We start from the raw sequence: 144,179 nt of genomic DNA on the forward strand, positions 1-144,179 counted from the left end.
TAACAACACAAACATCCACACTGACAACCCACCTTAGAAGATGTGTCTGCACTCAGGCAGTGTTTCATATACAGTAAATCATGATAAGTGTAGTTTAGTATACGACATTTATCTGTATTGTCTTTTTTTTTTTACGCAAGCCTAATCACTGTAAAGTTTGAGGGCCACAGAATTACAGGATACAAGCATCATCAATCTGTCACTGTCTGTGAACTCCTGCTCTCCTGGCAGAGATTCAGGCAGTGAATTAATCAAAGGAACCGTTATTGCCAAATTACTGACATGGGTTCAAAGATAAATGTCTCCTGGCTGACGCCAACTGACAGCCCTGAGAGTGATTAATTTCACTCCACTCGGGTGATTGGCAAGAGACTCAAACTGAGGAGCGTGCATCATCGTTGTGCCACACATCATCACGTGTTGCACTTTTTTTTCCCAGAGTCTGGATTACAACAGCAATCCGTATTTTACAGCTTACGGCACCAGTAAAGTGGACAACATATTCTTCAGTTTTTAACCGAAGGGGCACTGAAGCCCAAGGGTCAATGACACAATACTTTCTCAAAGGTATTTGAGCTGGCAACAGGATTGATTTATGTGGACACTGTCCTGTCAAATGCAATGAAGAAAGCAAGTCAGTGAAAAGCCCAAGGTTTTCTTCCAGTGACCAGAGCTTCATATAGCACACAATTCAATAACTGCTGCTGGCACTAATGCAGTTATGTTTTCCTACCGTGGACAGGCAGGGCTGCATCTCTGCCCGAGAAATAAATCTACTTGGATATTAGCATATTATTGTAAACATTCTGCTAAACGTCGTGATGTATTCACACTCAAAACAAAATGACAGTTTAAAGAAATCCTGCGATAACCCTAACAGGCTGTTCATAAATAATCAACTGCAGCAAATTGGTAAGTAGAGCAAAACATCACCTTTTGATCTTGCCTGTTAGCAGAAATATCCCTATCAGTCTTGATATCACTCCCATGGAGAGTAACGAGATCGATCAAATCCATTATCTGGCTTTTGTGTTTATCACGCTTTAAAGTTGCAGCAGGGGCTTGCGTTGTCATAGAAACAGCTGCAGTAGAAAAAGGTTAGCTCGTTGTTGAACTTGGTAGGATGCATGGAGCGAAAAGAGTCATCATTATGGGAGATATCAGCAGCAAAAGCGAAGAGGCGACTGTTGCTTCTTTTGTTTGCTTAGAAAGCAAAGCCTTACAAATTATTATTTGCTGGTGACTGCAAATGTTCTTCCGCTATATGAAAAAGCAGGAGAATGTGTTGAGACGGAGGGGCAATATTGAGTCAAGGCAATAATACTGCCACAGGTGCAGGGATCTGGCTGAATTCCTGCATAGTAATAAAAGTCAGTGACAGAATTTTGTTTTCAAAGCACAGAATTGGTTTGTACCTGCACTACAATGCAATCATCTTGTCTTCCTTCCCCTCGAAAATGAATCTTGGCTGGCCCACACGCAGTAAAGCTGAGCCTCAGTGTGATGTCTTTTAACTTGAAGATTGCACATTAGCATTCACACTGTCTGGGGAAGCTTACCGAGCCTCACCAATGCAGCTTACAATCTATAAAAGGTTGGGCTATTTACAATAAATGCTTTCACTTCAGTTCAATTTTACGAAGAAGTGACAACGAGGACTCTATGATGTGTAGAGCCATTATCTTAAACAGAAACCATAACACTGCTCAGTTTTCTTATCCATGTAAAAACAGCGTATATTGTTATAGTATATAGTTGTAACAGTGGCCTAATGTGGTGTGAAGAATGTGATGAAAGTCGGCGGCATGATAACTTTAAAATGGAGCTTTCTAACTCCAACTGTTTGATGTTGTGAATAGAGTGTGTTTGAAAAGAAATCATTTTAAAGTGGAAACTTCAACATGTTGTTTTAGAAGGAAGTAACAAACAGCCATTATGATCATTTAACTGTGGTCATAGTTCACCATTTCATCTTAACATGGTTATATAGTTAAGTAATAAATACTAAATACTATAGGCGGCAGGTAGTCCTCATGCAGCAGTCGCCCCCAGCTGATGTCAGAGTAGGAGATATTCACCCCTATGCTACAAACTGCAAATTAATCCCGCATGAGCGAAGCCGCTGGCTGGCTGCTATGTCCATTTTGATTGATAATGGTTAAAAATGTTCTTCTTTTACTGTTACTTTTTGTGGATGACAAGGTTTAAAACTACTTAAAAAGACACACACAAAAAAAGTTACTCCGCCAGAGTGCCTATTTTGGGTCACTTTGCCGGTCCCAAGTCCGGATAAAGGAGGAGGGTTGGAATTACTGAAAACAATAATAAGAAAAGAGAAAGAAAATTTTAATTTGTAGTTCTAAAAATATTCTATATATTCTAAATGCTTTTAGTGTGTGTGTTTTTTTTTTTAATCACTTTGTCTCTTCCACGATGTTATGTCTCTCTCCTACAGCTACAGCTACTGATACAATTACATATGCAGGACAAATTATGCAAATTAGGTGAGGACGTCATTTAGCGACTTCTAGCGACTTTTAGGATAGCCAACAGTGATTTTCCTTACTGAGGAGTTGGCAACACTGAAAAAAGTTAGCATTCATTCTCCAGCTTCACTGTTTATGTTATGCTAACATAGCTGTGTTGCTAGCGATCACAAAGCACATCATTATATACCAAGGTAGCCCAACTTCAGTAACCCTACAGACGTCACTGCTGTTTAGTTTCCTGTCTTCATTTATGTTGGAAGTGATAGCAAAGCTGTACATTAAAATTTTTTCACAAATCTCTCTTTCAGAACATGGTATATCATGTTTAGGTAGAAACTAGTGAGCTAACTTTTTGCTAACTTCTAACTCCGTTAAATTTAATACATTCTGTTTTCATGGATGCTTGGATGTTAAACTTCATTGTTACACCTGTTAAAGCAGCAACATTGATCATTTTATTAAAGATGAAAGAATTAGACAGTTTTTAACTCTCAGTGATGCTGCAGTGTTCGTTTGACTTTGGGACCTGAAGCGGAAAGAGTTTTGGACCCGGATTCCTCTGCGAGGCTCCTGACTATGGTAGCCATAATGCTCAAAACAATCCATCGAGCAGTGCAGCTTTGTAGCTTACCAAAGTTGCACTAAAACATTTTTTGACAGATTTTTGAGTGCCGTGTACCACATAAAATCAGTTCAAAGAGTGCATTTCTTAGTTTACACAGCTCGGTCAAAATTTTAAGCCACTTGAGTTTTCAGAAGGGAATCCAGAGCTCGGTTAGGCAACGAAACACAATACTGCCTATGGTATTCAGATGAGATGAGAAACTAACAGGCTAGATCTGAACCGAGGACAATGTGATTGCTGTAAGATAGGCAGCAGGAAGTGTCTGCAGTGTACGACAGGAGATAAGGTGAGGAGAGCGATCTCACCAGAGGCAAGTGTTTTGCTCTGCACTCAGCTGAAAGTGAATGGCTGATCTGTGCATCCACATGCATACACCTTGTTTAAAACCCCTGGTTCTTTTCCTTCAAAGGCTTTGCAAACTCAAAAGCCACAAAGGAGCCTTCTGAAGGAATATCTCCTGGTGTTTCAATGGGACAGCCGTGCGCCTAAAAATTTCTCTTAACTTGCAGATCCACATGCAGCCTCCTGCTTCACAGATGTTTAATTAAAAGCGGATCCCACTTTTTCCACTGAGATTTCTCATCTGAGTGGGAGAAATGTTGTAAACATAGCAGATATTTGATATTTGTTTTTATTGGCTTATTTGACGTAAATGCATTGTGTCTTCTTCTTCTGTTTTTGCATACCCACACGTTTAGGGGTAAGAAAATGCAGCTGTAACATATGGGATATGACGAATGTGCAGTTTGAAACAAGCTTCCTGTATAAGCACTTTACTAGAAAGATCACACCTTTCCATTTCAGCTAGGTTATGGTGACCCAATTACTAAGTTTTCTACAGACCATGTTGACTGGTTCACAAATTGTGTAACTAATTAACAAGACAAACCTAATATGCACCAGTGGGAGACTAGGCTAATCTAAGTTGTGTGAATCATTTAAAAAAGAAATTGCAATGAGAAGAAGCACGTGTATTTGACAGGTGCAATGCACCCCATCAAACCAAAAATCATTTGAAGGAATACGTGTGACAAGAGGTCCTTCACGCCCATACGGTAAAAAAATATATTTTAAAATACATTTTGAAATATATTTCAAAATATACAAAAAATGGCCAAAAAATATATGTGCTAAAATACATTTTAAAATATATTTATATATTTAAAATGTATTTTAGCACATATATTTGTGCACATATATGTGCTAAAATACATTTTAAAATATATTTATATATTTAAAATGTATTTTAGCACATATATTTTTTGGCCATTTTTTGTATATTTTGAAATGTATTTCAAAATGTATTTTAAAATACATTTTGAAATATGTTTATGTATTTTGAAATGTTTTTTAGCACATATATTTTTTGGCCATTTTTTGTATATTTTGAAATATATTAATAAAATATATTTCAAAATACAATTTAAATTTATTTAAAATCATTCAAAAAAATATAAATTTAACCCTTCATATATTTCTAAGAAAACACATTCACATGTAACATCTGAAAGAAATCTTTATTTGATGTTTAAAACATACATATAGCATATCAATCAAGCAAGGAATATTCATTTTATAAGTTTATTCTCATTACATACTTAAACATTCTAAAAGAAACACACACACATATACATATATGTGTGTGTGTGTGTATATATATATATATATATATATATATATATATATATATATATATATATACATACACACATATATGTGTGTGTGTGTATGTGTATATGTGTGTGTGATTGTATGAACATAAGTCAGCATACTTAAAATGTAATTTCTTTTCCTTTTCCAGCAGTCTCAGTTCCCCCAGCTTTCACGGCAATCCTCAAAGCCCTTCTGGACACGCTGGGAAACCCCTTCCTTACCGCCACTGTAACAAACAAAAGTCACAGTTCTATTACTTTTATCAGAGTTAAAATAAAAATGTGATTTATGTTAGCTGGCTTCATTTAGCAAACAGATATTTCTGTTTATATAGATACAGATATTAATACAGATATATTTTACGCATAATTTTACCTCTTTTTTTTTCCTAGATGGGAAGTCTATCCAGTTCACATTACAGTAATGCTAACACCCCTTTTGGTCGTCTCTCCTTACCTTCCAGCATTCATAAATCTGTTGACCTTCTTTGTCTGAGACCAACCACTACAATGCATCATCACCTATTTGTATTGGTAACTTACTTTACAACCTATTTTAATGGTTGCAAAGTAAGTTACTTGTGCTGTATGCAATTTTAGATACACAGAAAGTCTTCACTTACTATATATGGCTGTCATAGTGTCCTTATCAAGGGCAGTTCTTCACTCTGCGCCGATGTCCGTTTTGCTCTGTCCTCCTATAAAAAGCATGAACATTTGAGTGTTTGACTAGTTTTAGATTTCCAAAAATTTGATATTTGTACAACTAAACATTTGAACTACAATATATGCTATTGAGCGATACTTTTATGGGTAATTTTTGGTAAAGAAACTGGTGACAGAGTTGTAGGCTTTTTAAAGTACTATTAGCTAACCATTTGAACTGACTTTCAAAGCTGATTACCTTTTAAATTGCTGTGGATCAAAACCTCCAGTGGGAAGGCGGCCATTAGAAGAACACGCACCATTGAACCTGAAAATAACAAAAACAAACAAAAAACAGAACAATATATAAGAGTCCGGTAGGGTAATAAATCTCTTCTGAAGCAATATAGTTCATTTTGGGTGAAAAACAAAACATTCCTCTAAAATATATATACTGACATCAGCAATCAACATCATGATTGTAATTATTTCCTTTTTAGTACATCTACTGCTGTTTGCATGTGTCAAGCACTACGACTGTATCTATGCATATAAATTCACCATATATATCCAGCAAAAATGTTTTGTTATAGTCAAAAGGAAAACAAACAAAGGCATTCAATCAGAGGTGAGAAATTAATTGGGAATATGAATTATAGGTGAACTATTCTTTACCTACTAGCAATCAAGCTTCTTTAACCAAGAAGCTTGAAATATTTGAATGTAAAATAAAATAAATAAATAAATAATAATAAAAATAACATGATGTAATTAAAATGCACAACTTACATTAAGGAAATCTGCATTTGTATCCACAGGCTAAAAGTAAAACAGTAAATGTGTTAGTGATAGTACAGGTATTTGTAAAAAAAAAAAAAAAAAGAGGCAGTAACTGTGACGCTTCTAGTGGGATGCTAAATGCAGAGATTTATATTTACAGTATAATACTGCATGTACGGGTAACTGTGTTGTGAACTGTAACTGAATATTAGAGAATCTCAGAGAAATTAAATGTATTTATTTTTTGAATTTATCAATCATAAAACCGTCTGTTTTGAAGGCCTGTTACGATAGCGACTTTTTGTTGGTCGGTATATTGCCCCATAAACAATTGCGACAAGTTATGTCATTGTCATTTTAAGACCATTTTATGTCTTTGAATGTATAATCATAATATAACACCATAATAATGCAAGATCTACACACTTTCAATTGACAAACCAACATCTAATTCTTAAAGTATTTAGATCATTGAAATTAGGAATCAAAATATTAGATACCTTAAAAACTTGAATAAATAGTAAATTTTCTAACAAATAGAAAACAATGTTATTTAATGTTATTGTTTTGTTATCATTATATTTTATTTTTGTAAATATAATGGCGGATAAATTACATCATCAACAATTATTGAGGTCATGTACATGTATTGTGTGTTAAGTCGATATATCGATTATTGTGATAGGCCTACTGTTTTTGTATCATAACGAGCTTGTCAAACATGCATGACCACTAAACAATGTCTAAGCAGTAGTATTGGTCTGAATGACAACAAACATAACTAGTGTTTTGGAAAATCTGTTAGAAAACAGTTATTTCAATAATTATGATTAGCATGTGACACAGACACCGCATAAAAAACTACAACAACAAATACTTACTTTAGGAGGATGGGGGAGGGCAGCATGAGGTTGAGACTTTGACATCTGTAAAAAACAAATTCATGTATTACAAACAAGTCACTTAAAAATACATTAATGTGGCAGACTGTTCCCTGTTCAGATGCAGTGTATAAGTACAATCAGGGCTGTCACAACAATGGGGTGGGGCCAAGTGGCTGCAACCCTAGGTACAATGTGCAGGTATATATAATTACATATAATATATGTGAATAAAGCAAGAATCTGTTTAGGTTAGTCACTGTGCTGACTGATGCTTGCTAGGTTTATATGATTGCAAACTGCACAAAAACAACAACAGCAACAACATTAATGACAATGACAAACAAAATTACTTACATTTATGTAAATCTCACATTAGGAAGATCTGCATTTGATTTCATGGGCTGAAATAAATAGGCAGAAACATTACTGCTAAAAAAATAAAAAACAAAAACTCTAAAAAGCCTAAAAATGACTTAAAAAGCAAGGAAATGTGGAACATTGTAATTAGCGAACATTAATAAAGCATAACTGTTCTTTGTTTCTAACCTTGGTAAGTACTCTGTAGCCAGAAGGAGAGGTAGGATTTCTGTGAAAGCCAAATTAAATGTGAATAGGCTTTGATAGTTATTGAGAAGGCAGAATAATAAGAAAAGGTAAAAGTACGTCACAATATAATTAATTAAGTTACATATTTTGATTACCAAATTATGGAAGCGTGGAGCTGCCACCCAGGCAAAAGAAAAATAGAGCTGTATCACGTTATGACTTGAAATGTTTATTGTTCTAACATTATGCTTTTCATGTTTGTATAATATAATATCACGTTATTATAATATACATAATTGTCACGTTCGCACAATATTGTACGGACGTGATAATTATGTACATTTTTCGTACAATGTTGTTCAAACATGTTGTTCAAACATGATAGTATATTGTTAGAACGATAAACTTTTCACGTTATAACGTGATATACTTATATTTCTCTTTTGCCTGGGTGGCAGCTCTACGCTTCCGTTCCAAATACACGAGAATAAAGTAATATTATATGGGAAAAGGCACCTGCTAGCTTGATGATGGAGGCTTCTTAGACTGGCCACCCGCCTTGGCTTCTTGTCGCCACTCCACGAAATAAAGGTCCGTTTCCTCCATGCCGGCTAATTATTCATCCTCATTAAAATCTCGTATATGTTCAGTTGGCAGAATTGAGAATTTTACATCTTCCAACCACTTAATTAACGCGAACATAATCGGCTTGTTTCTTCCCGTCTCCTGTATCCGGCCGTTCCTCTCGCTGTCAGATTTCGCGCCTCAGAGACGTCGTTATTTTTCAAAAAAAAAAAAAAAGAAGAAAGAAAGAAAGAAACAGTAACAACTACTAAAGAGAGTTTTTGCACGTTCATTGCACATTTGTGGGAATGTTTAAATATTTAATTTTTATTAATTACTTTTCATTATATCTTTATTTTTTAAACCACCGTGGCAATGCGCATGCGCATACACTCCTGCACGCAAAGGGCTTTGGAGTTGACGTAATGTCGCAATGCATTGTGGGAGCGCAGCACCATCTTGGCAGGTCACGAATCAAAACAAGATTGCTACGAACCATTCTGAAACGTAGCTCAAAAGAAAATGACGGTATAGAGACAGATTCTGTCCAGATGCAAAGAGACGGTACTTGATTGTTGAAATGTGGACCCGTATGAAATATAGCCGTGGAGTAGAAACCCTGAAGACCAAACCGCTATTGACTTAGCATGATCTACTCTCATACCTTGTCTGTGGAGTCAGAGCATACACGGCGCACCAATTTCGCAATTATAAATCTCTGGAGGCGCACATCCAATTCACCAAGGACTGGGTACAAGATTTGGCTATTTTTAAGCCTCCACGTTGTGAGTACGCCGTCATTCAAGCAAAGGTAAGTCAGCTTGAGTACTGCGAGTAAAATGCGTTTGATTCCCCCCAACATTCAAATTAGTGCTAGCAAAAATTCATTCGTGAGGGGGAAATTACAGTGAGAACATGTAGAGGCTCTGTTAGAGGGATAACATAGTGAGTTCAGTGCATTGATGTGACATTGTCCTGAAGGATTTAGTTATTCTTTATGGTTAAAGAAATTGCCCTAATTAATTCATATTTATTATAAATAATCCTAATTACACATCTTGCTTCCTTGTTTGTGTCCTGTGTCACTAAAAATACATTCTGTTTTAGTTTTATACATTGATTAATGACCTGCAGAATCTGCTTGTCATATTAGGTGTCCATAGTTGTCACTTAAAGTCGAACTTTATGTTTTCTCCCTCTTGAAAGTGATTACATCCTTGCATTACATACTTTAGGTTCATTTTTTGCTGATAGGTTTCTAAAAAGAAACATGCAGATTTAGAATATAACATGCAGCGTTCTATAGATGGATACATAAAAACACTTTATTTGTTACATTTATGATAAATGGATTTGAAAGTAAATAAAACACATTTGTGTCGGCCTTGGCTTATTAAAGTTCTTGTCTTTAAATGAACTTTGTCTGTGTGTGTTTTAGGTCCTGCACTCTTAAAGACTGAATTGCAGCATTGCAGCCACAGGTCATTGTGAGCATCACAGGGAAGGTTGAAGCCGCCCACTGCAGCTGTATGGCTAGAGTTGTGGAGACTTGCAGCCATGTCACTGCTCTTCTGTTTAATGTAGAAGCAACAGTGAGGATCTGTGGCACAAGGACTGTTACAGATGAACCTGCATACTGGGTTTTGCTGGGTAATATGACCAAGATACAGCCAGAGGTTGGCCATAAGATAGACTTCTCCTCTTCAGCTGCCCAAAAAAAAGGTTCTTGATCAAAACATAAACAGACCATTCGTTGTGACAGGTAAAAGAAGCCATCCTCAAAAAAGAAAAGTTCCACCTGCTACTGTGGAGGAGTTGGATCAACTGATGGGACAATATTTTTCCAAGCATAGTTCTGTTCTGAATAACCCATAATGTTTTAATTTAGGGGGCCATGTAAATACTTTGCATTTACTGAATATGTACTTACTAAATACCACTGTTCAAAAGTTGAATAAAGAAACAAAGAAATGTTTGCCTATTTTTAATTAAAAGCACTTTGTCGAACATCACATCAGTTACAATGTAGAAAAAATGTTATGTATAGTTTACAAATGACAAAATGTTCACATAAAATCATGACAGCATTTGTATAATATCACCCACTACTAGCATTCTGTAATTTACTGTCTCTTTTGAAAACTTATCACTACATAAACAGCACAAGACTTAAAAGTATTTAACAAGAGCATTTTTCCCTGGTTTTACTACCACACTGGGGCACATGTTCACCAAAACGCAGCAAACCTTTGCCATCTTATCCAGGAAGGTCACCTTTTTACCCTCACATGGAAGAAGTAATCTGATTGGCATGGTGGTATGTAGCATGTAGTTTGAAGCAGGGATTTCGTAGTGCCCCATGTGTAGTGTTGGAACCCAGTCAGGATTTGTTTCATTCATTTCATAGGCTGGTTTGTTGCAATAATGCCAAATAATTAGCAACTCTATAAATAGAAGGTAGTTCTGCATGTTTGTTCTAAGTTTGTGCTATTGAAAATAAAATTAACAGGCTATAAATAATAATATGAACTTATTTAGAACTTACCTGAATGAAAATACTGGAGCACACCAACAGATATCTGTGGCTGGTAGAGAACTGAATATCAGCTCGTCTCGCAGCTGCTATCCAGGCTAGACGCCTTCTTTTGGTAACATCCAACACATAAGCTCCCTCATGATGTTTCCAGGTGAGGAAACAATGAAAAGAGAGCCTGTTTTCAAGCTTATTCCTTTGTCGGTAGTGCAATCTAACATTACAACCGACCACACAGCAAGCATTTGTTTGGCCTGCTAATATGGTGCCTTGACCAAAAATCCTGGCTACGCCCCATCCTGTAAGATCACGCTCCAGAGCCCTATTAACGTACGGATCTAGAAAGAAGACGCTGCATTTTTAACTCTGAGGGAGATGGAGAATGAGCCTATTTCCAAAACAGTGGAGTGTGTTCCTTTAAGTACTAAATTGTATATATTGTCAAAAACTAAAGTGTACATAGCAGTTGTTGTATCTTGTTTACTGTATCACTGACAGATAATTTCAAAGTCAATGAACGCTACATTATAGTGAGATATTGTGTAATGTGAAATACTGTAAGCAAATGAATAAACAACCTAATTCGTGATAGACCTTTGACTGTTTTGTTTGAATCCAACTGTTTTTTGCAGATGTGCATAAAACATGTTACTTTTAGTATTGTTATCATTATCATCATTATTGCACTAAATAAATTTTAAATAAAGGATACTTTGATATACATTCTACTGTAAGGTTGGAAATGTATTTTCTTCACCCTAAAATATGTTTTGAAATGTATTTTGGTTTGAAAGAAATATATTTTCAATTTCAAAAATATATTTTTTTGGAGCATCACAAATACAAAATATATTTACCATATATTTGAAATATATTTTGGCCAGGAAAAATGTATTTTTTTACCGTATGGGACAGGGCAGTTGATAAGGGGATTACTTGACTGGTGCTTTTTGGCAAGCCAATACCCCATTCTTAGAAGTCAGAGGGATTTGAAGATACACATACAACCATGTGTGCACAAACACACAAAAACACTGTGTCTAAATGCTCGAGCTTTTCCCTCATATTGCTGAGGAGAGCACAGATCCCACCAGAAATCTCCCGGCAGGGCCTATATCAAAAGCTTAGTCTGCTGCAGCAAGGATCACACCTCTGGGAATTCTCCCCACAAACACGTAGCTGAGAACAAAGGCAGTTATTGTCAAAGTGTGTTCTGATTTAACTTATAATTACATTCAATGAGGAAAAGCAAGGCAATCTAGGCTGTGTGAGATATCACATCCAAAGATTCAATGAACCGATTTGCCATAAAAGCTGAAGATAAAATGAAACAAGGAGCAGAAAACTGAGACAATCAATGAGGAAGGTGATGCAAGCTTCCCACATATTTAAAAAGCAGAGGGAAAAAATATTATTACAGTATTCGTATCGTGCTACAAACTTCTGTTGCTCATGTTTAATATAAAATGCTGGTGCAAGTTCAGATAAAACAGAACATTACTGCTGTGCTTCATAATTCGTGGGTACTTTTGTGTAAAATACTGACTTCAGGAATTTCATTTCTTGAGCTGTTGTGTTTCAACTTTTTACATTGCCTCAGAAAAATTCTACAGCTCTTTGTCCATTCATACATCCTTGTAACTACTTATTCAGTTCAGGGTCGCAGACGGGCTCTGACATGCAAAATGCACCGATAACAACAAAAAAAGAAAATTTTAGAAAGAAAATAACAAAACCAAAAACACAACAATTATACAGAAAACTTCAATGCAATCAGTGGAACCTAAGTCGGTGGTGACAGGCACAAATCTTTTCTCAGTCTTTGCATGAATTTTAAACAGAGTTTGAAAGGATGAAAGATGAGATTGGAATCATAAAGTACCTTTTTAACAAAGGACATTTGAAATTAGAATTTCATACACCACAGAGTGTGAAAACTTATTATCAGTGTTTAACCCACCAACAGGGTCTCTGCAATTGGTATTACAAGTCTCTCACTTGACCCAAGCTTGAATACAGAAACTAGCCATTTTATACTATGTACAATAAAAAAAACTCTCATGTTATTAACAGTGTGTTTAAAAAATAGACCATCTTAGCCTCACAATTAGCATTATACCTGACTGATGTATACACATCACATTATATGACATAATAAGTGCAGCATATCCACCTTCCTTTGTTAGTTTAAAGCCAGGAGAGTTAACAGTTTTGCTGATATACTCTATGACAAAGAGTATTAGTATTGTTTTTATTTTAGCTATGTGTGGTCTCTTGATGGAGACAAACATTGGCAAACATACAGAGCATTGGATAACACTGGCAGGCAGAACAGGTATCATCAGTGCTGATTCACTGCAGTGTGCTTTTGGCGTTTGAACGGACTTTTTCATGATATATGTTGAAAGGTGATTTACATTGTATGAATGCCCTTATGATTCTGATCTCATTGATTTCCTCCTCCCTCCCATTTAGCAGTACATAGGGAAAGGACTTACTGTGTACTACAGAAAAAAGAAATTATATCTACTTGTCACCAATGACGGTTTCCATCCACTCAAAATAAATAACATTCTTCGTACATTTAAATGAGTATTCTGAAAGGGTAATGTGTGTGTGCAAGTAAGCAATATGAAAGTTATAACATAATGATTATATAATTAATTTACACTTGACACCTACTTTATTGCATACACCTTGCTTGTTTGGGTTAGACCCATTTTTGGCACAGGCTCAATACGTTTCTGGAAATATTTCCGCATAGATTTGGATCCATATTGACATGATAGCATCGATGATGTGAATCTCCCTTTTCACCACATCCCAAAGGTGCTCTGGTAGATTGAGATCTGCTGCTTGTGGGGCCATTTGACTACAGAGAACTTAATGTCAGATTCACCAGCTTGAAACCAGTTTGAGATGATTTTGAGCTTTGTGACGTGGCGTGTTACCCTGCTGAAAGCAGCCATTACAAGACGGATACCCCGTGGTCACAAATGGATAGACATGGGCAACAACAATACAGTTGGCTATGGCTTTTAAATGATGCTCAATTGCTACTAAGTGGCCCAAAATGTTCAAAGTGGCCATTCTCTCACACTATTACACCACTAGTAGTAGCCTGAACTACTGATACTAGGCAGGATGGATCCATGTTTTCATGTTGTTTATGCCAAATTCTGACCCTTCCACCAAATGTCGCAGTGGACTAATCAGATTAGGCAACATTTTTCCAATCTGCACTTGTCCAGCTTTGGTGAGCTCATGCAAACTGTATCCTCAGTTTCCTGTTCTTAACTGACATAACCCATCTGCTTGAAGGTTCAATAGGCGAAGTATTCAGAGACATCTGTATATCTTCTTCCATCGCTGATTAGATATTTGCATGAACAAGCAGTTGTGCAGATGTACCTAATGAAGTGGCCAGTAAGTGTGGACAGTCCCGATCCAAATATTCAAAGAGAACATTTTATAGAGCAGCATGTTTTAAGTAAGCTATAGCTTAGAGACTCTCTTTTATGACACAGAGACTCCAGTTATTAAAAGAATGAGGCAAACAACAGAAAACACACTAAATTGAGAGTGGGAAGAAAGCCTAATGGTGGTAGATTATAATGGTATTACTACTTTGTGAGACACAAGTAGGATACACGCAGCAGGCTTGAGGTGTCTGCGGGATGATGGGACTGACACTCAGCGGATGAGTCACACACAAGCTAAGCAGAGGGGTGAGGATCATAAAGACTTCTGCTCAGCTGTGAGCAGAAAAGAGCGTTGCTCCATTGAGTCATCCTCTACTGGTTTTGACCTTTGTCACTCAGACCTTTATCTGCTGACTGTTTACATCCATAGCTGAAGGTCTATATTGAATCCTTGGGTGTTTATACTCCTTCGTTGCAAGCCAAAGATGATGTAATGAGGGATTTTTCCAGTAGGTTTTAGTCAAAAGTGCTGCAATGGCTCACTACCTTTGCAGTTTAATGGGATTATGACAACATTGTGATATATTAATCTTGTTGTGATATTTATGCTAAGCTAATACGGAGATGAATTACGCTCTGACTACAACCAGTATTAGTCACAATTTTAGAGGCTTTTGATATTCTAAAATCAAGTGAAACACTTGCCTGGAGTACAAAATAAGCATCGTCTATCATTTGACTTTAGATCAGCAAAAGTATTACTTTTTAGTACGCATCTCATTATTACTGCAACAGAATTTAAAGAATATTTTGAAATTTTGGGACGTACACATCTGCTTTCTTGCTAAGAGTTTGACAAGAAGATTTATATCACTCTTATGTGGATCCTTTAAGTATTAAACTATAGCCAGGAGCTAGTTAACTTTGCTTGCATAAATTTGGGGGAGAAAAGAGACACATTGCCTTCGGTTGCTTTGGAATCGAATCAAAGTAACAGTCTATGTGCTGTCACTGTGCAAGTACATATCCAGAACATATCATCTAGTTAAACTGTACACTGGTATTTCTGACGATTAAAACACTGAGAGACAAAGTAAAAGGCGATGGCGAGCTAATTTTATTTCTTTGGGACAAAACCAGGATAGCTATTCTTCTTTTACCCCTATATGCAAATCCAGAGATATGAAAAAAGAGACATGGGTCTTAAAATTTTGAATGTGAGAGAATTTCACAAAAACAAAAAAGGTAGAATTCACAAGTCTGAATTTAAAAAATATAAAACTGTGTCCGATGTGACTGGTGATTCTAGATTAGATAACTGAACAATGCTTAAAAAATTGCTTTAAAAAATTGAGCAGACAAATACCTGGGAGATGCCAAGTTTGCACTACTTTTTTCTTGAAAACCTTTAGTTAAGCTGACCAGCTACAGGCTGGAACTTCATATTTAGTGACCACACATAACAGCGGTATCTTCCCATGTCATCGAAATCTTGAAATCAAAAAAGCTTATTTTGCCAGATGTACAACCATTACAGTAACTAAGGGGAATTCTATGTCCTGGGTCATGTAGACCTCAATATAACTGTTGGATTAAACCAGTGCAGCATAACTAGTAAACACTCCATCAGCAGCAGCACATTATGTAGTGCGCCTGAAGCTGACCTAACTCATTCCAGAAGCTGCACAGTGGTCACATGTACCTAGGTCCTTTGCCAAGCCATCCCATCCAAGTCAATTTCACAGCTCGCCTGTAGTGAGTTTTTTCCCTTCTTTCTTCTCTTTCAAACTCAATTTCAGCAACTTCTGGGAGACAGCAGTGGCCTCACTGTTAGTCGATCACATTTTCTCATTAATTTAAAGGCACCGTAGTTGCTGTTTAATTCATTGTCTATCCATGTGCATTAAGGAAACTGCTTCGCCATAGTTTAAAAAACCCAAACAGCCTCAGACGTATGACACTGTTGTTCCAGACTTGATAAACCACCAGTCAGGATGTGTTACAGTAGGATGTTCCGGAGGACTGTCACACAGAAAAAAAAAAAAAAAGAGTAAAACTATTCATACACATACAGTTTAGTGTGTGATCCTAGTATATACAAATGATATTTTTTACAGGATATGTGAGCTAATGGCTCTCTCAGATGAAGTGCCTCACCACATATGTCAGAGTAGTTACACCTCTATCAGTATCTTTCTACATGTGATTTGAACTCCAATTTGTAATTACAAAATTATGAGGATTTTTCTCTATTACATTAAAAAAAAAATGAAAAATGAAAGCATGTGTATGTGAAGGTGCATGAATTTGCATTCTGATGCATGCACCAGTACGCTGCTGGCACAGGTGTGCAGGGGCTATTTACATTCATTTTATGAGCTATAAATGACAGAGCAGGAATCTTAGATTCATCAAATAATCGTCATTCAGTGGGGGTCATCCTGATTATCATAGCATTAAAGCGACATATGAAACAACCATTAATAATTCATAAGGTTGTCCGCCTCAATTAAGGGCTTCCTTCTGGTCTTATATCTGGCTTGTACACCAAGTATTGGTTTTCTTTATGATTGTTAAGGTGTTATGTCTCCACCTAAAGGTACTCCGAGGAACTGTGTGGGGATCGTTCATCTATGTGTGAGCCCCACATGACAAAAAGCTGAACTGATAGGCAGGATAATCATATAAACACTCAGAGCAGGATTTTAATCAGAGCCAATTATAGATCTCTGTCATATTTAATGACACATTAGGTACAAGTTGATACAATTAGCCTTGTGAAATTAGTGGAATTCAAGGGAGATATTGTACTCATCCAATTACAGATATATATCTATAGTTTTTCATTGGGAAAAAAAGCAATTATTACCATTAATGCAACTGTAGATAATGCATTACAAGTAAAGTTTTATTATTCAGCTTTAAAAATACCATTACATGCTCCCAAGATAAATGTACTTGTGCAATTGTGCAATTCTATACAGAACATTTTAAAGTGTCAAAAATGTTTCATAAAGTGGTTTAAATAGTGAGAAAACTACAGGAATTCTGAAAGTTTTTCCTTTACTTTCTCTTCAATGTTTGCATAGTATTTCATTTGGACAAGTATTGCTTTTGCGGCCTGTAGCTCTCCTGAAAAAGAAAGAAAGAGGGTGAAAAAGGAGGTTTAATCAATGACTCACTCAGTGACTTAAAGGGAAGCTTCAACTAGATTACAAAACACACAAAGAAGAATGAGTGGGAGGAATAGACACTGTTTCAAAGCAGCATCTGAATATTATTACCTTTACGAAGAGCAGCATCTATATGCGCTGTCAAGTCTGCCAGTTTTCCTGCAGGTAAGGAAAAGGCAAGTTCTATATCTGCACGTGTTTACAACATACCCCACACGTGGTGCTGTTTATTCACAGTGAAGAGATCTACTTAGAAACTGTACAGATTCTATACACATAGGCAAGTCTGTCACGTACTGACTTTACTGGGAGGCAATTATGACTGTTTCTGTAATGTAATGGGTCATTTGTTATGTAAAATTGGGGGCAAATTAAAAACTACTGTAGTCAGTGAAACTGTTCCCATTGGACAAGCACATTTCCTAATATCCTATGATTTGTCCTCTTCAGAGACAAAGTTAAATTTTAATCATCCTTAAGCTCAATAAAAACTCATCAAAATCTGCAAGTTCTGCCACATGCGGCATGATGTGAGCTATACTGAATTGAATCTGAAGGCACACAATTGTATCTGCTCCATCAACCAGCAACTGGCTCTGTTTGAAAAATCCAAAACAATTGTATAGGGACATTGTCTTTAAGGACTAATAGATAGCGGCGTGTGGAGACTGCTGTCTGCCATGTATAAAGCCCCTTGCAGTAGCAAACAGACATACATTATGCTGAGCGTTTTGCACTACAATTGACATTTAAAAATGTTTTTCTTGTGACACCTTCAGCGTGAGCAGTTTTGAATCACAATGAGAAATTCAAAGCTGCTCACACTGCATTTCCTGGGACACGAGTACATTCTTCCATAATCCAGTTTTTTTTTTTTAATCCTGTTCATTTTTAGTATTTATTCTGCATTAATGATTCTGAGTAATTACTGTGTATTCAGTGTTTAATGACCTTTTCATTCACTATATTTCATTGTTCATGTCATTCTCACCTTGGATTCAATCTGCCTACATATGCACTCCACCAGTGCTGGTCTGTTTGGTTGCTGTGAAAATGGGTAAATCCCTTGCTTCTCTGTTGTATTTCTGACAAGAGTAGCTCCTTGAGGAGTGTTAGATGTAGTGCTACACTGCACTTGAGGTTACTATGGTAACCACAGGTGTTTCCAGATAGACCAGAGCTGAAATCTAAGGGATTGCAACCTTGACCCTTAAAATCAAGCATGTGTGCAGTTCAGCCATTAAGTGATTCTCATCTCACACTTTAATAACTGACGATTTAGACTGAAGTAGATACATCTGACATGCAGAAAAATGTACATTACACATCCACTTTTGCTACATTAGGCAAACGACTTGCTAGAAATCTACTTAAGTAAAGTTAAAATAACAACTTGTTTACCTTTTATATCTCGGCCAATCATAATGGCCTCTTCTGGAGCCTGTGCTTCATCGAGGGCCTCATTAATCTCCATCAGCTTCATTAGAAAATTTGAATCAGCTCCAGAGTCTGTGCCCTCTTCTATATTCATTCCCTCTAGTTCCAGCTGAAACATATGATGGGAATCTGTCAAAGGTTGCTCCTTTAGATGTAAGACACCAGTCTTGACTGCCAAATGGTGACGAACGTGATCACACAGACAGACCTTGTAATTACGAATTTTGCTACAAGTTAAATCAGAGATTTGAAACTCACCATATAAAGACCACGACTCAAAGGCTTAAGCAGAGTGCCGTATGCTTTGTTAATGAGAGCAGACTGGCTTTCTGAATACTCCTGTTCTTTCTGCAAAAGAGGGATGTGTTGTGTTAGGATTATTTCTAAGCATAGCAAGTTCAATCCAAAATCATTTATTAAAAAGGAAAAGCAAGGCTGTATTATAATGTTTTGTTTTTATTTGTATTGCTATGGATTTGAAAGAATGAACCTTTACAATATTCACAGAAAATGTGAGTGATTTTACACTTTGCAATCGCAATCTATAGCATTGTCAAAAACCTTTATGATACTGATAATTATCTGTATGACATGCATCAACTCTTGCAGTCAAGCAGTTTGGGACCCTTCAGGAGATGCAGGTGTGAGTTTGACATGACAAATGTGCGGAAACAAGATGTGAGGTTTGGGTGGGAGCGGGGGTGAGAGCTCCGAAATGGTTGGCAGATCTGAGAACATTTTGCAGCTATCAGGTCTGTCGGCTCTGGTGAAAATCAATAGTCGGAAGCTCTGACCCATGGGCCCATCGCGTGAGGCTGTTTCTCTAATAACAACCAATGCAGTAGGTGGCTGCCTCATATAAGTAATGACTTTTCTATATATGATGCAAACCCCTGAGGGTGGAAGATGTCTAATTAAGAAAAAAATGGCCAGAGGTGGTGATAAATAAAACAGATTCAGTACAATATTGGACAGGTTGTGTATAAAGAAACAATTTAGGCTACCTCTCCCCTCTCACATTCTGCTGAATATGAGTTTAGCTTTCATATCATATCATGACAACATTCTGCCTTTCGCTTTTCCACCTGAGTGTACAGAATAAATTACACCCAAAGCAATACATCTCCTCTCCATCTTGCATTCATAATGCTTATTCTCGTAAACTGCCATGCATTTTTCTTAATGATCTACAAGGGGGGAAATGGAAAATGGGGAGTTTTAACACTATTTACCACATTGTAAAATAACATCTAACACATTAAAACCGATGCACTGGGACAAGCCTTATTTCCTTATGTGAAATTATTAGGCAAGTGATCACCCTTACAGTCTCACCGTAAATGAGCTGTGGGCTCAATAAGATTTGGCAGGAACCTCAAACCTGACACAAAATTCTTTTTTGAACTAAAGGAAGTGACAATTTACAAATGCAAAGATTAAGAAAACATCAGACTTCTTTCCTAAATTAAACTTCTTTCCTTTTATTGTCTATTTCATGGAAAAAAGATCTCTAGTGGTTTAGTATTTACCTCACAAAATTATGGAACTCTTAAATGTCCATTGTACAGGATTTATTGTAAGAAAAGAACATTCAGTATTAAATTAGTGTTTGCACACTGGTGTATGCTCAGCTAAAAATATGATGCAACCCCCCCCCAATAAAAAAAAACAAACAAACAGTAAGGTGAGGGGTAGTCATATTGTTGCAAACTACACCCTCTGTGCTCGATGACACTAATATGGGTGTTCTACCTTCTGCAGTTACATAACCTACCATTTATTTTGCCTGTGGAACTTCTCTGCCCAGCCACTATGCGATTTTACCTGTACATTTGTCATTGTCAGACTCAATTTGGCTGAGTTTGTCAAAACATCAAGCATGAGAAGGCACTGGTTTGTATATTTGCTGAGTCTGGGATATTTACATAACTTAATTACATCAGAAATTTGCTACCTGTTAAATATCCTTTAAATATATGCAACTTAATTACTTAATTACAACTAAATATTCTGAAATTTAGAAAACAAAAATATAGAAACTAAATGAAAGCTAATTGGATTTTAAAGCAAAAAATGTAAACAAATGAACAACCAAAGCTATATAATTATATAACCTTAAAGTTAGCTGCATTCTGTGTGCTCGTCTAAAGGGAACAGAATCCCAGCCTTAGTCCTACATACTGCTCCTTATTAATTTTTGATGAACAAAAAAAAAAAAAAGTATGTCACAGAGTGACATAATGCAAAATAATGCAAGTGATAGGTTTTTCCAAGATATCCTCTCCCCTTGGTACATATCTTTATCTTTCAAACTCTAAATTTGCCATCTCTCAGCACAAGCTGAAATACCCCTGATGACATCACAGCAAAATTGTGTCATTTTTCTTCAACTTGTCAAAACTCTTCCAGAGCAATAGACAATATCATCCTATTTGTAGCTGGGGGGGGGGGGGAAACAAACAAAACAAAAATACTGCCGTGCTACTGTACACCACTGCAGTGGATTTTAGATTAAACAAAGGCACAAAAAAATTTGGAAAACTGATGATATAACTTTAAATATGAGAATGATTTTTAATACGTGGACAAAAATTCTCTTCTGATGACTGCCTGAAGTCCAGAAAACATGGACATCACCAAATGCCGTTTCTCCCATTGAGACCCTCTGCTAGTCTTAACTACTCACTTCCTGCTTGTTTGTATGTCTCTCCTTTCCGTTTTATCTTCATTTACTGAAAAGCATGCTCTTCTATGTTGAGATCAGGTGACTCACTTGGCCATTGAAGATTATCCCATTCTTTTGCCTTGAGAAGTTCTTGGGTTGCGTTTGCAGTATGCTTATCTGTTATGTGCTGTCTGATTTGCTGTATTTGGGTGAACGTGAGAAGAAACTGCACTTGAGAATAGATCCTGCTACTTCTGGTAGCGGTCGCTTGATCAGTAAACACTTGTGGGGCATATTATGTCCCTCCCATAACACTGCATCTACCATGATTGGCAGATGATGAGCCATCTCTCTTCCTATTATGACTTCCTTGTTCTTGAGTGTAACCAGTGTTTTGTTGGTGTTGTCTTGTTGTAAACCATCTACTAGAGTTGCCTTATAATGGTCCATCAAGGCTTTTGGTGTTATTCAGCTGGCCAGTGCTTTCCTAATTTTTCCTTTTCTTTTTTCAGTATTATGGTGACCCTATTTACTCGCAGCAATCTGACATCATATTAAGAACTTCAGTGAAAATCCACTAGATATTAGTTCAAAACTTTGAATGAATGTCAGATATTATATCTACATAAAGTTTCATAAAATACACAAGGAATCAACCTCAGCCTCACCATGACTGTGATTGTCAATCAACTGTCCAATTAGGAGGATCTGAAAATGCCAAAGCAGGTAATACAATACTTTGTATTAAACCCATTGAATCAAAGTTAAAAGTTTGCATTTCAGTGTAATTTTGACAGTTTTAAACATCTTAAATCTACCTTGGTGGTGTACAGAGGCCAAATTAAAAAGACGGTGACATGGACCTTCCTTAGTGTAATTAGAGTTTACATAATGGGTCAATATACACAAACACAATCAGGACTGTCTTGACAATGAAGTAATTGTTTCAGTGATCTTATTAAGCCAAACCGTCCAAATTTATTTGACTAATAAAGAAAATAATCCGCATATAAAACATCTTAATAGTCACAACATCTTACCCCCTATTTTCACTCTATTATTTTCAGGGGAACAATCTCAGCTACTTACTTTCCCTAATCTATCCAAATAGACTCCTGAGTCACAATTTAGCAGCTTGTGATGAAACCTTTTATCCTGGTAGGAGTTACAAAGTGTCCATTCATAAGGCAAGATGAGTAATTGAATGAAAACTTTCTAAACCAAAGTTAACTTTTGCTTTCTTAACCTGTATAAATATTTAATATATTTAATATACCTCTGTTTTTCTCATTTTGGATTTTGCAGTTATAATATAAAATGTTTTGGAACGCAGGTCCTAGTAGGCACTTTTACATTTCACAGCAGGAAAAGCACTAGTTTAATTATCAGCATAAATAACATAAATTCATGTTGGCTTACTGGAGTTGCCTCCTGGTTTTCATAGCTGAAATAAGCAGCCAAGAATCCCTTCAGCTACACTGATGCAATTCAACATGTAAAGCTGTTTATATTACTAGATTTGTCCATTTTTCCCAATTTTATACCCCTTTTTTCTTTTCCCTGAGAAACAAATGCTTGTTCGTCTACACATCTACAATTCCTTAAACTTGCTTCCTATGAATTGAGCTTGCTTGGTAGCTTAAAACAGACCAAGTTCCCTAACCAGGCCCTACATTTGTCAGTGTCTTTTAACAAGCCCATCTTTCTTACTTTGCCCAGAGTTACTCCCATGGCCAAGTCACAATGAATTATCACGACAAAACAAAAATGCACACACAAGTGGACAAATGGGGAGAAGGGGTCAGACCCAATTTCCTGTGTCACAGGGCGACTAATAGAAAGGAAAGTGTTCTCTGACTCACAGACCATCTCACTCAGCAGATCTCTTTCCCCCTTACATTGCCCCTGCCTACCACAGATTTCTGGCTGAAGTTGTCTGGATGAAGAGACCGCTGGAGCTGCAAGTATGTTTTCTGCAGCTTTTGTGTGTCCAGTGTGAATGTGTAGTCACTGAAAAAGGTAACACGTGATAAAATGAATGGACTGGATTCATTTGGAAAACTTTTAAAGATGGTGGCATATGTTAAGGTAAACAAGAAACTCACCAATCCATGATCTTGAAGTAGGATGTCCCTTCTACTGGGGGCTGCACTGCTTTGCATGACACGCAGAAAAATGCAGGTCTTTTGTCAAGAAGATGCTTACAATTCCAACAGTTCAATTTAATTTGACTTGTGCAGCAATTCCTGGGTGAAGCGGATTGATTAGTGAAGTAAAACAGCTCTCTCCCCTTTCTGAGTGCTCTGAAGTTCATGTTGCTGTGCCATGTGCCCTTCCTGTGGAGGCTGGTAGACATACAGTAAGCTGTACATGTAACAGCTTTAGAAACAAGCACTCGGTTGGTGGTTAGCCAGCTTGAGTGCAGTACAGCCCGGGATGAGCCAACAATCCTCAAAGAGTTGACAGACAACATTTCTGGAATTAAAATGCACTACTCGCTGTCGTGCACTCAATAAATACACGAAATGTTCGCTGCCAAAACACATCTCTTCCCGGAAAAACAGGAAGGAAGGGAAAAGGAAGAAGAGCGTTCTTCTTCTACGTTTTGTAATGCTGCCACACTGCCGCCGCTCGGTGGGTTTCGAGTTCTCGATGGAAAACCAACAGCTAGCTGGCAACAGCAAACGCAATTTGTAAGGAACTATTGATAAAGTATCCTTAGTTTTGGACACAGCACACCAATTGAAGTAAGCTGAGCACCTCACAAAATTTTCAGTGTTTGTAAGTAGTGTACTAGTGTCGTTTTAGGTGCGGCTTTTGCCGAGGATGTAACGATAACAAGAACCCCTGGTCTGCATGTAGCTAGCTTAGCTCACTAGCTGAACAGTATAGCTTAGTTTGCGAACATGTCTTAACAACAAAATGCCTTTATTCGTGGTCGGTATTGACAAATAAGCTGGTTGTTGTCAGATTCTAGTTCACGCCCTTAAAAACAGCCTTTCATGTTATTTAAGGGCACATGTAAAGAAAAAAAGCACCCGGGTTTAACTTTATGTTGAGTAGCTTGCTCAGCTAGCTAGATGACAAAGGCATCCCATGTTATGGTTATGAGCGGTGACAAAAACAAATTCAAACTAGCTTATTTTTATTATTATTATAATAAATAATCACTCGTTTAAGAAGCATCAGCTTAAAACATCACTTAATGCACGCTTGCGTAACTTTAATTGCCTTTTTCAGAAAGTCTAGAAGACTGCATTTTCATACCAAGTGGGTTGTTGTTTTTTTCTCTTTCAGATTCAACTGCGTTCTGATAAAACAGGCAATGCTTCATGAAGAGTTCTGGATACTCAGTGAGTGGCTAGTCCGCCAGGGACATCATCAGGCACTGGAGCACAGATAACACCTCCAAACTTGTGAGTTTATTGACTAAGAGTACTTTTTGCTGCTTCATCATCCATCCATACAGGCGGTCGCAATACAACAGCTGCTAGCTGTGTGACGAAAAAAAAATTCTCTGAACACTGGCCAGTCTAAATATGCTTATTTGGCCAAGAATCAGACTAGGCGTCTCGACTGTTTGTCATTACAGTTTCCTACCAAAGTACAAGCTCTGTGATGAATGCCAGGTCTTGATTCTTGTGTGTGTGTGTGTGTGTGTGTGTGTGTGTGTGTGTGTGTGTGTGTGTTTATGGGAGGTTGCAAAAGCTGACGGTAGAGTATTCCAGAGAGACACTTGTTGGAGACAGCAGCTTCTATAAGGTAAACAGGATCTCTTCCTGAAGGTCGAGGGAGGTACTTCTCAAGGCCCCCACAGACAATACTCTGGGTATTATTAACGGAAACCACTAAGAATAGAGAGCAGGGGAGCAAGGTGGCTCCTCTGGCGGTCACGTTGTTTGGGTTAAACAAGCCAAAACGGAACATCTTCTTAAGAAGAGTGACTTCTCGAGCTTTCATGCTGGGTGTGGCAATTTAGAGGGCTTTATCTGGCTCTGATGTACAGCAGAGGAAAGGGAGATTAGTTGTGGATTGCTCTTGGCTGTTTATGTATGGAGGACTTGTGCTTTACAATTAGAATCTGTAAGTAAAACACATTTTCATACCTAATAGGACATTGTTAACCTATCATTTTATATAAGCTATGTATTATGTGCCTTTTTTTTATTTTGGATTTTTTAAGGCAGTGCATGACTTTGGCTGGTCCAGCAATATCCCCCAGATAATGCATTACCTACCTACTAAAGGAAAGAGTCTCTGTATGTTTGTGTCTGTTCTTCACTTTTCTTAAACATTCATCATAAGGAAGGTGATATATCCTAGTATTGGGACAAAAATTTCCTGCAATGCATTTTTGTTCTAATTGCAAATACATACATAGATACATACATACATACATACATACATGTATTTACTCAGACATACATGTCTGAGTAATCATGTCTGGTATGTCATTACTTGTGTTTCATAAGTTTGTCAGTTATATTTGGATGATGAATTGATTTTGTGTTAATCAGCTGACTTCACTTTGTGTGATCTAAAATTTTTGAGGAGATATTACTTTTTATTGGAGTTTGACTAATCTATTCATGTTTCTTCTTTCTGAAGGACAAATTGTATCAGACAGCATATTGGAATCGGATCAGATTTTTTTGAATCACCAAATATTGGTATTAGTATTAGTACAACCAATACAAAACTAATAGCAAAGAAATTAGATTAGATTAGATTAGATAGAACTTTATTAATCCCTCGGGTGGGTTCCTCTGGGAAATTCGATTTCCAAAAAAGCACAGCACCGACAGAAGTTACAGAATATTATATATATATATATACACACACACACACACACACACACACACACACACACACATATATATATATATATATATATATATATACAGAGACAATATAAATAAAATATACGAAGGGGATAAATAGAATAAATAGGAATAAAAAATACAAGTGAATTGCACATTTCAAGTATTGAGGTCTATTGCACTGTTGACTATTTACAAAAGTATTGCACAAAAGGTATTGCACAGTGAGGTGAAGAGGCACTACAGCTTAGTTGTTCCCCCCTCCTTTGTCCTCCTGTTTCCCCTCCCTCTCCCCTCCAGAGAGGAGTTAAACAGTCTGATGGCGTGTGGGACAAAATCAGAACGATGTTAAACGATGATTCAAAGGGTTTAATAAAAAAAGTGTTGGATTACCTGTTTTGGCATTTTCATATGCTCACAAGTTACTAGTAATTAGCAGTCGGGTTTATAACGCTATAGCCTCCAAAGTAGCATTGCTTTGGCTACAGCATTTTTCTCTTTGGATCCTCCTTGGGCTGGTTTAATTATCTTTACTGTCACCTTTGTGTTAATACCTACATGCTAAAAGAAACATCTTGAGTGTGCCCTTGATAGAGTATGGGTTTGTGTCATTTTGTGGGACTGTAGCATAAGGTTTATGTTGTTAACTCATGGTAATGTGACAGCGTACATTATGTCATACCACCTTGTTAATAATGCAAAAGTTATATAATGAGCAGTGTAAGGAATTCCTTTCTTCAGTGAGTAAATATGTAACAAAATGAATTCATTTTTAATTTTGATGACTGTGTCCTCAGCAGCTTAGTAAGGCTGTCTGCGTGTATCTTCCATCCAGTGTGAAATTGTCTCACATGCTGGATTATAGAGCTGGGCTATAGAACGATAACGATATGTATTGCGAAATAACCTTTTCTCGATAGAAAAGGTTAGTTTACTAAACAATAGTTTACTATTGCGATAGGCCTCATCTCTCGTCCTCTTAAAAAGAACAGCCAATTCAAATTAAGTAGCGCAGAGCCAAACCATTCACAGCCGCAGCGTCACGTCACGTGACTTGTTACGTGCAGCACAAGTGCCAAGCCGCACATGTGTATTGGTTTGGGAAGCAGCCAGCCACCGTGCCGCCCGAGTGTGCCAACTACAGAAAAATCAACCGAGAGCGTGACCGAAGGTTACCGAAGAGAAAACAGATGATGGTTCCAATGCTGGAGAGATTGTCGAACGGAAGTGCCATAGAAGTTCCGTAGTGTGGAGGTATTTCGGCTATTTCAAATCTGACAAAAAACAGAGTAGCGCGCACTGTAAATTGTGCCAAAAGCAAGTCTGGAAATACAATAAACCGGTGCATGCTCAATCTCTGACTGGAAGCGCTAATTCGTCATTCGGCTTTTGTCAGACTAAAGTAACTGTTAAAACTGTTTGAAAAGCGAAGCTATACAACAAGGAGAGATTGAGAATTTCCTTTTAGTTCTCAGTTTATTTGATATTGACAAAAGTTAGTCAATTTTGTCTGATCTTCTGTAAAACAAACTAGGATTTATTTTTAGAATTAATATTTTGTTTCTAAGTGGAATTGACAATTTAGTAGTCTGTTTTGTTTGTTCTATTTTGAAACGCTTTAGTGGCTGCCTTTTGTGTAGTTTGCAATATTTGCCTTTATTTATCTGAAAGTCTCATGTTCCTTAAGTACACCTACCCTGTTGAACTTATTATGGGAAATAAATATTTAAATCAAAACAAGCTGCTGATTATTTCACATTTTACTTGTGAGCAACGGCACATTTAAATCTTACAAATATAGTTATTTGGCTTATATCGTGATATATATCGTTATCGCCTGAAATGAAAAAAACATATCGTGATTTGAAAAAATCTTATATTGCCCAGCTCTACTGGATTATGAGCAACTCCACTATCTGCTATATCACCACAGTTGTGATGTAAATGAATGAGTAATGAAAGTCGAGTTTCTGTTTAATTATTTAGCAATGGTTATTACATTAACATGTGTATGTGCTTTGTTCAGTGAATGTATTCATGGCCACCCCACCATAAGAACAATTTAAATCTGTGGGTAACTGTTCAAAATTCACTTTTTGAGGTTGTCTACACATTTGAATGATAAATGAACTGGTACTTATATAGTGCTTTTCTACTCAATTTGAACACTCAGATTCAAATGTTTCTGAACTTGAGTGCCAAAATCTTTTAATATGCATTGAAAACCCTGCCTCATTAATTGGCTCCATTACTTGTATAGGCCGAAAACCCCATGTTAAACAGATGGATGAATCTCATGTTGTCTCATCACTGTATTATTGTAGGGTCTTTATCTTACAATGTAAAGTGCCTTGAGGTGGCTGTTGTTGTGCCTGTTTTAGTTTTGGTATTCAGATTTTGTGTTATTATCAGCATCAGAATAGAGAAGTGGAATTTATGTGTTATTACTGCTGATGAACAGTAATAATACAACCTCTAACGATTAACAAGTGTGAAATTACTGCCTACCTAACTTAGTCATTTATCACGTTTACACCCTGCATACATATTGAAGGCAGCTGTTTCTTTGCCTGTATGGGTTTTTTTTTTTTCTTAACATAGGCAGCCCATTAACACTTCACCTTAATCTTGTAGGAGTAATTTAAAACACAGATAAATTTACTTTATATTTTATTGATTGACATTTAACCCTAACATTTGAAATGACTTGTGTGGTATGAAAGTCCTTTCAAAGCAAGATTAATTGAGCCTGCTTAACAATAGGAAAATCAATAACATAAAGTTAAGTAAAGTTAAACACCAAAGTCTTTGTCACAATCGCTATTCATTACTCCTGACAGCCTTCAAATTAACCATGGTCAGTGTTCTGATGTGTGCTCTTGTTAGTTAGAATTATAGCATTGATTTCTCTGCTAGGTTTTGTGTCGTCGTTTAGGCAAAGGTTGCTTAAGCATTACAGGGAAGGAGCGTTTAATTTGTAAACAGACATTTCTGTATTGTTCTGATGTTTGACAGGGGTCTTTAATTCAATACATCACTGTCTACATTTTCTATGTTCCCACAGATAAACCATGATCCCCATCACCGAGCTGCGGTACTTTGTGGACACACAGCCAGCATACCGCATCCTGAAACCTTGGTGGGATGTCTTCACCGACTATATCTCCATTGTCATGCTCATGATTTCTGTTTTTGGGGGAACACTGCAGGTCACCCAGGACAAGATGATCTGCTTGCCCTGCAAATGGGTGGTCAATGAAACCTGCAAGAGGAACTTCAATTCAAGCATCACATCATCAGTGCCCAAAGGGATCCAGTATGATTTGGACCGCCACCAGTACAATTATGTTGACGCTGTCTGCTATGAAAATACATTGCACTGGTTTGCCAAGTATTTCCCCTACCTAGTATTACTCCACACCCTTATTTTTCTAGCTTGCAGCAACTTTTGGTTCAAGTTTCCACGGACTAGCTCCAAACTAGAACACTTTGTATCTATCTTGCTAAAATGCTTCGATTCTCCATGGACAACAAGGGCACTATCAGAGACAGTGGTTGAAGAAAGTGACCCAAAACCAATGAAAATGAATGGCTCGATGGACCACAAAGAATCTGTAATAAGTGAGGATGTTGAAGCAAGTGTTCCTATGCTTCAAAGGACAAAATCACGCTTTGAGCAGGGCATTGTAGATAGAACGGAAACAGGAGTTTTGGACAAGAAGGAGGGTGAACAGGCAAAAGCTCTGTTTGAAAAAGTGAAGAAGTTCCGCATACACGTGGAAGAAGGAGACATTGTGTACAGACTGTACATACGCCAGACTATTATCAAAGTCATCAAGTTTATTTTGATAATCTGCTACACAGGGTATTATGTGCATGATATTCAATTTAGTGTTGACTGTTCTGTAAATATAGAGAGCCTGACTGGTTACAGCGTGTACCGTTGTGCTCACCCACTCGCTACACTTTTTAAAATCTTAGCATGTTTCTACATTAGTTTAGTGGTGGTGTATGGTTTGATCTGCATGTACACGCTTTGCTGGATGCTTCGGCGCTCCCTAAAGAAGTACTCCTTTGAGTCAATCCGGGAAGAGAGCAGCTACAGTGACATACCTGATGTGAAGAATGACTTTGCATTCATGTTGCACATGATCGATCAGTATGATCCTCTGTACTCAAAACGCTTTGCCGTGTTCCTCTCAGAAGTAAGCGAAAATAAGCTGAGGCAACTCAACCTCAACAACGAGTGGACACTGGACAAACTCAGGCAGAGGATAACTAAGAATTCTCAGGAGAAGTTGGAGTTGCACCTTTTCATGCTTAGTGGCATTCCAGATACAGTGTTCGATCTGATGGAGTTGGAGGTTCTTAAACTGGAGCTAATCCCAGATGTGACCATTCCCCCAATCATTGCTCAGCTGGTTAACCTGCGAGAGATGTGGCTTTATCACACCCCAGCCAAAATAGAAGCTCCAGCTTTGGCTTTTTTGCGTGAAAATTTAAAGTCTCTGCATATCAAGTTCACCGACATCAAAGAAATCCCCTTATGGATCTACAGTTTGAAGAATCTCAGTGAGCTTCATCTGACAGGGAATCTCAGTGCTGAGAACAACCCTTACATCGTCATTGATGGGCTCCGTGAGCTCAAGAGACTCAAAGTGCTTCGGCTGAAGAGCAATCTCACCAAGCTACCTCAAGTGGTCACTGATGTGGGCATGCACCTCCAGAAGTTGTCCATCAATAATGAAGGAACCAAGCTCATGGTGCTCAATAGTCTAAAAAAGATGGTAAATCTGACAGAACTAGAGCTTATTCGCTGTGATCTTGAACGCATACCACACTCAATCTTCAGTTTACACAACTTGCAAGAGATTGACCTGAAGGATAACAACCTGAAAACCATTGAGGAGATCATCAGCTTCCAGCATCTTCATCGGTTGGTCTGCCTTAAGCTCTGGTACAACCAGATTGCCTACATTCCTATTCAGATTGGCACCCTGAACAACCTGGAGAAGCTGTACCTGAACAGAAACAAGATTGAGAAGATCCCCAGTCAGCTGTTCTATTGCCGCAAGCTGCGCATCTTGGATTTGAGCCATAACAACCTAACCTATATCCCAACAGATATTGGCTTCCTCCAAAATCTTCAATACCTGGCAGTGACAGCCAATAGGGTAAGTGATGTAATAAGCATAGTTTCCAACCATTTTAATATTATCCTAATTATAGATTGGAGTTTATCCATAATGCTTTATTTGTATTGTTTATTTGCTGATAAAACAATAAATGAACTTACAAGTCATAATTTCTTTCCTTTTTTTTCCCAATGCAAAATTCCTTGTTCTTTAAAATACAGATTGAGAACCTGCCTAATGAACTGTTCCAGTGCAAGAAGCTTCGCACTTTGAACTTGGGAAACAATTGCCTGCAGTCTCTACCATCACGATTTGGAGAGTTGACTGCATTGACACAACTAGAGCTTAGAGGAAATCGCCTAGAGTGTCTACCGGTGGAACTTGGAGAGTGCCGACAGCTGAAGAGAACTGGTCTTGTGGTGGAAGAGGACTTGTTCAACACACTGCCCACAGAGGTCAAGGAGCAGTTGTGGAAAGCGGACAAAGAACAAGTTTAAAAAACAGGTTTGCTTCTGCAAGTACAGATACTGATCTACTGGCTCTGGACCTACAAGTTGGTCCCAGAGGCTTGCCATAACAGGCAGTATTCCTGCTGCATTGTGCCGTTTCTAAGTTTGGGCATCAAGAACCAGTGCCAGGTAGAACCAAAATCCTGGCAGTTTCTTGGCTGTCTTCTTAGTCTATTTGATTTATTAATTCCTTCACAAAAAACTTCTCAGGCCTTTACATTATAATTCAGTAATGATGCTTTTTTTTTAGCAATAATATAGTTTGAATCTTGTGTTTACATTTTTATGCCTCTCGATTATGGTATAGAAGACAGTGTATGCCACTGATCAATACTAAAAAAATAAGGTTTAATACATTAAAATATTTTGTCAGGTGTTCCGGTTTGAAGGCACAATGAGATGGCAAAATTACTTCCAAGACATCTTTATTTCTGTATATAGACGATAATCACTTGTTTTGAGTTACAAAGACACTATTAAGAGTGATATGATAGTATGACTTAACAAAACAGTAATAACTATAGATGAGTGGAATATGATTATACTGAGAGCCTTGTACCTAAAGGTGGTTTACAAAGTGGGAAGAAGAAGGCCATTGAGGACACTGTTAGTATTGTAGCGCTAAAGGGCTTTTTGTTGGTTGGTTGGCTGATCATCTTTTGATACTAGAATGGACAATTTGGCAGAATGTAGGGTTCGGTTCCCTCTTTCTATGGAAAGATGTGTGTTTGACCTAGTGCTAAAGGAAAAGCAATTATTCTGCTGCATATCACTTATTGCACTAGCATTAAAATGGCATTAGTGAAGCTTATCAGAATACCCTAACCTTACTGCTAGTATATCTTTAATGGAAAATAACATTTTCGCAAAAAAAGTATATGATATGTTTGCAATAACTTGCACATAACAAAATAAAATGCGGGGGAATGCTTAAAGATTTTGAATGAGATGAGTCGTGTCTGCCTCACAGGAATTCAGATTAAGTTTATACAGAATGACAGTGGTGAAATTCAAATGGAGCCTGAAAGTATTTGTAATATGTCTGTCAAACGTAGAGGCTTAAATGAGATTGGGGCTTCGTTTTTTTGTAACAGATGTAAAAAGAATCACTGGTGATAAGCAATGATAGCTCAATAGCTACAAATAAGAAAGACCAGACATGTCATCATGTCTTTAAATGTATTTTTTAAGCACCTAGCCTCATGTTCATTTTAGTTTGTTACTATACTCAAATTCTGTTACTTTATTATTACTGGACTGCATTAGTGTGCAATGTTCAGTGAAGAAGCTGCTCACCTATGTGTGAGAAAACACACATCCTAAATGTTAAATGTTGGAAATGTTACATATTACTCACTGAGGTGAGGATAAAAGTCTCTTTTACTGTTTTCTGCTGATATTAAAAAGCTAGTAGTAAAGAAATTTGAAATTTTACTGCTACAGAATCAACCTGCATTCCAATTAAATGAAAAGAAAATGAAGTAAATCTTACAAGTTGATCAGATTAGTTGCCTTATTTTCTCCTCTCGTTGTCATGCATTGATTGTTATATTTCTGTTGTCTGGTCAGATGAAAATTGTTAGTTTTTCAAAGTGCACCATAATAATAAGCCCCAGATAGTGATGGAGCTTTTGTTGTCATAGTTTCCTTAATTTAAGCTGTCCGGTAAAACTTCTACAAGGCTGTACCTAGCTGTTGAGTTTAGATTTTGGTTACTGAAGATGCACAAAGTGTAGTTTATTATTAATGTTTTATTATTATTTATTTATTTGATTTGATTTTTTTTTTTTTTTTTTTTAAAAGCTCATCTGTCCAAAAGACCATTGAGCTTATGCCAGGCATCCATGGTGCATTGTTCATTCAAAAGACAGTATTAGTCACAATATAATCAAGCTTGCACACACAATAACCCAACGAATCATCATCTAAATTATGCTCAAGATCAAGGTCATTTGTTGTTTTATGGGCAATAACCTCTGAGTTGTGATGGATCGGGTGTCAGATAAGCTACTTTGTCATTGACGTTCTGGGTTTTGGGGAAGGGTTTTATTTGTTTGTTTTTATACCCGTCTTTGTTTTAGTACCAGATGTAAGAAAAAGAAAAGATATGTTTTTTTGTTTTGTTTTTTAAATCAATAATCAGACTTAATTGGAAGTAACCAGTGCATTCTTTTTCTCAAAATATGAACTTTATTTCTCACAGTTAAAAGCATATTTAACCTTCACTAGTTTTTAATTAAGAAAGAGAGATTTTTTAGGTAAAGGTTTACTTGTTTTTGCTCAATTGAGAGTGACTGTTCTGTATTTTTGTTTTGACACAGTGACCAAGACAAAGCTAAAAATTTGGAATTTGTTATTGATCCACAGTTCTGATGCAGCACAACACACAACAGGAATTCTCGTATTTACCCCAAGAAAAATACAATTCCTGTTCTAATAAAGATTGACTGAAGCAATATACATAATAGAAAACATTTCAGCTATGCGCATCTATAACCGTGACATGTTTGACTATGCTATGTTGTGCAGTATTACATTTATTTAAGCTGTATTGTTAGTAACGATATACCGTAGATTTCTAATGTGCATTTGTATTCATTTTGTCACATTGGTTTTACTAAAGACATGGTGAGATTTTCACATTAAGTAGATTAGAGATCGTTGTGCTTAAAGGATGCTTTTGCACTATAGCACTTCTCTCAGAACTTACTTTTAGGTGTTGCAAACAATAGTGTACAAGTTATTGTATGCACATAGAAAAACCTGTTTTGGGCATTTTCCAGTGTGGGAAGGTTTACCTGAATGACTGCCAGCCACGAGATTAAATTTAAGTTTACGCTTTTACATAGAAATATTAAAAAGGAAAAAAAGAGATGAATTTTGGTCTTTAGTGGAGCATTTTGAATGACACCCACAAACACATTAGCAATACACCTATTTAGTAAGACAATCGACTATTCCATTTAAAAGAGACATCATGTCATCACCTCTGAGTGATTTGTTGCAATCAGTACTGTAAATAAGTGGTCAGTGCATAGTGTAGTAACATTAAATAAACATGTTTTTGTCTTAGTCACTGTTAATCTTTCTTTTTTTCATTTTTATTATTAGACTAATTTTATTATTTTAATTTTGATATCTGTTAGGATTATTGTAGAACTAAATTTCTCAGGAAAGCAGCCAGTACTCACTTTTTTTTTTAGTTGATTGCCTATTATTATTATTATTATTATTACGGTATTATTTTTTTATTATTATTTCTTTTAATAATTTAAACGGTTGTGATAACATTTTTATATCAAATTTCTATACATTATTTTTTAGTTTTGTGTATTTAATATTAACTGCTGAATTGAAACTAAGTGTATCTGTATTTTCAAGGAGAAACCACTTTATTTGACCTTTCTTGTGTTTTTGTCAAACATCTCATGTCTGAATTGTCTTTATTGTGAGCAATAGATAAAGCCCAAGTAGTTTGTCTGATTAATGGGACTTCTTTACCCTTTGGTTTCTGTTTTCTATTTTTAATTTGTCTTTTTTCCTCTTAAAATGTTTAATTTGGGTACAAAATAATTTTGCATCTTTCTCTGTTTCTCTCAGACGTGTTATCTTGACACACTTGGTTTTGTGCAGTTTTGTTTTGTTTTTTGCCAAAGGAACATCATCAATGCATCAGTACTGACGTTGAGTGTGTTTGAACATGTTTCTCTTCATTTCTTGTACACCACTGACTCCAGTAAAATAAAAAAATGAAGTAAGCCACATTTGTCTTGGTGTGTGTTGGGCTTTTTGCACAAGAAGGGTTAAACAATTACATAAAGGTTTAGCTTGATGTGCAAGTGTGCAGATACAGATACTGACCAGTGTGCAAATGTGTAAACCACCACACTATGGAACCCCTGGCACTGGTTGATATATACCAGTATAACATCTCTCATACTGTAGGTGTTCAACTGGCTGCAAAGACCCATATCATGCTACAGTCACACACGTTCAAACAGAGGTTGGAGATAGTGGCATGACCAAACCTACAAATTGAAATTTCCTTGTCACAATGACTAGGCTATCCTATTTGTACTCTAGTGTGACTGAGCCATTAGTGACTGACCCATTATGCTCTCATGGGCAAAGCTATTGTCATGCAGGAAGATACCACTCCCACCTTTACAAAAATCCTTCATCATAGGATAAAGGAGATCACTCATTAACAATTTTTTACAAGGGCCATTTCCAGAAACTGGACAACCACGCCCAAACCATGTCAGCAAAATGTCCCTCCCCTCACTGTTAGTGCCAGTGACTCTTTTTTTTTTTTCTTTAATTTTTCAATTGTCTGCGCCTCTCGTTTTGTTTGTGAAAATTCCTTGCGGAACCATTCACCGCTGGATACCCATCCCCACACGGACATGTTTCTTCGACACACTTATTCACAGACGCAACATTTGAAATGGTGAGTTTCATTGTCGCATTTACAGTCGCTATTTGTCAAATTGAGGTTGTTTCCTAATATTACGTTATAACGGTTCTAAACAGGCTACGAGTCACTTAAAGCATTGTGTAATAATGTAGTTCTTTGCGATAGCAGGCTAAGCTAGTCAAGTAGTGGAAGTTGAAGTTCGGGAGAATTTCCTTGTCTTCGTGATGTTTTTGATGTTCTTGTCTATTTTGCAGGCTGTTACACTTCACACAGATCTAGGAGACATTAAAATTGAATTGTTCTGTGAGCGCACACCGAGGGCATGTGAGGTAAATGTATTTCTCACCCTAACTCTCCCTAGCAATCAAGCCTTTTATTTTAAAACTCTTACATTTTATGGACCTTTACGTGAAAAAGTAAGACGATCCAGCATTCGATTTATTTTCTTCCACTAATTCAGGGTCGTAGGTGGGATGGCGTTTATCCTAACCCACTTGGATCTTGTGTTGTTGTAGTACGAAAGTACGCTAAAATGCAATTTGGGGGCTTTCTGTATGAAGTTTGCATGTTGGTCCTGTGTGTGTGCATGGGTCTATCGGATTCCTCCCACAGTCCAAAGGCGTGCCAGTTCTGAATTGAATGCAGGTGTAAATGATGATGATGATTATTGATAAATCAAATCAAATGAATGATTGGACTGATGTAGGACATTTCTAAGAGGTTACTGACCCGATTTCAGACTTTATTCAGATTTGTGTGCACCTGATGTGTCGGAATTACTTTCCAGCATGGCACAAGACTACAAAGAGCATTAAAAACTCAATTTAAAAACTCAGTTCTAAGATATACTGTCTGTAATGAAGATGGAAGAGGGGTGATGTGGTCACCTCTGGCAGATAAAGTTCTTTACAATCTAGACTCAGAAATGATCGTATTCTGTCAGGTAAATAAAGATAGTCAATTCTTAAGGGCGATGAAGGTGTTTAAGATTGCTTTTTTTTTTAATGTAATAATAACATTTGTAAGTGTAATTTAAAAACATGACAAATACAAGAATTTGCATTTAATTTTGCTGGTGTTTTTTTGCAGAACTTTCTTGCTTTGTGTGCCAGCGGCTTCTACAATGGTTGCGTCTTCCACCGAAATATAAAGGGCTTCATGGTTCAGACTGGAGATCCTACAGGTACAGATGTTATTGTTGTTTTTGAAGTGGCAAAAAAATATATAAAATGAACTTCCTGTTCATTGCATCTTTGTTTTCTTATTAAAACCTCCAGGTACAGGTAAAGGAGGAACAAGCATGTGGGGGCGTAAATTTGAGGATGAGTTCAGTGAACACTTAAAAGTGAGTAAATCCTATAGCTAGTTGGTTTAAGCTGATTTTACCCAAGTGTCATTCTGTGGGAATGTTTTTCGTTCTTCTGATTTCAGCATAATGTAAGAGGAGTGGTCTCCATGGCAAACAATGGTCCCAACACGAATGGCTCCCAGTTTTTCTTCACTTATGCCAAACAGCCTCACCTGGACATGAAGTACACAGTGTTTGGAAAGTAAGCATCTTATGCAAGCCAACAAAACAGGTTTATGATTGTGTGACCACCTACTGGCTTTGTTACCTCAGGTAAAATTGAAACATTTGCTGACTGCTTACCCTCTAAAATTTAGGATCATAGACGGCTTGGAAACACTGGATGAGCTGGAGAAGCTGCCTGTGAATGAAAAGACGTTCCGGCCACTGACTGAAACTCGGATAAAGGATGTCACCATTCATGCTAATCCTTTTGCTGGATAGCAGATTTTCACTTTCATATGATACAATGCTTGTTGCCTTGCTAAAGTCGAAATACTTTTCAAATGGTAGAACTGGAGAGTCCACTCACATGCCCAGACAGTGGGCAGAGTGCTGACTTCAAAGCTACAAAGTGTTAAATTGTCTTAACTTTTATACGGTGTAGTTCCTCATTTTGCAACTTCATGTAAAAAGTATATATAAATCAGGGGGATGTCTTGTTTCCTTTAGACAATAAACTTTGTAAACAAAAAATAAAATATGGATGTAACCACCATGATGTCACCCATTGGTTAGTGAAGTCTCATTCTGAAGTGTTTCAAAGTTGTTTTTTGAAGCTGACTGTCACAAGATGGAGGTGGATCTAAACAGGAGACCAGAGGAGGCCACACACTTCTTACTGACACATGAATGATATGTTGTTAACCAGTGAAAATAGCGTGGAAATTTCTTAGTTTCTGGTTGTAAAAATTACCTTATTTTACAAACTGATTATGATTTACTTAGTTAACCTGAAACTAGCAGTTGAACCCAAAGTTATCAGGAAAGTGTTTGCTGAGGTTACATAACAAAGGAGCTGAGGATTGTTTCCCCATAGACTTCTTTGTAAACGCAAGTCTTTTTGGAACTTTAAGAGTCGCCTCCTGCTGGTCGTTAAAAAGATATACAGGTTGAAGTTCGTTTCACCTTTCAGACGAAGATGTATCCGTATTTTACACTGTCTGTGCTTTAAATCAGTTTTGAAATTATTTTTGTCCTTAACAGGTTCCTTTCCATTTATTCAAGTACTCTAAAGGGGAATGTAATAAATTGCCAATGTTGCGTGTTTAAAAAACAAAAAACAAAAAAACTTTTATAATAAAAACATTTTTGATTTTAGCATGTTTTCAGAATATGTTTTACATGCAGCATCTTTTCCGTGAGAGTCCGCTTAACATCTTGTAGTCCTAAGAACTAGTTTGAATTACAAATGACTTATTGCGTCACATTGCGTCATCAATAGTGGACAACTGTCACGCGGACCCTGGTAGAAATCATGGCTACAGGTGATGCGTTTAAAGTAAGTTTATTGCCTTGCGTGGGTTTACAGTCCTTCATGGTTGCTCATTTATGAGTTTGGTCATGTATTTATTATTATTCATTTATTTTATCCAGGCGAAAACTCATTGAGAGTTACATTTAACTTCCAAGAGGGACCTGGCTAATAAGGGCAACAAAAATGAACGAAATCCGGGCTTATTTCTGCAAGTTAAGATACCTTGGAGAAAGACTTGGAAGTGTTTTTGCTGTGCATTGTAGGTGTCATCTCTGAAGGGGAAAGTGGCCCTGATAACAGGCGCCAGCTCGGGAATTGGAGCCGGTACGAGCGTCCTGTTCGCTAAACTCGGAGCTCTGCTGGCTCTGAACGGCCGCGATGTGGAAAACCTCAACAAAGTAGCCAAAGAATGCACAGACTGTGGAGCCGACGAGGTACATAACGTAGTATGCTTCATATATATATGCACACACTTCCATAATGTAGTTGAATAAACACAAGTTGGATGCTGTAATAAAAATATTATACTTTTATACATTTTCTAGCGGTTGGTACAACCTCCTGTGACCTCCTGGTGGTCAATTTAATGACCAACAGCAGGTCAATTTAATGAGCAGAACTAAGTTATTAAACAATTTTAGTGTTTGTAACTACATCAGAATTACAAAAACAAGCATAGAGATGCATATACCTACTTACTGTATACTTTGTAAGTTACACCTTACTAGTAGCTTTTTTGCCTTCACAACTACCTTAAATCTTCACGGCATAGATGCAAGAACATACAGGAAACATTTTGGAGATTTTGGTCCATATTGACTTGATAGTGTCAGACAGCTGCTGCAGGTTGGTCTCCTGCATGTCTATTTTACAAATCTCCCATTTCACCACAATGCCAGAGCTCATCTGTTGGACTCTGGTCATTTTGGAGGGCATTTGAACAAAGTGCAAAGTCATTTTCATGTTCAAAGTGTGTCAAGAAAACACTATTACACCTTCAGCAGCAGCCTGAACCTTTGATGCTATGCAGGATGGATCTGTGCTTTCATGTTGTTTACGCCAAATTCTGAGCCTACCATCCAAAGCAGCAGGAATGGCACCTGCTGTGGTACCCTGTGTGGTCTTCTGCTGTGGTAGTCCATCTATTTCAAGGTTTAATGTGTTGCATTTAGTAATACTCTAAATACTCAGAGACTGACTAATTAGATATTTGCATTGTAACTAACAAAGTGACTGGTGAGTGTAAAGAAGCAGTTTTTAAGGCTGGTGCCACTATTGTTATTACTTGACCATTATTTGTGCCATTAACAAAACAGTTTGTTCTGTATTTACTGTTACTTTAGTGTTGAAGGCATACATTTTTGTCAACTTTATAACTAATTTAAAAACCAGTTCTTAATGAAAGGTTGTGTGTGCATGCAGCCTCTACTCGTTCCTGGAGACCTGACTGATGAGGAGATTGTAAAAAGCACGGTGGAGAAAACTATCGCTCACTTCAGCCGGCTGGATGTGCTGGTCAACAGTGCTGGCATACTGGCAATGGGCAGCATCGAGACAACAGACCTGGCTCAGTATGACAAGGTCATGAACGTTAATGTGAGGTAGGAGACCTGGCTTTATGTAGGAGATGTATTGGTGTCAGTTTCACAAAGCCATATAGTTGTTGATTATCAGAATCAGAATCAGAATACTTTATTGATCCCTGGGGGAAATTATTTTTTGTTACAGTGCTCCATTTTAAACCAACATTAAGACAAGACAGACAATACACTAACTAAGAATAGTACAATATATACATATATATAAATACATACATACATACATAAGTCACTCATAAATAATAGTTGGAAAAGAAACATGTGTAGTTGTAGCAGCAAACAGTGTGTTAAGTGGATGCGTTGTACAGGGAGATGGCCACAGGCAGGAATGATTTCCTGTGTCGTTCAGTGGTGCTTTTCGGTAATCTCAGTCTCTCACTGAACGTGCTCCTGTGACTGACCAACATGTCATGGAGTGGGTGGGATTAAAGAAGAGGTTAAATATAAAACTGGGAAAGAGAAATCATTTATTACATGGCACTCTTCATATATTAAGAATATCTTTATAATAATGATACTTGTCAACCTGTGAGGGTATTTTTTAAGATGCTGCATTTGAATACAACTGAATATGATATTTATTTTATTTAAATATTCTAAACTGTACGTGACGTTTAACAGTTAATATTTTATTATTTTGTGAGCAGTTTAGCAGTGCTTTCTCTTTAACGTGTGCATGCGTGCTTGAAAAGTAGAATTAAGCATGTTTAACCATTTTTCCACACCATGGACACAATGAAGCTGCATGTATGAAAATGTGAGGCTGTTAAAATATAAAATGTTAAACAATTGATAAGAACACGGTATCCTTTTGAAGTCGATTTTTTTACATACTTAGGATGGCCAATCCTTCTAATGTAGGATCCATTTAGTCCTACATTAATTCTATTGTGCTGTAAAAACAGGTTGGAATTCACAAGCAGAAAGTGAATTCTGTGCAAATACAGATTTAACACTGCCATTATCGACAGGAACATTATCTCAGTAGAACCATTCATCAGCTGTCTAGACTGGATGTAGCCTGATTAATGTAGGCCTTGGTGAGATACTGCTTTTACTACAATGGTGAAGCCAATCACAGATGTCAGGATGTTAACTGACCAAGCACTGGTTATTATACTGAGTCATAACTGCATATTTAATGTTCAAAGACTTTTAAAAGTAATTTTAGTTCATATATTACAGATCTATATACCACCTGACCCAACTTTGTGTACCGCACCTGATCAAGACCAAAGGCTCCATCGTCAATGTATCCAGTGTGAACGGACAGAGATCAGTGGGTACTCTGCATGTAGACGCAATATTTAAACAGCACCATCCATATGAAATATCTTTATGAACTTGTGTGTTATAAAGCATCTTCAAAGAAGTGTAATTTTTCTCTCTGTAGTTCCCTGGTGTGTTGGCCTATTGCATGTCCAAGGCTGCTATTGATCAGTTTACACGTTGCATAGCACTTGGTGAGCTCTTTATTACCTTCATGTGGACAGCAATATAAAAGTTTGCATTGGCATATAAGAATGGCCCATCATATAACTACTTTTTTAAATTTCAGAGCTGGCATCAAAGCAGGTTAGAGTGAACTCTGTCTGGTAAGTGCAATAAACATGTTATCGTTGCACAGGTTCAGATTTATGATCACATTCATTTCTCATTCTTCTTTTAATAAGAAGTTTTTCAAACGTGCAGTGCGGCCCTTCACATTTTCAGATTTTCAGCGGATAGTGCTGATAAAAGTGAAAATAGTGAAAATAGCACAAGCAAAGTGGGCATCATATGCCTCCTGCCTGCTCTAACGATGCAGCACCCTGGTTTAAACCAAACAAAGAATTTGACATCTCAAGCAACTCCCGTGGGCGGCTGTGGCTGAGGTGGCACAGCAAGTCATTTCCCAATTGGAACGGTCAGTGGATCAATCTGACTCATCCAGCCTCGTGCCGAAGTGTTCTTAGGCACCCCTGATGCATCCATCGGAGTGCGAGTGTGCGCGCCACTGTTACAAAGTGCTTAGAAAGCACTGTGTGATTTTGTGTGTGATTGGGTGGATGGAACTTGCAGTAGAAAGTGCTTTGAGTGCTCAACTGAATAGAAAGGTGTTGTATAAGTATCAGTCCATTTACCTGCTGCTGTGTGCTACAAAGAAGGGGCAACTTCAAACTCCTGAACTGGTTCTCCAAACTTTTTCAAGAGTCCATGTGTGAAAACTGCTTTCAATTCTGTGCTGTTTGACTGTCCAAAACTCTGATGGGGAGAAAAAATTCATTTCTGATTTTATTTGTTCAGTCCTGGTGTGATCATCACCGATGTCCACAAGAGAGCGGGACTAAATGACGAACAGTATACCCAGGTAATATTTACTGTATTCAGCTGAATAAATATGTATAGAATCTCAGTCATGCAACTCAAGTCATCTCAAATGTGAGGATCTATTTCTTTAACTTTTTTTAGCAACAGAACCAAAAGTGTAGCATTATTTTCTTATTGTTTTATGTTTTTACCACCAGTTTCTTGATAAGTGTAAGCAGACCCATGCCCTCGGTCGACCAGGCGAGGTGGAAGAAGTGGCCCACAGCATTGCTTTCCTGGCATCTGATGCTGCCAGCTTCATTACTGGAGTCAACCTGCCAATTGATGGTGGCCGTCATGCCATGTGCCCGAGATAAGACCGTGTATGTACAGCATCCTGTACAAACATGGTCTTAACTGGTCTTATCAACACCCATACAGCACTCTGCTAATATAACACTTTTAAACCTGGAGTCTGTGTTTTTGAATTGCGTAAGACTGCAGTAACATTGCCCCTAATGGCATTAAAATTTAAATGATGATGAAAGCTGCTAGAGAAAAAAGACATCACAGACACCATTTACCTTCATCTGTACAATGGTAGTAGTGGCTGGCACGACATCAAATTTCCAGGTGTGAAATGAACAAAAGGAAAGTAAAGTGTCACAAACAGGCAGTTTAAATGCATTTATTTTGTTGCGTTTGAAAATTTTCCTTTGAAGAAAAACTCGGAAAGCTACTTATCAACAAAGCTTTCAGACTTTTTATCGAATTACCTATCGAGGCGTTAGACTTAAACGTCTGTGCAGACCAAAACAATATTAGCTTGTGTACCATGGTAGTTAAGAGTTGTATAGTGTAAAAACAAAAAAAATATCCTCTGAGTCGTTATCATTATTGCATATTTCAGTAAGAACCTTTAAACCTCCGAATGACAAAAAAATAAAATACAATCCTAAAACGGTGCCTAGTTTGAAGATTTTAAATAATCTTTAAATAGAATCCACTGATAATAAATGTTGCATAGCTATACATTTACATTTTGACAAACTGAAATTATTTTGTCAGAATCATACAAAGAATATTGAAAACGGTAATACCTTGAAAATATAATTTAAGAAATTTGGCCTGTATGTATACGTAACAGTCTTCCCTTTAAAAGCACAGACCTAGCTTTGCTGACAAGAGTTTATCATACGCGTGTCGACTGCGGCAGCACCAGGTGTCACCTCTGTGTCATCCCAGATCATATCAGGCAACGACTTGTTTTGCTGCGGGATGGGAGGAACAGAACGAGGTAGCATCTTGACACTTTTTTTTTCAGTTCACACGAGAAATCTTTGCTCCACCTTGACATTTAAGGCACCCCACAGCAGTTATTTGTGTGAAGATATCCGCATAAATGTGGTGTCTCGTAGCACTTGACAGTTAATAGAGGCTCAAAAAGACTTACCTGGAGACTGTGTGTGTGTGCTTGAAGCACACTATACCTGAATGAGTGATATGACATTGATACGGTGTATCCTTAAAGGCTGTGTAACAATAACTATTGCACTTTATCTTACAATATACAGTACATATACATGTTTAAATAATACTTAAACGTTGAAAGAAGGAGTAACTGAATTTGAACTGTTCTGTATTTCCATACAAGTCAGACCGTGAAGAAACTATGATACACCGTGGTCTGAGAGATGACAGAAATGAGACGTTCATAATACTTCCTTCCAAAAGGGGCATCCAGGTCTTGTGTCACACAAACAAGTCTCTAACAAAAGGAGCTTATTGTGTTGCATATGCTGATTAGTGCCAGAAGTCTTATCTCTGCGATTCCAACGGGCCTTCTTTATCTGGCGCCCCTCCTGTTTCTGCAGTCCAAGCATATTTTGGGGAGAAAAAAAATGGGAGGTTGTTTTTTTTGTGTTTTTTTCTTTTTTGCAAATCACTGAAGTGCTGTTCTCCCTAATCCAAAATCTTCCATGAAGTCACTGCTTTTAGGAGCGTGCCACAGTCATTTATAAGAAGCACACAGGTCCAACCTCTAGGTGATAGTGTGCCCCGGGCTCTGCAGTTGGGAGGTTGTGCACATCCACTATGGGGAGTAAGTTTGGATCCTGGCTCTGGAAGATAAAATGCGTCTGATGCCAGCGCCCATCCTTGATCTGAAAGCCAGATTTGCATAGTGTTATGGGATATAATCACAAAATTGCATGAAAGAATCAGTTCTCCGTCGCCTGGCGTCATTTCTATATTGACACAATTTTATCAGCTCATTTTCAGATATCCATCACTGTCTTCAAAACCAGTGCAAAAAGAGGTAAATGGAATTTAACTGGGCCCCTCACTGAAAAAGCAGTCTATTCTCGATAATCCTCAGACGTCACTGGGAATAATTTTAATTGGAATGACTTTCTACCAAAGAAATGCTCCTTCCAGAAACTACTGACAAAGAGTTTTGTGGATTATCCAAAGTAACCGGGACAGGATTTATGGAAAGAAGGCTAATGCTGCATTCCTTTTTTTGAGCACATCAAACCAAACTGCATTAACCCACAAAATATTAGGTTGAATATTGAAGAATGGAACTGGGGTGAGAAGGTGATTAGCTTTGTGAAGCATGAAGGCTTAAAGAAAAAAACTAAACAAAAAACTTGGTTAACCAGTATCTCTGTATAACTGATGAAACAGCCAACTGGCTGTTAAAACATTAAGTTATGTTTTTAGAGGAACTTGTCATAAAGTCTTTAAAGCACGTGATGCTCTATAACAGCGGTCCCCAACCTCCGGCCCACGGACCGGTACCGGTCTGTGAGTCATTTGGAACCGGACCGCAAGAGTTGAGGCTCGGGTGTGAAATTTATGGTTTTCAACGTTATTTTTTTTTAGTGTTTTTATCATTAACTCGGTTTCCCTGGGTCTTTTCCTGTCTTATGAATGAATCTTCTTTTTTTGGTACCGGTGCTGGTTTTATTTTGTTGTATTTATCCGCGACACCTTAAAGGCCGGTCCGTGACAATATTGTCGGACATAAACCGGTCCGTGGTGCAAAAAAGGTTGGGGACCGCTACCCTAAAAGGAAAAAAAAAACATTTTTTGCTTTGTACAAAAAACCCCAACATACATTAATAATACAATTAAGACCAAAGTACTGAGTATTGCATTGACTTCAGTGCCATAACGGTAACGACGCATACCCAGCAGTCATCTCTGGGTATGAGCGGCTGCAGGAGGTCTCCTGCTCCAATCCTCTCCCCTGTCCAGGCCTTGAAGCTTACAGCTGTGGATGAACGTTGCAGTGAAGGCCCTGCTGCCCACACAGACATGTTGAGGCAGTGAATGATGATGTGCTGCACAGCCTCAGTGCTCAAAAGGTGGATGAAGTTCATCTGGATGCGACCGACCCCGGTGTCCAACTATAAAGTAAGTAGATTTTTCTCAATGCATTTAAATGTGAAAAGGTCAAGTTCAGAATCTGGACGACGAGGTGTTATGACAAACTAATTTGCTGTATACTGAGTGTATTGGCTTCATCTTACATCATTTACTCTTTTTGACCATGATTTTTGAAGTAAATGTACTATAGTACGTTCAGAAAAGCAGTTAAACTAAGATAAATGATAGCAACCCCTAACAATTGTTAATTTACAATTAAAAATAACCAATTGTTAGTCTTTCTAATGGACAGACTTGAGCACAATCTGTTTGGATGTTGATAACAGACTGCAGCTCTGCTATGAATCTGAATGAGGTACATCTGGATCACAGATTGTACCTTAATTATGACTATCTAACCCTGTTATTATATTCACAGTTTACCAAGGAAATAGATCAGTCCATATTTGTGTTATTGTGTGCCATTCGGTGTTTTGTTGCAATATCTTCAAGCTGAAATGACAAAAGAATCAGTGGATAAAGGGTATTTTCAGAGTCTGAGGATTTACCTGCCAACTCAGTGTGTGTTTGATGATGACTTGGCCAAGTCTGAAGACCAAATGTGATGCCTTAAGATTCACTACGACTGTGATCTTTCCAAATAGTCCTAGAGTTTATTGTGCAGAGCCAGAAATTGAACAGCTGTGCTCCTTTATTTATTGCACGAGTGTCATTATGCACACACATGGCCCATCTTAAACCCCAAGCCTCTCTACTTTTTCAGAAATCTTTCTGAAGCCAACACGAGGAAAACATTTTCCACAAGGACACAAGTGGATTTGATATTTACCCACCGTCTGCATAGTATTCAAAGCAATCTTGTCTGTATCTAAGTGACATGTATTTACATTTTACAGGATATTTTATCTAGCTGAGGCAAATGGATACAAATAGATAACCTAACCTTGGAAACTGTGAGAGGCTTCAGGCAAGTTTGTCCTCCACCAGTGAAGTTGCAAGTCACCTCAATCATGTCAGCTACGCATCCGAGGTTTGGATCAATCCAGTAAGTGCCTTTCAACATGAAGGAAGGATGGGAGAACAACCCTTAACTACATAAACAGAGACCATATGTGCGCAGAAATGATGGTCCTGTTTAAATATTTCCTCACCGTCATACATCTTCTGCTCACAGTTGTAGAGATCTCTGCAGATTCGGGCAGGATTGTCGTGGGTTCCCAGCGGGTTCTTAAGACTCTGGATCAGAGTGCTGAGATGCTGCAGCATCTTAAATATCTCATTGCCCTGGTCTAACATGGGCAGGTCCATGCTCGGATAATTCTAATTTGCACATAAATAAATCACTTGAGGTTTTGAAATTTGTCTTTAAGTACATGAAACTTCATTTCATTGTTAACTGTTGGTTTATTTGTAGCTATTCTTGAAAACTGTGATAGTCATGACTATATTCTGTACTGCTGCAGTGACCCAATTAACTTTAGCTGCATAGTTTCCATCAATACAAACCTCTTGTCTCAGTGCAGCATGAGAATCAATAATGTCTTGAAAAGCAGCACCGAGGGCTTCATTTCTCTGCCAGAAAAAAAAAGTAGCAAGGCATGAAGGTAACTTGCATTATGTGATTAATCCCAGAAAAATCCAGTTTAACAAAACAGGTGAAACACACTTACAAGTGAAAGGGCAGAACTGGGACGCCCCTAGAAAACAACAGAAAAAAACCTGTTATATTACAACTTATTTTGTCTTATCTGCATTTATGTAACAACAGCCGTTTAGTGCATTTGTGTTCATGAAACAGTTCTGTAAATCCTGATCTACCCTGTCGGTGGTGGTGTTTAATTTTCTCCCAACGTGCAGATAAGACACAATCATGAATGCAGAGGAAATGAGGCATGAAAAAGCAGGAAATAAAGCGTATCAAATGCAGAAAAGAAAAGCTGCTAGCCAAAAGCTATTTGTATTAGATCACAGTGGGGGGAAAAGCAGGTGTAACTAGTTAGATTATCCTGTAAATAGCACCGTATGTTTATAGTTTAAAGTGTACATGTACAAATGACTTTTTACTCTTCAAATTATTTTCCAGCAGACTTAAAGGGAATCCCACGTTTTCCTACTTTTTACTCTCAGCGTGTCTCAGTCTGTTCTCCCACTAAATCATCCTGTCTTTGCCAGAGATCAATTAATTTATTTATATTTTCTGGAAAATACAAGTCATCCATTTCAACTAAACATAATTTTCCCTGGCATTTCCCCCCACACGCATGAAACATCAAAATCAACCCCAGATTGTCTGAAACAGAAATCTGCCTTAGAAAAAGAAGAACTCACGGTTGGTCCAGGTGGTCCACGAGGACCAGGAGATCCCTAAAAAGTTCCATTCACACATTAGGCTTCAAAATATTTATAACTTGGCTTTTATAAAAAGTGATTAAGGTCATTTATTTCTTTTCATGCTTTAAAAAAGTAATGTAAAAGCTACAGATATGATTAATTACTCACTCTAGGTCCCTGCGTCCCCTGTTAGAGAGATGAAAGCAATACAATCAATATAAGTGCAGAGACGACTTTATATTATCTTGTACAGTGTAATGGCATCTTAGTGCTACCAATTCAACAGACAGTCTTTATCTACTGTATTTTGAATTGCCCTCTTGCTTCTTTGCAAGCCTACACTCAGAAATCCTATTTCCACACAGCAAATCCTATTTCCACACAGCAAACCCATACATGAATGTTGTTGGCGTTTTAAGAGTGAGGTTGCGAATTATCCCTGTGTATGAGCACTCAACAAACCTCTTAAAAAGCTTGAGAGGAGCAAGCAGCCAACATTTATCACCCTGACAGGATTTCCACAGCAGCTAAGTGTCACTGTGAGTGTAACAACAAACAGTGGAACACAATAGGAAATGAAAAGTCCTGAGGGCAAAGGAGGCTGAGCGGTGTGCTGTCTCCATACTAAGTATCCTATTCTGTGCTCACAGTAAAGACAGAAAAGGATTCATCAAAACAGCGCCACGCACCGTCTCCCCTCGACTTCCTTTGTCACCCTGGGGTCCCTGATAGAGAGAAACAAGACAAAGGATCACTCCATCATTGCCAAAAAACCAGGGAGAAGTCACATAAAGCTTGGCACATGGGATGACATACGAGGTACATACAGGATGACCGCTGGGGCCAATGATGCCAACGGGGCCCAAAGCACCCTCCATACCCTGGAAAGCAGAAGCATGTAAGTGACTGAGGACGGATGATGTAGCATCTGATGAAGCGGTACTTAATTTTCATGCCAAGTGTGCAGTTTGTGAGAGTTCAGTGCACAGAAATTGGCTGAAATACTGCACCAAGTTGCCAAACTACCGTTAATCTTCATCTTACCATCAAACCACGTGGTCCTTTTGGTCCCTGTATTCCTGCTGGGCCAGTGTCTCCTGGAGGTCCCTAGAAACAAGCCCAAGAAAAAAAAGACAATAGTATTTGTATTTCTTTGTCTAAACCAAACATGTTATTTAAAGTAGTGAGAACACATCCAAAGCTGTGTGCTACATGTGGGAAACTGGATGATGGGAAACCCTGATTCTCATGATATTGTCTGATGTTGATATGTTTAAACAGCTATATGCCAGTTTTAAACTGTCCTCCATCACCATTAAAGCTGCTGAAGAAATGTCTCTAGCTGCAATTCATTAAGAAGCAGGTCTAAGATTGTGTCTGTGTCAAAGCCCCATGTGCATTAAATTTATACATCTACTATTATAATAGTCATTTTATAATATTAATACAGTAAAATAATGTTTTACCGCACTATACAGATCAGCAGATTATTTTCTCAAACAAACAAAACGATGTTTTTAATATCAGGTTTAAAAGGTTGCTTTAGAAATTTTGTGTGGATTTACCTTAGATTGTGTAAAAAGCAACTTAGCTTCAAGGTGTTAGCATCTCTTTTTTTGCAGAGGTAAGAGTACAAACAAACACTACATCAATTAGGCAGCTTTTTAAATTAATAAACAGTTATTCTTCAAGTATGTAAGTTGTTAAAAATTACTTTTTTAAACGAGCAGTCTGGAATCTAAAGCTAAGCGGTTTACAAGCACAGAACACAGCAGCGCAGAATATTCTTATAAATCTAAAGTTTGGTTTCACAAACATGGAGGTGCTTTTACAGATGTGCTATTTCAAACATTTATCCAACAGGTGAACAGCACATGCGCTGACAGTTTTCCTTTTAAATATGTATATAAAAAAGGAGTAAATGGTTTGAAGCACAGTGTTTTACAGAAGCCCTGACCATAAAAAGTGCCATTACAAAAACACTACATTTTACACTTATTACAGTTATCAATATTGTTGACATTACAAACGTAACATCACTCCAGAACTTGTCATGCTTTAACTATTCTTGCCCATTTCTTCTGAGTAAGAACGACCATTATAAACTCTACCGAGCACCGGCACAAAGCTCATGCGCTCGACACTCCTGTTCAACTCCCCACTGCAGGAAAATATCCAACATCACTCTCAGGGTTTTAAATTAAAGACTCAGACTCCAATAAAGCCTATTCTGTTTCTTCAGCTTGTAATGATATATACTTCAGCAATGCTGTAAGTAAAACTTATGGTGTAGCAGATGTCATCCTGAGGCATGTTACAGTAATACCAAACAGCTTTCATGTCTAATATTTCCAAAAATCATATAATATTATGCAGCTCTCGACAACTTAAGACTAAAAAAGTTTTTCAGCCTTAAGGTGACTTAAACCCACAAATTACTTTAATAAGCCTATTCTAAAGGTTAAAAACTTTATTCAGTCTAAAAATGTTGGCCTGAGGTCATCACTTCTAAATGGAGAATGCGTAGAAGCTTACCTTTGGTCCAAAGAGACCAAACACCCCCGGAAATCCTTGTTCACCAGTATCCCCCTAATAAAAAAGAAGGAAGGGAAAGTATGGATTTTATTCCCTAGCAAAAGAATGCTGTCCTATAAAGGAATTTGAGTTGTCAGCCCTCACCAGTTGCCCTTTAACTCCCTGATCTCCTTGTTTTCCTGGTAATCCCATCCCGCCAATGGATCCTCTCTTCCCTGCTGGACCAATTTGTCCTGGGAGCCCCTTCTCGCCCTATAGAAGAAATGCAATCACACGAGAATCGTTTTTACATCCATGCCATAACCTCTATATAGATACTTTAACAAAAATACAGAAGTATTTAGTAGTATTTAGTATTTAGTATTTATTTATTTATTGTCATTGTCAAGAACAATGAAATTGCGTTTGGGGCTTCCATACAACCCAAAAAAAAGAAGAAAATAATAAATACCCCTTAAAACCCAAGTGTACATATTTAACCCAGTGTGACTCCAATGCAATAAGACAATCCTTAGCAATAATGTTCGTAGAAATTCAGACAAAGACCTGAGAAACATGACAAAATACAACAATGCAACCCATTCAATATTATTCTACTGTGAGATATGATATCAGATATGATAGTTATCTATTTAAGAAAGGGGGGGGGGGGGGGGGGGGGGCAAAGATATGATGCACCAATGCAGACCAGTTCATTGCTATTAAGAAGTTGGATATGGTTATTGTCCGTGAGAGGGGGGCAGAGAGTTCAGGAGCCTCACAGCCTGTGGATACAGGCTGTTGGCCAGTCTGGATGTTCTGGCCTGTATAGACCTGTACCTTCTCCCTGAGGGCAGCAGATGGAAAAGGTGGCGCGCAGGGTGATGTTGGTCCCGCAGGATACTGTGCACCCTCCTCAGACAGCGAGTGGGGAAGATATTACTGGTCTCTGGCAGACTTGTTCCAATAATTCTGCCAGCTTCTTTCACCACCCGCTGGAGTGCTTGCTGATCGGCCTTGGTGCAGCTGGGGAACCACACTAGAAATCCATACGTCAGAACGCTGCTGATGGCACAGTTGTAGAAGTTCAACATCAGAGATCTGGGAATGTGTGCGCTCCGCAGTCTCCTCAGGTAGTAGAGGCGCTGTTGGGCCTTCCGTACAACTGAGGTGATATGGTTGCCCCAGGACAGGTCCTCGGTCACAGTTACCCCCAAGAATTTAAAACTGCTCACCCTCTCCACCGCCTCACTGCCAATGAAGAGAGGCAGATGGTTGTTATGACCCCTCTTCCGGAAATCTACAATGATCTCCTTGGTCTTTTTGGTGTTTAAGACCAAGTTATTGTCGTGGCACCATGACTCTAGTTGTTGCACCTCTGTCCTATAGTTTGTCTCATCATTGTTGGATATAAGTCCGAGCACTGTAGTGTCATCTGCAAACTTAACAATGAGATTGGACGCGCAGGAGGAAATACAGTCATGGGTGAAGAGAGTGTATAGCAGAGGGCTCAGAACACACCCCTGAGGGGCACCGGTGTTGACCACAAGGGTGGAAGAGGTGTTCTTACCCACTCTGACACTCTGTCTACGGTTAGTGAGGAAGTCCACAATCCAGTTGCACAGAGAGGAGTTAAGTCCCAGTTGGTGGAGTTTGGGACGGAGTTTGTATGGCCGGATGGTATTAAAAGCCGAGCTGTAGTCTACAAAGAGGAGCCGTGCATAGGTGTTCCTGTGTTCCAAGTGCTTCAGTAATGTGTGCAGCACTGTGGCGATCGCATCCTCGGTTGACCGGTTCTCCCTGTATGCAAACTGGTGCGAGTCCAGGGATGGTGGAAAAGCAGCTCTGATGTGTTTAATGACCAGTCTCTCCAGGCATTTGGCGGGAATGGGGGTGAGTGCCACAGGTCTGAAATCGTTCAGACATGTGACATTTGACTGTTTTGGGATGGGAACGATGGTTGCTGCTTTGAAACAGGATGGTACCAGTGAACAGGACAACGAGGTGTTATATATAGAGGTGAAGAAGTCACTATAGTTCAGCGAGCACCTACTTCATGTTTTCTGTGATAAGGCACTGCTAATTGCATTTAGTGTGGTCCCTAATCATGTAGCAAGTATCAGTAGCAAAACTTAACCTAAAATACAGTTGTGCTGGCCTGTTGCTTTCTCGTTTGGGTGCCCCTTAAATCGGTTTAGATTTAGATGCAGAAGAACCAAGCTACAGTTCATCAAAACTTGGCATGTTTATGTTTAGATCATCACATATAACAAAATTAGAATGCAACTTGATGCCCTGAGTGGGGCAGCGAGGTGAAAACTGTCCAATGCTTCAGATCTCATAAATACAGCCTCTCTGTTTGTCTTGCATATTTGCATCTTATATAATATTTGCAAGGACATGCAAACAAAAACTGTGGCAATTCATTGATACTTTCCAACACAAACTTCCCGACATTATTGCAATGGATAGTAGGTCTTCTGAGAAACAGTATAAAGACTTTATGCAGCATTCAGCCTTTGAAATTACATAAGGCTCCACATATAAAGGCAGCATTATGTTGCTGAGGGAGGCATTTATAGCAGATTAAAAGCTTTCTGGCAATTACGAGTAATATCAGCAACAATTTTGCCTGCACTGCAGTCTATAAAGATTCTTATGCTGTTAACATGTTCCTTATGAATATGATCAAAGCCAGGCAAGCTGTCAAGCATCATTTCATCATCATCACCTTTGGACCAAAGGATCCTTGATTTCCAGGAAGCCCTGTTACACCCTTTTCACCCTGCTGCCCAGGTTTTCCAGGAAAGCCCACGTTTCCATCTTCTCCTTGCTCCCCCTAAATACAGGAGGCAATCAATGAGCAATATTTTCTTTTCATTCAATGAAACAGGCACCACTGACAGTGTCTTCACCTTAACGCCTTTACTTCCATCTATGCCAGGCTGGCCATCCATACCAGGTGGACCCTCAAGTCCCTCCCTCCCAACAACCCCACGTGGACCAGTGGAGCCCTCGGGACCCTTGGACGATCAGAAAACTTTATGTTAATGTTTAAGTTAAGGTTTCATTATATAAGCAGACAAGGAGTTTGTCCAACTCACTGGTGGCCCTTTGGTACCAGATGCACCTCTTGCCCCTGATTTTCCTTTCTGACCCTGAAACACAAAGAATTCATGTCAAGGTTCAGACATGGGTACATAAAAGAAAATACAGTAATAATAATATCCCAGTAATATTGGAAGAGGTGATTAAGTTACTCATAAATGTAAAATCTTGCAACTATTTATGTCCTTACTTGGTCACCTTTGGATCCTTTCAGTCCTGGTTGTCCCTTTGGTCCAGGTTTCCCCTGAAATGATTATTAGTGTTTGATTTAAAGATTGCAGTTTTTTTTATGGACAATTTTACACAATATTCATACAACTGAGTTTTACAGTTTACAAGAAAAAGTATACTTACAGGAAGGCCAGGGGCACCAGGATCCCCTCTTGCTCCATCAAAACCTATTTGACCCTGAAAATGTTTATTTTCTTCATTTCAATGCTGATTTTAACCCCGTTTGCACCAAAAATAATGTAAAAAGAGGAGCATATCACTTTTTTTTAAAACTTTACTTACAGTCTGCCCTGGGTCACCTGGTTCTCCTCTCTCTCCTCTGTCTCCAGGACGGCCCTGGATTAAGATTGGAAAACATAATAAACAATCAGGAAGAGCACACAGAGAACCAGCACTTGAAAAACTGCTAAATCTCGGAAACTCACTCTGTCACCTTCAGGACCTGGGAGACCTTCTAATTTACTGTCATCCCCCTGTTCACCCTAATTGAGCAACATAGAAAAAAAAACAACTGCAATCAGTAGATTTTCCCTTAAATCCAGCAGTCTTTGCAAAATCAATGCATGCTTTGTTTGAAACACATGGCTTGCTCTCTTTATATGGATGGCAAATCATTACATGCACTATTACCCACAATGATTCCATTTTACATAAATGGAGCCAATATTTGTTCCAGGGTCTTTATGAGATTCATTAAACAATAGCCACAGATATGTGTATAATTTTAATAGGTATGTGCTGTGCATGTATCAAATGAAATAAATAATTGAAGAGCCCAGAAAGGAAAATAAAAAGCTGAAGTATAATTAGGGCTGAGCAGGGGCCAAGTAAATGAACGAAAATGTACTGTAGCAAAAATGATAAAAACAGAACTGTGACAGATCTGTATTTATCTGCACTATTTTTTATTGACAGTCATAAATTTTGCAATCATCCATGTGATTGGATGATATTGATTTAATTAGAGCACAAGCATAGCCATCATATCTAGGATATTGGCAAAGGGAAAATGACAAATATCCACATCCAGATGGCTTCTGCCAAGGGACTAAAAAAATTGCAAATTAGCATCTCACTAAAACTGTGGTGCAGTGAGTTACATTCTATGCTGCTCCTGTCAAATAAACACAAATTATGTGGCTAATCTCGCCAAAATCATGTGCAGAAGAGTCCAGGTGCTTGGCTAATTATATACACTTGATACACTGAGTTAATTGGGTGTGTCCTAGTTCATATCACTGATCAAATTAGAGCTGACTTTGGGGATATTGCAAGGACAACAAGATAGACACAGGAAGCACTAATTAGAGACACAACTGAAGTTCAAGTGTATCCCCAAAAAACACTCCTGACCATGCACTCAAAGACAATGTGCTACATACATTGTTAGGAAGAGCTCATTAGACACAAAGAGCAACTGCCTATTAGAGGCAGTAAATAAGACTGGGAATGTACCTTTTCACCTTTTGGCCCAGGTGGTCCCAGTGGGCCTGGTGGTCCAGCGTGACCCTATGACAAGAAAATACGATTATGACCCAACCTCATTTCAGAACAGCAAGCTCTGAGCTTAAGCTTCACAGTGTGACGTGTTTGTAAGACAGAAGAAGAGCAGAAAAAACATCCGACTGCATCCAATAGTGTCACTGGCCTTTACTTCAATAGCGTGCATACAGTCATAAAATAATTAACTTGAATGAAAATGTTTATTTTACTACTTGATAAGATGAATCCCCAGGTTAATGATATTATTCCGTCTTATATGCAGTAATAGTGTTGCATTTTACTGTTATATTTTTTATAGATCGTCGTCTCATATATTCTCTGACTGGAGTAGGTGCCACTCATAGGGATCGTTTTGTACGCAAGAATCATCGCAATGACCCGTGAAAAAACATCCCTTTTTATGTGAGTCTGTACAGAGCCTGAAGATGAAAACCTGGCTGTTTGAATATTCCCCTCGGGTCTCTCATTTTTCATAACACCCCACAATTAGATGCTTGTATTAAACAAAGGCTTACCTGGTAACCTGATATGCCCGGGTCTCCTTGTTGGCCCATTCTCCCTGGAGCACCCTAGGGAAATATATATATTTAGCCCATATATACAAACACACTAATGAAGTCTTTTAGTCCTACTGTAAAGAATTTACCACTGGTCCGATGGTTCCTCTTGCTCCCTTCTGCCCAAAAAATCCTAGCTCTCCCGGCACACCGGCTGGCCCAGTCTCACCCAGATGACCTTGTTGACCTTTGCTCCCCTGGAGAAAGGCCATCAATGAGCAGCTATTCACTGAGCATACAAATAGCCCTAAGTAGTTGTGCAGTTAGTTTGTCAAAATCAAACATCTAATGCTAAAACTCTACTTGACAAGCACCTTCAGTGTTGTGCTTATTGAGGTTACAGACCTTTCTGTTTGTTTACTACTACAGCAGAGAACGTTTTAACTCCCAGTGCAAGAGAGTAAATTGACAGACATCCACGATTGAAAGATGTATTTAGCTTCAAGCAAGTGAACTGACAAACCTTTTCTCCTGGCCTTCCTCTTTCCCCAATTTTGCCAGGTTTACCCTCCTGACCCTGATAACAGAAAATCAAACAGGGTTCTAGTGGACCAAAAGAGCTGTCTTTTTATTGGAACTGAATGAAATTTGGAGCTGGCTACCAAAACACTCACCCTCACGCCCACAAGCCCAGGAGGCCCAGGGGGTCCTTCCTTTCCTTTCAGGCCAAATTCACCCCTGTCTCCTGTGGTGCCCTCAGGACCAGCATCCCCCTTTTCACCCTGGGAAGAGTGGAACGAGTCAAATAAAAAGAAGAAAACCATGATCTAACAGTTGAGTGAGAATAAACTGGATTACTGTAACAATAATTACAAACATTCATAGCTTCATATATTTGAACAAAGTATCATTATTTATATCCAATAAAGTATTTTACAAGCCCAAAATAAATATGTTACAGTGTTTTATAAGCCATTAATGATACTGCCCACTGAGAGGCCTGCACAACAGCGGATGGAGATGCCTGCTGGTAGTGTAAGGAGTTAATATCTACCAGCCGGAGGAGTTTGATTCCGAGGAGAGCTTCAGGTTATATATAAAATCTTTAATGGTATTCAGCATTTCTGTACAGTAACAGACGTCTAAGCGCAGAAAAGGCAAGCGGTACAGCTAACTGTATCTAAAAGTCTTACTCCAGCACTCTGAGCTAGCTGCAGTTTCCAAGCTTGTAAATAGAGCTACAGCCGTTAAGCCAGGATGACACAAAAGCATGACTAATTTATTAGACCAAACAGGCACCGTACTGGAAATATTTCAGAGATAAAAAATAAATAAATAAATAAAAGTGTCATTTTGACTTGACATATTCTTTAAGGTGTTTGTGCTCCCAGAGTATCAAGTATCATAAGAAAGTAGGGCAAAGTTTGGCTGTAAATATGATGTTACATCATCAGAAATTATCATGAGGACAGATTTGTTTCACTGACAATTTCTTGGCCGTCTAACTTTTTACAGCCGAAATGTCGTCTTCTAAGAAAGTCTACCCGTCTTGCTGTCTGACAGTACTTTTTAGGAAAAGGCATAGTGGACCTTCTTCATGTAAAGTAACGAGAAATAAAACAGACTATCCCAAATGAGTATCTCATTAGAATGCAAGACTGAACTGAGGTGTCCCAAGAAACGCACTTAGACTTTAGAGAACACGGCATATTATTATTATGCCATTATTAACAGAGGAAAATGAGAACAACTTCAGTTTTTTTTCCAGCACTGTAGTCAGGCTGACAGTTCTGTCAGGTTTCATGGTCCTTTGTGGTTCAGTCACAGAGCAAAAATAAAATGCAACCTCCTTGTGACTAGGAAAAAGAGACTGAGAGAAATCGGTAAAGGTTTGCATTAATTGTTGTCTATAAATGTAGACACAGTTTCAATTTTGCAATCAATCTGAGGCAGCCTGGAACAATTACTGCAACTCAGTGCATGCATGTCATGTTGTTTGCATGACTTAACTGGTTCTATTCTGGTTCTATTTCTATATAAAATCAAGGATGCAGAGCATCTATGTCATTGTTTTGCACCAACTGTGTTGCACTCGCTGTATTCTTGGAGACATTTTTCAATTACTGTTTCAAATCTACGAGGTTCTGGCTGTGCTATGAATGTAATTAAGTTAACTGTGTGTAGTCACAGATCTGGTCCCTGCCTTCAAAGCAACCATTTCAAAGGCAACACGATCATAGTCACTATAATCTTAGCCGTGCCACGATCTTCAACCCCTGTTGATCCAGAGTGGCTGCATTAGTGCTAACTAGCACTGACATCATGAAGTTCTTTAAAAATAAAATTAGAACAATTCAAAAAATGTTCTTCATCTAAAACATCAACACATGTTTAAATCTCCAACCCCACTACCCCTTACCCTTAATTAACACTTTGTTATTAAGTCATCAGTCAACATTTATTAGCAGGGAATGAAGAGTGACCTTCATTACTCCTGATCTAGCCCTTTTACATTAGGTTCCAGGACATTTTAGAATCAATTTTAAGATTATTTAAATTACTTACAGAGTATGGTCTGACTCCCCAATATATTGCTCCTCGTTTATCACAGGACAACCATGTTCATATTCTAAGATGTAATTGTGAACTAATGCTGACTAATGGTGAAACAACAATCAAATGCTGTGATCCTTATTTTTAATCTAAATGCAGGCTGTTTAGTATTTCCGTTATCTGTTACAGGATTTTTATGTGTAAGTCATCGGCCCATGATCCATCACAATTCACAGGTTACTGCCTGTACAGCGTGACCAGAACCTTGAGAACGATTTTGGGTGAAGACACATTCAGCAATCATCGTCCGTAAGTTTGATTAGTTTCTGACTGGTAGTTTGTTACTTTAGCCAAATGAGCTAATAACACTTTAATACAGGAGAAGCATTTATTTGGCAAAGTCAGGGACATTTTGCCACCTTCTCAAATAGAATACTGGCTGGTAGCTCTGACGAGACAAGACTGCAAGACATTTCAGTGAAAACAAATATAATGGGGTTCATACCATGTCAAAGTATCGTAATTACATAGTTTGGTAAACATTGTTTCTAAAAGTTTAATCTTGTGATTTTCTGCTGATGGTTTACATAATATTTGTGCAATAAACCACTACAATGCACCGATTTTCACTCCCCTTTCATTCCTCAAACAACAGCAAAAGCTGCTAATCTCTTCTGGTAGCTGCACTGTGGCCAGAAACCTCTCAAAGTAGTTTACTCCGCTGAACAGAAGAAAAAGTCCTGTACAGCATGAAGCTGAAAAGAATCTCAGGTTGCTTCTTCTAATCCTCAGTGTTCTCAGCTCACATTTTAGCACGTTGACAGAGCAAAAAGCGCTTTGTGGGTCCATCAGCCGTACTTCCAACATTTTGGCTTTGCTGAATAGGCACACTTTTTATGCTTTTCCTCTTTTTTCTGTCACACTATCTGCCAGACAGCAGAGCTCCTAAAATAGCTTGCTATCTGTTTTCACTGAGCATCAACACAATGTACTCCAATTGTACAAAGGCCAATATCTCACAAACAATACTTGACTTGTTCTAATTACAGTAAGCTGCTACCGTAAACAGGAAAGTTTGCAAAGTTCACCGACAGCTTCAGGATAAAATTAATCAGCGTCGAAGTTAATAACAATTATTTTACTACTAGCTGAATAATTGATAAATGTTTTTATAATCACTGTACAATTAAAAACAGTTAATACACATCTCTTTTTTTATATTTTTAAAGTATTTTAAAACTTGCCTTGGCACCATCAGGTCCACTTGGCCCAGCCTCCGCATCAATGCCTGGCTCACCCTGACAGACAAATCACAAAAACATTATAGTTGTATTTCTTCCTGATGACAAAGACGGTAATGAAATGGAAGCAAAAACAGATGTAATTGCACACTCAAACATTTAGCACTTTGTGTCGATTTTGGTGCAGACTAAATAAATCAAGTACATCATAATCATTAAGACATCACAGAAAGAAAACTTGGGAAACTCACTCTCTCGCCAATCAAGCCTTGTTCGCCGATGCTACCAGGTAGACCAATGTCACCCTGTCAAACAGTGAAGCGTGACCGTTAAGCTACCATCAATGTGTTAAATGTCTAACATGCAATCTTTGATATCAACAGGATAAATTTAATCAGTGCCACCTGTTATGAAGGGTACTACGATGTAAATCATGGGAGTAAAAACTGACTTTTTACAAAAGCTTAACTAACTAATAGCTTAACTTAATCTGCCAGCACAAAACTACTACCGGTACTTTTTGTGCTGAAAAGTAATGAAATTATTAACAATGGCAGCAAAGACAAAGACAGCAACCTGAGTGGATAAAAAGCATACAGGAACACAACAGTCACATATATACAAAAAGCAGTTCATACAGCTTTGGAATTAATGTTACTTTTTTAAAACTTGAACTTTGAGCAGTTACACTGTATTCACAGGTCGATACCTATCTTAGTAGATAAGTCCAAATCCAGTAGGTTATTCCTGTGCATCAATATTAAACCCACTGACGGGTCAAGGGAGTAACACCTATCCCATTACAGTGCAATATTGTAATGAAAAACCTTGAGTCTCGGATTTCATGTGGAGTTTAGTCTGACAGATACCTCTCAAATAAAAATTGTTGTAGACCTTCTGAACTCATATGATGTATGGAAAAACATTTGTCATAGAAGCACTACAGGGTCAAATAATCTCAGCTATATATATCCATAGCATCACAGAATGACCTGTAGCAGAAGTCTAAACAGACAGACACAGCCTTACCCATCATAGTTGGGTATGCCCTCAACTATGATGATGCCCTCTTAACTTCAGCATTGCACCTCGACTATATGACATATAATTTCACATGACATTTCCTTTCTAAAGTATCTACAGTGTTTTCTGGCTGTGTACAAAACTATTTTCAAGAAAAATGAGACCCTGTGGAAACTGGAGAACTATTTTTTGTTATACAAGTTTTATCTTTACTACAAGTTTGAGATCTGTTTTGCGTGTTTAAGAAATTGGCGTGTATAGAACAAACACACTAAACTTGATTTAGTGTGTTTGTTGATTTCACTAAACCATCTGATTGTGGAGATTTTCTCTCCAATATTGTTGGAATACAATATAAAGCAACTGTTGTTGTGAATTGGCACCGTATAACTAAAACTGAATTGATCTATTATATATAGTATCATTAAAATATTCAAAGAATGAATGGAAATCTATGCATGCAAGGAACAAGCCAGAATTGAAAGGCCTCCGAAATGAAAGGCCTCAGACTCTCAGGCGGCACAGCAATAAAAGCAGGCATGATTTTGTAGCGCAGAGCCCTGCATGGGCTCAGGAACACTTTTGAAACCCGCTGCCATTGAGCCCTGTTCATCTCTACATGTACAAATGCAAATTAAAACTATTAGGCAAAAGAATAACCATATAAACGAGATCCAGAAACACTGCTGCTGCCTCCTGGGCTTGAGCTCACTATGCATGGAAAAAAGACAGGAAAATCCTGTGGCCTTATTTGAAATTCTTTTTGGAAATCCTGGAAACCGCATCCTCTGGTTTAAAGAGGAGCGGAATCGTCTGACATCCCTGATTGTATTGGGCTGCTTTAGCGCAAGTAATATGGACACATAGGTGCCATTAATGCTGATCGATACATACAGGCTTTAAAATAATAATAATAAATAGTCTTGTACCATTGCTGTACTGTATTCTGATTTTCTTTACATTTTATGCTACCGATAATTTGGGGAAAATGAGTCTGAATGTATTCAGTACTATATATTTCTGTAAAGCATAAAGCAAATAAATCACAATTTCTCAATGATCCCAGAGTAGACCTAAAACAATGTGACCTTTCTGGAGACACAAATGACATGATTAAATCATCAAAGGCAGTTTTGATATTATAATTCAATAAAAAAAAAGTGCAATTCTGACAACATATCATCCTCGTCACCTTCTCTCCAAGATCACCAGGCGGTCCTCTCTCTCCGGTCTTCCCTGGTAGCCCCTGTTAGGAACAGTCACAGCTTTATTATTCTATCCAAATGTAAAAGTCAGTTGGAGGCTTTACACAGACTGTGTGATCAACTTACACTCGGCCCAATCTCCCCAAGTGGCCCAGTCGTTCCTGGTGGCCCTGCTGGTCCCTGTGGCAATAAAACAGGAGCCTCAATAAAAAGGTTAAGAGCATTTTCTAATCTTGGACAAACCTCTGAAAGTGACATTAAAAGAGTAAAAAGAACAGGTGAAAAGAAACAAGTAATAGGCAGAAAGTTTGGATTTGTGAATATAAGTTAATCTGCAGCCATCACAACACAGAGCCAAAACTCCTAAAAGATGTAAAAACTGGGCTGCTGTCATAGAGACACAGTGAGGCTACAATAAGGCTGCCAGGGAAGGAGGAAGGAGATGGTGTAAATCAACTTGTCTCCAACTCACTACTTTTCTGCTTGTGTTTGTGAGATTTGGGAAGCATGAGAGAAAGAGGATTAGGCTGTCTAAGGCTTTTTCAAACAGGATAGAAGTTCCTAAGTAGGGTCAAAAATGAAGAAAATCAGTCTAAATATGCAGGGGCACGTAGGGTGCATAGTAGCTGCTACAGAGCTCTGAGTTATAGTAGACAATGAGATACTGATTTATGACGTATCTTCTAAGAAATTCTGCAACAGCTAGATTTTGCATAACTAAACCACATGGAGTGAACACCAGAGAAAAAATGTGACCAACAAAAGCAGCTATTGTTAAAGCTTCAAAAAAGTACTAAAACTCACTGGCTCTCCTGCAAGTCCTTTGGCTCCTGGAGGTCCAGAGTGGCCTTGGATACCCTGAAAATAATAGCCATTTGTTACACCCACACTCCAGGTACTCATAAATATTTTGAAATGCTATAACCCCCACGAGATAAACATAAACAACGCACACCTATGTCTTATCCACTACTATTGCTTACAACAAATTCAACACTGACCTAAAAGAAAGCTTTGTTAGCCCCAATAACTTACTTGAAATCCTTTAGGCCCAGATTCACCTGGCTCACCAAGTCTTCCCTGCAGACAATGACACACACAGAAAAATAGGTTTTGAAATGTGAGTAGCCAGTTAGATATAATTGTGTTGTTTCCATGTGTTAAAATTAGGATAGGGCTTGGTTCACTTTCTCTCTATCCTCGATTAGGTTTAACGTTACAGCTACGTTTTGCATTGAAATCTCTGATAGCCACTAGAACCACAACCATTTCCTGACAAACAGGAAATTATCTTGGTAAAGTTTCTATCCATCAAAGTCAAGTTTGGTAAATGGAATCTGGACCCAAATTTGTGTGAGTGCATTTTGCTTTCATTATTTTCTTATGCCTAATAACTGCTGATGTATTTGCCAAATAACCAGGAGGTGCCAAGAGTAAGAACTGCCAAGCGTTCATGTCAAATAATTGAAGTGACAGTCATTTTGAAATGTATCAATAAGTTTAAAAAAAAATAACCTAATTCAGACCTGATTGTGTTCAAACCCAGAACAAAAATGATCTAATGGAGCTTTAAGACTGTTACAGCCAACTGATATTAAACAGAACCTGAGATCATATCTCACCAACTGTTGTATATATTCACACCAAACTTGGCCCCTTTCTCATTTTCCAAACCGCACATCCTCAATTCCTTTTCCTCTTGTCTTAGTCTCTACCACCAGAGTGGGGGTGCCTCAGTAAGAAAAAAATGCATTTCTCCCATCACAGTGCCAATGCTTTTAACACGATAAGATCAAATTGTGATTTTGCACCGCTGAACTGCTGGACCTGCCTGTTGCTGCATGTACTAAAATAAATTGCTGCAAGTGTAAACGATCTTTGCTGTCAGTTACTTTAGATTTATATTTAAAGAAATGTGTTTACCTTTAATTGACCATTTTTACATTACTGTATTTTTACTTTTATCCCTCCAGTTTTGTGCACACCCACCCTCTTACTTTAGCGTTTCTGGTCAAAATTGACTAGTCAGTTTTAGCAGCTCTTAAATTAGCATAACAGACATTTTTCACCACCAAATTCAGTTCAATGAGTCGTTCAGTGGGCCATTCAGGGGGTCAGGGGCCAGGGTCATCACTTTTATATTTTCAAGTGCATAGTGTGGAGGATGCCATAAGGCCTTGAGGCAATCAGATGTAAAACACAATATTTCTGAGTGTTTTAAGTTGTAAATTGAGGCGATTTGACCCGAAAATGACAGGAAGGTTATTTATGTAACTTTTGCAACGCTCACTGCTCAACTAATAATGGTTAATACATTACAAAAGTGTAATAAAATGAATTATTTGTTCATTTAAGAATCTGCAGAACACTGTGAACCAGCTGAGGACATTACAGCTGGAGTAATGCTTCCATCACAGTGGAACCAAACCTGATGATCATCATATACATGCAACATTAAATACTGAACTTCTACAGTATCAACAGTGCCCGTTTATCTGAAATGCTATTTCTGAGAAAGCTGGAAGGCTAAATGATCAAATGCAACCAGGATTTGTGCTAATGCAAAAAATTACTGTTAGAAGAAATTTCGTCACCATGTCTCCAGGGAGGCCCAATTTTCCTCGTGGACCATCAGGGCCCTGCAAAGAAAAAAAAAAAACCATCGGTTAACTGAGCTTTTTCAAATCCCCCAGAGTTTAAGTGTTTCTCACTGACAAGCACTACCAGCACCATCAATATTTTAATGCTCTTTGATTTAAGACTCAGTTGTTAAATTTGTTTTTAACAAGAGTGCCCTCTAAAGATTCTTCAGATGCTAAAAACAGTTAATAACCACAGTCTTCAGAACAAAGTCTCTTGTAAAGATTCTCATGATTTGTCGTTTTCTCTGCAGAAATTTGAGCCATTTGTTTTTCATGGAGCATATTTGATGTGCGTAATCAGGAAACCTAATGACAAACATTCCTCAAAGGCAGCTGCAGAATAATATGACCAGCAATGAATCCCTGCGCGTTAACTGAACATCACACTCTGCGTATCTTGTAACTAGCATCACCTTTGATTTTTTTGACCATGTGCTCACCTTTATTCCTGTAGATCCTTTCTCCCCCACTGGGCCATCTGGACCTCTTGGACCCTATGCAAAGAAATAAAAGCTGAGGAATAGTTTGAGAAACACTGGCCTTTAACAGACCTAAAGGGGATGTTGTTTAACAAATAAAGTTAATGATTTTGGGCAATTAATCTCCATTTTTGTCATTCCCATTTAGCAGAGCCTGGGAGGCAGTGCTTCTGGTTTGATTGCATACTATGGTTTAGCCCACACTGGAGAGACATCATCAAAGATTGTGGCTATTTAGCAAATAGTTTGCATCTGGATATTAGCTCCACACAGTGCCCACACTGTGAACACTTTGTCCTCATTTTTCCAAGACTACGCACAGCAGTGCTGCCTTCACACTAAAGTAATTTTGAAGAAGCCTTGGGAAAGGCTAAAAATCCTTTAGCTGATTCATACTTGCTTTTAAAATGAATAAAACTGTTTAGTCAATACTTAAGAACTGATTCTGTGTGATTCTAGTTCTTTTTCCTTTTCTAAGTATCCTAAATAATGCAAACAGACAGAGTAGAATATATACAGAGCGCTAATTTAATGCTATTTCCATTAAGCTGTCAGAATAAAATTATGCTTTCTGTTGTTCAGAAACTCAGCAGTGTTAGGAGTGAGAAACCTTTTGAGGTAGTAACTGTGTTCAGCTTGTGTTCAAAACTTGTGTTAAACAGGTTGTAAAATATACATTTAATTTAATAAGAAACTGAAATTGAGATTAATAGATTCACTCAAAAAGTCTGTTTCCTTAAATATAATGTTTTGTCTGATAATGAGAAATATTTACACGTCAGTAGGATCATTTTAACTGTTTCCTGTTTAAATAATTTTTTAAATCACGTCTCACTTTCTTGATGCATAATAGGAGAGTAAGTGATCATAATTCAAGATACTCTGACTTGTTTCCAACAAATCTTTAAACAGATTCATACAATGTCATTAGATTTCTAATCTAACTTCACCTACAATCATTTTTTTCACTTATTTAGCACAAAAGACAAGGTTGACTATGTTATTTATTCAGACTGAACATCTAAAGTGCAAACATTTAGCATCCATCCATCCTTCCACTGATAATCATTTTTCACATCCTTTTAACTGGGACAGGAACATTAGTTTGAAGTTCACTCGCACTCAGTCTTTCTTTATTTCTTAAAAAAAAGAAAAAAGAAATGAATGGTGCAGTCAAATCACTAGAAAGAAAATTATTTTAATGAATAACCTGCAAATACCTAAAATGCCTAATGTGATGACTGAAAATTTAGTTCTATTTATAGTAATTAGGCAGGATAAAAGCATTGAGCTCTGTGACCCTGTAGAAGTACAACATAACAAGGGCAAACAAAAACATATAAAAGTCCTGTTTATTACAGTCATGTAAAAAAGGAAGTTTTCACTGCACTCTTTCAGAGCCCTATGAAACACTAGGTACACCTTTACTGCTTCCATAGGAATTAAGAAGGAAAGTATCCACCAGGTGCTGCAAATTACCCTTCACTAAATGATCAGCAAGTGACCACATGTTGACATAATGCCACAATATTCCCAGGAGTGGACATTTCAGCAAACTCATATCTGATTCAGACTGTCTAATTCTTATAGAAATTGCAAAAAAACCCCAAAAAAACCCTACATGTCAAACTGAACAGGCCTCAGTCAGCACAACAAAAGTTAAAGTTCACGACAGTACCAATACATAAAGACAGAATTTTGGCTTATTTGGAAGAGCTGCCAAGAGAAAGCCTCTTCTCTGTAAAAAGAACATGGCAGCACAGCTTAGGTCTACAAAGTTGCATCTGAACAATCCACAAGACCTTTGGAACAATATACTTTGGTCAGACAAGACCTTGTGGGAGATGTTTGGTCGTAATGCCAGCGTCACTTCTGGTGAAAGTCAAATACAACGTGTCAACATCTCATACGAATTATCGAGAATGGTGGTGGAAGGATGATGGCTTGGACTTATTTTATAGTCACAGGACGAGGAAACTTTTCAGACCATAAACGCTTCCGTAACAAAAGTCCCTCAAAAACTGACAGTCTGATAAAATAATATAGAAAAAGACTACTTCAGTTTACTGATGCTAAAAGCTTTTCTACAAGCTACTGAATCATGATATATGATATGATATATATGCAGGTTTTCACAGGATGCTGCAGGCTTGTGAAAACTTTAATGTTTGTATGTGTGTAGGTACTTATAAAAATTATTTCTATAACAGACACAAATGTATAGCAGTCACATATGGATATATTTTGCATGTGAGATGAATCATTAGGGACAAATTAAGTCTTTCCACCAAGTGGGTGAGTACCTGGAAAAAACAAAACAAAAATACTGGCAGCGACCCGTGGTAGCCCTCAGCCTCCTATGTATGCACCTGAGGTATCGGTTTCAAAGTTATTTCAAAGTTAGCCAAGTTATTCGCATATACAGGATTTTCAGAAAATTTGACCCCTTGACCTCAACCAAGAGGTCAAGGTCACAGATTCAAACTATGATACACCTATGGTATCCATTTAAAACTCCTACACCGCTTCATTCACGAGTTATCATAGTCAAAGGTTTTTCAGCAAGCTTGACCTCTGACCCTTGATCTTGAGGTTGAGGTCACTGAGATTCAAACTCAACTGAGATTTTTAGTAGCTACGCCTTTGGTATCAAATTCAAAATCTTACATTACCTTATTCTCAAGTTACTGCATTCACAAACTTGGGTGTCCACATCACGCGCCCACCATGCCCACCTGGGTGACAACTATACCCCATTAGCCTTTAACGGCTGAGGGGTAAAAATGTGGCTAAAATGACATATTAGATCAATTATTTATTTTGTCCAAAATTTTGCACTCTTCCATTAAAGTCTATAACTCCTTAATTATATTATGCAAAGCTGGAAAACAATGAAGCACCAGTGACAGATTTAAACCTGCAGATGCAGCAAGATTCTGAGATAAGCTGCTACATCTTCTATATAGAAAGATATACAGATGGAGGCTCACTGAGGTTATCTTCTAAAATGATCTGTGGTTTTGCATTATAGAAAAGTACTTTAAGAGACGTCATTATGTCTGGATCTTTTGGAGACAATTAGAGCTGAGGTAATGTTACACAGTTCATCTTCTCATTATTGTGGAAAAAAAAGAAAAAACAACTATTGTTACTGCAACTGGGGATGTAAAATTACAATTACAATAAATCAGGGCTTTAAGCAGTCACAGTAATGGCAGAGGCTGAGTAAGACTGTAGAAGTGTAAGCTAGCATTTCAACAGAAATAGTGACACTAGTGTTTAGCAGCCATGGTGCCTTTTAGCAGGTTACTGGACATGGATCATGATGCTAATTTCATTTGCTGGGTGCAAACATAATTATGGTGTATTATTTATTAACAGACAGTAATTAAGAGTCACATAATGGAGATATCATCGTTTACTATAGCTTCCATTTGCTTACCCTCCTGCCTTTGGGTCCTCTGATACCAACAGATCCCCGGGAACCTGGAGGCCCCTGCATGTGTATGAAAAAATATTCTTTGAGTTTGAAAATGGAGACTTAGATGCAACTACCTCACTTTTTTTATATGTTGTCAACCATCAAAGGCTGCTAAAAAAACACAACACCATATAATCATATTGAACTATTACTGTGTGACTTTTTTTCTGCTCCCTTTCTATCACATTGATGTCAAGCTAAACCGAAAAGCACATTCTCACACTTAACCACACACATCTCTTCTAATCTCTGTATCAACTCTGTGTTGTCTTGTTTTGTAGTTTGTCCCAAAGTGTCCATCAGCATTTTGTCTTTTTGAAAATCAATCTATAAAAAAAAATAACGCAAAAAAAAGAATAAGAGGCAGAAACTTTAGCTGCCCTTTGGGGTTGTGTCGGGAAGGGCATCCGGTGTAAAACTGCCAAATCAAACATGTGGAAATACCTTCTGTGGCAACCCTTTGTGACATGGCAGCAGCCGAAAGTAGCCACTACAGGAGGCAGAGTCTTCAGCTATTGGGCCTCTTTCCTGTGGAACCAGCTCCGAGTTTGGAATCTACATTTAAAATTCTGCTTAAGAACTTTATTTTCAATAAAGCTTAGAATTAGTGCTAGATCAGGTCACTCTAAACCATCTTGTGAAGATGCTATCAGATCAGGCTGTTGGGGGACTTTCCATAATGCACTGAGCATTTCTTTCTCCACTCCCCTCTTTTTACTCTTGATGCATTTGCATGCCACTGCTGCATGAAACTAGCTTTTGTCTGCTCTCTCCTGTAATTTGTGTTTAGGCCTAAACTCTCTATTTTGATCTTCACTTTCTCCTTACCCCCCAAACGGTTGCAGTACAGTACTGTACCTCCCTGAGCCTGGTTCTACCAGAGATGTCTTCCTGTTGTACGGGAGTTTTTCCTTCCCACTGTTGCCAGGCGCTTATTCGTATAAGATCGTCTGATCGTTGGAGTTCTCTCTCTCTAATATTGTAAGGTTTGTTTTTTCATCTTCTAGGAAATCTCAGTTTATAAATAAAACTAAATTGAAAGTATCTCTACAGAAGCAAGAGAAATGCAACATAGCACCAGTGTAGTTGGGTGCGGTGAGAAGTGCAATCTGAGACTGCATACAGGCACCGTTTTCATGGATTAGATAAGGTCTGTTAGTGTAGATGGCACAATAGGTTAGTATAGCCACACCATACACATGCACACACACCAAGACAGTTTACCTTCTCTACAGCTATGATACAGATAGTAATAATGGTAAACTTACTGGAATCCCTTGCAGTCCAGGTGGCCCCATCTCACCAGGTATTCCAGGGTGACCCTGATGAAACAACGTTACTTGAATGATATCTATACAATCTTTCAAAGAAAGCATAAATAAGTCCTCAGATGTGACATGATAAATCAAATCTGTTATCACACCCCAACCCTTTACAACAGAATGCCCCCTGGTATGAGAGATGGGGTCCAGACTTACTCCTTACCATCGGCCCCTGTTCACCTGGTGGCCCGGGGACGCCTGTGTTCCCTCGATCACCCTGAAGTACCAAAAGCCACGATTAGGGAAACGGAAGTAGGATTGCAACCGATCCAACAGTCAAATATATGTCAAAACATTTAATTATACCCAGTAACAACATAATAAAGTAATGCTCTCAAATTGTTGCTTTTGTTTTATCAGAAATGTACAATTACATTATATGGAGAAAGTTAGCAAATATGCAAATTTTAATGTCTCCATGTGGGCAACAGTCATTGCAGGTGGGATCACTTTTTTAGGTTGTACATCCAGTTCTTATGAGTGCAATATTTCTGGAACATCTTTAAAACTATCATTCAGTTGAGCAGATTAAATTTTGGTCAAGCTTACTGTGATCTAGAATTTCATTACTATTTATTCCAAGTTCAGTTGGACTCAGTGAGAACTGATTAGATGTGGCTAGTCAAAGGTCAATGTATGATTGGATCATTTCCATCAAAAAATAAATTGATAATAATTAAATTGTATATGTTTATCTCAGTTGAATTCATCTACTTTTGGGACTTGTGTTAATATCTGATGATGAATTAGGTCATATTTATACAGAAACATGAAAAATATTACAAATCTTACTCAAACTATAACTGGTGATCGGCTGGTGCACGCGTACAACCACAAGACAGCAATTTTACTTGCATGAGAACTTATTTGAAAAACTGTGTTCAATATATTTTTGTGCATTTGCTGGCCCACTCCATACAGCACTACAGAAAAGATTTCAAAAGGTCAAAACGAGACTACAAATTGTGACAGTAGCAAAGAATGACACATTTAGACCGCGCTAACCTTTTCTCCCGCAATACCCATCTCTCCGACAGGCCCAATAAAACCAGGCAGTCCCTGAGGGAGAGAAAAAATGCTGTCTTAACTGTGTCTTATTTCTCTTAGTCTTATGAACTTGTAATTCTCATAATAGGCTGCACAGCTCTGGGGCACTGACAAAACAGACACACACTGTGAGCATCAAACAGAAACGAGCAAAAAAGAGGGAGAAAAGCCTTTACCCTCTCGCCAAGCTTTCCGACCTCGCCAGTTATCCCGGTCTCACCCTACAGCAAAGCAGCCAATTAGCATATCACAAACTTATTCATGCCTTTCGTTTTTAGTGCAATTCAGTTGAAATGTGCTTAGAGGCCAGTTCCCCTGTGGTAGCAGGGAATTAACATCTAATTTATACATATTCAGATGATACATTATCATAAAAGAAAACCAGGGAGAGAGTGTTCAGTTACGGTGACAACGGTTCGTCTGTGAACGTATGACAATTAAGTCTGACCTTGAGTCCATCTGTGCCCGTCAGTCCAGGGAATCCCTGCCTCCCCGGCCTGCCCTGAACAGAAAGCAGAAATGACAGAGAGAAGTGTACTGAAGCTCCACACAACAAACAATAAACTCTGTATCTCCAGTAAAAAGGTGTTGCTTCCCTCAAGAGGCTGCGACACAAAACAAACCAACATTTGATGCCAAAACAAAGGCACCCCTTTAAGACAGCTAATGATTCAAAAAATAAAGAGGTATTTCTAGCATCAAAGGCTTATTATTACTCACAAAACTCTTTGGGTCATTTGTGTTTGTATTTTCATATTCACTTGTGGGTTTTACTTTTGGGAGATGGCAGACTGAAGTCTACCACTGCAAAAATAGATTGTTTTATTGGAAAAGGCTTCTCTATTGTTTAGCCTGGGATGACTCCAAACAAACACATTTTTGGACAGAGACGGTCACTGTGGACTTTTTTATACTGTGGAGCAGTTCAAAGTCATCCTATTCGTCTTTTATAAAGTCACATTTGGCTTGAATAGCATCTTTATCAACAATGGTCACAATTCAGATATAAAAAATCTACATCTGTTGAAGTCAATTGATAAACAAACAATAACGGGAACTTGTTTGACTCCACTCTTAAATAGATTTAATAAATTATCTAATTATCTTTATAATTATCTTTCTTGTGCATTTATCTTAAAAAATAACTCAATCATTAGATACTTTTTAAAGAATTTCTTTTGTTTACAACACTCTTGTTTGCTTACACGTTCTTTTTATGATAGACAGGAGGCAGCAATTTGCTGACCAATCTGGTAATATGAGTACAGAGTGTCCAATAGGAAGTCTTTGAAAACATCTGGAAAACAATAGGAGATCAGTCAGCCAAAGGACTTACTATCCATAATTGGTCAAAGTTACTCCTCCAATGCTAATTTAGGCAGAGACACATGAGCGTAGTAAGTGCTGAGGTTTTAAATGACAACTTTGTTATTGTTGTGTCTGGTCTTAGGTTGTACTCACCTCGGGTCCAGCGGGTCCAGCTGGCCCAACTGGCCCCTCATCACCCTGACCAAAAAAAACAAATAAAAAAAAGTCAACATTACATAAAGAAACATTTATTTCAGCTTAAATGAACTTTTAAATGTAACCACACCTGAAGTCCTGAAGTTCCACTTGGACCTGGCAAACCTCTTGCTCCTTGTTTTCCCTATTAATGAGACATTGAGGTTCAGGGTTCAGTTAATTTCTGTGGTTCTAATTGAGCTGATGTGGTTCTACTAACCTTGGGACCTTCAGGGCCATTTTGTCCTGGTGGGCCAATGTCACCTGGAAAGCCCTGCAGAAATAACAAGAAATGAACCCCAGTTATATCACCATATGGTAGAATGGTTTATGCTACTCTAAACTGTTAAAATGATAAACAGCACTGAGCAAAAGTCTTGAGCAACTCCTCATTTCTTCAGATTTTGTTTCCAGGAAGCATTGTGCAATTCCTGAGTTGTCATGAGAAAGCTAAAACTCGGGAGGTAGAGCAGGTCATCTACTAATTGGAAGGTTAGTGATTTGACCCCTGGTTGCTCTTGTCTGCAGGCTAAAATATCCTCGGGCAAGATCCTGAACCCCAAGTTTCTCTCCAAGTGTGAATGTTAGATTGAAAGCACTTATACATAGAAAGAAAAAGCTTATATCAATGTGTGTGAATGAAGCATATTGTGTAAAGCACTTTGAGTGCTTGTGTGGAAAAACACTCCACAAGAACCAGTCCATTTATCAATAGTTAGCCAGGCTTTCTGAAGACTTTTTAGAGTTTTCTGTGGACATTGGCTACTTTTTTGCTCATTTTCAGTCCAATTCTTATACCTGACCATTTTCAGAGGAATGTTTTTATTTGTTAAGTGACTTAACACTGACCTATGAAACACCTAACTCAAGAGATGAACCATTGTTGTGTTTAGCAACTTAGCAAGAATCAATTCTAAATTTTATCTTCAGGCACTTTGTTGCCAGCAGTCTGTTGCAAAAATACATAATTCACACCCGTTTCTGTAGTTGAATCTACAAGAAAAAGCCAAAAAGTTGATTCCCAAAGAGCTACTAGATGAAAACTTGAGAATGGAACAAAAGGCAGCCAACATTCAAAGAAGAGCTTTGAATGTCCTTCAAGAAGCCTGAAGAACTATCCCCGAAGGCTACTTAAAGGATTTAGAAGAAAGCTTGCCCAAGAGAGTTCAGGCTGTGTTAAAGAGTAGGTGGTCATACAAAACATTGACTTTCAACACCATTTTTGAGTGTATTTCTATGTTTGCAGGTTTCGGTAAATCACTGCACCCCTTTTCCTAGCAAATATAAAGAAATGAGGTTTGGCTCAGGACCATTTCAAATTCCTGTATTTAGATAAAATGTTTGTATGTGACTATAATCTATATGTATCTATAATTCCTACCTCTAGGCCAGGAGGACCAGGTAAACCAACAGGACCCTTCTCACCAGGTTTGCCCTTAAAAATGTCACACAATTATCACCAAGATTAGAATTAAAAATGTAAAAACAACAACAACAAAGCTAAAATTTGCACATTTACTAGATTGTGGAACCAACATAATGTGGCATTTTAATGAAACAATCCAATACATCTTCATTTTTTTCAGTTATAATAAACCTGCCCTTTAGCACCTGTAAACATGTTATGCAATTCAAGGTTACGTCAATGCAGAATAAAGGAAATTTAATTTTCATTGCACCAGACAACAAATCCCTCAAACAAGGGAAAATCAGATAAGATCCTGATATGAAGAATGAGTTTAGCTCCTTGGAATGGCTGTTATCATTGCTGAAAGATGCATAAATCACATAGCAGATCAAGCAAGCATGAGGCTTAGTTTTCTATGCAAGAACCTCAAATCAGATCAGAGAGCACTGAAAACATTAAGGAAACTTTTAGATTGCATAAGTGCCAAAGCTCAGAGAGCGTTCACACTGGGAATTTGCCTGTGCCCTACTCTTTGAAGAGTTGAGCTATATGTGCCTGATTAGACCAAAATTCTCACACACACATAAGGGCATAAAGTTTGCTTTTGTATACGTTTGAAGATTTCTGCTCATCTTTCTTCAAGAAGACCAGCCTTTTTTTCTTGAGAGCATCTTAAGACTCACTGGATCCTTTGAGTGCACCACTATGCTTTCAGAACAAAATTCTCATCCGGAGTTTAAAAAGGAGAAACTGCCTTCACATCATAATTTAATTGCAAAGCAGGCAAAGCAAATGTTTTCTTGCTTGAGAAAAGAAATATCTGTTATTTCTAAATAAGGTTATAATGTTCAGTCTAGAGATCACTGCAACATCACTAATTAAATAATTTTAATCAAATAAATTCCAATTCACTGCACTGGCTCTGGGGGAGCCATTACTGCAATCCAGTTAGATGTTAACTAAATGAGGTTTCAACTATACTGAATGGAGTTTTCCTGCATGAAACTATCCACAATGGATAATTGTAAATCATAAGCATGTGGAAGGTAAAATACCTGTTGTCCAGGTTTTCCACAAGGACCGGGCAACCCACGTGAGCCACGGCTGCCCTGTAACATAAATGCCAGTTAACAAGACAAAAAGGGGCATCAAATGCATCAAAACAAAAAGTACTGTGCAAAGCCTATTTGATACATTGGAGGCATTTGTGAAAGACTGTTTACCTTTTAGTGCCTAAACCTGGTACACGGCTATAGTAAATGGTTTGTACTTCCCTTTAAGAGAGCAGTACAAGAGACTTTACAACAAGTCCCATTAATCCATGCACACACAGATGGTTGCAAAGATGACACACTCTGTGCTGGTCTAATTGGTAGCAATCTGGAGTGAATCATCTTGCTGAGGGGAATCTGACACGGACCCAAACAGATGCATTTACGAGAAGCCAGCCATTAAATCCATAATCTTATTAATGGATGATCTGCGCCATCACCTGAGCACATACAAAAATACACCTACCTTGTCCCCTTGGAATCCACATTCTCCCGGCTCTCCTGGCAGGCCAACATCCCCCTGGAAACAGAAATAAACATAGAAAATAGTGTGAATGCTAATAAGAGAAAAATTCTATCAACAAGGAGCTATGATTAGCACATGCTTTATAGCTTTGCCTTAAATGTTAGCTTTCTCAGGAGAGAGATACAATTTTGTGATTTCTCACATTAACCATTCTTTTGTAGAGAAAGGTAGTAGTTTGAGAAAGACATATGCAGATCACCTTATCACCTTTCAGTCCTTGTTCCCCTGTATTTCCAGGTACTCCCTTAGAAGCAAAGAAAAAAAGCGCTGTCATGTTTCCCTGTTCACAAGGGTGTATTAAAGATGGACACAGCCAGACCTGAAAGATAAGTCATGATCTCTGTGCTCTGAAGCCTCAACAACAGTCACCAAGTGATTTTTTGGTGCTAAACGTTACTGCATTTGCTAAGAGTGCAAAATGCTAAGTAAGTAAAAGCAAGCAAACGTAGTTAGCAAGCTGTATTCATAAACGGCACAAGTGCAACAAACAGACACATACACAGCTACACAGGGAAAACTGTTTTGGTTTGAGGCTGTATGCTTTCCAATGCAGTTTAGTTTGCCTTTCTAATATGGTAGTGTATCGGGATTGACCACCAGTTCCTTTAATGGTCACTCGAGGCTTCCCCCAACACTAAGTCTGCTATTTTATTAGTCTGTATTAATGGGCGTCTGTGTCTTGAACTGGTAGAGCTTATGCATGCAACTTGCTAACCTAGATTGCTAGTGTCAGCTAACTTAAAACAACCTGATACCCTTGACTAAACAGGGTTGTTTCTGCCTCCACAAAGATAAAACAGTAATGACCAAAACACTAACACTGAGGATTCAAAATACAATCCAAAACCAACTGGCGTTATGGTGGCTCAGTCCATCATTTACATACATCTTTACATGACTCCCTTTTGGCTGTTAGTAGAAATGGAGATTTTTGGCACTTCCACTTGGCATCATTTTCAGCCCAGCGATTGCCGCTTGAGGAACATCTATTCTGTAGCATAATTAATCCCAAGACTAACCATGTCTGACCAATGCAAGTTTAGCCTCTATTGGAGGAAGTTTTGAAGGCCAATCACTAAAATACCAAAATGCATACAACTTACAGTTAAAAATCCTCAAAAACAGACAGAGGCAAAACAGTGAAACTGGAACATTTACCTTGAGTCCTGGTGGTCCAGGTAATCCCATAATGCCAACAGGGCCCATGTCTCCCTGCAAACAATCACACCAACAGCCTTAAAACAATGTCCTTTGGAGGAATTTTGTTCAATAGCAAAACAAGTGTTGTTTTAAATTCATAGCAGATGCTCATAAAGAAAGAAAATAAATAATACTCCACAAAAAAGTTGTTTCGAACTAATTTTAGAAGGAAGAAAAATGAAAAAGCAGAGAGCAACAGACAACGAATCAAAGTGCATAAACCACAAATATAACTTTATGAAATCAGTTACAAGGACTGCGCAACACTCACAATAAGACCAGGGACTCCACATGGGCCAGGAGCTCCCAGCTCACCCTAGGAGGAATGGGAAAGAAGAAGAGAAAGAAGAGATACATGTGCACACTCAGGAGCATAGAGCTGTCAGTACGAGATGCGATTGAATGCGGCATGTTTCTATATTTGTTTTGTTGATTAGTATTTTCCTTATCCTGAGAAAATGTTTTCCTCTACTCTATCTCAGTTTAGCACTGAGTAAGCGACTTGGCACTTAACACACAGAGCAGATTGTTGCCCAAATGATCTACCCCACAGCCACATGCTATGCCTACATCCTCTCCAAGCCACGCATCCAATACAGAGATGGATGACACACAGCCCAGTGTGGCCTTCCTGTCGCTTCCTTTCTTTCTCTATGAATGAAAGGAGGTGGATTTAGCCAAATGGAACATCCCCTCTTCTCTCTGGAGAGAGAGGAAATGAAGCCAGGGGATGCTCTCAGAGGTCAGCCAATCACAATCTAACACTGACCCAGTCAATCACAAGTGGTGAGTGTCAAGCTAAAGAAAGATGAGTGGCGAATGAAACTGCTGATGGTGCCCTCATATCAGTATGGATAATGATGAGTGAGGGAGAATGCCAAGATCTGACTCGTGGTTAGTCCTGAGTAAGTATAAAATGTTCCTGCTTTAAGTTTTGACTGTGTTAAAAACTTTTTCAGAATTATCCCTCTAGGTTACTTGATGTAGACTAAATAAATTTAAGTGCTACATTAAAATTTGTATGAAGTGCACCTGTTTGTTGCACTACAGCATTTTGTATGTAATCTTCTAAATGACACTGCAGTGTGATCGTTATGTGAAATCAGATTAAATCTGTGTCAGGTGTAACATTGTGGACTTCAGGGACAAATGGGAGGAAATGGATTCCACCAATCATGAGTAAATCGTGCAGGAATCCACATCTTTTCACTTACTGGGTTCCCATCAGGGCCAGGTGGTCCCCTCTCTCCAACGTCACCAAGAAAGCCCTGAGCACACAAAGAGACAGCATCGTCATGTAACCATAGAGAGAGAGTCTTTATTATATTCATTCTCTCAAAATGCCCATTTTGATGTTGAATGCATTTAGATATCACACGGGATGTCAGTTAAGTTATTACAGCAAACACAGGGGATAAACAAAGTGTTTTTCCAAAACGGAAGTTTCCAGAGTAAGGCCAAGTTATCAGATGTGCTCCCAGCATTTTCATTCCCCAGAGACCGGCAGGAAATTCCATGGCTGATTGTTTCCAAGCGACGAGTGTCTGTGTGTGCACGCACTGGCAGGGATTGCTCAGCAGCCCGCGAACCAAACCCCCAGGACGCGCCTAAATGGCTGAATAAAGCTGCTTGGCCCAGGAATTGCTGACTGTGCTCTTTTTTTTGCTTGGCGCTCGTAATTCCATTATAGAGGCAGAACAAGAGGAGTGATGCAGCCAAGAGGCCACACGCTCATCGTGTGCTTGTCAGTATGCCAAGGTCAACATGCAACCCACTGCACATTACACCTCAGTACTTGCCTATAGAAGGTAAGTGTTAGGGTTAGGGGAATGATAAATGGCAGAACTGCGGTGAGGTCTCTTTTATCGTGTCTACAGAGGGAAAGATCAAAAAGGGCTTGAGTCTTAAACAGATGGCAAAGATAGGGGCTGCTTGTGTGGCAAACAATCATTCCTTTTTTAGAAAATTAGGCAAAAGTGGATCAAGAAATAAACAGTAATTGGTGCAAAAACAAGAAACACGGAAAAATTTGCTGCTCCCAAACTGTCAATAACTCTCTCAGTTTTGATCAGAAACACATGCAACTCTTTTTTTCTCGTGCCGACAGTAAATCTCAGTGAGGATTTATTTATAGGATCTGTCCAATGAAAGTCTCTTCTCAAAGCTATGTGCAAATTCTAGCCAGTCATTCTATCTGTATGGGTGACACAAGAAAATGGGAGCAGTTTGATGTCATTCAAAATCTGAATTCAAAAAGACAATTTTCATCACACATATTCCCATTTGATAGAATGTGCCAGCTCTTTTGCTTGTCTGGTTCTCTTGCACTGCTGCTGAGTCAGGATGGAAAACAAAAAAAACCCAACTTCTTACACAAACTGATCTCACTTTTCACCACAGAGGAAGAGAAATGGCTTGCTCATGACTTGGCAATGAAGGGCTTACTCTTAGGCCTTGGCATGTATCACTGACCATTGCAGCATAATAAGACTGAAAAATCGTGTTCAACCGGACTAAGCCTGGGAAAAATATGTGATTCATACAAGTGGTTATGTGCAGTATTAGTATTTTCCATGTAAGCTTGGAAGGACGGGAAATTTGCTTCCAGGCGCCAATGACAATAGACCTCTCTCGTCTGTGGGTAGAGCTTCCAGAGGGCCAAACCCACAACTGACACATTATATTAGCCTATCAGTCTAACGCAACACAAGAACAGTAATAAGCACACTGTTTAACACATAAAGTTTCCAAATCAACTTCAGTCAGAGAAAATTAATTGCACTGATCATGAGATTTATAGACAGATAGCATTTTTTAACATTAAACTAGCAATAAGCTTAGTGGGAATATGATTATAATCTTCTGATATGTACTAAAGGAATCTATGCTTCCTCTTAGACTGTAGTAGGCTGAGCTTTTTGTGCCTCATATATGTATTTACGAGTAAGGCCAGGAGGGGTTTCACACTGAACTGAAGTCTCTGTCAGAGTAATGGTCATTTAATGGGCTTTATAGTAGCTCTGCACTGCAGTAAGGTCCCATAGATCACAAACACTGTCATTGCCATAAGGCTACATTAATAACTGAGAAGTATGTTGAGAGAAAACTTTACCGGCCTACCCATCTTGCCCTTCTTCCCATGAACACCAGGAATTCCCTACGAACAGGAAAGAAATGGATAAGAAGAAGAGTACATCATTTCAAAACCTGGACAACATTCAGCAATAAGACTCAATCTATTGGGCGGTGTGTAGTTTTGATGCTCCTCACAAGAACAAAATTATTGACTGAAAGCAGAGAACACCATTTCTTGAAACTTTACCAACTGTGGGGGGGTAGGGGATAAAATATTCAAATTCCATCCTTCAGCTTGGTATCAGCAGATGACAAAACAATCTCAAAGGGTCCATTTAACAGCTGATCTGTAGTTTGCTATATTATTACATCATGATCCTCAGAAGTGTTCAGGAGAAAGTTGAAATCTGAACTTCTGATAAACAGAAGAGCTATAAAATGGATCATGAGGTGAGGTTATTTCATCAGATAAGACATTTGAAGCTCAACTTATTGGATACAAAATTGTGCATTCATTGTTTTTACTCAAGAGTAATGGATAGGTTTGCCTAGTGTGGTCTTAGTGTTTTGATCTAATGCCCTTGTTTTATTCAAGTAAATCTAATCTGGGTCTCATTTCCATTTCATAATTTTTGGGACATAATGCAGCCCAGCGGGTATTCTCTCTCAAAGCCACTAATACTCACTCTCTCGCCATCAGGACCAGGAAAGCCAAAAAGCCCAGGGATGCCAATGTGACCCTGGAGAGATAAATAAAAGATGGAGTAAAGGAACAGATAAGGCGAAGATAGATGGAAAAGCAAAAGGTGGATAAGGGGACATAATGAGACTGAGCGAAGATGCTGGGCATTGTGTAGGACTGTCAATAACACTAACACGTGTCTAAAAATCTTTATAAAGCCTTCAGCTGTGATGGGTCCATCTGCAACAGTGCTCTGCAAGGTTTATGTTACAGTTGAGTGGTCTCGAAGAGCCAAACCTTGAAGCAAGTGTATATGCCCATGGACTGCATGGTGCTGGCTTCCACGATGTAGTCCAAGGGCACATACCCTCACATCAGGGATCTCTGGAGATCTTCGTGCCAAACCTGCTCAGTGGAAAAGTAGAAATAACAATGACATGAAATGAGAAGCTTACATCTGGATGCATTATGCAGCACAGCTATAAAGTTTTATGATCTCTGGCTAGCATTACTAAAAACTGTATTGACTCTAACATACTTTAACTATATGAAGAAAACCATCTGTTACCATTATCGTCGCGTTAACGGGGAAAGATGAGTGGTGTTTATGACACTGGGTGTTTTATACAACCACACTGGTTAGGTAATTAAATTAGCATGATTTTCACAGCTCATTTAAGGAAAGCGAAGGTCCAACAGAGAAGAAACATGCTGCTCTCCCCTGTGGCCATCAGTAGCTGCTACATGAGGGAGCATGACAAAAACAGGAAACATTAAGAAATGGCAAAAGACTTGCAAAGTACCATAGAGAGTCTTACAAAAACACACATCCCAACACCACCACCAAGAAGAACTGCAACATCTACTTACCCTCACCCCTTTTATCCCCATTTTTCCTGCAGGCCCAGGAAAGCCCTAATTGTAATAGATAAAAAAAAACATATTTCAGTAGTTACAAACAGCTGCATTCATCTGAGATGCCATACAAGTAAATTTATATATTTAAATCGGCTGACTAGTCTACTTAACAATTAGCATCCACCTTTTGGATATTAAATTTTGTATCCTCTTTAAAATTCTGTTTAGCATAAACCCTGACATTTGCAACATTAATGCTTCAGCAGCATTCACATCTGTTTCCCAGAAAAACTGTCGTTTAATGCACCGGCACAAAACATGACTCTGCAACTATAAAGATCAACTTTCTGCTCAGGAGAGCTCCCAACAGCAAATTGTAAAGTCTTGACATAAACATATAGCCCTCCTGATTCCCAGCCTACAGATGGTAGGGGGTGCTAAAACCTAATCCACCACACATCTCTAAGTTCATATAGGGGATCAGGGAGTTTTGGCATAGTCAGTGCAGTAAAGCACAGAGGCAAACACAGAGACCTGTGCCTGAACACTAAGTTATCTTAAACATTCAAGGGTTGTAAATGAGGGAATAGCCAACCAGTTGTTTTTGGAGTTTAAAGCTGAGATAAAATAGATTTCTAATGTGGAGAAACTCTAATACTTCCCAGCTTTGACTTCTTCAGTTAGACTACTCCTAGAAGTGAAGCAAGGGATAATGCTCAGAGTTTTAAAGGACAGAAGAAGCTTTTATTGTGTGTGTGTGTGTGTGTGTGTGTGTGTGTGTGTGTGTGTGTGTGTGTGTGTGTGTGTGTGTGTGTGTGTGTGTGTGCGTGTACCTGGGGACATGTGGCATTAGTCACACTTTTATTACCTTTTCTTTCTTCAGGGTATCGCTTACGATAGAAACCCTTTTGACATTTTATTTTCTCACAAGACCAGGGGCATCCATCGCTGAAATTCCACCACAGGTAATTTTTCTTTTCAATCAGCAGCTACACACTTTTCATTCTGAGTTATCAAATTAGGTTTTTTTGTTGAGGCGCCGGTTTCAGAGATTTTTTATAGTTTTGCTACCATCCAGGATTATTACATGTAATTATTTCCTTGCTTAAGAAAACATAAGAATTCAATGCTCCACTGTAGTTCTCAGTATGTTCATCATTCTGACAGCAAGTAAAAATTACAAGATGGAATCTGATTTGTTCAAAAGTCCCAAATCAGCCCTAATTTTTCAAAAAGTTGAAGTCACAATAGAAAAAATGTGCCGGCCTCCATTTATTGTTTTATTTCCACACGTGTGTCTGTGTGTCTATGTGTGTGTGTGTGTGTGTGTGTGTGTGTGTGTGTGTGTGTATCCCTGCTCAACCAGTGCCACAACTCTAGATTTACTGCACCTGCCTGCCAGGATAGCCTTTTGCCCCAGGGCTTCCATCATCTCCCCACTCACCCTGTGGAGACAGAGACAGTAGAGAAATACGTGCTAGAAGAATGCGAGAGACTAAAAAGCAGGAAAAGGAAGGAAAAGAGGATGAGGAAAGGAAATATTCCTAGAATAAGGGCCTCTTTTGTGCACAAATGATTTCTGCTGCAGCCTCGCTGATTGCCGTCCTAGAAACTTAGGAAACAGAGTAATTAAAACTGTAAGCAGACATATTTATGCCGTAATAAACAACAGTCAGTTGGTCCTATAGAGGAATTCAAAACCTCCAAGCTTTTCAATAGAGTCCTATTGTTTAGTCGAGTTGCCTAAGGAAAGAGGCGCCACTACAGACATTGCCACTCTAACCACTCAATTAATCCAACAGTAAGTGCTTTTATAATGTGGTCAAGCTTGCATGCTGTTAAGACTACTGTGAGCACAGCTCTGCATTGGTATGTTTATCCTTATCGACACACTGTATAATGCATGCGTCATCCCTTCATTGTGGTGAGACCAAATGAAATGCATCAATCAGAGAGTAACATTTAATTCTGTAAATATGGGAAAAGAAAAGTACTAAATTACTTAATGAAGGAATGCAAATTACAGGCCCTTCATACACTATATTCATTTAAAACTGAGGTTTCTGCATTTTCAGATTCCTGGGAAAACTGGATTAACATGTTAAGACAGGCTAGAAGGATAATGTCATTAAAAACCATAATCAGAGAAACAGCAGTCATTGTTGCAGCCCCCCTTAATATTACACACACTCTAGAATATACTGCAGTCCAGTAAAATGCCACCACTAACCAGAACATCAGAGCTAAAGCTATAATTAACTCCTCGATGGCAGAAACTGCAAAAAGTGCATTACAGAGATTCAAAAGGTGCCCTTTAAAGCTTAACCGTTAATTGGTTTGCATTAGACTGTGCAGGTGCAAAATAAAGCAGACACCATTGGTAAGTAAGAAATATTGCACAACAGAGGGTTAAGATAAAATAATAAGTGTTGAGCTAAGGAAGAGCAAGACATTTTTCCAGAATTACTAAGCTTTATCAAATGGCATATTTAATTACAATTTATATACAAATATTGCACCAGCACACACACACACACACACAGCACATGTACACAGCCATAGAAGTGATGTTACACACATTCTTAACTCCAGAGGGCAATACATAAAAAAATATTTCGTTCTTACAATCCTCACTCTTCCCATTGTCCACACTTAGTTAACCTCCAGGTGGAAGTAATAAGTCAATAAGCAGTTTCTAGCTAATAAAAATATGCATGTAAACACATTCACGTGTTGCATTTATGAAAACATATCATTTATAAGTGTTTTAAGAAAAATATATAGTTAACTATTTCACTATCAGCTTAACGTTTGACACAGTTTACATTATCTGAAAAAAGTGCTCGAAAAAAAATGAACTTTAAAGCTTTTTCTCCTTTATTGTGACACGATGCAATCTTCTAAGAGATATTTCACAGGTTTTAGATTCATGAAGATGGGAAAGGACTAGGGAGGGGAATGATCTAGAGTCTTCAAACTATTTAGCCTACTTGCACCTCTGCCAAAAAACTCCCACTATTTTCCCACCAAGATTCCCAAATGACTAATATCTAACATCTCTAGTCACCATGTGTAAAGACATAATCACTGCTATTTTTTTTTTAATGAACCCAGGTGTGCCTCTTTTACTAGTATTTTTCCTCTGTCACTCTCCCTTTCTCCTGTTTTGTTACTATAAATGGAAAGAAATGCTTAAGCGTTATGGGAACTGTCTCTGTAGACTCTTGGCTCTTTTACTTGGTAAGTAAACATACTGTGACAAACAGCTAACACACGCTGCAGCCATCAGACAGAAACATTTTTTATATTATACATGACAAAAAATATATTATAGAAATGCTATGATAAATGTCACAAGTATAAAAGTAAACGGACTAGGCTCTGAAAAATATTTATATATCAGTTTAACTAAAATCAATATTTGAAAAAATGGACTTTGAATTTAAACCAGTACTAAGTTAATAGGTTAAGCCTCTGTGTCTCCCTTTAACAGGCTCTATGGACCTCTATAAAAAAATAAGTACAGTACATCCCTACTAGAAAATTATATATTTTAATAAAAGCATATTTTTTATAAAAGTGATATAAATGATCACAAAAATGCAATGTCAAATCTAAATCAAGACGTCTAGAACAAAGACTTTTAGGCAGATGAAACCAAAGTGGAGATGTGTCAATGCAGAGCGTCATATATGGTGAAAATCAAACACAGTAAAAGCACAAATGCCTCACCCCAGCTGTCAAACATAGTGGAGGAGGAGTAATGGTTTGGTTCTGTTTTACAGCCACAGGACCTGGGCGCTTTGCAGTGTTTAAGTCAACTATGAACTCCTCTGTATACCAAAACATTCATGAGTCAAAACTGAGACAGCTATCTGACAGCCAAGCTTGGCCAAAATTCCTCCACAAGAAAATAAGTGACTGATTAAGTGATATAGAAGATCATTGCTTCAAAATATTGCAGCTAAAGGTGCTTCTACAGGCTACTGGGTCATGGTTTGTATTTAGTTTTTCACAAAATCTTTCTTTTTTCACATCACAATAACAGACACAATCTCCTTTATTTGGATATTGACACTATGATCAAACGAGGCGCCTGTTTCATTCTGAAGGATCAAACGGGCTCCTCCATGTAAACACTGTGTGAAGGCTAAGAAAACCGAACCTTTTCTCAGTACATGACATTAAACTGTTACCATGCTCCTGTAAAAAATACTCACAGGTTCACCCGGGAGACCAGCAGGACCAGGATATCCTTTTTGTCCCTGTTGACAAAAAAACACAAAAAAAGCAACAAGTTAAAAGTTAATACTAATAATTAATACTAAGTAAAATGATTGTGCCATATAATATTCCAGTCACAATTCCACAAGGAAGTTCAGTGTTAAGTGCCTTGGAGCAAAAAGATGGTTTATCTTGGAAGGGAAAAAAGTTAAATGGTCACTCGTCAAATTCAATTAATTTTTTCTTTTCTTTTTATCACCTTGCGTTCAAGAGTGCCTCAGTTAAGATTGCAGGGGTTTAAATTATGCTAGTAGTTTCCAGCTGCCTTAGAGAAAATTTGACTTTGTTTTCCTATAAAAAAGTTCAATAAAATGACTTCATAAAAACCTGGAAGGCTTAGCTTAAAAGGCTCCACAGCACAAGCAAACGTAATAAATGTGAAACTAATAAACCACTTATCAGCGGTACTGCCTGGTGAACCCTGAATAAGGCATTTCTTTACCATTTCTACACAAGAACAATGACATTTTATTTATTGTTGTGGCACAGCTACTTGGCTTTGGGTTAGTCTAATCATTGCCACCGCCGCACCCTGACAAAACAATTCAGTATCATCTTGCATTAATTAAGCCAATAAACTAATTAGGCAGTAATGCGTAAAACCCAAAAGGGTAATTAATGGTCACCTTCATGCCCTGTGATCTCAAATGAGCTTGCCAGCTGGCTACAAAATGTATTAATCTTTTCACAGTCAAGATCTGCGGCAATAAATAAAGACATGAAGTCATCTCTGGGTGGAGAAAAAGTTGATTATCTGAAGTGTAAAGTCATTAGCCACAAGCTGTTTTGGCCTGACAGCAGCAGCACAAATAAACCACAGTCAGACAGAGGCTGAAAAAATTAGTAACTGTGTGTACAGTAAATAAAGTCGACATCAAGAGATCAATGCAAAGCACTCCCGAACCAAACACCAGAGTGTAAAAAGGGACATCAAAATTCTCCTTACACAAACATCCTCTGAGGTATATGGTAGTATCGATGTAAAGGGTCAACTTTAAAGGTTTCTTTACTTAGTTCATGCTGGCTCGGTGAAGGAAAATGCCACTCGATAAAAAAATAATGCAGCTGGGCACATTTTAAAGTTGTAATTTGACTTTTTTGAGCTGACATTCTGTTTTCTGCTGTCTTCTGTGTTTTTGGAGAAAGAGTCTTCATTAGAATTTAAAGTAAAGTGTGTGTTTTTTTTTTATTATTTGTTTGGTTGGCTGTTTTTTTTTCCCGTAATGATTGGCTGTCCAAAGATAGTAAGTATTAATGGACAGCATGAGTCTGGGTTGAAAGTCTGAGAAAGATTGACACTGACAGCCACAGAGCCGATAAGTAAAATCTGGCTGGCAGGTTGACATCTTGAACTGATAAAAAAAGAAAAAGAAAAAAAGAAAAGCCTTGTGCAACATCTTAGAAATGTGAGCTATCCCACAAACCAATTAAACAAAACTAAAGTTTATTATGTCATCGTGGCGTAAGAACTCATCCTTTAAACAAGCAGACAAAGTCATGCATTCATTGAAGTTTGCTTCATGAACATTCATGAGCTGACTTTTACCAACACTCTGTGATTGTGTCTTAGTTCAAAAGGTCCTCACAAAGAAATAAGCACGCTTTCAAGGACAACTGTCTTTCTGAGATTCATATTTTCTGCACAGATCAAAGCCAGATGTCAGCCGATCGGCCACAGTAATTCTCTCAGACACTGTTATATTCACGTTTTGTGAAACTCCTGATTATTTGTCTATTTATCTGCAGACAAGCCACACAGTGCTGAGAGATGGAAATAATTGATAGGATTTTCGAGGGTAGATGAGTCTCCTGCTGGAGCCAAAGCAATGCAGCCACAAAAGAACAAAAGAATGTGTCTGGGCTTTCCAGCACAGCCAATACAGCCGAGTACAGTAAAAATAGGGAAAAGAAATCTGTGCATGCGTGTCGTATGTGGGCTAAACAAAAATTGGACCACTTTCACGGCTCTGTAAATCCATTGTGTGACACAAAATGGCAGAATCCATTGTGCGAGAAAAAAAGATGGCAAGGTATCATTATCTTCATTAGTTCTTCTTGTTCATGAAGAGCAAACAGTTTTAATTAGTGTAACTCACACCAGATCAACCCTACAGCCAACAGGCGAAGCGAAGCAGCAGCACCGTCTCCGCTGCGTGAAGAATAAGTAACAGATTGTACTTGGCAGACAAAAAATACATTGTTCTTTCCATAGATTTTTAATTTTATTATAACAAAAACCTAATCCCACCTGGCAAGCCTTGGGCTTCTTTCTTGGACAAATCAGCAAATAAAGGTAAGAGAATATTTTTATACGGAGCTGCAGAGCAGGAAGTAAAAAATGTGGAGGAGTGCACACCTAATAAAAAATTTGAGTGTTGTTGCAGTGTGCCATCATCAGAGCTGGCTGTGTAAATGGAACACAGGTTCAGAACCGGTAGTACTCTTTGCAGAGTTTTGGTTTGACACACACATGCATGAGTCTCTTCTTATTTTACAGCGCAAACCACTGATTGACTCCCAGGCAACCTTCCCATTACATCTTTACACATTTCCCACAGCGAGAAAGGCTGTTTCTGGCAGAAAGCCAAGGGACTGAGAAGAAAACTCAGCGAAAACCGTCCATGAAGCGGTGACAGGTCATAGCTTTGCAGGCTGGTTAGACAGACAAAGGAACAACCCTCGAGGTTCATCAGAGGCAGGTGATGGAATTTCAGCGTAATTGTAATACAAAAGTGCACTATAGGGAGTTTTGCCTTACTTAGTACAATCAAAAAAAAAGTCTAAGTCAAGAACAGCTGCAAGCAATGAGGTGTCTCGTGGCTTTCAGGGGAGCCAAGCTGATTGCTTTGTTTTTATTAGCTGGATACAAACTGCATTTTAATACTTTTTAGGGCTGTCAGCAGTTTCTTGCACAGACACGGGCCTTTTAAGTTTAACGTGAACTTGTGTTACCGGAATCTCACCTGACCTTATAACCAGAACAAGAACAGAGGATCTGTTACAGCTATTTAACCTCCGCAAGGATGCTGCTTTCAGCCTACCAAAGATCCACAATTACCATAACTCAGCTGAAAGAATATCAGCTTTTCCCATGACTCCATGTTCCATGACTCAGAAGACGAGGAGAGGCCTTCCTTTTTTTTTCCAGTTGGAGCCTTCCCCACTACTAAACTGAATTGAGGGAAACTGAGCACACCAGATGGTTTTTCACAGTCAGCCCTGTCTGATTGCATAACAAACTGCTGGCGCTTCCGCCAAAGCATTATTGCACTCATATTATTGGGTCCCAAGTGAGAACACGGCTGTGTGTATGTGCATGCGTCTCAATGAGAACAAAAGTTGCTTATAAGGGGTTTCTCAGATTGTGTAACAGCCATTTTTAATTAGCATTCTTCAGGCATCCGATTCCTGACCTTTCTCTGACCTTTTACTGTACCGATGTAGCTTTTACTTCTTTCTATCTTCACCAGAGTATAAATTTGAGAGCTGCCCACAAGAGGAGCAGTGTGATCACATACTGTCAAGTGCAATTTAAAAGAAGCTTTGTCTGTGGATTTTCTTCCATAAGCTTTTATGACTTTGTTTACTGCTGCAGCAGCCCATCGGGTAACTCATCTCTAACGCTCTCTGCCAAGTTTCCTTTCTTCTGTCTCATTTTATCCAGACTGAAAGCTGTGTGTAACCTGTAAACACTTCAAACTATTTCAACACCATATTAATTCAATTCTTTATTTAGATTCACTGCTGCTAAGTAGGCAGTGCAGGTCGCCTCATTGAAAAATTCCATATGAATATAATACATCTGGATTTCAGTCTGTGGATCCTACAGTGTTTCTGAGATTTATTCTTACTGAATCTGGAGGAAGCTTTGGAAATTAGAGGGAAGAAGTGTCCGTGAGGTCTGCTGGTTACTGGAATGAGCCATAGCTGGAGAAGGCAAGTAAACATTTTTCTAACATTAGCTGCTGTTGTTAGGAATGAAGAATTAGGTGAAACCCTGGCAAGGACAACCTCCAAACCTAATCAACATTTCTCATTGACACATTTCCAAAGATTTCAGGCTCTTTAATCATTAAAGAGCGAGGCTAGTGACATTCTACGTTTTTCTTAATATTAAGAAACTCAATGAAAAGACTTAGCTAGAAGTCGCGTAGACAGGCTTCATTCCTACAGTGCTGCAGTTATGTAAAACTATTATTGTAAAACAAATTCTATGCAAAAGTACGATCAGATTTACCATTTTATTTGTACACTGTGCATAGTAAGAAATCCAGACAAGTGCCAGACCACTTGAGATGTGCAATTACTGTGAGGGGCTTGGGAAAAGGCCAAAGATAAAATGAACAAGGCCACTGAGAAAACACTCTGCTAACCGTCACTCTCTGTCAGGATAACCCAGCGCAGTGGTATCCAAAGAACGTTAAATAATGCTGATTGCGAACAAGACCAGATCACAGCGCTAACCCACATTCATAAGTTGTCCTACTTTTTTAGAAGTACTGCTCTCCAGAGTGAATGACATAACAACCGAGGAAACCATGTAAAACTTTTCACCCGGCAATCTTTATTTTCCCCTCAGATGCCTTCATTATATTTTAGGCCTGCGACACAGATGATGTAACAGGCCTGGTATTCAAATATTTCATTTTCCAAACCAGTGGGGAGCTAGAACACAGGTATGCTCCTTGACTTCTGCATTATGTTAGGCTGTTTTCCAAACAAGAACTCAAACATTCATGTTTGGCTGAAAGCCCCACACAGACCGACAGATTCCACCTTCAAAGGCAAGAGAGCTAAAGAGCGTTCATTTGATTTACGGATCCTCGTTATACAGGACTGAGTCAGTCCTTCATTCTTGATGTGTCTGATTTATGTGTGAAAACACTGTCAGAAAGGAGAAAGAATGGACAGAAACCAAGAATTTGAACTTTCATGGAAGAGAATCAGCAAACTGTGATGGCAATTAATTACTTCCTGGCAGATTTACAAACAAATACATACACAGTTTCAGTTTGTGAGCCAAAGCAGCCGTTTTACCTTTCGTCCGTCTTGGCCAGGCAGCCCAGGGGGGCCCGTGACACCAGGTTCTCCCTAAAATGGCAAATGAGGACACATTCAGTTTATCGACATATTTACATGCCTATGTCTGCGGATAATCCAACAGATTTAAGGAAGGAAATGTGATAATGTGTATACTTTTTGTCCTTTTGGGGATTGACCAGGGGACAGTCCAGGATCTCCTTTTTGTCCCTAGAACATAAAAAAGAGAAAGCATTAATTTTTCATGACGAGTACAACATGTTCTAGTCTGCCAGAGCTTTTTATTGCACAAATTTCAACACTGATCCTCACAAGGTGCAGAGAACTTTGAATTTTATTTTTTGGTTTATATAATCAAAGAGTAACAAGTTCATTAAATTGTTGGTGGTTGTATTTACGCAACTGTGCAGTCCATTTATGCCCTCCTGTGACTCAGTTTACATCAAGCTAGGGAGAAGCAATGGGGAGTGACATTCTTCTCCCTTTTCGGGCAGTGGGAATCCTGTCAGTGCGGCCTGGGTCAGCATTCAGTGTTCAATTTTAATAGTGAAAGAACTGCCATGTAATTTGTGCAACCATGTCCAAGTGGAAGCACAGTATAGCATTTCCTGTGTTAGTGGTTATCATAGTGGTAATCAGGTGATGTGATAAAGCACCCAAACGGTACAGCTATAATCAACGAGGTGATTGAAAATGCTGTAACACATTACATTTGACTCCAAGTGTGGAAAGTGTGGAAATAAATCATCCTCTTTTATGACGCACATTGCAGCTTGCAACCAAAGCCTGTTTTCAAAGAAAGTAAACTTCTTATAGCAAATAGCAACAGCACATTAGCATATGAGCATAGATGGAAAGTCATGCATAGTTTTAAAAGAACACTTTTCATTTTTGTACTGGATAATTCCCCCCTTCACAGCATATCGGCCCATTTAAACTTGCATGTTTGTGTCAGTTACCACTTGGCACTGAATAACCTCTTGCAGTTTCTCCAGACTGATTTCTTTATAGTGCAGGGAGCAACACGCATATACAAACACTGTCTTTTCACTCTCCTTGAACTAGATTATCTGAAGGGTTTAAGGGTTGGAAAAAGATGTGGAATTAGTTAATAACTTCTGCAAGCTCAAGACCTTAATAAGCACTTTTACCTTCTGCTGATTTATCCATTTTCTATTCCTTCCTTTTCATTTTTTAAGCCTAATGGTCAGGTACTTACAGTAGCGAGTAAGTGAAAATATTTTTGATTCAATTTATCATAATTACATCTAAATATACAAACAAACAAAAAAACAGCATAGCGTGCTTTCATTTGACTGGCTCGGTTTTTCTAAGTGCAGCGAACGGGGCCAAATCAGACAGTCTGCAGTTTGACGGTTAAGTGCAAATGAGTCAAAATGAACCAGCTCAGGTTTTCTGTTCCAGATAACGCATATTTACTAAATAAGACCTAACAAAAATATAATAGGACTTTTTTTTCTCACAGTTATAGCAGGCCAAACCAAGATATGAGTTTTGGAAAACGCTGTAATTGGATGCATTCAAATGGATTAGGTACGGACGTGAAGTATGGGCAATTTCCGTTTTATTCCAACAAAGTTAAACAAGGAGATCCTTTTATGATAGCAGCCTGACAATTGAAATCAGCTGAAGAGCAGGCTGGTGTCAAGTACATGCAAATGATTGAGACAGAGAAACTTAAAACTGCTGTTCTCTTTTGAAGGGAAACAAATGGCTTTTCAAAGTGGTAGAAGGAGCCAAAAGGATCTGACCTCCGACATGCAAACTAAGTAAAATCCCAAACAAGCATTGGATGACTAGGAAAAAAAAGAAAGAAATGTCCTCAGTTAGAATATGGAGAATGAAGGAAATGTTTTATGCCACATAAAAAGTTTTGCCATTCATTTCATTTCAGTTATATTATACTATCCTGCCTGACTGCAAGTACTTGTATCCCTGAGGGGTTCTCGTTACAGTTTTGCCGAAGGATAATTATACTTTATTCAGCGCTAGCAAGGCCAACTGATGGTCACACCAAATACTCAAAAACACTCAAGTTTCTCATCCGACTAATATAGCACGGTACACTTCAATAGTTGTAAATATCATTTTTTTGTAAAACCTTCTATTTCATTCCAGTATTGTTTATTAGCTATTAACAATGTAATTGTTGGTGCCAAAAGTGTAGCTTGTATAAAAATGAAACAACAGTGCCAATGTTCAATGTGGTGGATGGAAACATGACACCCAGAGCAGAGGAATTAAATAAAAAAGTCTTACTCTTTTAGATACTCTTTTAGATAGATTAGATAGACTAACATGAATAATCTTCTAGCATAAGTCATGACAGTCACTACTATTTAAAATGTAGATGTACCTTCATTCCAGGCAGTCCAGGACGACCCGGATTTCCATGGGGGCCTGGAGGACCCTAAAAATCAGAGATTCGTGTGATGAAAGAGGACACAGAGGAAATGTAGTCATTAAAGAAGCAGCAAAAGAAAGAAGTCCTACATGTGTGCTATTCACAGATGTGCAGTTCACAATTTCAATGTGTTGTGAGACATGAGGTCCTCTCTGCTTGAGTATGGGTGCCCTGTGCCTGCTTGTCCAGATATGATTGTGATTTTCCTCACCTTTACACTTTTCCGCTGTTTTCTGCAGTCCCACATCATATTGCGTGGTAACTTTGTGCCACAAACTGTAGGAGTATTAAGACCTATCTCTGCCAAATATTTTATCAAATGCGCCATCTCCTACAAAGCAGGGGATGGTAAAGGAAAAAAGAACGAGGATACAAGTTTTATTTTTCAAGTTGAACTTATTAAAAATTCAAGCAGTCTGCAAAAAGAGAATGTTTGGACTTCCACGACTTCCTGAGGCTTTCAAGTGAAGAGTCTTCAGTTCATCTGCACCACACCTTGTGCGGTGGGGATGAAATGCTGAGCATTGGAAAATCTTCTCCAGCAAAGTTGAAAGCAATGAAACATGTTGAAAAGGCCCTGAACGGGAAGCTACTGTAACTTCAACCAGTTCTTTGAGTTGCAAAGAGTTTCCATGAGTTGTGAAGAGACACATTCCCCCCCAAGCTGGAGGTGAAAGTGAGGGATTGAATTACTCTGAGTAAAATAGACAGGGGCCAAAAGGTGTAAGTGTACGGTTGGGTGATCCAGCCAGTTTCTGTCTCTGTTATTTATCGTGCTGTATTATCACACTGTGGAGAGTCCACAGCCTGGACAGTTCCCCTCAAACTGGCCAGACCTCTCCCCAAGCAGACGCTTGCTGCTGGACATATGGAGACACTTAACAGAAGCTCATCTACAGATTTCCTCCTCCTCTTCTAGTCAGACCATTCTGCCTTTCAGCTCAATATGAAAACGTATGGAAGTCATTAGCTTCAGATAGGAAGCAAGGACGAAAGAGAAACTGAGAAAAAGAGAGGTCAGGATAGTGTATTACAAATTACATTCTCACAGTACATAAGGTAAGGAGGCCTAATAATGATGACAAGCTGTTTGGGTGATATCCCAGCAGGGAAAAGAATAATAAGTAGAATGCATACATTTGTCAAAGTGCCTTCACATTATTAATTATTAAAATGAGCCCTGACAAGTGGTCATTTAGAGACCACCAGCACATAACCGCAAGATAATGAATACTAATAAGATATAGAAGCACACAAACACACCTGAGGTCTGCAGATGAAGGGTACCTATGTGCCAGCACTGTGACCAGGTTTATGATGTGGGGCAAGGTTTTTACAGGAGTGGCGCGTGGAGTGCTGCAGTTTTATAGGCCATTAACCCAGAACAGACCTGCTAACGCCTTCTCTGGAGCACAGGGACGGAATTACTAGCTTTTATATGATGCTTATGCAATATAATGTACATTAAAAGATCTTAGCTTATTAATTTTATTGAGTTATGAGCTCGGGTCCTAACTGAGCACTAATTGTTTCCCCAAGATCAGTGGCACGGTCATCAGTACAGCTGGTGTTGTGCAATGACTAATCTGGCCCCAACAACTTAATTTGCAATCATCAAACAGGGTTCTTGTTTCACATTGAAAACAATGGTTTTCAAACAAATTCTATTCAAAGCAAAAAATAAAGAACTGCCAGGTAATATTCAGAGTATGTTTTTTTTGAAAGAAGGAAGTTATAATTTAAGGGGTTTTTGTAACTTCAAAACAATGAAGGTACGTACTACAAGAAAAGGCTTTTGTGTTTCTGTTCAAGGAGTGAAACTATGGAACAAACTGAATATGGAATTAAAGCAATGTCCAAACATAAAACTGTTCAAAAAGAGTTATAAAAATATGATCTTCTCGATCTATAAAGAAAAGGAAAATATTTAAATTAAGTGAATGTCTCTATTTAAAAACAAACAAACAAAAAATTCATGATGTGATATTATAGTATATAGTATATCAGAAATCTGTTCACTATTTTTATTACAAATTATATCAGTAAGGAAGCTGACTAAATATTCACTGATAATTTATGGGACAGGGGTGGGATTAAATAAGTGTATACTTCTTCCCACTCCCTTTCAACATGTAAATTAATCAGAATGTTTTTTTGTATGTAATTTGTATAGTATATTTTTTTTCTCTCATTTCTTTTCTAAATGTACTTGTATATTGTTCACATGTTGAAATAAATTACCAATCAATCAATCAATCAATCAATCAATGGTGACCGACTGAGCCTGTCTGTGTGGAGTTGGCATTTTCTTGACATGTCTGTAGTTAGGACTGAATTCTCTTGATGTGACACTGGCATATGGTCAGTGTTTCTGTTGATGTTCAGGATCATTTCATTGGTGATCAACAAACTGTTCAGAATGTCAGTGTCTCTTAACTTGAATGTGTGAAAAGTAGCAAATGTAATCTAGCTCTTAGTCATGGCTACATACGGAGCATGTACCCTGCATAATCATAGTCGATTTTGTTGTGATTTGGCGCTATATAAATAAAATTGAATTGAATTGAATTAATCAGTTCCATTGCTTACCCTGCAATTTGTGTCAGAATGTATCAAGCATTCTTCAGGCAATTGTGCAAATATTCTCAGTTTCACAATAACCCAGCATTGCATACTGATTATACGCTGGCAGGTCAGTTTGTTTGCACAAAGCCCTCTTTGATCTTCTCTCAAGCCTGACATTCAGTGCCAGGTGATCTTCGGCACCCTGCCAGGTTTACGGCTGTGTCAAGGAACATGGATGTTTTCACGTGTCAAGAGGTGCTTTAAGGTGGTAGCAGCGGTGAGACTGTCTGCTCGGTCAGACATGGCACCTCGATGTCAGAGAGGTAAAGCCTTAATAGTGCAGGGATATTCCAAACGTTGTAAAGTTTATGATGGGAAAAAGAACTACACTTTCCCGGAAATGCTACACTGTTCACATATTTTCTGCAATAGCAGAGCAGCTTCTTTAATATTGTGTCTCCCTGGAACATTTGGTTTATATCTGACCAGAAAGAAGGTGAAATTTGATCTGCAAAAGATTGGATTGCTCTTTTAACTTGAGAAAATACTTTTACACATTCTTTATTTCCCCATGCCTTTTAATTTCCCATAGGTGACCAGCATCTTATACAGCCAACTGAATCTGCAGTTGCTTACATCCTGCCTTTTCCAAATATCTCTTGCATGAAAGATATAACTCTTGAATTAGTGATGAAAATGTTTCAGACAGAAAATTCTTGAAAAATGGACTAACTGTGGCAACTGTATGATAATTCTGTAAATTTAGCCGTACACAGTGTAGAGACTCATTCGTTTAAATTGGATTCTGCTCTGGTGAGTTTGAATTCAACCAAAACAAAGTCACTAGGCTTCCCAGTCACACTTGGCCTTGTTTCCACACTGAGTCATTCGTTTTTCTACTAAACATTGTTGTTTTAAGTTTAAACTTTTTTGACAAATGGGCACAAAATGGGGCCAAAAAAAGCACGTTTGAATTACATGGAAATGAACACCAAATAAAAAATACAGCAAACGTCAGTTTTAATCCAAATGTTTATAACGGATTTACTAGATCAGAGTCCACTTGTTAGCTTTCTGCAGGTCATGCGTGTAGCCGTTTGGTATTCCCTCTCTAATCGTGTAAACCAGGACGGTTCATGGAAACGTTGAAAAACCTGAACTGCACCCTCGCAATCTGAGTCAGCGTGGCCTATAGTTGGGTCTCGAGAGCTTGATGATGAATGAGCTCTATAGAGGGTATGGAGTACAACTGGAGAGAGCTACTGAGCTCCAGACAGGGTCTTAAATGCCTTTAATAAGATGGGGACAAAGCCCTCTTTCTTCCTTGTTTAAAGAGATTGGGTTCCACAACCCACCCCTGAGGCCCAACTGCAGGGTGCAGTCTCATAGGCTCCAGTAGGTAGCTGATATGCAAAGTCTTTAGATGCACAAGTGCTCTGCAGGTACACTTTAGTGGCAGGTCAACAAAAAGACCAGTATCACACCACTGAAAATGTTTCCTCTTTCATTCTATCCATGGGTGGTGAAGAAGTAGTTCACAGGTCAGAAACTACACAAACACCCATCAATGACAATGTCTTTGAGAGAAATTATAACAATAAACCTTCCCTTAGGACAAATTATGCCCCGGTGTTCTTTCACTTCTTAAATTTCTTCTGAAAACATGATCTTAAAATAACATCTCCACCTTCTCTATTTGATTCCATCAGTTCTCGAGCTACACTGAGTCTAGAAATTAAAGACATGGCACCAGAAGACTTATACTCATTGGAATACAATAGAACTATTCACTGACATTAACTTAGGACCCATGCCTAATTTAAGTACTGTTAATGTGCTGCAACCTTCATTTTTCTCAGCGTCTATTAAATATCTACATAATGTGATCCATTATATTTTAACCCACATATGTGTAGGTTGTGTTTGCTTGCTCTAAAGCTTTGCAAACGGACTTTGAAAACATAAGGTCAGCTAGATCAAACCCAGAGCCAAAGTGAACTAACAAGTGACTGAAAAGTCTTCTGTGATCCACTGAGCGCTTGATCAAAACACTCAAAAGGTCATGCACATCGGTGAACAGCTAGTGGTGTTATCACCCTATCATTAGAGCATTATAGAGATTTGAGCATGAAAGGAACTGTAGAAGAGCCCAGAAGGGGAAGAAGAATTGTGGGTATTTGTGGTTAAACTTGTCACTGGTTGGATTGACTGGGAAACGCTCACCCGTGGGCCCCTCTTGCCCGGCTTTCCTGGCAACCCTGGAAGTCCTGGAAGACCCTAAAAGCAAAATATAGAAGTTGTCAGTGTCCGAGTGAAATACAGAGGAGGAAATAGAAGCTGCTGCCTTTTTTGTGTTATTTTAAGAGAGTCTTGAATACTCTTGAATAATAAAAGACAGCAAGTTTGGAGTTTTCAAAGTAAAGAAAAACCTTTAAAAGCCACTCAAGCTCAAGAGTCAATTAGTAAAAACATGTTGAGTTTTTTTGTCCCTTGGTGAAGTTAGCTATAAGTTGCAAAGCACTCGGGCACTGAGACGCTGGCAGGCATGAGGATATCTTGTTAGAAACTAATGTCGCACTCTCCCTCAGCAGCCAATGTTATTTCAGCCCAAAACCACTAAAGTGCATACACTGTAACTCTGAGTCATTGCACTGGTTGGGAGGTCGGCGCTGGTTCCAGTCACAGCCGATCACATTAATTATAAGCATCAGCTAGCTTTGAAACAATTTCATACATGGATTAGCAAAGTCCTGAAAGGTCAAACTTAATGAGGGGTCAATCTGAGGAACCTGAGTTTGCTTGAAATGTTAGGATTGTTACTTATTTTCCCATTGTTCAAGCAGTTTAAAGTGGAAAAGAAAAAATAGACCTAAAACAGCCCGAGGCAGTCCTGCTGAAATTGGGCTACTGTAATAATGTCAGATGTATGGAGCACTTTGGTCTGTCTCAGCCAAGACCACAAGCTATAATTATACTATTTCAGCCTCCGTACACTCTGGAAATCCAAATGTCTTTCAACAACTTTTAGATTCTTTAGATTGCAACCATCAGGCTGTCCACACATGATAAGTAGACTCAGCTGTAGTCGCTGCTAGGGTCAGTGCCAAGGCAGTACTGGAGCTCATGTTTTCAGAGAAGTCATTAGATTGAAACATGACTAAAATTTTAGTTGTACGCCTCCACCAACCAGTCAAACTGCAGTTTGCAGAAAGGGGGGAATTTGATAAAGTATCACATTAATTCAATCTGTCAAAAAGCTGATTGGTGTAGAAAGGTAAGCAGCAAATATGACAGTAAGCAGTGCTTCAAGTATAATATCACCGCAAAGAAGCAAAAAATCCTAAAACATGGCAGCACAGAAGGGCCAAACAGTCACCACCAATTTGACCTTCTGAGAACAAAATTACATCATGTAACATTTGTCACCATTAGTGTATGTATCTTAAAAGTGGTGTCAGTGTCACAGGCTGGGTCTCCGACCCAGCACTCTGAGTTTTCTTTGTATTTTTTGGGTTTTCTATGTTTTGGGGTTTTCTATTTATTTCATCACGTATTAGGTCTGTTAAGTTGTGTTGTCATTTCCTGTTTTATTCTGACAATGTCATGTGTTCTTTGTTCATTGTATTTAGCTTTCCTCTCCTGGTCCTGTCATTAGGTTTATGTCTGTCAGCTGTTTTCCCCCATGTGTCGCCACTTCCCCTGATCACCTCATGTCTGTATTTAAGCCTTTTGTTTTCTTCATGCCATTGTCAGTTCGTCTGTTTATTCTCACCAGAGTTACAGTCATAGTCATAGTCTGTTTATTTTCCACCTCGGTCATAGTTATAGTTTTTGGTCTTAGTACCTTTAGTGTTTTGTTTCTTAGTGTTTTGCCAGCTCAGTGTTTTGTTTCTTAGTGTTTTGCCTGTTTGCTTTGGTCTCTTGGTTCATTTCCTGCCGTCATCGCAATAAAGGTTCACTTTTCTGTTAATCATTACTATTCCTCGACAGTCAGCATTCTCCAAAAACCACATAATAATTTATTTAAAAACCCCCAAAACAAAACAAACAATACCAAACAATAATAAACTATCCAAATGTCTCCAACTTCCTCCTAAACATCCAGCTTAGCTCATGGCTAGCAACTGAATCGTTAATTACAACATTAGACAAATATTATGACCCATTCACTCACGTTCCCTAATCGCTATCATATGTTCCTCGATTAAGCGAAATTATTTATCTCTTACACTTGGAGCAGCGCATGTCATTAACTCCCCCGGCCACCCTCGCATTCTGTGCCACTCGAGAGAGAGACTGCTGCTGGCGCTGTAGAATTTTTTTCCCCCTCACAATCAATTAATCATTTGACAATTGAATATCCAATCTAATTTATATTCCGTTATATAATTAGAATATTAATTGATAGCCATTCTTAATGTGCTCCCAGGGTGACAGATACTGCCATTCCATCAGATAGCGCTGTCATACCAGAGTGAAACCCTTGCCATCAGTGCGCTGATGAGGCAATAGCAGACTTCAAGAGTTATACTACTGTTATATTTTAGAGAGACAAAGTCTACATATTTAGGTCGGAGGAGTGTAGATGACAAGTTTTCCAGCCAGGAGATCCGACTCTGTTATCAATCCAGGGCTTTGTTTTCATTAGCCGATTAATTTCGTTTGCACTTAATTTTTTTATTTTGCTTACAACCACTGGTTTGGTTAGGCATCAAGAACTTTTCGTTAGATCGATGGATGGATGTCTTTACCTGAGAATATTACACGATGAAATAAATTATGATATTATTGTATACATCGGTGTTGAAATAATTTCATACAGGGTAACATGAAAAAAAGATCACTTATCTAACTGAAACACTGAACTTTACAATGACATCGGTATTCTCTGTATTGTCTATTTTTTTCTGAAATATATGTATATTTATCTGATTCATGTGAACAAACAATATGTATCTCAATGCTCCAAAAGCTTCAAGATCCAAATAGACTCTGGTTCTTCAAAATTAAAACCTTCTTTTATCATCTAATCATCACTTCAGATTAGATTTATACTTTATATTTGAGCCTATCATAACCACATTTTCAAAACAAAGTTCGTGAAACTCTTGTGAGCAGCCCACTTACGTCAGCTGTATCCCAGCAGAGTGGCATCAGAATTTAAAAATAATAATAAATGGCACATAAGATAAGTTAAATTGGACTATAAGCCAAACTCAGCAACTTGTTCAGACAACATAACTAGTAAGAAACACAACAATACAATTGTATTTATTATTGCCCTGTATGCAAGTGTAACATTTATATTATATTATAAGGCCTTCAAATATTTAGTCCCAATAGGTAACTGGGCACAAGTGCTTTATCCCTTTTTACCTTTGACCCTGCTTTAAAAGTATTCGTTCTCTGAGCAGTCCCACTCCCTCCCAAAGGAATCTAACACCTCACTGCCGGCCCTTCCACCAAGACAAACACTGACTGGCAAATGCCGACTGTGAACCTGACTGTTTTCACCATAGCTTTGAAAATAAAAATGAGGTTTGAAAATTATTAGCACTGCTTGCAAGTACTTTATCAAAGTCATGAAATAAAACGATTTAGTGGATTTTTAAAAACTCCCCATCATTAACACAACCAGCACTTCTACAATCAGAACAGTACACGCTGGGTCACTGCCTGATTCACAAAACCACACAATAAAGAGCAGCATCAGTTTTTACATCAGAGCAGGTCTGGAGATCACAGAGTGAACCAGCAAATAAGCCATTATTGAAGCAACAACCTGTTGAACTTATGTGTCACTGTGGTTCAACAAAGGGTTAATAGACTAAGCTAAAATATAACAATACAAAGATAAAAAATAATGCTTGAATTCAAACACAGCAACACCAGAAATGTACTCATCTAATCGTTTTACAGTTATTTCAACACAGACATTCACGGATTTCAGCAAAATGTTTGTGTTGTGTTTGTTTAGAGCTGACACACTTACCGGCGGTCCTGGTTCGCCCTTTAGTCCAGGTGATCCAGCGAGTGCAGAGAATTGGGTCGGTTCCAGGTCAAATGTTTGAAAGCCATCTGTTGCAGCTGGAGTGACTGGAGTGAGCGAGGTGGGCTTGACATCCAGCACGCTGGTCACCTTTGGCTCGGGTTTCTTTGGAGCTACTGTGGTTAGCTGCTTTTTATTATAAAAGTAGGCGTTTGAAGGAGACCCCTGCGTGGAAGCAGCTGTACTTTGGAGAGCCGGCTTCATCTCTGATGATCTGGTAAAAACAGGTAAGTGTATACTTTTTCCAGAAGGTTGCGGTGAGTTGGTATCTGCCTGCTTTGTGTTTTTTATGGCGTGTGAGGTTGGTTTGGGGTTCGGTGGAGTCATGTTGATCCCAGGAGATGTTGTAACAGACTGAGTTGGAAATCTAGATGGGCTTTCAAGCCCTGGGTGAACTGTTGGAGAAACGGACACAGCACCAGGTTTTGGAGTACTCATTGCCATATACACAGACATCACGGAGTTGGTTGAAGGAAGAACTGTAGTCCTCATGTTTTCCTCAGTGAAGGCCAAATTAGGTGTCCGAGCCTTTTTGGATATCTCCGTCAAAGAGAGAGGAGTTATGTGAGTGACAGTAACGTTTGGGTCTGTGGAAAATAGAGGTAGCAGTGGTGGAAATACAGGCCGATAAGTGTCAGCTTCTCTGCATTGTTTCTTAATGTAATCACAATAGTTATGAGCTGCCTCGGCTGAGGGATAAATGTCAAACTGACAGATGGCACCTTCAAATGGCACCGAGCTGTGGTCCATTCTGCCCAGCAGGAAGGAGCCCTCTGGATCCAGAGTCTCCTGTTTTCTAGAATGCAAATCTGCATGTATGCTTTTCTTACCACAAGATGTGTGTAAGAACACTTGTTGGCCTCGAATATCCAAAGCCAGACTGTGCCACTGGCCATTGTAGACATCGTAGTCAAAACTTACAGAGCTCTGCTGTCCTACGTGTACAAGGATCTTCCCTGGTACAAACTGCACTCCGAGCTGAACTTTTCTTTTCTTTGACAGAGCTGAGAAAAGGAAAGCGTTGTTGATGCGATGAACAGATAGGCTAAGGATAAGGGAGAGATTGGAGGGGTTGTAAGAAGAGGGTATAACAGTGTGCAGAGGTGCCTGGATGCGTGCCCTCTCAGTGAGGATAACGCCTGACTTGAAGGGGATGATGCCATGATGGATGGATCGAGAGCTTGAAGATGGGGAGCTGCCAGGCCTTCGCCCAGTAAGTCCAAGCTGCTGCAAGACATCTACATCTTTAAGGAAACAAGAAAGAAACATTAGCGGACAGCTAATTCTGTGTGCAATTAATAAGCTAATTAAATTTACACAAGAATCTGATTATTAGCATCCTACTCAAATGCAATCTGTATTCAAGTAAAAACAAAAGTGCAATAATATAAATGATCATCTATTAAGATGTGAATTCCCGTCATGGCATCGTAAGTTTAAAGTCCAACTAATGGAAAAACCTGAGGCAAAGACAATTTTAAAAGACTGCATAAAATTTCCAATATATGGTCACACTTCCATATTTGCTTTTGGGGATTGCTGGAAATTGTGTGATCGTTACATCAGGCTTAATTGGAACAATTTCAGGGTAAGGAGGCTGAACGAGTCCCTGGAAAGGAAAGTGGTGGGTTTTTAAGAGGTGCATTAGAAACGGAAATGCTATCTTGCTTTATCTGGAAATGTCTGCTGATTAAAGATGATCGCTCTGACAGGGGCCCAAGCTCATGAAAACACACTGCTGTATTTTCTGCGGGTTTTAATTGCTACTTGCTTCTCAAGGGAGGAAAATGTGGGTAACAGTGATCCATTACATTGCACCTAATTGGATCCACACCTTTGTGCTAAAGTTTAATTAAATCCACATTTCATTGTAGCAAGAGACGGGTGCTTTTTTTCTAAAGAACTCTTTGCGATAAACGTACACTCTTGGGAAAGTGTCCCATTTCTCTTGTGACCAGGAGGCAGAGCTACCAACCTTCCGATTACTAGATGACCTCATCTACTGATCGGAAGGTTGGTGGTTCAATCGATGGCTGCTCCTGTCTGCATCCCAAATATCCCTGGGCAAGAAACTAACGCCAATGTATTGGAGTGTTAGAAGACTGTGTTAGATGTGTGAATGATGCAACCAGTACAAAGCACTTTGAGTGCTCAAGTAGAAAAGCGCTACATAAAAACCAGTCCATTTACCACCTATTAGAATAGAATATCGAGTCAGAAACATTCTTTCAATGAACCAATACCATTATAACCTATATTTAACCAAAATTTAAATAGAGAAAAAGCTGAAATATTATACATTTAGTAACACTGCTTGTCCCAAACCACAAACCGAGACCCATTAAAGTAACAGCATCAAGGTTGTCTCAGTTATTTATTCTTTTAACTTCGATGTTGCATTTGAAAAAATAACATTTACTCATCTTTAGAAGTCAAACATCAAGCACATCGTTACTTCGGGCAGTCAGGTCAAGACATTAAAGTCAGCTCACAATCTCAGCACATCAACGGGTCTCTTATCATTAGTTCTTCCTCCCCATTATCATCAAGTGCTTGTTTATATGATCAGACCATAATACTGCAGGATCTTTATGATATAAACCAGCGTGTGATGAACAAAACTGAGTAGATTTGGATCTCAATACCCACATTATAGCTCAGCTCACACCATTCTACACATTAAACTGGCAAATCTCAGCTATACTATTTAAACTATGTCAATCCCAACTTACCTGTTTCATGCCAGGCCTGACTTCATGGATTAGCCTTTTCTTTTGACTATAAATATAATGGACTGAACTCTTCAAATCAAAACAGACTCACTTCACATTATTATATTATTTTCTATTATTAGCCATAAATTTAGGTAATCAGTGATTCTAAATATAGTTTTTTTTTTTCTGTTTAAATTAGTAGGGCTGAAAAATCTCAAACCAATCAGCGCATGCTAAATATATATTATGTATTAATCTTCTCTGTACGTTTCCCCATCTTCTTAGACTAAAAGCTCACATAGAAATTGTAAATACCCATTCTTTTTCACTTAGCAAATATAAATCGCTAAGTGATCAATTCTGGCTCAGCAGAAGAAAAACAAGTATAGACACAAGTCCCGCTAGGAGGTGGGAAATCCAGCTCAGTATGTGCAGGCAGCGGGAGGTCAGCTCGACTGAAAAATTCACACATGGAAAAGACACATCAAACAGTAAGTGAAACAAGAACAAAAGCCTTCTTCAGTCAAATTTCTTATATAGAACTGATTTGAATTGTTAATATGGTATGAGGAAAGCAAAATTGTTCTTTCATTGTGTGATGTACTTTCAGGGCTTACACTGCATATTTAAATCTAAGCGGGTAGGCGGGCTGCCTCTGGCTTTTTGTGGCCTCCTGATGAGCTGAAAAAATAATAACTGAGAACTGAGTCTGACACATCCTGGAGACACACATAGTTAAAGTACAAGTGTATCAGACAACAAAAACTTTTCACAGAAAGCAGGGGAAGATTAATACGTTTCCACTATTAGTATGCTGCTAATGTAGATTCTGTATTTTCTGCAACAGCTTGACAGCAAAAATATTCTAGCAGAGACAAAAAATGTCTATTTTATAGATACCATCAAGAAAAGCAACAACACTGAATAACAAATCATGTCTCTTTACATTTATGTGATGTGATCAAAAAGTTCTGAGAACAGGTACGTAAAAATCCTTACATTATTTCAATTTAGACAATCTCCAGCTCAAGGTCATCTTCTCTGCCATCACCAGATGGTTTTCACCACGACTGCTATTTTTAGATCATTCTCAGGAAGTGGTGCTCTGACCACTTATACTGTGTGCTGTACATTTTCACCAAAGACCTAAAGCCTGCATTGAGAGGCAACATCAACTTCTGTTTAAACCTTACCTAAATTTCACATGACTATTGTTTGTGATGAGATCTGGGTCTCCAGCTACGAGCAGTTTTCCATTGAAGAGTCCACAGTTTCCAAGCCCAGAGGTAGCGTGTCATATGTGAAATGTTCTGCATTTCTCTCAACATTTTTCAGTTTACGCACAGAAAATTAATTCCTCGGGGTGAGAGTGTCAACAGGGAGTGCTACAGTAACATCCTGAGGCATCCGAGGGAGCGTTTATAGGAAACCGTCCTAATTGTGACACATGCCAGTGTAGCATCTGGCGCCTGCTCAGAGCACTTTGAAAACGGAGGAGTTTTTTCGTGACATAAACAATCTTTGCTCAAGTCCTCAACCACTCACCAGATTTCCCTTCATGGATCTTTGTCCATTTTCTAAAAATAACAGTCAGGCTAGTGGTTTGCCATTTCGACACACTGGAGGAGATCCATTGGGGGTTGGAGCCTATCCCAGCTGTCATCGCGTGACAGACAGGATACACTGCACAGGCTGTACGGAAACAGACAACCATTCATATTCATACTTATAGCCAGTTTAGAATTTCTAATTACCTAACCCACACATGTCTTTGGACAGTGGGAAGAGGCCGGAATACCTGGAGAACCCATGCAAGCTTTGAAAACTCCTCACAGAAAGGCTCTTTCTGGCTGGTGGCTAAACACAGCAGTCACTAAAAACTGTCCATGTGTGCAAGAGAAGATGTCTTTTGATGTGAGAATTACCAAACACAAATATGGTAAGACAGTTCTCAGAACCTTTTGGTCAAAACTTGTAGGATGACTACAAAAAAAACAAAAACCATAGCCTGTTTTTGAAGAACCAGAACGTCAGTGACGTAGTAGCTCAACATGCTTACAATCCATCACAGTTCACAGGTCATTGTTCAGAAATTGACGCATGTGACCACGACCACAACCTTGGGTACAGTTTTGGTGAATACGTGCAAGACGATTTGTGGAAGTCTCACTAAAATCTGATGCTTAGTAAGAGAAAAAGTGATCCTTGCAAAAATGGTAAAGTATCCTTAAAGACAAATATGTCTATTGCCATGCAGTACTGTAAGAGGACTAATTTGTGCGTGAATGGTCAGATGGGCATGGATGCCTCGTTAACGCATGAGGCCAACAATCCTTTTGGTCATATGAGCTAAAAATTAATGTGTTTTAAGAACTTCAAGTACAAGAAGGGTTTTGTTTTCACTAAATTTCTCATCTGAGAGAAGCTTGTTGGCCTTTGATGAGGCACAATAATCCATCTACTGGGCAGTGTATATTACCAGTGGTTTAGCTGGCCATGGCTAAACTTTTACTATTCCATATTAAAAACTGTGGGAGGTTCTGCACCCAGAATGTATGCTTTTTTATTTACTATCATGATTATTATTGAAAACAGTCTTAGGCTTCTTTCCTAACTGACTTCATAACAGAAGTACATGTAGTTGCTCAGTCAGTTTCACTAAGGTTTGCTGGTTCAGTGTCTGGCACTGACAGATTGGCTGTCATCTAGAAGATGGTTGGTATTACATCAACACATACATAACGAACTCCCATATCTACTCTGGGATTACTGCACTCTGGCTGACCTCAATCGGGAACACTTCTGAAAAAAACACACAGGCTGCTGATATATGTGTAACTGTAGGAACTAAACTTCAAGGCCTGTGCACACTGACAGTGAAGATTTCTTCTGGTGTTTGATGTCAAAATGTAGAAAACAATGCAGACTAAAAGCTGTAGAATAACAAAATCTGGACTGTGAAGTACAGGCAACAACATCCAAACACGCATAGACATTTCATATCTGCAGGACTGCTCCATGTGATCTATTTGCAAATGATCCAAACAATCTGCCGGGTTGTGTAACAGCAAAACTATTTTTCTATTTTAGCCTTTTGCAAGCACAAAATTGTGCTTTGTTAGGATCTGACAGTGTGCAAATTAACACATATAAAATACTAGGTCTCTAGACACTCAGTCATCACAGGAGGGAAATATCATCTGATGCATGCAGAGTTTCAGATAAAACTGCCAGAAACTGCTATCAGGGAACACAGTGGCTTACGTTATCAAATGACATCGAGAAACTGGGAAGAGTGCCGATTGAATAAAAATCTGGCGGATTTTTGATTGACAGCAGACTCAGACAACAAGCTGATAATGGCCTCTCAGATGTGTAACAGCAAGCTAACTGCAGCAGACATCGATGCACAGCTGAGTGTGAGTCACAATATGAAAGTGCGAAAGTACTTCAAGCAGACAAGACTCTGCAAAGTGTGGCTGATAGGTCAGGTAACACTTTAATTAAGTTATCAAAGAGGGGGCATGAGGTTTGCTGAGCTTTAGAGGCTTAGAAACAAAAAAATGAACTCCTGCAGAATGAAAGAGGTCCACAGGTTCATCTTTTTTCCAACAAAATAAATGTCTGAACCACATCTGATTGCACATTATTAGAATACCTGTTTTTGTGTGCGACATTTGAGTTACCAGTTCAGTTTTCGCTGTAACAGAGACGTTAGCAATGAAACCAAACCACTTTAAAATTGGTTTAGTAAAGTCAGCAAGTTATAAGTATTTAAACCTCCTGCTTCTATGAACATATATTAGAAGATGTGGCTGTCCCACATTCGACCACAACTTAATATGGTTTCCAGCGAAGAGTAAACACAATGAATCAGTCTGTGTAGTTGGCAGACTGCACTGCTCATAAAGGTAAAGCTGAGCAGGATTTATGCTATTCACAAATAAACAGTGGTAAACTGACAAATGTTTGCACAATAACAAGTCCATGTTAGGGCCACATACTTACCCAGCCTTCTACAGCTCATTAGTTTATTTCAATTTTCTTTTTCTCAGTGGTTTTAAGGCATATTTGTGACACCACATGCTCAGAAATACATTGAATGAAAATGTATAACAGACATTTACCCACCTTTGCTTTAAAGTTTCTTACCTTGTGCTTGTGTTAGCCTTAGAGAGCAGGTACAACAGAGTAAAGTCCAAAGAATCAGAACTCTCCTAAATACAAAGACAAAAGGAAACATGTCAGATGTTAGAGGTTTGTGTAATTTTTGTGCTTTACAATTAACTCAGCTTTCAGGTGCACTTCAATCACATTTCATAAAAAAAACTTATAAATTCCTTAAAAATGTCATCTGAGCCCTTAATGTATCTCTTTCACATTCTTGCTTAGTCCAATTTAATGCAAAATGTTATGTGAAATAATTTGCAGGATACATTACCAGTTTAAGTAAGCAAAGTGACATACTAAGTTAGCTGGAGAGCCATCTGGCACAGTCATGTTAGGTGCTGCTGCAGCATCAGCAGCAGCAGCCCTTGCTTTTTCAAACAGTCTAACATCTGCTTCAAGAGAGCAAGCTCTGGCTTATCTTGCTGCCTGACCAGATAAGCTACTGCCCAGCAGAGGCAGGTAAGTGCTCCCATAAGGCCACCTCTGACAATCTTTAAAAAAGATGCACCACATCACCTTAAAACCCACAATGCCAAGCGAAAGATAGACAAATGCTTTGGGGAAAAAAAGTGTTTCACATGTCAGTGTTTTATCGCTAACATCTGACTTTTATCTGAGGCAAACTGCAGCCTAGCCGAGCACTTTTGGACTGTGGGTTTTAAAAGGGGTTTCATCTAAACCCAGCAGTGAGAAAAAGCTGCTTTTCTCAGCCTACACAGGGACGTGTAATCATTCAACTAGATTTAGATCAATTCTGTTTTCACAGGCCAACAGTGCCACTTAATATCCAACATCAAGCAGCACACGGCAAATTTTACACCATTGATTTTTCTGTGACATTTATATGTCAAGACAAGTGATAAAAGAGATGCTGATTACTCATATGGAGCTGCTCTAAAGGTGCTGAATTATCTCAAATGGGTGTGAATTTCAGCTGTCTCTATGATAATATCAGGTTTTCACGCATCACATCATTTGGGCTTTAAATGCAGCAGACGAATCTGGGTGAATGTGGTACAAGTGCTGCTTGAAGTGGCACACACTTAGTGACAAGTGCTATAATTAAAGCATTTTCAGGAATTCTTACATTTGCGGTTCTTCTCCAAAGAGCCACAAAACCACTGGTCAGCCACTGGCACAATGAATGCTGGTTTGAGCTTCAGAAAGTTTTAGTCCTTCCACCTTCACTGTAATCTCGCTAAACTGACAGCAGCAGCAGAAACTGTATGTGCCACTTGTGACCAAGCCTCCTGTATGTCCTGCAGATTTTATGTGATGCAACATCTGGACTTTTATAGGACATCTCCTCCCATTGTGTCAGCCAGGCCAACCAGCTGAGTAAGATGCACAGCAGGGAGGAGAGAAAAGGAGTAGGAGGAAGAGGAGGAGTGTCTCCTCCTCTCATACATTTCCCTTAAATCAGTCCCAGATCGTTTGGCAGCTCATTCAGATACAAGCTGCAAAGGCAGAACTTGTAGAACAGCACAGCAGACTACACTGGCTTTCACTGAACTGATGTTAAGAGCAGAGAAAATAGTTTCCACATGCTTATCTCTGCAAGCCATTAATTACACCACCTGTTCTGCACGATTTCTCAAACAAATACCTCTAAAAGCTCAAGTCATTTGTCTTAGTAACCCAAGAAATGCTGTCACAAGTTTTTTCAAACAACTACTGTAAAACATACTGCTTGTATCAGTGCTGCTAGACATCAACATCTTTCTCGAAAGGACATGGATTCGGGGGAACCCGGAAAAAAAAAGAAATCCCTCTTTAATTCAGAAAAGTGAGAAAGAAAAGTGCTCATTTATGCACTTCTGAATATGTCGACTCACCCCCCGACTCCAGTGGTTTTCAGTTTGGAGTACGGGGCATTATCCGGCTCCATAGCGGTTACTTCATTCTTTCTTGGGAGTTTTTTCTACAGTCCAGAGGAGGCAGATAAAGTTTTTCCATCCCAGGTGTTCCTTGAAGAGTCGCGCGTAGAGTAAAAAAGTGCAAGACAGCAAAAATAAAACAGTGAAACGATGCGGGATTAACCAGCAGTGAAAAAGCTTCTTTTTGCCATTGTCTTGCCTCTAATTCTTTGAGTCTCCTTCCAGAAGATAACAGCAATGTGATTTTTTTAAGGAAAAGAAAAGACGCTCCACAGAGCTTCACCTGTGCGCTTCCGATATTTCTTTCCGTCTTTCCGTTAGAGTCTCGTCCAGCTTTCCCGGGGAATCAATGCAGGACAAGATGTAGAAGCCCAGCGGTGTGTGTATGTGTGTGTCGACTTCCCAAAATGAAAGTTTATTGTGGACTGAGGGAAATCTTGAGAAGCGGGAGAGGGGGGACAACACCTCCCTCTGTCGCCCTCAGCTGAAATCCAAGGGAAGCAAATCTGGAGCTACACGCGGTTTTCAGGCGCTCCTTCAGCAAAAGGTGTGTCATTTCAGAAAGCAGCAGCCTGTCAGTGTGCACGTGTGTCTGTGTACTGCCGATCAATTCACTGAAAATCGTGTAGTTTTCGGGATGTGCTAGAAACAATCACATCTGCAGCATCTGCTGGGCCACAGCAACCATTTTAGAAACAGATGGTCAGCCCTCTGTAGAAATATGGTGACCAGACATAAAAACAAAGCTCTAAAACAGATCCTGCTTGTTAGTTTTGGCTTTGATCAGTTAAGGATAATTGATGATTGAGATGTTTCCACTTATGACGTGGATAATGGTGCTCACTGTCATATCTTGCTGGAGTTAAAGGAGCGTTGTAAATGTTAATAATAAAGGTTAATTCATTCTGATCTAAGCACTGTTTTACTTAGCGAAAAGATTCTGTGGGTTTATTATCAGAAAGATTTGATTAGTAAAGGGGTTTTTTTTAGCACCTGGAAGCTCCAGTTATACTCACCATGCTCCTACAACATCAGTTTGCCACAAATCTGCTAAGAGTACAGGGATATAAAGCAACTAACAACCTGGAGTATTTTTGTTTAGAAATCTAACTAATCACATAGCATCCACAACAAGTCAGCTGCATGCTAAAGGTGGTGGATGTGCATTCACCCCTCCAGAACTTGATCTACTTCTAAACTGTTTTTGCAGTTTTGGCATAGCGACCTCACCGCTTTACTACTTCATGGCAACTGTGGGGCTGAGAAATGAAGAACAAGCAGAAGTTCAACTACTGCACTTCCTCTTGTGGTTAAGGTTGGCTCAGCAATCTCCACAGATTCTCATGTTAAAATGTCCAACTTTATAGCAGAATTGTCTCTGTAGGTAGTTTCTACCAGATGTGCAGGGTGTGGCCATGTTATAAGTGTGCCAACACAGGCACACAGGTTTTGATCTCACAAATGACAATGCTTGCTATCAGTGAATTTCAGTTTTTTATTAGTCTGTTACTGTTAGCCTACTAAATAGCAAACATCTGTGCAACTTACTAGTCGTGCTTTCAAGCATTTAGTGATAACCCAGAACTCTACCATGTTGGGTCAGTCTTTGCTTCAAAAATGCCAACATGACAACAGGTCCTCCAGCTACTTTCTAGTTATTAATTTGCCAAATTCCAGCAAAAGCAACACTGATGAACTGCAAAAACTACTAAAACTGCTCTGCACCTTTCTGTGTGTGCGTTCTCAGTTGTTCTGCACTTCTGCTGATATTGAAAGTATACCTCTGTTCATTTATGTCAGCAAATAATATTATTGGCCAAACCTGCATGTCACAAAAACCTGAAACTGTTGCAATTTACACATTTTTAGAGTCAGAAACCCCCAGGAATTTGAATTAGGGTTTTTTCCATCTACATAATCAGTTGAGGTGAAGCAAAACCACATGAAAGTACTTTTGTGGACTCACCCCCAATCCACTTGCGCTCTATGAAAATATTTAACTTCTTGTGAAACGTGTGACTGAACTTTTTCAGAGTAATCTGTCTGACATTTGAAAATTTGCAGTGTAAACACTCCTGCTGTTTGTGCTTCGCAACTACTCTGTCTGTGTCAAGTTCCATCAAACTCCAACCGAACCCCAGCAAAAGCGAGGAACACATTTCCGCTTTGACAAATGAACAATTAATTTAATCAAGTGAAATTTAAACCATTAAACCAGCTTTTTGTGACAGCCCCCTTTAACCCCCTGCCTCTTCACTGTTCACTTCCGTTCTCACCATTATAACAGGGTTGCAGGGCTGCACTGATTCCAATTTGTGCATGTATGTGTGTATGTGCATGCGTACTGTCGTGTGCTGCGAAATTCCTCTGCCAAATAAAGTCCTCATTGACCCGCCTTCAACAAACACGCTATGACAGTGTCCAGGGGAGACCCAACAGAGCACCAATTCAGCCGTCTGCAACTGGATCTCTTCTCCTCGCACAGAGTCCCCACACAGTTCGTCCTCTCATGACCAGGAAGGAAGGGAGCTCACCACCTTGAAAGAGCACTTCCCATGTACCTGTCTCAGCATCGCCGGATGTGAGCTTTTGTTACCACACGTTTTAGTTTACAGACAAGGAGAGCTATGTCCTGTGGAAGAGCCTAGGGGAAGATCTTCAATCTGGAGTGTAAAGTTTCATGGGGTTTGTAATGATTATTGCAGCAGCCTATGCAAGTGATTCTCAAATTGTTGCCCAGGAACTGCCAAGGGGTTCTTAGATGCATGCCTGTTTATCTTCTTGCCAAGAGTTAAATGAGAAGAAGAAGAAGCAGATGGTTACTTTTTAGCTCAGCTTAGCATTAAAATATAAACCAGGTAACATGTCTATTTAAGTGCAACAGATCTGCCAGTTTGCTGTTTTTGCAATTCAGCTTTTGTGTAAGAGAATAAAGCGTTTTACAGAACGAGCTTCAGAGCTTTATTTTGTCTTTAGACAAACTGTATATGAAAGATGGACGTAATTTATAGGTCTTTTTTCTCACTTCGACTGTCTCAGTGCTTTTTATACAGGCATCATTTAGAGCTCACTTTACAGCCCTGCTGCCCGGATTTTAACTGGCACCAAGAAGTATGAGCACATTACTGCAGTACTGGCAAACTGACACTGGCTGCCTGTTAAGTTCCATATTGATTTCAAAATTTTGGTAATCACTGTTAAAACATTAAATGACTTTGCTCAAGAGTCCATGAAGGACTTATTAACACCCCTGCGTGCCTGGGTGTTTACTGTCATCAGTGACTTTTTATTCCGAGTTCTGGGCTAATAACAAACAAAGGTTAGCAGGCTTTTGCGATGTTGTGGTCTTAAGATATGTGGTATTTTTTATCCATCTTTATTTATTTATTTTTTTTGATTTTGTTCAGTTTTTACATTTTCGCCTACCTTTTGTGAATTTTCCTTTTCTTTTTTTTCAGAGATCCTGCCTATTGATAGGCCTAAAATTGTTTTTCAGTATCTAAGTTAAGATAATTGCCAGCGATAGTTTCATATTGCTGTCAGGGCACGAGCCTCTCCACACATCTAAAAGAAAGCTAATTATTTTAATTAGTAATTCCCTAAATTAATTGTCCTAAATTTTAAGGTAATTCCTAGCAAAACCTTTTATTTTACTTTCATATTATCAACAATCAAAACTAATGGCGTATGTATTTTCCATCCTCGCTGCACTCAGACCCAAACCTATTTATGCTTCCTGAAAAAAATAATTATATATTTAAATCATTTACACTCTAAATGATTTTCTAGATCAGCTGGGCCCTTTAGGTTTTAGCCAGGGCCCATTTGTCCAATAAAATACACATTTTTTGTGTAAGGGAGTGTTCTTCAGTAATAGCTTTCCTATGTAACACAGGCAGTAAAATGTTATGTGTCGTAGATATTTGAAGTCTTTCCAGATATGGTTCCTTTGGGCACATAAAGGTTTGTGGTCTGATGCATGTTGGTGGTCCTTGACATGAAGAAGTTTGAGAGCTCTTTTCAGTTTGGCCTCTGGGATTTAAATTTCTGCTTTTCTACCTGACAGCAGTTTCAGAAGAGTCGTCTTCCAATCCAAGCAAATACTTTCCTGCATACTCGCAGTTCAGGCCAAAAGCTTGTTTTAGTGGAAAGCATGAATTAGCTTTGATGGAAAAGCTGCAGGATTTTCTATGAGTATTTTAATAGCATATTCTCTTCTTCACAGGACCCAAGTGAGAAGTTCTGTGTGTGTGTGTGGAAAATTGGTGGATTTTCCTGCAGACAGTGTCGTTGTAACTAGCATTGCAATTAGCATAGAAGGCAAATTTGTTCAACTGAGTGCTAATTAGTTATAAGCAACAGTTCAGTTTGCACAGTTTAAGATTTATGGTGATATATTCAATTAAATTTGGATTCAATTTGAGTAAAAACATAAACGGGATATTTTTGGATATTCTGTTCTATTTTTATAACAAACCTTAAAATATGAGCTTAACACATGGCACATCTTTTCATTTCATGCTCTAGAGATGGAAACGCTTGTCTGATAAACACAGACTCTTTTGTTTTACTCTCATGTCTTGGGGAAATGGGGCCAGCTGAATGCAGCAGACTCTGCTCAGGCACAGCTGGATCCAATAAGAGGATGCCCTGGTGTTCTGTTTACCCATTCCATATATTACAACAGGAAATTTGGGGAGGAAAAGAGTGATATAATAGTATCAAATACTACTATATTCATTTCATTTCCCTACTAACAATTCTGCTTTTTCCCCTCAACTACAAAAAGAATGATAACATCTGAAAGCACACTGTTTTGATGTTCAGCCCAGAAATACTTTGTACTTTGTTCTACTATAACAATAGTATATTATGTTAGTTCTAGGCTATAGTCTGTTGTCTGTGCGCATGTAAAGACTACTGCACACCAAATCTACCTAGCTGTACCTGAACTTAAACTTTACAGTTTAGTCTCACGGCTCTTGCCTTAAATATTCCTACAGAAGGCAGCTGTGGGAATATTAACTTTACAGACTGGTAAAGTTAAGAACTAGCTTTCAACAGTGTGGATCATTTTGTAGTGACTTTTTTTTCTCAGGCATTTGTGGAAACAAAGTGAGACAGAATATTGGACTGAAATTTGTCAATGGTGACAGAAAAGGGAAAATAAAGTTAATAATATTGCTCCACTGAGTTGTTTCAGTTTGTTAATATTTAACATTTTCAAGTATATTGGCAGTTTTCTCAGTTTTCCTTTTAATGTTATTGTGCTACGTCACACAAACAGTTATTGAATGCAGGTTTAAAAAAAAATACACATTATTTGCGGCATGCATACATATAACCTTTTTTCCCCTCTACACTCCGGCATAATACAATGCACCAGTCATCTGGTTCATCCTGATATGCTGCACCAGTTCATGTATCGGCCATCTTTGCTACTTTTTTAGAATATATTATAAGTGAGTGCACTGAACGCAATAATGCAGTGATAGGGTAACTCAAGATTTTAACCCTCTTTAACAGTGTAATAATAATAATTTGAAGTTGTGCTAGAACACAAAGACTGAATCTGTCTGAAGGCCACATTAGATGTGGTAATTATTGCCAATTCCTTACCCCGTGGAGCTGCAGAAAGACAGACGCTGCTGCCAAGTCAGAGGCATTGTTGTGGTGACATTTGAGTGGGGGATCAAACCGCTGATGAATAATCCATATTGAAAAGCTGCTCTTTCTGCCAAATGTCAAACAGCAGCAGGAGCAATTGTTCAAGGAGCGGACTCTAAAACTCTTCATTCAGCATCCTCATAATACTGTGTCACACAGTGTACTAGTAAAGGTGGCGATGCAGCGTGTGCAAAACAAACAGTGGTTTAATAACTGAGGTTTCAAAGGATTTCCTCACTCACTAGATTGCTCATTTTCTAAACCAGTCCTGTCATAATATGCCACACACTACGTTTGACTGTCAGTAGAAGTACTAACAGTTTACTTTCCTGCAGCTTTGTATTCATCGTCATCACAGCTTCACAGCTCATCTGTGAATTGCTCTTCCGTCATGGATTGCACCCTGTGATGATCTCTGATCTCTGCAGCTCTACAGAACATGTCACAAGTCCAGAAACCCTCATTTTTATCTTGTGCTTTGAATGTGCAGCAAGAATGAGCCAACATCAGCTTCCTGCTCCCCTTCTGTTTACTGCAACAGATGAAAAGAGAGCAGAGTATTCTGTAAAGACGAGGGCTTAGCTGATTTGTTTTGCATTGTCATGAATTGGGAAACTGACTCTTTATAATTAGCCTGCCGCAAAGCCAAGCAATGTTTCAGGGCTTGCAGCCTGTCTCCAGTCCCCATAAAGAAATATTTGAAATTAACAAAAAGCAGCTTCCATCTGGTAGAGATTCACAACTTGGACTGTGTAGCTGAAACAAATTGTTGTATCCCTGTGGTCAGCATAGATCTGGCATATAGAACAGATGCTCAACCACCCCCAGGCTTCCATAAAAACACACAACACCAACATACACCTCTGCGCATCCATTCCCTCATGTCATACAGTGACTCACACTGTTATGGTGGAATAGATGCAGGTGGATTCAGTCTCCCCCAGCATGCTTTAGTGCTGGAAATAATACAATATGGTATTTTAGCTTTTTAAAAGATTAAAAAAATACATGAAGAATCACATTGAAATGGGGCAGGTGCAGGACCTAACACAAACAGGCAACAAAAGAAGAACATCAGTGTCTTGCACAGTGCTGGGTTCTGGTTTTCCATATATACTGCATGACAAAGAATGTAAAGATCTGAGCTGCCCTATTCTTCACAGTAATTCACACTGCAGATATGGAATAGTTTGGAATGTGATTTTTGCCTTCTCCTTGCATAAGCTGCTTTCTCTGCCAACTGCTAACAAGTACACAAGCTCAGCCTGTTGATTAAAGATTAGGAGGTTTCACTCTTCTTTTCATATCCTGGATTTTCATTCATTCAAATCTTAACACTTTTCTGTGACCAGTGCAAGAATTAACTTGAAGTTTGAATCCACCTGTGCGTATCTGTGGGGCAAAATTACAAAGACATCAAAAGTTAATGGCTCTGGAAACAGACACTGACCATTTATACACTGTAAGTGGAAATAAATTGCATCACCCTGCCCTAAAGAATGTCTGAATCACTGAACTTCCCATGAGGATAGGTAACTATTGTTCACTTCATTTGTTTTGTTTTTGCCCTAAGTCAGAGACAAGAAACTCGATTCTGAAGACTTTCCATTATCCAATTCCCCACAGCACAGTCTCGCTTATTTGAAACCTTACTCCTGTGTAACAGTGTATCAGCAGCACCTACGTATTCTACTTTCAGCTGTGTAAGAGCGATTCTTTGTTTTTCAAGGATTTAGGTAGTTCATCCATTAGCAGTATCTGCAAATGTGACGAATGATGTGTTTGATTTGATTATACCTTGACTTTAAAACAACAGTGGACATCACAGCACTTCCAAGACCTTATGTGACTGTACAGCAGCAAGTGATACTGCTCAGTAATCTACAAAGGCCTGAAAGGGGGAACTGTTTCTTTAGCCAACCTGTAAATTCCTAACAGATTGAGCTTCTGGTTGAAGGCCTTGTTTTTGGAAAAGCAGCTGAAAGAAGCTTGTAACACTGCAGGATTTCTTTCAGGCTAAATACATTAGCAGATGGACAATGGGGTCAGTGATCCGAGGTTTACTTGTAACAGAGAAGCACAAAGTCCTTATCGAAGGAGTCTGTGAATTACAGTGTGACTCGTGTTTGCCAGCTTATGCTTAGCCAAGCGTTATGGTGTACCACTTTGTTCTGTATTGAATCTACTGCAAACGTGGCTGTTAATATCTTAGAATATCAGCAGTCAAAACTAAAAAGAAACACGGGCTTATTTTAGCTGTGATAACATCCCTCTGCAGGACTAAGAATTGACCTGACAAATCATGACACCCCAATTTAGACATCTTTATTCTAAATGTACAAACACCACAAACAGAAGCTTATTCAGTGTGGTACGGCAACGCCGGATAACGTCTGCAGATGTAATCTTCAGGAACACCAGTCTCATTTATCTGTCATCCGCTTGGGGATTCGAGGAGCGCCTTTATCGGGGTTCCGCAGAAAGGAATTCGCAGAGACTGCAGATGAAATATGGACGGGTTATTTTCAACAGAATCACTACTGGCAGCCTTGAGAGGAGGAGATAATTACCACTTTGACAAGCTTTGATCACAGGTACAGTTATGCTCAGAATGTCTATGTGGATAGAACAATGAGATGACGGCCCTGAAATCCAGATGAGTGTGGCCTAGTTTTGCTTCTTAGATTATGAATAGAAGTACTGTCTAGCGCATGAAGATGCAAGAACTAACAAAATAGGGGTAGTTGATGTGGCATAGTTGACTGTCCATAACTCTTTTGATTTGTAGAAGTGGAGAAGAGCTACTGCAATGCTCTGGGGGAAAATGTTGTGGGTAAGTCATCCACTTGTAAATACTGTGGGTGGAATGAATCACTGTGGTTTCTTTTTTGTCCGAAGGCAGCAAATTATTCAATAGAATGACAGATGGATCAACGAGCCTGGAGTCTTGCTGGAGTCGATTTTAGCGAAGTAGGTGTGGAGTCACGAGGGGTAACACTGGTGGGAAGTAGGGAAAAAAAAATCAAGATGAAGATGTAACCTTGGCATACAGAAATAAGGTTCAGTTCATTGATATCTCTTTGAAAATGCATCCAGACCAAAGTAAACATGCCTCCCACACTACCTGCCAGAACTAAACTGAGATGCAGTGTTTCTTAGCAGGGCCACCCAGGTATAGGAAGGAAGAGCTCTTTTTGTTTGTGTGTGTTTGATGGTCAAACAAGTCAAATGAGTCAGGTTTTGCCTCTCTGACCTCCGGAATGTAAACAACAAACCTTATGAGTTTTCAAGTCAGTGTTTTGTTTATGTTACATAGTTTTTCAGGGTTTGCGAATGTATTCTTCCACCCCTGCAGGACTCATTTATATTTTACCTCCTCCTGTATCCTGCTCATTAGTCCTGCACTGATGTTGTTCTCCTGGAGGCTCAGATGCCTCAGTGGAAACTGTGTCCTGCAAAGCAAAGCCCCCATGATGTCATTTCCTCCCACATCGCTGATGCAGTTCTTGTCTAAATCCACCTGCTGCAAACTCATGTTCTCTTTCAGCATGTCAGCCAGCAGCCTGACCCCGGGGTCACCCAAGTTATTTTCGTCTAGGATGATCTGAGTCAGTGAGCTGTTTCCTTTTAAGCTGTCAAAAAGTTCCTTCCAAGCTGCCAGATCGGCACCGCTGGTCTGTGCTAGCCCTAAATACTGAAGATAGGAATGGGATCTCATATATGATGCTAACACTTTCACCCCATCACTGTTCAAACCATTTCCTCCAATATCCAGCTCTAAAAGTGTAAAAAGCCTGAAAGAGCTCCATCCAGAGGGCAGCTGAGGTAGCATATTGTGTTCTGATGGGAAAAGCATAGCCTGTTGGATAGCAGCAGCTGCTCTTGCTGTTTGTTCCTGCAGCTCAGCTATTCCGTTCAACAGGGTCAGCACTCCATGGTCACGCAGTTTGTTCCCAAACAAGCTGTAGAGAGAGAAAATAGAGGTTACTGTGGAGATTTATTTTTGAGCCTCCATGAACCACTCACTTGAAAATGTAGCTGTGTGCACCCTGATATTAAGTTTTCTCTCATGTGACATCTAAGTTCAGGCAGAAAGCCTTTTTTTTTTTTTTTTTTTTTTACACCGGATGACACTGGATGACACAAATGGTGGATTTTGTGTGTGTGTGTGTGTGTGTGTGTGTGTGTGTGTGTGTGTGTGTGTGTGTGTGTGTGTGTGTGTGTGTGTGTGTATTTTTGTTTTGCAGTAAAATGGAATCTGCAGAAAACTAATTTGTTACATCTTTTCCTGTTGAGGGGTTGATGTATTTGGTATGTTAAATGCAGATTTAAGGCTTTTGAATAACTGAAGAACTGAACTGGTGCATTTGGGAATAATGCTGAAATATATTCATGTGTTTTCACAGGTAAATTATTTTTAAGCCCTTACAGGAATATCTTTGCCTCTATTCCCCTTTAAGAGATGAAGATACACTTTTCATTGGCTGTATTAGAAATAGTCTGCCAGCTGAAAATCTCATCTCATTTGTTTAATCTGTAAAAAGTGAAGTCTCAGAATAATTACGCAGAGTCACAAGCTTGACTGTCGCCAACAAAGGCCTTCTAGAAATAGAGGGGCCGGTCTTTCTCACCACTCTGCCGCTGTCTCGATAATTTGCCTTCACTTACCGCTTGTTTGTGGGTCTCTATGCTTTAAGTTTTGGCTTCAGTAAATAAAAACAATCAAAAATCAGTTGACTGACTTGATGATTAAAAAATATCCAATATTTCTTTGCCTTTAAAAACTCTTGGGTCACCTTTGCTGTTTGTTTTATTGTTTGCACTGTGAAGCATCAGTCCTTCAGCTGTGCAGCAACTGTGTTCTTTACTTGGTTTTAAGCAGTGAAGTTGTTTTTCTAACCAAGGGAAGAATGCTTCCATCATTCCCTTTGGTTGTCTTCTGTGGTTTAAAACATATTTTGGTCTTGCTGTTATCGACAGTGTTTTCCTGTAAGAATGGGCGAGATTTCTAAATTGTTTTTGCTATCATAGCCTAAAGATGGGCTCTCTCACTTGCAAGGACATCTCTTTAGACCTCGTGTGGAGAATTCCACTGGAAAGTACCAAATACAACTTCATCATCTCCAGACTTTTATCTGCCTAATGCATCACAATAATAATAAGGAAACCAGTTCAATATAAGCTGCTGAAAATGGGGGACTGTGTATAAAAATGGCTGAAATTCCCACACAGTTAATGTGATACTTATATATCCACTACTTTGGTTGCTGTGTTTCTTGGATTTGCTGCATTTTTATACTATCTCTTCAGTTCCGTTCATATTCCTGTCTCTCTCTTTTTAAAAAAAGTGATATTCAAATGCTTTTAGATGGGGGCATGTTTTCTGAATTCTAATGTTATTCTTTGTCAGATTTTGATAAGACACAACTCAGTGGAGCGTAGGACTTACTGCAGGCCTTTGACCTGGGGCTTCACTCTCAGAACGTCCAGCAGAATGTGAGCACCGTAGGGGCCAATGAGGTTGAGGTTGAGATTGAGTAGTGTGACTTCAGACAGACTGCTTTTTAGTGACCCCGCCAGGCTCAGCAGAAGGTCATCTGTGAGGTCCGTGTTCCTCAGAACCAGCTGCTCCACCTCATCAGACATGCTCAGCACTGTCATCATGGCATGAAGCTACATTTACAAACCAGGAGAAAGTCACAGAAAACTGTAAGTCCCTCTAAAACGACAGTGCGGGAAATGAAACTGTTATAATGCAGTGTCGCTATACTGTTATCCATAAGAACAGTTTCTTACTGTGAAACTAGAGCACTGTGCTGTGTGGAATATATATTTTATATCTGTGAATTCTTCTTTTCTGTAATCTTGTTGTAGAGTGGTGCAGAATGCGCGAGCACAGAATTGCAAAGATATGATACAGACAAAAACATATTACATTTAACTTCTAAGTTACCTCAATTACAAGAGAAGCAGCTGTTATAAAAATACAGAAATCACATTTGCACAAGTGCAGATTATTATTTTGTCCTTCATACAGAAATGCATTTTGCATCTGAGCCCTGAGAGGAATATTAACATTAAGCATTTACTGTTTGTAAATGTGCGCAACAGCACACAATGTGAGATGTGTTGTCGGGTGGGAAAGAGATGTGGGGGAGACAGGTGCTGGAGGTTTTCTAAACACAGACAAGATGAGAGTCCGGAGACATATGGTCTGGCTGTCCGGCCACGTCTACTTTGCCATTTTGCTAGACCTTGAGGAATTTTTCAGGAACTGTTGGAAGCTTTTTCATCATGATCGGTATGACCGAGTGAAATGCCTGCCTGCCCCAGATAAAACTCAGCGACCATTTGAACAACTCGTCTTTGTATTCAAAGCCCAAATAATAGAATAAATCCTCTGAATTCATCCAAATGAAATAAAATCAACATTTTATCTGCCAAATCAGTGTTACATGCCTAAGACATATTGCCACCTTTCTGTTATCAGGGTAGATTTTACATGTTGGACAAGTTCCTCAGGGGGGACGTTTGTGCTTAAAAGCTAAAAATATGAAGCAGTAATTAAAAGAGAAAATGGTGGCACTCAATAAAAGCCTGTGTTTCTCTCTGTGTAAACACTACATTATTTAGTGAATAGCTGGAACATGGTAATATAGTCAGAGTGTGGAAAAACATGAACAACCTTAAAGCTAGTTGAGAAGTGGGACAATGGAACGTGCATTACTTTAATGGGCAAATTGTTTTTTAATGTTGACATTTCATTATATTATTTGGCAGATACAATTCCTGCTCTGACAAAAACACAGAATGGAAGAATCTGCTTGAATCGAGGCTTTTGGCAGTGATTTAATGCCAGGAAAGCTTCTGGCAAAAACACAGTTTCACCACAGTAATTTGTGTTATACACACACCTGTGCCTGCAGGTCTTGCTCTCTAACGGACTCTTCCGTGCCAGCGCTCTGATTAACCATGTGCTCTTCTTCCTCTGGCTTTCCATCATGCTGCAGAATGGTGTCACTTTCTGCACTGAGCTCCACATCTGAGCGTTGAGCTTTGGGGCCCGATGACAGCCTCTTCTGGAGCCGGCACCTCTCCAGGACTTGGCATACAGAAAGAAAATTAAACAACTCAGGTGCAATAAAACCAACTGTCCTGAAGCCAAGTGCATGCAGTGATATTGATATCCGCGGTTAATTTGAAAATGTAAATAATAAAATCTAAAATTCAGTTTGTGCCTCTGTTTGAGCAATAGAGAAAGCAGATCAGCTAAAATTTATGCACACAGGCATGTGTGTATCTGCATAACCTCTCCCACACGTCATCCGTCTTCCTTTAAGCAGACATTTCTCAATGCATCACTTTCTTGCAAATTCAACCTTTTTCTGCTTAAGTGTATTATGTAAATCAGCTACAGCTCTCCAGGGGGATTCCACTTTGGTCCTACTGTGCTGCGGTTTCTTTACTCACTGTTTGCCTTGAACCAGTGATGTTTGCTTGGGCCTTGCTTCAACGCAGCACTCATTTCCACACATTCTTCATAGAAGTCCTTCAGCTTTTCCCCATCTCTGTTTTTCCCATTTGATCCAAGGCCCTTCTGTTTCTCTCTGTTCTGCTTCGTCAGTGCTTCCTCATCCTGCAATGAATCTTTAAAAAGAAACACTCTTTTTCTTTTCTGTTTTCTTTCTCTGCAAAGAATATTAAATGGAGATACCACAGGCAGAAGGCTTGAAGGTCATCTGTATCTCCCCTTGAAAGGCCAGAAGATTCTATTTTCCACTATTTTTCCATCTTGTCTTACAGGAATCAAACCAGATAAAAATTAAAATTTGCATACCGGGAAATTTGCTTATCATGTTCGATGGCGGCTGCCCCGTATGCAGGATTGTGACAGGGCTGGTTGTTCTGTCCTGCTCTTGTCTGGCAGACAATGCCTTGTCTTCAAATTTTTCCATCACTGTTGACCTCGTTGAGCTCTTGCCGTCTTGTCTCTCTTCTCCTCTGTCATTTCCAGCTGTCTTGCCTTTGCTCTCCTTCTGATTAGTTTGACCCTTGCGTCGTTTCTTTTTGGAAGTCTCTTTAATTCCAGCTACAGGAAGGTCTTCGCTGTCTGTTGATCCTCTGCTGCCCTCCTTGGTGTGTTTTCTTGTCCTCCTCACTGATTTCTTCACAGGTTTGGCTGGGATAAATAGAGGGGATGATGGACATGACTCGATGACGCCTGCTTTGGAAACATTAGAGACAAAATGAGAAGGAAAAAATGCTTTGTGAGACATCTTGTCTTTAAAGTAGTTGATCAAAAGCAAGGACTGGGCCTGATATCAAAAAATGTTGATGAAAAGCTTTAGGAAGTAATGGAAAATTGAGACCCTCATTTCCAGGCTTAGTACCATTGCCAGTGCTCTGCTCGAGAGAAAGATTTAAGTTCTCCTTTGCGCCGTTGTTCAGCTGCTGGCTAGAGCTGTATTTGGTTCGGAGACTTGTGCATCTGAAAGGGATGGAAATGTGCTTTCATTATATTCTACCTACTGTACCAACATCACCCCCTGATCTTGTAAAATATGCTTCCTTTTTCCTCAGTGTCCACCCACAACACATTATATCTGCAAAACAATGGATTTACCCAACATGTTTTGACATTTGGTATTAAATTCTCATTTTTCTGCCAGTGCCATGCTGTCTGTCTCTCAGAGGATGTAATCTTACCTGTAGCAGGGTATCCCACCAGCCAGCCAAGTCAATCTGAAGCAGCTCTTCCTGCCCTGCTGGAAGCCAGGAGTGTAGCGGTACTCACAGCAGGAACTGATCCTGGTCACCATGATGCCATTGACATAAAAGGAAGCACTGAATGGGTAACCTCTATGTCTCTGAGACAAAAACTGGAACTGCTCTGAAAGATACAAGCAGCACAAATATTAAGATTGTAGATATTGTTTGATCTTTTTAGAAGGTAGTCTTGTTTGGCTTTTCTTGCTGCAGGTCATCACATTTGGTAATGGTTTCTTATGCATTTGTCTTGTGTTACAAACGGCTTGTGGTCCACAAAAACAGTGGCCAGGTGTTCTGCACTTCCTGCAGTCTCATGTGTCACACAAAACCCTCCTGCAACACACAGCTCACATATTCTCTCTCTTTCTCTCTCTCTCTCTCTCTCTCTCTCTCTTGCACACACACACACACACACACACACACACACACACACACACACACACACACACACACACACACACACACATGGAGCAAAACCCACAAAAAGACTTGGGGCCAAAACACTAGTCATAATTGATAGCATCACTGGTTGCATTTGGAGATTGAAATCACTTTTATGATTTTAATCAAATTTTACTTTATCTTTGCTTATTGTCATCATGTGGTGATGTTTGGCAGTGCTTCTATCTTTAGTTAAACACTGTGTTCAATCTTTTGCTGCCTCAACTGGTTTAGTTTAAAAGTAGGCCTAAAAAGCACAGAGTTACAGCGCTAGTCTACCTCAAAATCACTCTGCAGATTCTTCTTCCTCTGGCCTGTAGCGTTATTTATTCATCTAAATTGCTTTGGATTGAGTTGCCCAGTTTTTGGTGACATTGGCTGTAGAGATACAGTATCAGACTTCTGTTAAAAATCTTGGATCCAGACAGAACTCACCTTGTGGTGCTCAAAGTGCCAAAAAATACATTTGAGATGTTTACCAGCAATGTGTTGTTTCAGAAATTATGATTCAATAAAAACAAACAAACACAAAAAACATTAACTTTGGTGTGAGCAGTTTCATTCAGGAACTCTTTTCTCTTTTTTTTCAACTATGTCCTCTAACCAAACCAAAGGAAGTAATGTGGCTAGCTAATGTTACAACGCAGACAAGAAGACACCAGAGTCAACAGAAGTTCTTAGAAGACACCATCAATGTTAATGTTGTTTGCTTTGTTGTGCACAAGCTTTTTGTTGGGGCTAGACCATAGGCTTCCCTCAGCTCAGTGGGATTGGCAGGTGTAGTTCAGTGGAAGGAAAATAGTTCTCTGCATGCTATATCTCCAAAACTGAGTGACTCATACTGAAACTATCTAGATGGATAAATGGAACCAAGGTCAGAAAGACAACATGTTTATTTGATTTTAGAATGAACCTCCACTTTGACAGCACTGGAAACATACCACATCCTGGTTGGCTTTTGCAACTCCCATTTGGGAATAGTAACATTAACTTAGAAAGAGACCCTTTTTAGGTGCAATCAAGAGATGCAATACTCAAAACAGGACGCAGATCCAAGTGCAATTTATGTTGCAGTTCCAGCCATTGATTGGTGTCTCAAAATATCTTTAAAAAAACAGATATGTCAGACAGTACAAAAAAGGCTATTTTTTCATTTTATACTATCTATTTCATTTTATTCTGCTTAGTCAATTCAAAGACAGTGGGAGGTGGAGTCTATCCCACCAACAATAGAGCGAGAGGCAGGGTAAACCTTGAACAAGTTGCCATAATCACTATTTAAAATGAACTTAACTGGAAACAAAACATTATGTCAAAATGTTAGATATAACTAAATCTGTATGTAATGTCACTGCACTCTTGCCATCAAAATCACATATCACTGTATATAAAGTGTAAAACCAATGCAATAATAGTCACGACATATCTCATTGACTTTGTGGGATCGACTGTTTGGATTGTGCTTCTGTGTATTGTCTGCTCCTTTGTTTTATTCCTACCAAGGATTTTGTAAACACATCACACATGCAGTCTGAAGCAGAAATCCATAACCTCTTTCTTGCCTGACTTTGAGATTCCTTCCCTGGAGTGATGCTTGTACAGTGTATATCAACATGTACCGACTGCAAAGATGAAATAACTTGTCTTGTCTATTGACGTTTTTTATGCGATGACAGTGCATCAGGTCACACATCAGCTTTTTATTGGTGTTCGGCTGAAATTCTGCCTCAGGGCAGTGTTCTCATCATTCTCATTAAAATGTTGCTTTGATGAGGAATTAAGCTTGTGGCAGTGGACACTTTAATGCCACTGATTTCTTTCTCTTACTTTGACCCCCTTAATGGCAGAAAACACCTTAAAATCTGCAAAAGGGAGTCAAATATAAAGAAATATAAAAAACGAATTTCTGAATCATTGTTGGCCATTCAAACGATACGGTTTCAGCTTTAGCAGTTCCTACCGCCTGGAGTTACGAGGCCTTTGAAGACACAAATATTCTCTCCTCCATTGACTTGCTGGAGTACTTTCAGTTCATCCTGAGTTGACCCAAGCCCCAGATTCCGATGTCTTTGTCCAAGGTAGGTCATTGTCACAGTGACATTGGATTTCTTTGCCTCTTTTTGTGCCTTAAGGCTGCTCTGATAAGAAGAGGGCAGAACGTGCACAGTGTAAGAAGAAGGGTTTAAAACATGTTTGAATTTGTTTTTGTTGCAAGCAAAATATCAGCCTACCTGTTTTGCTGTGCGACCTCCTGTTTTCTGAGAAGCCACTGAGGAGAAGGATCCTCTTCGTTTGTCATATAGGTAAGGGCACGACTGACTCAGACTGCCTCTGATTGAGTTCAGGCTTGAAGCCTTAGCTGTGATGGCTGGGAGATAAACATCACCTTTTCCAGGTCTGCTAGAATGGGCTCCAGGCTCAGTCAGCTACATGAGACGATCAGAATCAGAATACTTTATTAATCCCTAATGAAATGATTTGGTTACAGTTGCTCCAAGACAATAAGAACAGTAACAGACTGAACTAAATTAAATAATGCAATTTATTACAAAGTTACAAATTATAAGAATACAAGATACATGCAACATTTCAAAGAACAGTTTAAAAAGAATACTTTATTTTTTCATAGCTCATCAATGTTATCGAAAGAAATTATTTACAGTTACACTACATTCTGCTTCTCTACATATATTGGTAGCCACAGATATCTATGGCAGCAAAACATAAATAAACAAAAAAATAAATAAATAAAAATAAATAAAATACAAGGTGTTGTAAATTTTCTGTGTCTCCCTCTCCCAGTCTGTTTGTATTACTGTCATTCCCACCTATGATAGTGTAGCTGGCATTGTTTTCACTCTGTGGCTCTGTGTCTGTATCAGTTAAAATATGGTCCTGGAGACACCTACTGGAACTACCTCAAGGTCTGTTTTGAACACTTTCACATGTCTGTCTGCCTGTCGTTGCCATGCAACTGCATCACAACTGTGTTTGATAAGACATCAAACTTTAACTGAGGTTAAAAATAAATAAATAAGTTTGACGACAGGTATTGCCTGACCAATGAGTATTACTTACTCATGTAATAATAATGACATGTTAATAGGCATTGCACACAGGCATTGTGATGGACCGAGCAGTGAAGGAAACTTAGGCACAGGTTAAAGTCCAAAAAATGATTTTTTTATTTAACCCAAAAAACATAATTGGTTAACTCATGCAAAAAGAATCAAAATCTTGGGCCCATAAAAGAGGTCAAACTAACAAAACTCTACTCAAAGTTAACAACACAACTGATAACTCAAACAAACTGACCTAACTTAATGAGACAAAGGGGAAACTTAAATAGTGGCTGATCAGCCCACAAAAACAGGAAAAGGGGTAAAACACACAAAACCTAACTAAACCAAACATAATGAACTCCAATTCCCCCCCATGGTCCCGAGTTATGGCATGAACCAATTTGTAGCCTTCCTTTAAAGCTCGCTCCGCCCCTTTTCCACCTCTTGGCTCCTTAATCAAGGGACTGGAACAGCTGCAACTAAGGTAACTCAGAAAACAAAAGATTAATCATACATAACAGTGTAAACTAAAATGTGCGCACTTATTTTAGAATGCAGCGTTATGTGGATATGTGAATGAATTCTAAACCAAAACCAGTTATTTATTGTTCTGTAAATAAATTCCTATATTTAAAGAAAGAAATGTGAATGCAATGTTACTTATAAGCCTCTATACTAACATGGTGATATTACCACTGTGTGGCTGTAAGTGCAGCCATCACACACTCCCCCTCTTCAGATCTCTCCCTGGGACAGCGAGAGAGACAGTCTGCAGTGCAGTTATCCTTGCCGGGGATGTGGTTGATGGTGAACCGGAATGGCTGGATTGCAAGGTACCATCGCGTGATCCTTCCATTTGTGTCCTTCATTCTCTCTATCCATTGAAGAGCCTTGTGGTCTGTTTCCAATATGAACTCCCGTCCGAGAAGATAATACCTAAAGGAGTCCAGGGCCCATTTGATGGCAAGTCCCTCCTTCTCGATGGTTGAGTATCGCACTTCCCTCGGAAACAGCTTTCGGCTGATGAAGGCCACTGGATGACGCTCTCCAGGCGGTCCCTGTAACAGAACAGCTCCCAATCCTCTCTCTGAGGCATCAGTCTGAAGAATGAAATTTCTCTCAAAATCAGGGCTGTGCAACACTGGGCTCTTACTCAGAGATTGTCGTAGGTCCTGAAAAGCCATCTTAGCCTCCTCTGTCCAGGTGATCTTATTGGGACTTCGGGCACCAGTCAGATCCGTCAGAAGAGCTGCCCTGGCGGAGAAATGAGGGATAAACCGATGATAGAATCCTGCCATACCTAAAAATGATCTCAGCTGTTTTCTGGTCTCTGGCAAAGGACAGGATTCTATGGCGGTGACCTTAGCTGGATTAACAGTCAACCCTGCAGACTGAAGACGCCCCAATACCTTCTCCAGGTGTTTCAGGTGTTCTTCCCAGGTAGAACTAAAAATCACTATGTCATCAAGGTAGGCTGCAGCAAAATCAGACATGTCAGACAGTATCTGGTCCATCAGTCTCTGGAATGTTGCCGGGGCACCATGCAGTCCAAAGGGCATGACTTTAAACTGGAACAAGCCCCACGGGGTCCGGAAAGCAGTCAGCTCTTTTGAGCGCTTAGTCAGTGGTACCTGCCAATAACCCTTGCAGAGGTCTATTGTTGTCAGGTATCTGGCCTTCCCAAGACGCTCAACCATGTCATCAATGCGGGGAGTTGGATATGAATCAAATTGTGATATTGCATTCAGGTACCTGAAGTCTATGCAGAAACGGATACTGCCATCCTTCTTTGGCACCAGGACCACCGGGTGGCACCACTCGCTCTTCGAGGCTTCAATGATTCCTAGTGACAACATCAGGTCGATCTCCTCTTTCAACGGGATCAGTAGACGCTCAGGTATCCTGTAACTCATTCTCCTCACAGAAGCTCCATCTTTCAACACAATGTCATGTTCCACAATGTCCGTTCTACCAGGATTTTCACTGAACACATCTAATTTACACAGGTTTCTCACCTGAGCCTGTCTTTCCTCAGGAAGATGGTTTAGATCCAGGTCCTGAGGAGTGGGTTTTGGCAGATACTGATCATCCACTTCCTCCTCCTCCGAAACCTCCCGGATCAGAAAGACATCTGCTTTTGGTCTCTCCACCCATTCCTTAAGCAGGTTAATGTGCAGTACTCTGCTGGAGCAGGGCTGATCTGGAATAGCGACCTTATAGGTTGTTTGTCCAAGTTTCTTTTGGACCTCATATGGCCCTTGCCACTTTGCTAACAGCTTACTGTCATCACTTGGAAGAAGCACCAGCACCTTCTCACCAGGACTGAAGGATCTTTGCCGAGCTGACTGGTCGTACCAGGCCTTCTGGTGCTGCTGTGCTTCCGCTTTGTGGGCTTGGGCCAGCTCCGTCATCTTCTCCAACCGTTCCCGCATCTGGACAACATAAGAGACAACATTGACAGCCTGTGATCTTTCTTGGTCACCCTCCCAAGTCTCCCTTAGAAGAGACAAGGGGCCTCGTACCTCATGGCCATACAATAGTTCGAAAGGTGAAAAACCTGTAGAAGCCTGGGGTACTTCTCTATATGCAAAGAGGAGGTAGGGCAGCCACTGATCCCAGTCTGTACCAGTTTCATTGACAAATTTGCGTAACATTTGTTTCAGAGTCTGATTGAAGCGCTCTGTTAGGCCATCTGTCTGAGGGTGGTATGGCGTTGTCCTCAGGCTCTTAATCCCAAGGAGCTGGTACACCTGCTTCAACAAAGTGGACATAAAGTTAGTGCCACGGTCAGTAAGAATCTCACGAGGAAAACCAACCCTTGAGAAGAACTGTATGAGACAGAGGGCGACTGCTTTGGCTTTTATTGATCTCAAAGGAAAGACCTCTGGATACTTTGTAGCGTAATCTGTCACAACCAGCATGTAACGGTTGCCTGCCTTGCTCCTTTCTAGAGGACCAACAATGTCCATTCCTAGCCGTTCAAATGGAGTGCTGATAATTGGTAGAGACTGGAGAGGAGCTCTGGAGGGGATTTTAAGAGAAGACTTCTGGCACTGAGGGCAGCTTTTACAGAACAGTGTTACATCCGAGCGCACACCAGGCCAATAAAAATATTTTCTAATGCGGGCCATGGTTTTGTGCTTTCCCAAGTGGCCAGCCCATGGAATGGAGTGTCCCAAGGAGAGCACCACCTTCTGGACTGCTGTAGGAACCACCAACTGCAATGCTGAACCCTGCTGACGATACAGAATGCCATCTTTCAGCAGAAACTCCCCCTTGCTGTTCAATTCTTGCTCAGTCCCTTGGCTCCTCTCTGCAGCTTTCTGGAACAGAGATGTTAGAGATGGATCGTCATGTTGCATTTCAATAATATTAACAGGGATTTTGAAACCCAAAGGTAACTCAGGCTCTATGCTAGGAGCTTCTCGAACAGCAGTATGTAGAAACTTCTCTTGCCTTCTCTGTCCACGTGACTTACGAGACTTCCCGGGTGCAGTCTCTATGTCCGCATCATAGAAGGGCAAGGCACGGAGTGGGTGTAGGGACTCCTCTTTCTTCTTAGCTTGAGCTCTTGTTACTGCAACATTGCATGTATGACTAGGATTCAGCAAGTCAAACAACACAGGCAGATCTCGACCCAGCACTACTGGAAATGGCAGATTCTCTGCAACACCAATATTTAGAATATACGTTTGTCCTTGTACCTTGATGTACAGATCTGCTGTTGGATATGATCTCTCATCTCCATGAACGCAGCGAACAGGGATTGTCTCCACATTAACTTTATTTGCGGGTACAAAGTCTCGGTGCACAAGAGTCTGAGTACTTCCTGAGTCAACAAGGGCCTTTAATGGTTTCCCATCAACCTCAACTAAGGTCATTTTGAAACCATTCTCAAACTCCACTTTAGGCTCCACACTTTGTCGGGGCACAAAACACATCTGAGTTATTTTTGTAGAATCCTTTGGGCACATAGGTTTTGTGTGGCCCTCCATCCCACACAAATAACAAATCACAGTCTTGGGTGGAGGTCTTGACGGCATATTGACAGACTGGCTCTTTGGAGGTTTACTCACCCCTGCTTTCTGGTAGTGAGGGACAGATTTTGAACCATCTCTCATTTTTCATGCTGTGTGGCTCCATGGCTGTCCTTTTCTCCGTGCTGCCACAAACACATCAGCTAGCTCTGCAGCCGCCGCTGCAGAGTTTGGATTGCGTTCTTTAATCCATATCTGTAACTCAGGAGACAGCATTCTCAAGTATTGTTCTAAAATTAATATTTCACTAACCTCATGCACCGTTTTTCCTTTTGGCTTCACCCACTTCTCATATAACTCTTTCAATCTTGCATATAGTTCTTTTGGATTCTCATCAGGTTTTACCTCCAGTGAACGGAATCTCAGTCTATATGTCTCAGGATTAATGTCATATTTTTGAAGGATAGCTGCTTTAACTTTGTCATAGTCTAGAGAGTCATCCATATCCATATGAACATACGCACCTCTTGCTTTGCCAGTGAGTAAAGGAATCAGATGAAAAACCCAGTCCATTTTTTGCCACCGGCAAACTACAGCCATGCGTTCAAATGTTGTTAAAAAATGTTCAATATCATCCTCCTCTGTCAATTTTTCCAGCCTGGGTTCATAAAAGCGAGACTGACCTGACTGAGGATGTATTTGCTCATTACTGGAGCCAGCACAGGGAGGATCCTCCTCTTCAAAGGACTCTACCTCTGGTTGTTCAGGTTCCTCCATTTGAGGCTCAGGGACCGGGGAGGTACGAGCTTGCACTTCTACCTGCAACAGCTGAAACTGATGTTGCAGTGCTCTAAAGCGCTGTTCCTGGCGGGTAAACTCCTCCCTTCTTCTTGCTTCCTGGGCCTCCTGCTGACCCATATGAGAACGAAGCATGGAAATCAGTTCTGACATTGTCGGCTCCTTACCTTGGCTCTCAGTACTATCCACCCCTCCAGAGGCTCCATTTTCCTCTCCTCCTTCTACTTGCTCTACAACTCCAACTGGCTGGTTTTGACAATCTCCTTTTGCTCCTCTGCCACTCCTTCCCATTCTGTGCATGGCTTGATGAGTGAAGAGGGGAAAAAAAGAGAAAAAAAAATCCTGTGCCTTCAACTGCTGATCCCACTTCTGACACCACTTGTGATGGACCGAGCAGTGAAGGAAACTTAGGCACAGGTTAAAGTCCAAAAAATGATTTTTTTATTTAACCCAAAAAACATAATTGGTTAACTCATGCAAAAAGAATCAAAATCTTGGGCCCATAAAAGAGGTCAAACTAACAAAACTCTACTCAAAGTTAACAACACAACTGATAACTCAAACAAACTGACCTAACTTAATGAGACAAAGGGGAAACTTAAATAGTGGCTGATCAGCCCACAAAAACAGGAAAAGGGGTAAAACACACAAAACCTAACTAAACCAAACATAATGAACTCCAATTCCCCCCCATGGTCCCGAGTTATGGCATGAACCAATTTGTAGCCTTCCTTTAAAGCTCGCTCCGCCCCTTTTCCACCTCTTGGCTCCTTAATCAAGGGACTGGAACAGCTGCAACTAAGGTAACTCAGAAAACAAAAGATTAATCATACATAACAGTGTAAACTAAAATGTGCGCACTTATTTTAGAATGCAGCGTTATGTGGATATGTGAATGAATTCTAAACCAAAACCAGTTATTTATTGTTCTGTAAATAAATTCCTATATTTAAAGAAAGAAATGTGAATGCAATGTTACTTATAAGCCTCTATACTAACATGGTGATATTACCACTGTGTGGCTGTAAGTGCAGCCATCACAGGCATAGTAGTCAGTGCTGCTGTCAAGGAACATAAAAACATGTTAAGGTGCTTCTTCTGCATCATGGTTCTTGTTAAACAGCTGGAGTTGCTTCGTGGGAGCCCAGGGCTGCTGTCTGCTGCTGCAGCTGATAGTTAAGTTTGGCAGAGAACACATTTCACTGCGGGGATCAAACAAAGTAATGCTTTACTTATTCTTTTTTTTTTCTTTTTAAATTCTGAATGACTTTTGAATAGACAAAAGGAACAAACTATTTAGTAGTTATAGTGTAGGAAATGACCTATTTGGTAAAATTTCAGTCCTGATGATTGCCTCTTTGATCATTTTTCACCTTTAAATCTTAAAATTTGAATTAACTCAAGACTGAAATGCTGCTACATCCACTGTAATAAGCAGGTCTGTTATATGATGGGTATCAACACTCTTCTTATATATTTTTTGTGTGATTTCGTATGCAATCCATGTATATATTTACTCACCAGACACTTTATCGGGTATAGTTTTTCAGTTGCTTGTTAATGTGAATATCTAATACCAACAACATGACAGCAGCTCACTGCATTTTGGCTTATAGATATGGTCAAGATCAGCGGTCCCCAACCTTTTTTGCGCCACGGACCGGTTTATGCCCGACAATATTTTCACAGACCGGCCTTTAAGGTGTCGCGGATAAATACAACAAAATAAAACTAGTACCAGTACCGAAAAAAAGAAGATTTATTCATAACACACGTGAAAAGAGCCAGGAAAACCGAGTTAACGATAAAAACGATAACAAAATAACGCTGAAAACCGATAAAAACCCTGAAAACCATACATTTCACACCTGAGCCTCAATTCTCGCGGCCCGGTACCAAACGACTCACGGACCGGTACTGGTCCGAGGCCCGGGGATTGCGGACCGCAGGTCAAGATGACCTGCTGGAATTCAAACTGAGCATCAAAATGAGTGAAAAAAAGTTATTTAAGTGACTTTAAACATTGTGTGATTGTTGGAGAATGGCCCTATTAAGGTAAATATATGAAGGGAGCAGCAGTTTGCTAGGTAAAGGTGCCTTCTTGACAGAGGTGAGAGCAGAATAACCAGGCTGCTTTGAGCTGATAGGAAGCCAATAATAGCTCAAATAACTCTTGTTAAAATCATGGTTTGTAGAAGAGCATCTCTGAATGTACAACACGTCAAACCTTGAAGCAGCAGCAGAAAATCACCCTGGGTGACACACCTGTCAACTAAGAACCAGAGATTAAGGCTATAATTTGAACAGGTTGACCCAAATTGAGCAATAGAAGATTGGAAAACTTTTGCCTGGTCTGATGAATCTGCAGCAACTGTTTGATGTGTCATGTCAGCACGGACCAAAAGCTGTGAGGAAAGTTTCCAGCACCATTTTAGTCCGACAAAAATTAAGGCAGTTCTGAAGACAAAAGTGAGTCCATCCTAATACTACAGTGATCCACCTATAAATAAAAAGGCTGGTGAGTATATTCTTTTTTTGTCTTATTTTTGAGTTTTGTAATTTTTTAAATTCTCATTTAAATTCACACTCAGTAAATAAACTTTGCAAGTAGAGATCTCAGAGTTTACCTGGTCATAATTCTTAAGCAAAATAATAAAATTATATGTTAGGTTCCTGAAGTTTGCATGCGTCATGTGTTGGGAAAAAGGGACTTGTTACTAATTTCATCAAATTAGCATGCTGTTCAAGATTTTTCCGACCTTGTAGATCTCCACAGTGTCTGGATTCTCAAGGAGGAGAAGCTTGCTTTTTGCTCTAATCAGACTGGCAATGGAATGGATCATTTTAGCATCTCTAGGCTGAGCTGGGATCTGTTTAAAAAATATTCAGAAAAGGAGAACGTTCAGATGCAATGTCAGCCATGGATCAGAAACATGCCCATAGAATGACTCACAGGAGTGTCTCTGTCTCCTCCGTGAACTCCTCTGTAAAAGAGATCCTGAAGAAGAGTCTTGCTGTTCCGTCTGATTCTTCTCATCGACTCCATTCTTCCAGCAACACGTGTTTTTGAATATATACCGTCAAAGGTTTTCTTCCACCTTTTATAGTTCGTAAGAGGAAAAAGTGTGACTATCACAAGTTAAAGTAGACACCTGGAACACTGTAAACACTTTGTGGTAAAATAATAATGAGGTAAAGGTACTGCTAATCATTCTTCAGCCAGGCTGTTGACAATGGTGCTTTTATTTCTATAATCACTAATTTTACAATATTACCTTCAGGGTATAAATCAAAGATGTGGGTAGAGATTCAAAGGTCTGTGATCATGGTAATGTATTCCTATTATTACCTTCCTGAGCTGTACTGTTATGGCTCCCTAAAGGTGGTATTATAAAGTTTTTTGTGTGAGACAATTAAATGAAAACCTGGGTGGAAGCAACAGAAAAGCTCTATAATTTTCACAGTGAGTAGGATGTATATTATAGTTTAGTCAGGAAAAGATTATATAAGGTCCTCGGGTGAGAGTCTGCAGAAACAACTGTACGGGGACCTTCTCTTTTCATTTAAGTTGTAAGGTCACTGTGATCCTGCAGCTCAGTGAATAAATCGAGGCAGTCTTTGCTGGAAGTCCATTCCCCATCTCAGCACCTAATGTGTTTTAAAAAATAATACAAATATGATAAATCTAAAACTAAGAAGGCACATCTTAATTCACTAATAAGCTTTCTTTTTTCTTTTACAGCCTACCGATGAATTTCAGTATCTGTAATCTAATCGCGTCATCCGCAGCCATGTCATCTGCTGTGCTGAGTGCTTCTGGGAGAGGAGGTAGCAGGCACGCAGCCATCCCCCTGAGATTAGTAGCCTGCGTATGCATGAATGCGCCCCAGCCTCCAAGACTAAAGAAATTGGTCTAAAGAAGTGTTTCTTTTTGGCAGTCTGGTTTATTGTCTAAATGGCTATTCTTAATGGCCCATATGTTTTGTTTTAAGCCTTTAATATAGCTAGAACTGAGAAATACATATACAAACAAGAAGCTTGTTTACTTCTTGTTTGCATATGTAAATAGATAGATGACAGTGTGATGTAGCATCTGCAGATGTTTAACCTATGTGCTGTCTAATCTGATCAGATATTGTAGTTTTGAGGGCCATTTAAAAAAAATATAAAACTGAAAGAAACAACATCTTACTGAAAAATGCTCCACTATAAATAAAACATCTTTATTTAGGGTTTTACTAGTACTATATGTATGCAGTACTAACAAGATATTAAATCATGTTTAGCATTTTTACTTGTATTGTAGTAATAATAAATTCATTATACATTACTAAATATATTAGTCTAGAAGTATTCATAGCTAATTCCTAACACTATATTTACATTTATTTTTAATTCTTTTTTTTAGGTTTACCTCTTAATAATTATTTTAAATGTCATTATTAACCTAACTACATTAGTACAAATTAAATAAATAAATAAATGCCCTCCATACAAAATAAAAATAAAATAAAATGGATTCTTTCTTATTCTCCATTATTTCTTATTGTGTTTTAAAGCTACAAATCACAGGAAGCACAGCAAGTACTCAAAACATTATTACATTATGATGTGTTTAAAATCTTTCTTCTTTCCTCACTCACCAATTTTTCTCATAAACCCAGAGAGGATAGAGAATCTTACCTGTTGTCTTGTCCACGTATGAAGCTGAATATGTGTTTGCACCTGGTGATGTGATATGTCCACAGCTGCTGATCTCCTGTTCTCTGCTCTCTTCACAAAGCCAGTGACACCTGAGCAGCCGACGCCTTTGGCACATAGTCCCCGTCACCTGACATTGGTACCTCATATATCATTAATCGCCTCTGACCTTTGCTTTTCGCATTGACTGCCTGTGCTATTGTTTAAGTCTTTTCTTTTCTTTTCTTTTCTTTTTTTACCAACCAATTAGAAAATGTAAATTGAGGAGACTGAACACAGATTCATAACCGTGAATCACTGTCACGGACCCAGTTCCAGGGATTCGGGGTCCGTGAGCAGTGTGGACTACTATTGTAGTTATTATTATTATTATTATTATTATTATCATTATTATCATTATTGTGGTTGTTGTTATTATGGTTGTGTCTGCTGTCCTGTTTTTCCGTGTTGGTGTACTGTCAGGTGTTTAGGGGTGTGTGCTTGTGTATGTGAGGGTGCGGTCGTGGCAGGCACTTTTAGGCCTGGTGGGTGTGGCCCTGCCAGCTGACCGGTCCCACCCAGGAATCCACACACACCTGGCGCCGATCAAGCCTCGTCAGAGGAGCTTCAAAACAGTGTGGCTGAGAGCTCCTCGACGCTGGATCGTTGAGTGACTTCCCGTCAGTCTTAAGTGTATTGTGCAAGGTTAGTGCAAGTCTACTGTTAGGTTTTGTACTCACGGCTGCCTTTGGTATGCGTGTTTCCTCAGGAGGAATTGTGGCGACCAGGAGGCAGCACACGGAGAGTACACAGGGAACGGAGACAGAGCACGGAGCACGGGATAAAGGAGAAGACACGGAACGGGAGTTGGGATCGCACGGGGGGATTTATTGTTGTTCGGATTGTCACCACTGTAAATAAACACTGTTGCACTGTAGAGTCCTGCATTTTGGGTCCTCCTTTCCCCACATCCCCACGGTCTGCCAGCGAGACCGTGACAATCACTGCCACTGATTTCAAAAAAACATTTCCACAATTTGTCATGAGCAATTTTTAACAAATTTGCTGCAAACAAAAATGAAGTATGTTACCACAAATGCTCCATCCCGCATCAACTAGTGAAACTAGGTGATCTCTTCATTACACGTTCTGCACTTGGCATTCTTTGAAAAAGGGCTGCACTTGTGTTTTTTAGCAAATGCAGTCTGGTTCTTGCACAGAGACCTCCGGGGTGGAAGGGGATAGAATGATTGTTACAGCAACTTTTACTGGAATAGGATTTTAATCAAACTTCTCGGCAACTTTTTTTTTAAAAAACTGATGCCACAATTTTCTGTACTTGTACTTAAAAAAACAGTTAGCAAAGAAAAAGGAAGTGATGATAAACCGCAAACATGATAGAGCTCAAAACATAACCAACACACATATCAGCTTATTCTGGAGCTTGTAACCAAATTACATGGTTCATTAGCAGCGGCACCAGCTGTCATAAAGAGCAATGTGAACTCAGTAAGCATCACTCATTCGCAACAATTTTAACAAAAATGGACAAAATTTCAAAAGAAAATAATAAATTGCTTCAGAACGAAATTGTGATTATTCAAATGTCACATCACCTATTATTAAATCTGTCTTAAACGATTGTGAAGGTGCCCAAATGAGCAGTGAATAGTCATCCTTGCCATGAAGTCTTTTCAGTAGAAGTGTTCATTACATACTTTTTATTACACATTAATTCCCAAAGTATTCATTACAATTCACTTTAAGCTTATATAAGGCTTTGTGAGGCAGTCTGATAATCAGTGAAAGTGATCTTTCAGACTTCCACCGTTTTCACTGGAATAGGATATCAGTCCTTTTTGCCCGTTTGTACTATAGATAAGGTTTTTGGAGCAACAAGGAATATGGTGATAAAAGACCCAGCTTTGCAAGATGCTCACTTAATTTTTAAACTCAGTCTGCATTAGCCTCAAATTACCTTCAGATAAACTTTTTTGTGTGTATTTTTTCACTGAATCAAAGGCTACAGACTTTATCCACTTACAGTTAAGACACATCAGACTCATTAGAAACAGATCTTTAAGACACTGGTGTTGCCAAGAGGAATAATTTCAGCAAGTAAAAATAATATTTCAATGTTTGTTGTTGTTTCAAAGCACATTAAAAAAAGAAAAAAAAAAGAAAAATTATTATTTAAATCAACACATTCTGGTTTATTAGTGCCATTTAAGTTATAAATGTTAGCAGTGGCTTAAGAAACATACTAATGAAATATGAAGGGTTGTGTGAGACAGTCACACATGTGAACATCATCTATCCAGATGTAAAGCACAATTAAAAATTAACTGAAATTTAAAAGTTTTGTCAGAGACCTTCTACATGTATGTCTCCTTTCATCAGTTCACCAGAGACTGTAGGCATTCCCATCATGCACTGTTATTGTTATATAACAGTCATTTTCCTGATGTTTGCCCATAAAGACCTGCTCATTCTCTCGTCATCTCTGCTCTGTGAGATGTCTGAATGGTTGCACTGTGCGCACGCCTCAGCTCTCTCAAAAAGCCCGATCTGCCAAGCGAACACTGGCTCCACGCAGTTTCTTATGTGCCGTGGCACATTCAAAGGGCCCCCGGAGGCCACCAGGCTCCGTCTGCCTGCTGGATCCATTACATTCATAAACTGATAGGAGGTCTGACCGTATTTGGCTTGGCAGTCCAGCATTTGCTTCCTACCATGTTCACTGAAGCAATGTGTCAGTTTATTGTGGGTTCGCCGCACACCTCCGCCCTCCAGCATCCACGATGTGATGCATTATGTGAGTGGTGCTCTGCAGAGGGAGTAATTTGTCACTTTTTTTCTGCTCAGCACCTTTTGAGAGTCAAGATTTGTAAAAGTCATCAGTGGTCAGTGTGGAAATATAAGTTGCCGCTGTGAATACGTTGAAGTGAGGCCAAATTGATTGCTGATGTTGGCGTTCATAAGCTGTGTTAGAGCCATACATCACTGCATTTTATATACAGCTTATGTAATATCCTGCTGTCAGGGGACAGGTTGCATTACTCAATATTTATTCTGCTTCTCTTCGTGAGAACCAAAGAGCTAGAATATATTTAATTTCCCTCTTGTATACTTCCTCTTGTATATTTTGTGACTATATAAAGATGCAGAGGCATAAAACAGAGGATGTTGTTGACCTAAGTGCCCCTACGTTTTGCACTTTGCATGCATGGAATGACCTCCATAAGTATCAACAAAAAAACAAACAAGCATATAATGCACTGTCTTTTTGCACTTTTTCTGAATTTAGAGTTTAGAGCTCCACTGATGATTCCCCTCATTTCTCATTTGCAGATTAGTGATTTTGACAGTCAGTATTTTAAAGAAATCAGTTTCAAAGCAAGCATTTTGCTTATAATTCCTGACGAATATTCTTTATCAAACAATAATTGTTACTTTTTGTAGTTCGTTGGCCTTTCACACAATATTTCCAGGTACATGTGGAAGTTATAGAAGTACCCCTGTTGGGAAATGACTGTTCTACAGATTAAGAAGGAAAGACTATGACCAGAAAGTTGTGGTTCATTCTCTAGAACAGCAGGACATATTGGGTTGGTAAGTGAAGGACCAGTGTTTCCCTGCCTCATTACCACCACTGAGGTGCCTTTCAGCTTTAGGTCCCAGCGGAGTTACTGGGTCTGCTCAGTGGCCAATAGTTTCACTGGACAGATTCCAAGTCGCAATGGTGTGTATCTGTGCATGAACTGATCTTTCCCCAAAATGGAAAGAACGGCACTCAGTAATACTGTAAAAGATTTTTGTTTAAAGTAGGTATCTTCATTTGGTTCCAGAAGTCAAACTAACCCAGTGCCCCCCTTTCAAAACAACAGGGTGTTTGTATCATGTGAATTTGGCAAATATGGGTTAGAGAGTTGCAAAAGCCTTATCTTGAATAAATTGACTAGTGTGGCTGTGTGTATTACCAAAAAAAGGTAAGGTAAATCAAGAAATGCTGCATTAAGCATTTCTGCACTTTCTGAGTGTTTTTACAGACAGAAAGTGCATTGTCCCCGGTTTATTTCCATAAATAAACTGCCAAATTACTTTCAATTGAATTGAATAAAAGCATAAACATAAAACAAAGATATATCTAAGGAACGATATCTAACAAAATCTAATGATAAACTTCATCTAGCCATCAAACATCTCGGTCATTGAAGTTTCCAGATGGAAAGTTGGTCTGGAGAGAAATTGAGCTAGGTTGGGAAGTCAAGGCCTAGTATTTGTTTTTTGTTTTAATGAGTTTTGAAATTCAGAAGTTAGCTATATTTTCTTTTTTTTTATTGAACATAAATCATTTTTAATTAATTCGATCAACAAAACCTGAAATATTCTGGTGTGTAGCTGCAGGCTAGTTAATTTGGAAATGTTTAAGTTTGACAGTTTAATCTCAAAAGCCTGGGGCATGTAGTGTTTATGCGCAGAGTTTATTTTGTGATTTACTCATTTATCTTGTGATACTCTTTAAAATGCTTGCACAGCTCTTTAAATCAGACTTATATAAGGCTGTGGTGTCTTGTAACTCAGTGCTGAATGGGTCAAACGTTATGCATGAAAAAATAACAAAGCTTCCTTTGTTCATTTGTCTTAATTTTCTCTTGATACACATTCTTTTGTTTTTTTAATGAAGGACACATTGCGACAGGAGACTTCCAACAATCTTTGTTATTAATCATAATTTACACAATTCTCAATAATTGTTTATGAAGAAACGTTGGTTCGTTCATCTTAATGTTTCAAATTTGCAGTCGTGGCTCTCAGAGCGTCTTCCTTTGACATATGTGTTAGTTGTGCAATTTGTTTTGGGACAGTAGACTTTGATTTTATATGTTAGAAAACACATTTACGTATTGAGCCGAGTAAGAAACAAACATCAGCTTCCATAATGTCATGTCAGTGTTTTACCACTTGAGGGCGCAAGAAGACCACATCACCCCCTACGCTGCCATTATTGTTTATGGGAAAAAGAGGGCTGGCAGCTCTGTTTGAGGCTCCCTCAGTGGTCTGTTGTTCCTTTGTGGCTAATTACCTCCTTCTTTCTGAACTGCTGCGTCATCTGTTCCTGCTGACAGAAAAAAAAAACGAAGTTATGGCTGATTACTGTGTCCCCTATTCTTACAGTTTCCACAAAACACTGGAGCTGAAGCTCGCTCTGCTGTTGTCGCCAGGCAGTCTGAAATGAAACAGTTTGCTGTCTGTTTGTAATCCTGCATCAAATTTCACTTGATGGTTAAACGAATTTACTACCATTAAACAGCAGTAGTGTACAGTAGATCACACAGAGGGATGATCGGAAAGAAAATTACCAGAGTGGAGAAGCAGCACTTATTGCACACTATGCTTATCGCACACTCACTGATTTCAGGCTGCAGGAATTAACCCCGCCATGCCAGAGCAGAGACATATACATACAAATATATCCACATTGCTTTTTCCAGTGTTGCAGGGGTCGTTTGCTGACAGGTGACCTCTATCCCGTAAACTCTTGGTATGGCATGAGTGTGTTATAACACACATATGTACAGACAATTATTAAGGACTCAGCAAAGTGATGATTTTATAATGGATTAATTGTGTTGCAACTATCAGTATAGTTGATTTCTGACAAGTAAAACCTGCTACATTTGACAAGCGCTGCACTGGATTTAGCAACACATCTATAACCATTAACCATCAGAGTTTCAACAGCATTCTGAGGTAGGCTTGGACACTGAGTCCACAT

The 144,179-nt window shown here is 38.9% G+C and overlaps 6 protein-coding genes and 3 long non-coding RNA genes across 14 annotated transcripts; 4 read left to right on the forward strand and 5 right to left on the reverse strand.

Moving 5' to 3' along the window:
- Positions 1–4,628: 4,628 nt before the first annotated feature.
- Positions 4,629–8,224, reverse strand: LOC309719752. The gene is made up of 8 exons (XR_014280311.1): positions 8,138–8,224; positions 7,622–7,661; positions 7,430–7,476; positions 7,073–7,117; positions 6,201–6,230; positions 5,671–5,739; positions 5,390–5,464; positions 4,629–4,993 (listed from the first exon to the last, which is right to left on the reverse strand). It is a non-coding gene; the product is annotated as an uncharacterized lncRNA (long non-coding RNA).
- A 664-nt stretch (positions 8,225–8,888) lies between these two features.
- Positions 8,889–9,848, forward strand: LOC309719753. The gene is made up of 2 exons (XR_014280312.1): positions 8,889–8,996; positions 9,624–9,848. It is a non-coding gene; the product is annotated as an uncharacterized lncRNA (long non-coding RNA).
- A 7,186-nt stretch (positions 9,849–17,034) lies between these two features.
- Positions 17,035–23,990, reverse strand: hscb (HscB mitochondrial iron-sulfur cluster cochaperone). Its single transcript, XM_082556105.1, has 6 exons — positions 23,521–23,990; positions 23,329–23,425; positions 19,009–19,098; positions 18,715–18,859; positions 17,425–17,472; positions 17,035–17,272 (listed from the first exon to the last, which is right to left on the reverse strand). Exons 1-6 carry the CDS (start codon positions 23,886–23,888, stop codon positions 17,178–17,180), a joined length of 843 nt encoding a protein of 280 aa, XP_082412231.1. The 5' UTR covers positions 23,889–23,990; the 3' UTR covers positions 17,035–17,177.
- Positions 23,991–24,035: 45 nt separating this feature from the next.
- lrrc8ab (leucine rich repeat containing 8 VRAC subunit Ab) lies at positions 24,036–35,643 on the forward strand. 3 transcript variants are annotated; one of them, XM_082556103.1, is made up of 4 exons: positions 24,036–24,108; positions 24,713–24,831; positions 29,300–31,409; positions 31,592–35,643. In XM_082556103.1, exons 3-4 carry the CDS (start codon positions 29,307–29,309, stop codon positions 31,865–31,867), a joined length of 2,379 nt encoding a protein of 792 aa, XP_082412229.1. In that variant the 5' UTR covers positions 24,036–24,108; positions 24,713–24,831; positions 29,300–29,306; the 3' UTR covers positions 31,868–35,643. The 3 variants fall into 3 exon arrangements, with proteins under 3 accessions (XP_082412229.1, XP_082412228.1, XP_082412230.1); XM_082556102.1 differs by having other exon boundaries at positions 24,046–24,162; XM_082556104.1 differs by lacking the exons at positions 24,036–24,108; positions 24,713–24,831 and adding an exon at positions 24,992–25,177.
- Positions 35,644–36,187: 544 nt separating this feature from the next.
- ppil3 (peptidylprolyl isomerase (cyclophilin)-like 3) lies at positions 36,188–38,964 on the forward strand. 2 transcript variants are annotated; one of them, XM_082555381.1, is made up of 6 exons: positions 36,188–36,329; positions 36,551–36,625; positions 37,386–37,479; positions 37,574–37,641; positions 37,728–37,846; positions 37,962–38,964. In XM_082555381.1, exons 1-6 carry the CDS (start codon positions 36,327–36,329, stop codon positions 38,086–38,088), a joined length of 486 nt encoding a protein of 161 aa, XP_082411507.1. In that variant the 5' UTR covers positions 36,188–36,326; the 3' UTR covers positions 38,089–38,964. The 2 variants fall into 2 exon arrangements, with proteins under 2 accessions (XP_082411507.1, XP_082411508.1); XM_082555382.1 differs by lacking the exons at positions 36,188–36,329; positions 36,551–36,625 and adding an exon at positions 36,997–37,239.
- An 89-nt stretch (positions 38,965–39,053) lies between these two features.
- On the forward strand, positions 39,054–43,481 carry LOC309718566 (3-oxoacyl-[acyl-carrier-protein] reductase FabG). Its single transcript, XM_082553939.1, has 8 exons — positions 39,054–39,145; positions 39,385–39,555; positions 40,544–40,722; positions 41,905–41,998; positions 42,113–42,182; positions 42,278–42,314; positions 43,006–43,069; positions 43,227–43,481. Exons 1-8 carry the CDS (start codon positions 39,122–39,124, stop codon positions 43,383–43,385), a joined length of 798 nt encoding a protein of 265 aa, XP_082410065.1. The 5' UTR covers positions 39,054–39,121; the 3' UTR covers positions 43,386–43,481.
- Positions 43,482–43,680: 199 nt separating this feature from the next.
- Positions 43,681–112,002, reverse strand: col27a1b (collagen, type XXVII, alpha 1b). 3 transcript variants are annotated; one of them, XM_082553937.1, is made up of 62 exons: positions 111,290–112,002; positions 110,965–111,096; positions 109,112–109,176; positions 102,189–103,489; positions 98,420–98,473; positions 93,584–93,637; positions 91,363–91,416; positions 91,204–91,257; positions 86,103–86,147; positions 83,274–83,327; positions 81,895–81,939; positions 81,029–81,082; positions 80,380–80,424; positions 78,482–78,535; positions 77,539–77,583; positions 77,226–77,279; positions 76,267–76,311; positions 76,008–76,061; positions 75,545–75,598; positions 74,463–74,516; positions 73,302–73,355; positions 73,173–73,226; positions 73,040–73,084; positions 72,027–72,080; positions 71,755–71,799; positions 71,537–71,590; positions 70,695–70,748; positions 70,478–70,531; positions 69,171–69,224; positions 65,690–65,743; positions 65,202–65,246; positions 63,643–63,687; positions 63,412–63,465; positions 62,734–62,787; positions 62,595–62,648; positions 60,631–60,684; positions 60,383–60,436; positions 57,260–57,367; positions 57,109–57,162; positions 56,735–56,842; positions 56,604–56,657; positions 56,041–56,094; positions 55,011–55,067; positions 54,868–54,921; positions 54,709–54,762; positions 54,545–54,598; positions 54,351–54,404; positions 54,162–54,269; positions 53,978–54,085; positions 51,412–51,519; positions 51,268–51,321; positions 49,777–49,839; positions 49,560–49,613; positions 49,422–49,457; positions 48,901–48,918; positions 48,730–48,765; positions 48,072–48,098; positions 47,908–47,973; positions 47,553–47,721; positions 47,345–47,454; positions 46,203–46,421; positions 43,681–45,170 (listed from the first exon to the last, which is right to left on the reverse strand). In XM_082553937.1, the coding sequence occupies exons 2-62, from the start codon at positions 111,015–111,017 to the stop codon at positions 45,024–45,026; spliced, it is 5,094 nt and encodes a 1,697-aa protein (XP_082410063.1). In that variant the 5' UTR covers positions 111,018–111,096; positions 111,290–112,002; the 3' UTR covers positions 43,681–45,023. The 3 variants fall into 3 exon arrangements, with proteins under 3 accessions (XP_082410063.1, XP_082410062.1, XP_082410064.1); XM_082553936.1 differs by having other exon boundaries at positions 110,965–112,002; XM_082553938.1 differs by lacking the exons at positions 110,965–111,096; positions 111,290–112,002 and adding an exon at positions 110,217–110,254.
- Positions 112,003–119,107: 7,105 nt separating this feature from the next.
- Positions 119,108–122,282, reverse strand: LOC309719521 (uncharacterized protein; the record flags this gene model as incomplete). Its single annotated transcript, XM_082555681.1, has 3 exons — positions 122,123–122,282; positions 120,047–120,635; positions 119,108–119,170 (listed from the first exon to the last, which is right to left on the reverse strand). The coding sequence occupies exons 2-3, from the start codon at positions 120,527–120,529 to the stop codon at positions 119,108–119,110; spliced, it is 546 nt and encodes a 181-aa protein (XP_082411807.1). The 5' UTR covers positions 120,530–120,635; positions 122,123–122,282.
- Positions 122,283–128,195: 5,913 nt separating this feature from the next.
- Positions 128,196–136,748, reverse strand: LOC309719542. Its single transcript, XR_014280259.1, has 3 exons — positions 136,674–136,748; positions 136,480–136,590; positions 128,196–128,309 (listed from the first exon to the last, which is right to left on the reverse strand). It is a non-coding gene; the product is annotated as an uncharacterized lncRNA (long non-coding RNA).
- Positions 136,749–144,179: the final 7,431 nt, after the last annotated feature.

This window comes from Aulonocara stuartgranti (genome assembly GCF_965226115.1).
Source record: "Aulonocara stuartgranti genome assembly, chromosome: 12".
NCBI lineage: Eukaryota > Metazoa > Chordata > Actinopteri > Cichliformes > Cichlidae > Aulonocara > Aulonocara stuartgranti.

What these genes read in the sequence shown, in the direction of transcription:
- hscb (XM_082556105.1), bottom strand. Translation starts at nt 23,888, where the DNA reads ATGTTGTCTGTCAACTCTTTGAGGATTGTTGGCTCATCCCGGGCTGTA. An exon ending in ACTTCAGCCAGAAATCTGTG is followed by an intron (nt 19,099 to 23,328) that starts GTAGGCAGGGGC and finishes CCTCTTTTGCAG; the next exon opens with AAAGAACAGGAGTATTCAGA. An exon ending in AGATGCTGCTCTTCGTAAAG is followed by an intron (nt 17,273 to 17,424) that starts GTAATAATATTC and finishes TTTCTTTTTCAG; the next exon opens with GAGAGCTACAGGCCGCAAAA.
- lrrc8ab (XM_082556103.1), top strand. Translation starts at nt 29,307, where the DNA reads ATGATCCCCATCACCGAGCTGCGGTACTTTGTGGACACACAGCCAGCA. An exon ending in TGGCAGTGACAGCCAATAGG is followed by an intron (nt 31,410 to 31,591) that starts GTAAGTGATGTA and finishes TTTAAAATACAG; the next exon opens with ATTGAGAACCTGCCTAATGA.
- ppil3 (XM_082555381.1), top strand. An exon ending in TCAGACTGGAGATCCTACAG is followed by an intron (nt 37,480 to 37,573) that starts GTACAGATGTTA and finishes TAAAACCTCCAG; the next exon opens with GTACAGGTAAAGGAGGAACA. An exon ending in AGTTCAGTGAACACTTAAAA is followed by an intron (nt 37,642 to 37,727) that starts GTGAGTAAATCC and finishes TTCTGATTTCAG; the next exon opens with CATAATGTAAGAGGAGTGGT.
- LOC309718566 (XM_082553939.1), top strand. Translation starts at nt 39,122, where the DNA reads ATGGCTACAGGTGATGCGTTTAAA. An exon ending in TACACGTTGCATAGCACTTG is followed by an intron (nt 42,183 to 42,277) that starts GTGAGCTCTTTA and finishes TTTAAATTTCAG; the next exon opens with AGCTGGCATCAAAGCAGGTT. An exon ending in GTTAGAGTGAACTCTGTCTG is followed by an intron (nt 42,315 to 43,005) that starts GTAAGTGCAATA and finishes TTATTTGTTCAG; the next exon opens with TCCTGGTGTGATCATCACCG.
- col27a1b (XM_082553937.1), bottom strand. Translation starts at nt 111,017, where the DNA reads ATGGAGCCGGATAATGCCCCGTACTCCAAACTGAAAACCACTGGAGTC. An exon ending in AAGGCTAACACAAGCACAAG is followed by an intron (nt 103,490 to 109,111) that starts GTAAGAAACTTT and finishes GTTTCCTTAAAG; the next exon opens with ATGTAGATGTCTTGCAGCAG. An exon ending in CTGGCCCTGATGGGAACCCA is followed by an intron (nt 77,584 to 78,481) that starts GTAAGTGAAAAG and finishes CATTCCTCCTAG; the next exon opens with GGTGAGCTGGGAGCTCCTGG.